Below are 144,179 nucleotides of genomic sequence, written 5' to 3' on the forward strand. Positions count from 1 at the left end.
AGTGTGTGTGTATGATGTGTATATGTATATATTCTGTGCTGGTGCACACCTGGATTTCACATCCATATGTAGCTTAGATTAGTGAGGGCTTACACTCAGCCAGGAAGAGGTATATAACCTGAGATGATATAACATGTAATTTTATGAACCTATTAGTAATCAAATCTAGAGAGAAATTATGTCAGCGTATTCTTTTTTTTTTTTTTTGGCAGGAGGTGTGCATTGGCAAATGCACAAGACAACAAAACCTTCTGGTCACTGCTTCTGAATGATGTTCCATCCATTTCTCCATTTTAGCAAAGCTGGACCAGAACATTTCTTGGGCTCCAGACTCTCGAAACAAATAGATGTCACACCATTTCAGTTACGGACAAATACATGCTTTTCTCTTCAGTTCAGTCCTCCTAATAACAAACATCAATTCACCTCCTTTCAAGTCCAAGTCCCTTGCAAGAAACACTCAGCCAGTTGTCCAGCACACTGGCTGAATTCTCTACACAAAATAGAGACTACTTTCAACATCTCATTGAAAACATTTACGCAAGAATGACACGATTGTAAGTACTGATTTATGTAATGATATATCTATGTAGAATTTAATATAATAATTTATGCTATTTGTCATTGCAGACTAAATAATAATCTGTGTGTACCATCTGTGCTGTAATGATATCTATTAATCGGCTGACACAGGTCAAGTCAATCCACGCCAACCACTGAAAAAGCATTTAAATGCAGTGCTCTTATGAATCCCAACAAAGTCTGGAATATTTAATTGTAGATAAAGATCAAGTCGTTTGTAAACATGAATGCCTACACAGTTTTTCCTTCTGGAAGATAAAAATGTCTTCCACTGGAGAAGAAGCCATGCATACCAGCTCTCCATCATCAACGTTTGGTGCCAGCTGCTTCAGTGGTAGAAGTAAAAAACCTCAGAATAGTCAGTTACAAGATACTCTTTGCCCTGGGAAAGTTTTATTTTAATACCCCATAGTTAGAGGTTGACTATTGCCCTCAAGTATGAGGCCATACTTGCCTTCCAAAACTTTTTTTTATTGATTTTATTTTTGGACACCTACTCTTAGAAAGTAGTAGCTGGCAGTCTAACCTCAGTGACAGAACCATTGACAGTGGCTTCAAATAATAAACCTGGTTTTTCCCCACTGGTCATTAGATGCCAGGAATATATGAATGAGGCATTCAATTAAAGAAAATTCAGTGTTGAAGTTCCAGTACCCACAACTTAGCCAATGCAACCAGAAAATTAGGGCCAGATCCTGGCAGGCAAAGTGCAGAATCTTGTTCACTGCACCTATCCTTCACCTACATAGAGTACAGATCTAGTTTGCAAACAATTTTACCTAAGAAGGATTTCTGCTGTGATTTCAGCTTGTAAGGCTAAAAAGAGTTCAACAACCAATGAAACACACATCATTCTAATCCTTTTGCACAGACTTACCTGCTTGGCAGCGTAGAAAAAAATCCAAAGTAATTCTTTCTGTTTAGAGTCTACATATTGCTGAATAGCATGTTACACTAATCATATTCACTGGGTCACGTAGGTTAGTTACTGCTTGGCTTTCTTAGGCCACATCTATCCCACCAGACCTCAGATTGCATTCCATGCCTGAGTCAGGTGCAACTCTAGTTCTGTTGTGTTTAGGGGTTAGGAACAGGAATTTCCAAGTTCCACCTAAGTCAGTAGAGAGGCCAGACCCATCAGGCAGGACTCTCCATCCATTAAGTATGGACACAGCCTTAGATGACTATGCAGCAAAAAGTTGTGTCTATCTTTTCACAGCCCATACAAAGACGAGCCACAATTATAGGAAGTTTATAGGAAGGACTCCTCTTCAAGGGGAGACCTAAAAGTCTGAGGAGAAGATGTGTAGAAAGAGCAGAGAGACTGGGACATGTGTGGATGCAAGTATGCATTTTGATGCTACCATTGCTGTTGCTTATCAACTACAGATGCAGGTTTCTATTAGTATGATCAGCATGAGACAGTAATAAATTACGGGAACTTCAGGAGGCTGGAAGAGGCCTCAGGTGAATTGAGTGAATGACCAGTGACTAAAGGCAAAGCTGGCTTCAAGGGCATTGTAATTTCTTAGAGGACTCCTTGAAGAAGAAAGTTCTGCTAGCTGCTGGTGGAAAGCAATAGGACAGTAATGCCTTTAAGACCCTGTAGATCACAGCATAAGTTGGCTGGGAACAAAATATGTGAAGAATAAATTGTCCCACTCCTCCCTTTTTCTCCTGCTCCATCCAGATGACTGTCTAGCTATGCTGTTTTCTCTTTTTTTCCCCTGCCATCTTCAGACCCTGGTCCCTGGCTATCGCTATTTTTAAGGTCCATCTACATGCTTGATAGCTACCATTTGTCCTCTTCCTTTGAGATATGAAAAGCCTTAAGAATGACTGGCATCATCCCAACTAAGGTGCAAAATAACCCTTATGAAGGGCCCTTTAATAATGTTATCCACAAGAAGCCATAGCAAATGTTCCAGGAGAAACTCAGCTCACAATTTCCTGGCTGTGTCAAAAATCTCCCAACTGCTGCTGCAGTAAATGGAGTGTTTTGCCTTTAATGTATTATTTTGTGTGCAGGGCTGGAAAAACGTTGGTCATTCTTTACATTCTTTTACTGAATTCCCAGAGTAAATTCATCTAGCCACTCCAGGAAAAAAAAAAAAAAGTAGACAGGAAGTAATTTTTCTTCCTTCATGATTACATATGGTTGGTCTTCTATTAAAAGGGAAGAGATAGAACTATAAGTTGACATAAGTCAAGTACATCTGTTATTTTCTTGCCACATACTACTGCTCTGGTTTATGTCCAGTTTGGTAATGTTCCCAAGATCATCCCAGAGAAAATTTTAGAGTAAAACATGTCTTTACAGTCTGTGTATGTTGATTGTAGGGAGATGGGAGGACACATTTCGTTTTGAGAAATGATAAACATGCCTGTATTCCTGATGCACCTTTGATATAATAAGAACTTACTCACTTTCTATGGTAGCAATTTCCCATTGCTAATTTGCTGTGTGAATAGTTGGTTATTTGTGCGAATTTTATCACCACTTTGCTCAATTATAACTCAGCATATGTTCCATACTATTCCCTGGGGAAGGTGTCTGTGATTACACCATTGTCTAGTGATCATGAATATAAAAAAAGAATTGGAGACAACCAATTCTTTGTGGGTTTTTCTTTTTTTAAAATTCATCAGTAAAAGAGGAAAACACAAGAAATTTGGCATTGAAAACTGAGATTTCAAATTTCCTATTTGTTAGGAGGAACACAAACTGTCATCAAAATATTAGATTAGGGAGTCATTTTTCTTAGCAAAAACAACTATAAAATTTCAACCAGCTTTACCCATCACCCCTCTACTTTTCAGAAAGAAAATATGGAAGTTGTTATTTCATGTGTAATATGAATGAAGCATAAGCTTCCATTTATGATAAGTAAAAGATTAATTTTTCTCTTCTGCTTTTAATTCTTCTGTAATTCTGCTCCTCTTGAGCCTGTCAGAGGCCAATTGTTCACATTCCACAAAATATCATTTTTATATTTTATGAACAGGAGATTTTTTTGCCAGAAAAAAAAGCAAAGCACATGAAGGAAAACACTTATCCGTCAATCTTAAAAATAAAATAGTTTCCAAACAATATATTTCTTTCTCTTTTTTTGCCCTTCCCCCCCTCCCCCCGAAAAATGGAAGACTAAAAGAAGCCTATTCTAGAATGTGGCATTTGTTGAATTCATGTATATTTTAATAAAGGTTAATCTTAGGTATTAAAATCTAAAACATATATATAATATGAGAATGCCTTGTATAATATTTGTGAAAGAGAAAGTTTTGATCAAAGATTGACAACCTTCTTTGCCAAATAAATCTGGGGCATATCATCACTTTCCTTCATAACTCTTCTAAAGCAACAAGATAAAAAAAGAGTAGAATCCTCCAAAAGCCAGTCACAGTATTTTCTATGCAGAAGAATGCCTTTTTTTTTCTTCTGTATCAGCAGATCCCATTCTTGTCCTCAGAATATTTTCCCCAAGGTTACAAGAATGCAAGTCAGAACTCATCCTTGCACCTCTGATATAAAAAAGCTGTACTGGTTCTGTCAGTATAATACTGTGCAACTACATCACCTCTATGCAGTGACTAACCAGGGTATTTTCTACATCTATTCTAGATCTCTCTGAACAGATAACGGATAATTATCACATTATCTTCCAGCACTTTAATGTCTTTTTATCAAAGAAAATTACAGAAGATTAATATATCCATCTGCTTTTTTACTTATCTATACTCTTTTTATCGGTGAAATGTCATTCCCAATTCATGGTTTGAGGCTTCTACACAGAAAAAAAAAGCTCAGTCAAAGCTCAAACATAATGGAGTAATCAGAAAGCAAAAAGCTAATGGTTAAATCCAAAGCCACTTATTTTGTTCCCCTAAGCAATACTGCAGGCTCAGATGCATTAACCAAGGTTAAATCAAATAGTCATGATGTCTGTATGTTCAATTATGCATAGCCCGAACCAGAGACTCATTCTGAGCCCATCTTCCACAAAGATATGCCAGTTTACACCTGTCAGAATCTGGCCATATCTCAACCTAAATCTACCAAAATCTTTTTCTTTTGTGCACAGCTGCAGACTGTGTCATAAAAGAATAATACCCAATGATATAGTGATCCAAAGATCATAACTTTTTTTTCCTTAAAATAGTTTGAATGTGATTTTTATAGTATCTTATTTTACACTTTAAACCTGTCTTTTGCAAGCCTTTACTCCCCACATATTCTCATGTATCTGAAAAAGTGGGCTACTTTTCATGTTACATCCCTGGGCATCATTCAGGTCAGTGTCTTTGGGTGTTTGACAAGAGACAGACTGCCACAGCTCTTGGAGCAAATAGGCTCAGCTATGGAAATTGCCATAGGACAGGTATTTTCAAAGGAGTGTTTTTAGGTGGTTATTTATATGAGAAGTGGAAATAAGTTAATAAATTTATTGAAAGCATTTTCTAGGAGTCTAAATTAACTCATCAAGCTTGCAGACTGGAATACATTTTATCCGCTGAAGAATTGATAAAAATGTCTATATTAAAGTCATTAGAAAAGGTAATTGCCTATTGTTTTTGAAAAAAAACACAAACCCTCAATAGTATGATTTATCTTAAAAATAAGTAGATAAACTGGAGCAAAAGGAGTGTCAATAATTTTTTTATTATTAAATGTTTGAAGGGAGCACAATTATGGAAAGAATCCGGATGTCTCAATTACCAGCTTTCAGCCAGGCGTTCAGATCTCAGCTTGAATCTACAAATGACAATACAATAGCTTGAATTGTAGTTGATATTGCTTATATTCTAAGGATTTTACAAATATCACATACATCAGAATAAAATAATTCCCTAATGACTCCTCTTAAAAAGATAGTATTCAAAATAAAGAACTGAAACTCTTTTCATGTGTTTTTCTACTTTTTGCTTGTTTCAAAATTCTTAATTGCATAAAACCCCCTTTGTTATAAAATTTTTAAAGGTCTTGTCAAAATAAACCAAATGTTCACTTTTTAATTACTTGATACATGTAAGTATACAGCTGAAACTGAAAATATTTTATTTCAATTTTCTTTTTATATATCCACATATATTTCACCGATATGTAGTATCTATCCATTCATTCCCTTAGTTTAAATTATACATTCATATGAAACCATCCATGGGCTTCGCCACGTAGTGTGTAAATGATCACTCAGGCAGTTTCTTTAGCAAGGAAATATCCCTGATTTGTCTCAAGGATTAATATGCAATATTGTAATTTCTTTTCTCTGGTTGCTTCCTCTAAGAAAGTCTTGGCTGTTAATTTCCCTAGTCTTTCATATACATACCTGGGTAACCAACATATTTTTTAGAATTCTACTTTGAGAAGCTAGCTATAATTCCAAATTAATATTATGTACTAACACAGGAATGGGACGTCTTTTGCTATTAAAGAAATGAGATCTGACCCCAAGAAACTTTAGGCTTTCCGTGGGAACTGTCTTTTTATGGCAAGACATTTTACTGCCTCAGAAGAATACTGATATTAAACTCAAAATATGTATTAAAAATTTGGAAATGCTGGCCTTTTTTGCATTTTACAATGTCCAGTTTGATCTCTGCTTTTACAATAAACTTTTTTCAACTGAATTCATAACACGTAATTACGAAACTTATAATTTGCTGCTGTTATTTACTAATGTTATTCATTTTCATTAACATTAATATTAAAGTCTCCCCCCCAAAATAATTAATGCATGACCTTATTGATGGATCCTCTCTTACATTAGGTTTACCCTCTTGTAATTTATTTCTATGAAGTTACTTATTCTTTACAACTGCCAAAATGAAAGATGAGTCTGAATCATGCTCTGCTTTCACTTCACTAATACGATTAAACAGCAATGCATTAGTTAGATCTATCCATAGCTTTTTTGTCAAATTATTGTAAAATTACAGTATCCCAGAACTGGAAGAGATCATGAGAGGCTGTATAGTCTACCCTACTGCCCTACATCATTCCTGACAGGTGTTTGTCAAACCTGTCCTCATAGACCCTAAAGAGAAAATTTCTTAGCAGTCACCTCCCTCTTTGCTCATCACTGCTGAAGATCAACACACTGTAATGCATGGAAGAGTATTACTAAAAGATTACTTACATATTTCACTTTTCCCTAATGTGATGACCCCTGTTAGTTTCCCGGAGCCCATATCAAGCACCTGGGAAGCGAGCTGTTGCCAAAAGCATTCAGTCTCCAAATACTGCCAATGTGCAGTTTCTATCTCTTCTGTCCCAGATACCACAATGGCTGAAAACCTTTCTCACATGAGCATGTGGAAAAAGAAAAGCACTAAGTATTTGAAAACCTGTTTATTAAGGTAATTTATTGAATTACATCTGAATAGATACACCTGAAAGTCTGTGGAGACTTTCAGTATCTTTTAGTAGGGAGACTCTAGAAAACAGCATTATTCTCCTTTTTCTTGTTTTCTCGTTTGTTCTGAAACCACATAGAGTGTGAAGGAAATGCCTTTTAGGGGGAATATATTTATATATTGCTTTTGAAGCACAGACCAGATCTGTTTGTTAGTATGAGGTCGAACTCTGTGTCAGACAACATGGAGTCACAGGCGAAAAGATCTGCATGTGGACTGAAACAAAGGGACAGCTATTGGGTAGGCCTCAGAGTCCACCACAGCTCTTTTCCCCTGAAAATTATGCCAAAAAGAGTTCTTTTTTTTTTTTTTTTAACCCACTAATCTATAGGATGTGGATTACCACCTGGAAGCTGTATTCTCTAGCTGCAGCACCATATCTCCTCCTATTCAGAGTGTTTACTCACATGGTTTCTACTAGAAACTTTTGGGTCATCTCTTGTCGGCAGCTTTGCTCCAGGATGCAGGTTATGCATAATCTCACACTTGTATTTTGTAAGGGTTATGCTTCTAAACTGTAAACATGAGTGCTATGGTAGCAGGCCCTATTAAATCTATTAAATCCCATCCCTTGTATGGGAACAATGTGGAAGAGGCTGAGGACCCAACGCTGCTGCATGCTGTCAGCACATGCTCCACCACTGGACACAGTCTAAGAAGTGACAATTTAGCTACACAGAACCATGAGAGTTGGAGGGAGAGATGGAAAGAGGGAACGATGAATGTGTTTATTTACAGAAGTGTTTATGGCCACCTGAAGGAGAATATGATATTTTAAAAAGACATGATGGAACTGACGATGCTGACCGAGAGCACAGAGCCAGCAGAAAGCAAAAAGAAGCAAAGTGTCCAACAGCTGAAGTGATGCAGAACAACGGAGACCTGCAAGGGGACTGGTATGTCAAAGTGCCCGCTGTCTTCAAATATAACAGTCAAATCCAACATCCAGTCCCATTTCTTGTCTTCACAGTGTTATTTTCAGAATTTGCACTGGTTTAGTATGAGGTCTTGAGCCTATTAATAAATCTGTATTATACTATCTGCATCTGGCTAATATATATAATGTCTTTTCCTCATGGTGTTGGTTGTCTTAGCTATATAGACCAGATAAAATGATTTGATTTTGGATTGAAACATGTAGTTCTTGTATTAATGCAAAATTCTCTCAAGTGCTACTCTATTATCTTCAGCAGCAACTAAATATATTTAATCTTTCTACCCTTATAAATAGGTGTATTTACCTGATAACTTCATGTTTCTGTTCTTTTTGAATAATGACACACTCTTCTAAGTATGTTCGCAGTCATGATTTGAAAAAAAAAAGAAAATCTACAGCTGCCAACTGCATATGGCTTCTCACCTGCGAGTTCTCTTGACTAGTAGCTTTGTCACTGTGCAGGTTATAAGGAGTCACCTTAAAAAGAAAAACAGAGAACCAGAAAGAACATTCTTCACTGTTTCAGGAAATTTTTTCCAAGACCATAATTATTAGCAAAACTTTAGGACCTGTAGGCCAGGGGAATATCTTAAAATTTGGGGTATTAGTATGATTTTTATTCCAGGACAAATATAATGACATTTCATTTCTGAGGAAATGCAGGTAAAAAAAAAGAAATAACTTCAGGTTTGCATAGTCTTTGATAATTCTTCTTGGTTTTGCATTATGATATCTTGTGGCATCTCACCAATGTCATTCAGTTTCCCTAAGCTCTGCAAAAACTTGGGCAATCAGGGGCTTTGGAGTACAGTCAAGCCACAGAAGATCATATTTCCTGGCAGAGTCACACCCAATCAGTCTGCAACACTCAATATTTTAACAACCCGATTAGTGCTACCAAATCAAAGGCAACACTGACTATAACATAACTTAAAGACAACAGCAAAAAAAAAAAAAATTTTGGTAACAGAAAATAAGACATTTATTCAGGACAAGTTCATATACTACCATTTTAATGTCATTCTTAACCAACAAATTATTCAATACTATTATTAAAATAATCACATACATCCATTTGTATGAGATAAAATAATTAGCACTCTTTTTCTAGAAAGTTGCCCACTCCAATGAACTGAATAACGGAAGAGCTGGTCTCGTAAATGAGAACACTGAGAGGGAAAGTCTGACAACAAAATTAAAAAAGCAAGCTCCATGCTTGTTTCCTTTAGGAATGTCAAGGTCTGCTTAGTTTTCCTCACATAAGAAAGTTGCCACTTCTACTAATTCTTTTCAAAATGCAGTACAGGCAGCACATGGCAGAGGACTAGTAGAAGTGCTGAGGTGTAGGATGATAGCAAGGATGGAATGAGAGGTGTGCTCAACGTGTTGTGCCTGCCTCCAGAAGTCATCAAATGGAGCAAAATGGGGGATTTTGAGGACCACTAGGCTGGCTGTGCTTGATCTTTCTTAGGAGAGAGAAGCCCTTGGCCTGACTGTCTTCAATGTGGGACTGACAGCAGGAGACCTGTTCCTTTTACCGGTGCTCTATCCTGGACCTCTTTCTGAGGACATATATGGGAAAGGTGCCCAGGTGTTAAAACATCTCTGGTCAGTCTTGCTGATGTGTCTACCATGATGCAAAACAAAAATTAATGTTCAGAAATGTGAGCACAGGCCAGATTTATCTTCAGATTACACAGTTACACACTGCCCAGCCTCTGAGTGTCTACACTGTAATATTGAAATGACAGAAAGTGTGATCCGTAGGTCCGCCAGAACCAGTAGAGAAAGGACAGTGTATAGATGTGTTAGTTAATTGATCTCAGTATGTTATCCAGAAGGATATAGAGATATTGAGGAAGAAAATGGAAAGATTATACTAATGCTGATATGGAGGAAGTAACAAAGGATGAAATTCATATCCCATGTCTTGATAATCAGTGAGAGGACATATATTCTATCAGCTCACCCAAACAAACTGACTCACCAGTCCAACCACCCCAGCCTTGTAGAAGCTTCTGCCATTTCCAGTGGCTTCCTTCTTAGCATGGATTACTTTGTTTTCCTGGATTACTTTGCTTTCCTATGTCTCTGCTAGTTGTCTCTTGCAAACTACTGTGACCAGACAAACCTCTGTTCCAGTTCAGACTCAAGTTTTGTCTCACATCCTGAATCTTGACCCATATTTAACAGGTGATGTGAAAGAGAAAGTTTGGTAAAATAAGGACAGCAGAAAGTTTTTGTACACATGAAAATCTTGAGCAATCAGCTGTAGATACCAACTGTAATTAAGTCCAATATCACAAAAACCCTGAAACTATCATGTTGACAGATGTTGCCACAGACCCGGGCATGATTCACGTTTCACTCAGTTCGGCACTGTTTCCAGGGCGCACAATAAATATCTGTAGCTGTACTCACAGCATTCTGCTCTGCACCCCCATGCACTGTTACCCTTTCTGCATTGGCAGCAGAGCTGTGTTTATCCACATCAGCACCACCAGGTTGCAGCGAGGCCAATTGCTCGCAGTCAACCCCCATTTTCTTTGGAAAAACTCTCTGCTTGTGGGGAACACAATATGCAGCAACATTATCAAAGTCAGTGAAATTCAAACGACTCTGGTTTGTCTTGGTTTTCCAGCAGGCACATTCTGATCAGGAAAAGTTAAAGCAGTTTTTTGCCTGTCCCACTGAAATGAGTACTCAAGTGAGTTAAACAATATTAATAAATGTAAACAATAATAACACATGTTAAACAATAATAATAAATGTAAAGGAAAAGGAATTGTCTTTGTGTAATGACTTTGCATGCTAAAGTCATGCCTTATATGTCTTATATGGATAGGCTGAAAAAGGTATCATTGCGTGAGATTGCAGAAGGACCACTTGCTGTGAGTATCTTGCAGGTTTCCTGGGGCCAGGCTGTCATCAGAAAAGTGGTAACGCTAAGAGACAGTACAGAAACACTGAGGAGAACCTGAAGATGAATGGATATTTTAAAAAGCTACAATAACTGTGAAAAATGGACGATAACTCTGAATATCACAAGTATCCAAAATAACTGATTTCCTACTTGTTTTCAGCAGTAATTAGACTGATCATTTTTTAAATTTTGCCATTTAAAAAATGCACAGAGATATTTTCATATGCCAAGCTCAGATATTAGGAAAGCAATATAAAACCTCTAAATAGAAGAATGAAAATGGTAGTGAAATTACTTGTATATAATGATAGAATATGCCCTATGTGCACAAATAACCTATGGTAAAAAAGAGATTGGTAGTCTCTCAGGTCTATCTCAAAGAACAACATCTGTCTACAAAGAAGAAACTGCTTTTTCTCTGAAACCAAAAGAAGTGGTGGAGTCATTTTACTGTAAAAGAATCATTTGCTCCTTACTAAGGGAAGGAATGGCAAGTTTTATTTACTGTCACTCACACTTCATCCAAAACAGTTTGACAAAAAATACATATTCCTTGATTTAGGAGTCTGCCAGTTCATAAGTTCCTGTGATGTTAAGTTTTTGTGGTTTTGCACTGATGTTTTTAAACAAGTAGCTCTGTCATAAGTGATAATCCAGCAAACCCAGACTGTTTCTGTTTGTTTGTTTATTTTTTACATTATAAGTTAGGCTCAATATAATCCTGCCTTTGTGTCATCAACTCTACACCGGACAGTCACAGATCATAATGCAGCATTCAGTGCCACCAGTTGCAGTGAGGATTACTGCTTTCAGCATCCTGGGACAAAACAATGATTGAATGGGACTTCTCTTTACATTTTACTTTTTGTCTGGGGGAGGGTGACTGCAGCCACTTGGGTTTAAAATTCTAAATCAGGCATCTGAAGTCAAGATAGAAGGGGAAAAGTGTTATACCATTTAACCAAATACCATATATTTCCCCCCACCAAAAGTGTTTGCCTTTATCTACTGAACTCTTACCTCTGATTGATAGCAGCTGTCATTTTGGCATTATGCCTGTAATAAAGAAAAAGAGATGGAAAGAAGAACAGAAAGTGAGGAGAGACAGGAAAAGAAAAAGAAAAAGAAAAAGAAAAAAAAAGAAAAAGGAAAAAGAAAAGGAAGAAGAAAAGGAAAAAGAGAAAGAAAGAAAAAGAAAAGGAAAAGGAAAAAGAAAAGAAAAAGAAAGAAATAGAGAATAAATATTTCTAAATGTTTTTAGACATGCAGTTTATGCATTGGTGAATGGTTCTTTATACATGATATTTATGGGGTATTTGGTTTGTTTTGTGATTTTGTTTCAACTTTTAAGGAGTGCCGTTAATGTGATTAATTAGCAAGAATTTATTGACTAAAAAATCTGCACAGCCAAACATATATGATTTTTAAAATGTATTTTTTCAGGTGAAACTATAAACCAGGGTCCTAATTAAGCCCTGCTGTTTCCTGAGATTTTGTGTGCACTACGCTGGGAAGGAAAGTTACATGGAACTTTACTTGATCATGGAAGAAAAATCTGGAGAGTAAATTCAAGCATTCTATTCAGTTCTCAAATATAGTCTTCACTTGAGGGCTACAGTGAATTTATGCCCATGTTAAACATTAAAGCTCTGTTATGGGGCCAAATAAGGGGAAAACTCAAATCAGCTCAAACATCATGAGGGTAGAACTTCAGCACCACTGCAGCAGACACCACTAGCATTACTAGATTTGCCCTGAAATACTGTGATTGATCACAGATTTTGTTATTATGACATTCTATTACATGCATTCTCTTCACATTACTTTGCTAAATTTGGAAGCTTATTTTCTATAATGCAAACAATTTGTAATAAGCATAGTGTATTATAAAAGGGATTCCAAGCTTTGAAATTTGCTTTGCAGGGAGCTTGTGGGTAGTTATAGCTGAAACTGTACTCCACGGAGATCTTAACCCACTTCAAAGAAAAGTTCTTTATAAAAATGTTGGGGCGGGGGGGGGGGGGGGATTAGCATAATCACTGGTTTACAGAAATTTCTGACAGAATCTAAGTTTGTGTCTCCTGCGAGGTATTTACACAGTTAAGACTCAGATGTGCAAGTACAAACATACACACTTGAACACTGTCAAAAAGTACTACCACTTTAACACAGTGCCATAAATTACAATGGAATCCACAGAAAAGGCTAAGCAGAGTTGCTGGAATTATACAGGAGATATCTGTGTTAGGTAATTCAGGAAGAAACTGGTAGGTTCCCTGCTAGGAAAGGGTCCAAATTCAATTCATATGCATGCATTTATAACAAAAACAATCTCACCAACAAAAAAAATTAAATAGATCTTTTAATGCAAATGGTAAAACATTCCTGTTGACATTTTCAGCTGTAAATCCTGTCTCAGTTATTTTTCACCGAAATACAGAAAATGGAGTCTGGAGGAAGTTAAATTATGTGCATGCAAATGTACTTTCATATAAGCTATTCTACAGTAGCATCCCTGTTTCTTAAATATTTGGGGTTAAAAAAGCAATCATCATATCTGTCATTTACAAGTCATTGCCTCTCTCATTCCCCTTGCTCCATACATAGAATATTTTGGGAAACTGTAAATTATTTCCATTTTCTCCCCTCTGATTATTTCTATTTTACCTCCTCTACATCAAACTTCTAGATGCAGATCAAGTCCAGGATGTAGCTTTTGGCTTGAAAATGAATGGTCTAAACATCTCATATAGATATCCAGTGCCTTCCTTTTAATTTTTTTTTAGACCTTCACACCTGACACAACCTGATATGATCCAGGCAGGTGCAGTTTCTCTAAAATGGGCCTTGAAACAAGGCATTTGGGCTTCTGTAAGGTACCTCACAGATTTGTTCATATTCCTCTTTAGGCACCAAGGTAAGCTCCAAAAATCCCACCCCTTGACATTTCAAGTGTCACATGCAAAATGCTGCCATCTTGTCTCAGCCTGGAGAATGGGGAATCGTACAAGAGCACATTGCTGAACAATAGCACTGTGACAGCCAGACACCCTCCTCCACAATGGAGTGCCTTGACAAAAATCTTTGCTGACCCCCTTCAGCACAGTCAAACTTGCCTTGTCATGGTAGCCATGTCAATGAAAGACCCATTCAAATGAATAAAACATTAGGATGTACCTAGTCCGTCCAGCTGCACTAGAGGACATATAAGCTGCTTTTGCTGGATGCAATGTAAGTAGCACAGGCAGAAACATTAAAGAAATTAATTTTAACTGGATGTCTGAAATCTCTTCAGCTGTTCATATTGGTAAGTCTTTCAACAGTGAGCCTTTGTAAAGACATTGAAAGGTATTTAGCTTAGCAAAGATCCTATAGGAATCAAATCTGAGTTTTTAAATATTTTCCCTGTTGCCTTGTCTTCGAAAAGCCTTGAACGACCGTGAAGGATGGTTTTTGCTTAGGTTTCCCCCCCTTTTCAGCAGGTTTTAGGCCTTGGGCTATTGGTATCCAAGTAGTTAAAACTACATCAGCACTAATAGCTATGAGCTCATCTTGTATAAGCACATTTTTAGTTAAACACCGCAATCTTGGAAAAAAATGTTAGTGTGCTTAAACAGCCTGGCTCAGAATAGCTCACAATATGACGCATACCACAGGAAATAAAGTGGTATGAGGCACCTACAAAATATTTTTCAAACAAGTCATTGAAGCTGTAAGCCCCATGCCTCAGCTTTAGGAAGTCACTTATTAAGAATCAACACCAGCCGTGCCAAGCTAAGCTCTTGCTCTTGGTGATTTTCCAATTGAATATTCAGGGCCCTGTCTCGGTCTTGTTTTCAGGGAAGTACATGCCTGGAATGTTAGCAAGCTATTTGCTGGAAAAAATGCCCACAACAGGCCCAATGTTGATCACATTAATGCGTTTGAGTGGGTATAGAGTGCAAATGATTGAAAGTGCTTCCAGATCTTGGTTGCTGGGGACAAAGCAGGCTCTGTTCTCTGATCTGATGGTCATTTTTTTCAGCGGAGGATGTGGTGCAGGAAGAGGGAACAGTGCCAATCTCTGTCTAATGGCTCCAAACAGGGCCTGGGCCTAGCTCTTTGGATGCTGATGAGTGGGAAATGAAACACAGATGGGTCAGATGGGTAAGGAGAGGGGGGATTACAGGTCAGGCCAAAGAGTTGGAATAAATTAAGTGCTTATGAGGTACAGAATGGCACATTGTTAAAGTAAATGGACAGGGAAAAAACATTTCGGCATTGTTAGGCACAGTGAGCAGAAAAAAACATCCCGTCTTCCCAGACCACTTTTACACATCACATCTTCATTGGGATTACGGCACGTTTGATATATGAATTACTTTCTATAACACGGGCATTGCAAGGCTGCAGCATTCTGTAGTACCTAAGAGGAGCTAATTTTCCAGTAAACACTTCAGATGTCATTTATTGGGAGAAATACTTTGGTTCATGCTCCCAATCATAAGATAGCCAGCTTCCTAGCTCCCTAGAGATTTCTGACAAAAGGGTAAGTAACCACGTATGAATAGTCCAGGGAAATTAAGCGACAAAAGGAGTATTTCATGCATTCTCAAAATGCTGAGTCCATGTTTGGTTTTATTCCTTTCAAATTGTTGCATCTACATGAAAGAAAAGGATTTGGTTTGAAGAAGTAGTCCAAAAGGATTCTGGCTAAGAAACAAAACTGGAGGATTTTCCTGGAAACATACATCAGCAGTTTTACCCTTTATACTGAAAAAAAAACCCATGCTGATATAAAAACTGTTTTTATTAAATAATATGCACAGAGGTTCACTGCACTTACTTTTGGCATCTCTATTTCATACATAATAACCAAAAATGCATTGCCAAACTCTCTGTTGACTTGTACAGCTGTAGTGTTACAGATTTGAAAACGATCGCATTAATAAAACTTGAAAGAGAAAACCGTGCCTGTGAATTCAAACTAAGTTTGGGGGGAGTTTCAACAGATTTTTATTTCAGTCCTTGAATCCAGGTTCTTTCTTGACCTATGAGTATTTATCCCTCCTGCAAATGTGGTAAGTACAACAGGTAAAATAAATCCTGCTCCTTCCACACAGGATGGCTAGAATTTGAGTGAGAGTCGCCACAATGTGGTACAGGCATGTATCAAAATGAGATCAAAGCTAAGAAATGTCAACATTAGTGACAGAATGGCTAAAAGAAGCCCTGAATAACAGGCAAGGAACCTCTTAAGTCCTTTTAAGTCCTTTTTAGCACAGAAAGCCAGTTGTCTCTTGAGCAGCAGAACTAGCTGGGGTATGTGTCTGCCTCTCTTCCATCAGCTGCAGGAGCTTTCACACTGTGACCCACCCTGAGATCATGCCCATTGGTAACATCTCTGAAGTTTCCAGTGTTCCTCTTCTTTTTCTGCCTTCCTCCTTCCCAGCTGATATACCCATAGACCCCATGTGCTACGTCTGCTGATGAGCCAGAAAGAAGATACATGTGGAGGGTCCAGCTGGCATGCCAGAGCAGATACTGTAGAGTTCACAGATTTTCCATGGGTGGAGGCAGTGAGGGGAGAGGAATAGATTAGACCGTCTGGAGTGATTGTCCCTTAATAATACATTGACCATTACAAAGCTTGAACAAACCTTATATTTTTAAGACAATGCTTTATTGAATTTCATTGAGGTTGATTTCAAGAGGTATTGTGAGTGGGGGACAAGGACATCAAAGACAGACAGATATACTGATGGTCAGAATTTTGCAGGAAATAAGGCCAAAAAGAATTAGGGTAATAGAAATAATGGAAAAGAAAGAAGAAAAAAAAAAGGAAAAAAAAAAAAGAGAAAGAAACAAGGCAAGTTCCTGAAAGTAAAGGGAGAAACACAGTTGTAAGAAATGGTCTTTTTATAGCAAAAAAGAGCAACAAGCTGCTGGGAGAATAGAAAGGGAGGGCAGGGTATGGCAATGTTCAGATCGGAAGCATTCCTGAAAGGTTGCCTGCTAGAGACACAATGTAGGTATTTTTTAAAGAATTGCTTTCTGAAATTCTCTGCTTCTGCCTGATCAAGAGAGGAGCTCAGATTTGGTAGGAAGAAGAACAGAGTAGGCACCAGACCTGTCTGAAAGACTGGTATTTATACAGTCAGAAGGGAATCAGGAGAGCTCAGGCTGGAACGCAGCATGCCTTGTGCTCCCATACAGTACCACACTGTCTGAGCTCTGCAGTGTTTTTCAAGGCCAATGGGAAAGATTTTTTTTTTCTTCATTTTAGGTACTGTTCAAGTGGTAAGACATATAGGAAGACAAGATGTAGACACAGGGATCTCTCTACCTCCCAAATTTCTGTTCAGTCTAGATCGCTATTTTCTGAATAACTGCAATTGGCCTTTTCTTCACCCAAACTCTTAAATTTAAAGCAGCATTTTCAGTGGTTTCAGTCCTAGTTCAGACTGAAAGGAGACTTAATATTAGAAAAAATGTAAGATGAAGGAACTACATCATATTTGCTAAGAGTAAGAGTCCAAGTGAGGACTATCACAAAGCGCAAGCCATTGCAAATTTATTCTGCAAATTTCCCATCATTCCTGGCAATATTAAAATGAGGCACTTCCAATAAGGTGCTTATATGGCTTGCTTACCTGACCCTGACCATCTGACATTCCCACAAGGCATCACCAGATACAGGGTGAATGACTCTGCTGAACAACCCTAGTTGTGGTTATGCCTTGCCAATATATACTGCAGACACATCCTTGAGTCATTGTACAAGGTAGAACAGGCAGAAGTGTCCATCTAAGGTGTTTTATAGAAGACACACTCAGAAATGTGTGCAAACATGGGCTGTAAATAAATAAAAAGTGCAGTAGTTAAAATTATTGGCATACGCTTCTGATCAGAAGAGTCCCAAGGCAGTGTAAACATAGGTACTCTAATCTTGGGGAAGATGAAAGGTGCCCCAGTGATCCTACAAAAGAAATCCCAGCAACAAGAGCTCCCTCATCATAGCATAGCATTAGGTGGTAGCCATCAAAATGACAATGTGGGAAAGCGAGACCATTGTTTTGCCCCATTTTTCATGGCCTGCAAAACTGGCTGGGCATTGAAAAAGAAAGAATATTCATCTTGCTTTGATACGTCCAACCTGCCTGTTGTTCCAGCACATGAGTGCCTTCTCTAGGAGGAAATATGACTGAATTCTTCCTCACATTTGAGGGCAAAGTTTCCCTTACAGATCTGGGAAGTTCAATGTGGAAGGAAATTCACCTCAGAACTAAATTAGTCTACCTGTTCAGCAGCACCTGTTGGTTTAAAAATAAATTATAGTTATTGTTTATTATTAGGCAAAATATTATATCTCATTGGGAAACTGCTGTTTATTTCACTCTCAAGGTTTTTTATAAAACCTTTTCAGTGGTTTCATACGCTGTTAAGTAACCTAGACCGCAGAAATTAAAAAAGCTTTCCATCTTCCTGAGCAAATGTAGATTTCAGCCCTAATATTTATTCATAATGAATTAATGATATTAAATAACCAACCCCTAAATGAGTCACTGAGATAATGAGAGGTATTAGGTACTTAGGATGATGGAGGCACTTAAGTAATGAAGTGAAAGAACCTAAACAGATGGAAAAATAGATCAGATCTTCAAAACTAGTGGTTTGTGAAGTGTTTTTCTAAATAAGAAGTGCAAGTCAGTTTGTAAAAACAGCAATGGAAAGGGAATCTGGTCCAACTTATGCAAAAAACCTCACTCTTCAGTATTTGCTAGTTCTCAACCCTGCCTTTCTGGCCTTCACTTTTAGAACAAGGCTTCTTTAACTCCTGCTGATGCAATAACTAAAAGCAGGGCTCAGCCTTCAATGCCCGGTATTAAACTGGTGCTGTGCTGCTAATGTACTCCATTGTAAGGTGCTGCAAACAGTAGAGCCCTCATACAGTAAGCACCCTTATATGAAATGATTCCATTATCAGATACATGTCACAGAGGATTTCCTCCTATGTAAAACACTGACATAAATTGCTGAGTTATAAGATTTATCCATTTACTGTGCCACATTTCTCACAGGATTTTACCTTCTTGCACACAGACATTACTTTATGTGCCTATTTCTGTACAAAGAAAATTCATAAAAAAAAAAATTATAAAAAAATCAACATAGCACTTATTCTGTCAAGAAGTGTTTTTCCTTGAGTGGGAATTTCTTGAAGCAGATTTGGCTGAATATGGTATGTTACGACCTTTGGAATAAAATGAAAAGCCTGTGGGACAATACCAGATTTTGGCAGGATACTGTTGTCACTTTTCAGTTTTCACTTCAACCACTGGCCAAATGCCACACCACAGCCTTGATCTAACAGTGTAAGTCACACCACAGCCATCACCATCCCATGTATTGAATGCACTATACCAACCACTACCTACTCTGAAATAAAACATTACCTGTCAACTTTTGCTGCACATTCCTCAGACTAATAGTTGAGGTGTTATGTATGTACAGGTTGTAGATGCCTCTGAAATAGTCATGTAGTTCCATTTTGCACCCTGTGCCAGACCCTTTCCATTCCCAGATTGCCTTTTAAACTTCTTGATACCATTTTACTGGACAGATTATCTGCTGTTGAGAAGTATGAATAAAGAAAAAAAAGCAATTTCATATTTTCAGGGATCAGTTTGGCTTGTCTTATGTGTTCATCCGGGTAACTGGCAACTTACAAAAATATCACCCCAAAGTTCTGAATCTAACATGCACTACACAGGCATGGAAAACCCATCTTTAAAAATTCCTAACAGTCTTTGATCTCAAAATTATACGACTATCCCACAGAACACACCCTGTCTCTGTTTGCTATTTTTCCTGAAACCATTGGGCTAATAACAGAAAGGAAATTCTGAGTTACTGTAGACCAAGTCCTGAGGACCTTACTCAGGTTTTACTCAGACCCACTCAGATAATTTCCCTTGAATGCACAAGAGCTAGCCAGCTTGTGTTAAATCAGACTGAAGATCACAGGATTTTCCTGGAGTTATTCACTTAATTTTCACTTCCTCATTGTGCTGAATCACACTGAAATAGATTACATCCTACATAAAAATGGCAACATTCATGTTTCCTAATCCATCAAATAAAGTGGTACTTTGCTTGCTTATACCTAGAAGGGGTTAGCATTTTTCAGATAAATACAGTTTTGATAAAAAACACTGAGTAAGCAAGCTCAAAAAATCATTCTCAGTATCTCAGGGTTTCTGGAAGTGGAGTTTTCTTGACCTTGGGACAGGTGTGTGTGTACCAGGAACCCAGAGGGCTGCAGGTGGCTGGTTGAGAACTGCAGCTAGAGAGAACAGCAGCTGCCAGTTACCAACTTCAGGATTTGGTAGGCACACCAAAATACCCATTATTTTCCTCATCATTCCAAGACAAGATCTGTCATCCTACCTGAACAATGACCAGAGAACAGGATCAGGTTGGGGTTTGTTCTGAAACTCCTATGGATTCTTCCAAAGCCACATTCAGTATATTTGGTCTTTTCTCACACTTTGCTGAAGATGATACCGTGTGTAATTGCTGGCTTGCAGAGTTTTGCTAACTTTAATTCCAGAATAATAATGAATTGATGAATGAATAAATGAAGTAGTGGGTAGGATTCCAGCATCTGGCAGGTGTCCAGTTGTCACATGAGAAAGATGTACAAACAGATGAGGATGAAAAGATGAAGATTTAAAAAAGAGAAGGGTTTTTGTCTTGGTACTGCAGATGAAAATTATGAACTCAAAAGATATACAATTAGCAGAAGGAATTGATGGAAATTATTGGAGAAACATCAACAGGGAGGGAGGTCGAAGTTCAAGGTACAAAATATCAAATACAAATCAAATATATGATTAGATAACAAGAGAATAGCTCTGTATGATACATTTTCAGAGATGACTGATTATTAATATTGGAGAATAACAAAGGGATGGTACACCCTGTGTCCTTGGAGGTTACAGTACCAGATGGATCAGGGGTCCATGAATGATTCTGTCATGACTGATCATATTCTAAAATGTGGCAAAGATAATAATTGTTTCTCAAATTGCAAAAACAGGAGTATGGTAGCAATAAGCCATCTTGTCTGTTGTGTATATCAGTTTGATGCCAGCAAAGTTTCAATAAATTCCAGTTGCACTGGTATAAAACTTGTGCTAGGTGTTGAAAGTCTTGCCTGATATATCTACCCCTCTTGTATGAAAATCAATATTAGCAAGGTTTTCCAGACATTATAGTGCCTGTACAAGCTGCTTTTCTTGGACCACTCTTGGGTTGCACAGGATAGCTGCAGAGGAGGAGGGGAGCAACTGTTTAGATCTGTCCTGAGGCCTGGACTCTGTTCCCCAGTCAGCACCATGCCCTGATTTACAACCTGATCCAGGAATCCTACCTACAATGCAGCTATATCAACACCTGCATCCTGGGGAAAACAAATATTTTTTAAGGTGAGATTGTTGGGTACAAATAAGCTGCAAAGCATAAAGCTGGCTCGGAGCCAGGCCCAACAAGGGCATTAGGCACTGCAACGCTCAGCGTTGCTAGTTCCAGAATGAACTATTAAAGGCATCATTAAAACGACATGTAAAATCAGCCTGTTACTGTGAGGTGCTAAGTGCTTCCATTGAAAAGCTTTAAGGGAGCTGAGCCTTCTCTGCATCTTATAAGATTGGACCCATATTTTCTAAAAATGTGATGAAATGATGCATTTTTTTTTACATCTTGACAAATCAATTTCCTGAATGAGTGCTGAGTTCACAGAAGGGGCAGCACATGTTTCATTCCATTAAAAAGAATTTACTAACCATTTTTCTTTTTCTTTTTTAGCTGATGTATATGGCATGCTGTGAACAGTGAAAATTAATGTTAATTTATTTATGATTAAAAATAAGGAAATGAGGCTGAGCAACATGGAGAGAAAGTCTGGAAAGTGTGAAAGTATGTTCTGTATTCATTACTTTCTATAGGTACTATTTTTGTTTCACTCGATAATCTCAAAGGGACACCAAATAAATTGGGGGTGACTGAGCTATTAAAATTGCTTATTTAATGGCTTCTCTCTTACTAGGGGGAAAACTTTTCAGTCTGTTTAGACTGAAACAATCTAGGTGGAAAAAATCTGGTCCCATAGATTTGTTTTGGCGCCGGTTATAAAACCCTCTGCCTCATCTCTTTCATTTTGATTTTATTTAGTTGCACTTTCATCAAGATGAATATGACAACTTCAGTGGACCATTCCTGGATACAATACAGATTAAAATGTAATCATCCTCATACGCAAAATGATTTCAGGTTCAATAGTTGTCTACCAGATAGGTATCTAACTTTGTTTGGTTTCTACCATAATCCAAGTAGTGATCATACCGCCAAAGTAGACATTCACTTAAGTATTTTCCTCCTTAGGGAAATGCTTTGGTCTCTCTTTACAAACAAAAATGCCTATGTTGGCTTGGAAAAAGGGCTTGGAGAAGCTCTTTACAGAGATGCTAATACAGAGTGGAAGGATGCTTACCGTGGAGTGAGGAAAGACAAAGAGGAGACAAGCGGCATTTTTAGCACAGGGGAAGTCAGTGAAAGGGACCCTAGGAAACAAGGAGCACTCCTGGAAAAGAAAGTGCAGCTAGAGCCCTGGAGAGGGGAGAGGGTCCTCACGTTGCTGGCCTGGAGGGATGGGGAAATAAAGCACACAGTTTTGTCTTGCTGCAAGCTCTGCGTTATGAGTGTGATGGAGATGATTGAAATTCTGACCCTTTGAAGTCAAGAGGGCTAAGACTGCCCAGTGACCTCATCTGCTTTTCCAATACCTGAAGTGGAGTTTTTCTTTTGGCTTAGCTGGTGCATAATCAATCCTTGTATTTGGGGATTAGGTGGAGCCTACCCCAAGTTACATTTTATAAATGTATTGTAATCTCTGCAGTTATTGTACCTCATACATATTTTATGCTTAGAAAAATCAGATCAGCTGTTTCAGAGAATCCCAAGTGTGACCACTAGACTTTCATTAGCCAAAGAACAAGGGTTTTACTAGGTGCTAACTAATAAGATGACTGAGTAGTTCCACTGGAAGATCAAACAAGACCGAATACTTAATATGCTTCTATTGATACTCTGGGTTTTCTAATCTGCAAAAACAGAAAGTGGAACAGTTTTTCATATTGCTGCAATTCCTATAATCACTCTGTTATAGTGTATCTTTTCAAGTACAGCCAGATTATCTCTTCAAATATAACCAGTAATCTGAACAAAATATATAATGTCAACTTTCCAAACTGAGGTGAATGGAATTGTAAACTGCAGGAATTTTCCAAACCAGAAAGACAGGATGGAAATACAACATCGAAATCTGAGAAAGTTAATAAGGTTTAGCTTAGTAGGAAATATTTTATTACCATAGGGACATTTAAAATCACTTCAGAAAAATAGAAGTGCAGGAGTCATTTCTCTTTTAAAAAATATGTCACAGTCAGTAGTCATGAAAAAGATGATTTATTGCAGGATTCTATGCCTAAGTTGTAGGTGTTTAACTGCAAGCATGTGCTTACGTGCTTTTCCAAATAGAAGTGTATTTAAGCAAGTACTTAAATTCAGTATTGAACTAGAGCCTTAAAGGTCTAAAAGGACAGCCCTCAGGCCTGGATTTACCCACCTACCTTCAACCACTTAGCTGAGACATAACTAAAATAGAAGCCTTGTCATCCTACTCTCTCTCTATGGGGACATTTATTGAATAGAGATGGAATTTGGGGCAAACTGGCCTCCACAGCTAAATTCTTAGGTTCAGTGAGATGAATCCAGCCTAATCCTGAACTGAATCTAATAAATGAATGGCCTTTTTGCTTTCAAGCCACCTCATTAGGAAATGTGGGAGAAGAAAGACAAAGACTGCAGTATGCCATGAAATCACCTAACAAATATGAAAACAGCAGAAGGAGGAGGCAGTCACCAACAGTTAAAGCATTTATCTGGGAAATGAGAAAACAGGAATAAAATTCTACCTGAGGGGATTAAAAACTTCCTGCTTTTTATTTCCCAGAAGACAGTTTTAACCACTGCAGCAAAGGCTACGGTAAGCCAGGATAAGGCCACAATGCATTCTTCCTCACAAAGCTACGTCATTGTTCAAAGAATTCGGTGTTTATAGGTCAAAGACAAAATAAAGAGACATTTTGTTATTGTGTTGTTCTGTGATTAGAACAGTCCTCTATAAGGAAAGTTGTGAGTTCTCATCCTTGCTGGCCATGCTCATTACAGTTTTTAAAACTTAGTGAGTCTTTTATGGGAAATTAGTCCCTCTTTACTCGGGATGGAAGTACTGATGCCCTGAATCGTGCATTCAATCCACTTGCTGCTCACATGTTGTACATTTTTTAATGGTAACACATAACAAAAGTGTTTGTACCTAAATGTGACTTAACTGCCTACATGTAAAATTATGAAACTAAAAGTCACGTAAGCTGCAAATGGAAATTTGTATCTTTGACGGGGTCTTGAGTTAAATGCTACGTCCTTTGTAAATCTGGTCACTGATTATCATATGGTTATCATACGTTAAAGCAATAAGAAATTAACAAAATGCACCATGTGAATGTTGGAATAGTGCAGCTGTCAGAACCTGTGTCAAACCTGTAGCTCTGGAAAATTGGGATGTAGCTGGATCAAGTTGCAACAGACCATTCATCCTGTGCCTCTGAGATGTGAGTGGCAGTCAAGACAATGAAATTCAGAAAACAGCCTATTTTTACAACAGCTGGTTCTGAAGCCCTTGGTGGTTTTAATAGTTTTCAGTCAGCTAAGGCTAGTCATGAAAAGGTAATAAGAAATATAAGATTCACAGAAACATGAAACTTATCTAAGAGATGATCCAGGAGGAGGGCAAAACCAACATAGCAATTTGTGACTGATCTCAGGCTAAAAAGCTTGCAATATTAACAGACAATTCCCTGATAGAAAACAGGCCACAGGAATGTGGAAGAAGGGGGCGAGGGGGGGGAGAAAAATGCATATGAATAATCTAGGAATCATCATTAACAAAACAGTTGGAGTTTGACAGGCAGCAAAAGCTCTAAGCTGAGAGTGAAATTTACTGAAGATGGACATTGTGTGACACTTCAGTGAGAGGTTTCAAACCACTGTAAGAATGGGCAGTAGGAATAGGAAAAGTCCCAGCAGAACTGGGAACAGAGCTGAAAGAGCCAAAAATTCAGCAACTTATATGCAGAGGAAAGATCCTTTTACCCTAAGACAGACTACATTGCTTATTGCTCTGGGAACCATGCAACAGAAAAGAACCACTGAACTGTATATGTTTGCTAGCCCTTTAGACTAAAAAAGACACAAATCTCTGCCTATCTTGAGATCTGAAGAATTAGATGTATAAAATGAGACAATTTTCCTCTACCTATGAGAGGAGACATATTGGGGAACATGGATAATGCCAAATAGCTTTCAACAGGGTGCCGTAAGAAAAACAGAAGATATTTGTTCACACTCAACAGTCCCTTTGAGAAATATTGTTTCTGCAGACTACCATTTGGGTTGTTTCCAGCCCCTGAGGGGTTTGACTGCAAAATGTAACATTTTTGTTGGTATGGAGGATACAAAAGACTACAAAGATGATGCTTAACTATGGGAAGAAAAAGTTGTACAGCATAACCAGAAGCTTTGGGAAAAGACAAGGCAGCTGGGATAAATCTAAAGAAGTAGAAATGTAACTTCTATGTGAAGACAATAATATATGCGGATAGGACAGTAACGTGAGAAAGTGTTCAGGTAGGTCACATCAAAGTTGAGGCCATTAATAGCAGGCATGTCTTAATAGATGTGACACTGGTACAAAATCCTTTGAAATTACTATTTATGTAAACACACTTAGTCTAACAGCCTAAACTGGCTACTTGGGAATGCTGCCGTGCAAAGCTATTCAACAGACATGGGAGACTGGGGCAAAGAGGCCCTGATCCCAAAACATAATGACATGAGGAGCAACACTAAGTTCTTAGAAGATCCGGCAAGCGGGCTATTGGCTTGGTCCTCACATAACAGCACAGCTGAAACTGGCAACCAATGTTTTATTCATTACAGATTCTACCAAAGAACAATTATTCGTCTGCTCAGGCAGAGAAGGCTTTGGCCTTGGTCAATGGTATAAAAAGTTTCATGCTTTTGTTTATGCCAAGATACTAGTAACTAAAACTGCCCATAAAGTTGTTCTCAAGGCTAAAAAGCACCCCAGAAATACCTACCCCACAGGAAATACTCTTTCAGCTACAAATGGCTAATTTGCAGAACAATATGACAGTCACAGACACACTTTCTAGAGGACCCAGCAAAACTGATGGGATTAACATTCAGCAAGGAATTGTTTATTCATCTTTTTATTTGAAAGTGTGCAGTCTTTATTTGAAATTGAAACAAGGTCACTGGTGACTTGATAGTACCTAAAAGGCAATTAATGCAAAAGTCACATATCCTGTATCATGAAATATGATTGTTATCTGAACACACTTTGTGACAATAGTGTTGTGATTGGGGGGGGGGGGGGGGGGGGAGAATGAACATGAACAAAAGTAGTGACCAGTGAGATGTCTTGCAGTCTTAAGAAGTTGGCATCCTAGACAGATATGAACCATGGGCAAACAGTGACATGTTTTCCACCTGTCTGAAGGAGGAAAACTAAGGTATCTGGCAGGCAATGACCCCAAAAGTTGAGGGATTAGAGGCACAAGACATGAAAACAAAATTCAAAACTAGTGTCACCTTCTGAAAGCAATGGTCTTTATTCCTTGAGGAGCCTCAGTAAGCCTAGACTGTCTCACAGACCAACTGAACATCCTCAGTAAGTTTAATTATTTGATTGGTTATTGGTATGTGCAATGGTGTGTTAAGTAATGCTGTTTCTCAGTGATATTATTCCACACCTTGACTTAACACACACCAGGCCTTTAAAACAGTGCGAGTGAGGTACTGTGAAGCTCTCAGCATTGTTTGGCAAAGGCAGTTAGACCCAGGTACAGAATAAACAGGTTTTATGAAACCTTCAAGCCAGAAGTTCAGAGCAGTCTCTGAACAATTCGCTATGTGTCAGCCGACGTGACGACGTTACATAGGCAGGAGGTGGTCCAAAGCCTGCCGCGATCATGAGATGTCTTCCTAGTGGCTCCAGTGGGCTATGGATCAGAAGGACTTTCTGCAGTGACGCTTATCCACCTCCATCCCCCTCCATGCTGCCCGGTACCTACTCTTTGTTGCGGCCGTTGCTGCCGGTGGGCGCATAGTCCCGTTTCACAGCACACAGCCGGAGCGCCAGCAGCTCTGGCAGCCACCTCTCTAATAGTACTTCCACATGCCCCTACGCAGCTTCAGTAAATAAACCTGCCAACATTTGAGAGAGGTTGAAAAAATAATCTTTGTATTTGGATCTTGTGGGGGTGGTAAAAATGAGTTCATTTGCCTTTCAGTCCCTCTAACACCAGCAACATACACATATGAAAAGTACCACTTCCCAGTTTCCAGGCTTGGGGCTATTGTGACAGGCAGAACCTGCCCAAACCCCTTCCGGAGGAGTTGGAGGGTCACTAGAAGCGCTTGGTACAATGCCCCCTTTTTCCCTTAAAGGTGATCCATAGCCCCAGACTACCCAGGCTACAAACTATGCAAGGATAGTCTGAGGAGTTTGCCTCTCCGACCTGCTTTGTTTTAAAGATTAAGCACTATATTCTGTTTTGCTTGGGCCCTCTGTATGTGAGGGGTATGTGGGTAATGGGTAAACATCACATTAAAGGAAGTGAATACACCGATCAGGAATGAATGAATATGACCCACAAAGGGAAAATTTACCGAAAGCACAGGAGTACCAAATCCTTACTTGGCTGCTTTTTTCTCCTTGTTATCTATCAGGGCATCAGAGCTAAGTGGAAGCTGGCAAACACAGACAATTGTTTGGCCATAAACATAACTTCAGTTATAACTGTTTTCATTTACTTGATATCTGCCATGTTACAGCTATACGTGTTCTTCGTGAACCAGGCGTTCATACAGGGAAAAGGCGGCAGAGAGGGTTGCAATTCCTCAGGCTACAGGCACTTTAAGAATAAAAGGCTTAACTTTTCAGACTTAATGTATTCCAAAACACTCCACAAACAAACATAGCTAAAACCATTGCACAAATACTTTTACTTCCTCTCAGTTTTATATTACGGCTTTCAGCTTATGGAAACATTTGCCTAAGTTCGATTCAAATATTCCTTCAGGAAATTTTTAGTAGTCTAATGAAATCTTGAGGGGAGGGGGTAGGCAGGCTATTACTCCAATCCCTGTTGTTAAAAAACAACCTTTGTGTGGAATTTGGGTGAGTCCCTCCCCAGAGGTACAGAATGCAATAAAGATAAGAAGGACTACACCTTGCAGCACAGATCCGCAGGGTTGTATGAAAGGGGCTGCGCAGTTACCAGCTGTCTGCTCCAGTCCCTTTCTGGAGAACAGCTGGAAATGCATTCTCCAGAGATTGCATCTGGCTGGATTCCCCTCCACTCAAATCCTATTGATCTGGTTCCGTTCTAGCCCTCTGTACTCACAGTTCAAAGAACAGCGAGGCCTGTAAAGAAATTACTGCCATATTGTTCAATCGGCCACAGTGAGCAATATATAGGATTATAATTAGGAACACATTAAGGGAAACAGCTCAGTGGAGATAAGCTGTTTGACTGCATACGCTTTTTGATGAGGGCTTAGTGCCAATCCCAGAATAAAAAAGATTAAATGTTTGTTACCAATCCTTTTGAACTGCTGGCAGAACATGTGGTAAAGCATTTTTGATTCAAATTAAAAGCATCCTAGGATAAAAATAACCCTGTTCTGTTAGACCTTTCCAAGTGAAACCATTTGTAGGCTGATTTATTGTCTTTTCCTTCACCTCCTTCCACCAGCATGATTAACATATGCATTTCTGAATCACATGTAAGCCTGGACAGGTATTTGTCTTGTTACACATCTGTGTAACAAATGGCAATACAAATTGTATACAGAACAGATGTAGATTTTCAAAGTCCTGGCAAATTGTATTTGACCAAGCGCATAGATAAAAGTTTTATTGCAATTTATTGTTTCTTTCTGGTAGAGGCAGTCCTGTGAGGAGTCACCAGTCTGCAGGTGACAATACTGATGCAGAGCCCATTACAGATAAAGCAGATAGGTTTATAATCAGGGAAGAACCTGTGGGAAGTGAAACACAGCCAAAGAAGAAAGCAAATCTCTGCTAATAGCCTCATGAAATGCTTATCACTGCACTCTGTGGTGTCTAATTTATATATCTGGGAGATGTTGTTTTTAGGATTCTTTTTTCAGTCTCTGAAAGATTTCAAACTGGCACCAAGTATACCAGAGAGACTGGAATTTGACAGATTCATGCTATCTTCATGGAGCCTCCCACACTGAGACAGGTTTATGATGTTACTGCATGTAAATTACCAGGGCTCGGGGAAAGAGCTACATTCTCACTCACATCCCCCTACACACAGAAATATCCTTTTTTACATCCTTTTTAAGCTCCATTTTTAGTGAGCTGGTTAAAGATATGCAATTGGATAGGTGCTGACTGCCTTGACCAGGAAATATATGTACTAAGGTTAACAGAAATATCCACAACAGACTGTTCAGCTCCATTGTAGAAACAGAGGTTAAAAAAAAATCAGGAAATTTGTAACAAGAAGATGGATTTAAGAGGCTAAAAACATAAAGTGATCTTACATTCAGAGCAGTATTTCTTATTCTGGGAAATCCAGTCTAATAATGCTAAATGCTTTTAAGCAGTCCTATTTTTACAACATGTGGAACTTCATATAATTGCCTCAGTTCCCATCTACTTGGGCTTTAGAGAATTTGTACTAAGTCTAACATACCATAGGAACACATTTGTACCAAGTGAAGAGCAGTCATTTCACACACGATGTGGTGGGGAAATGACAGCCTGTTGTGAGGACAGACTTCCAGGCAGTCACTGATCCAAATTGCTGGCTGCTTTTGGCCAGGGGGAATCCCAGGCAGCATCTCTGTAGATAGACAGAAGTCCCCCTCTGCTTAAGACAGGCATCCTATTCTCCAAAATGAGCCCTCAGCTGTTGTGCCATACCTGAGAGACGTTTACAAAGCTTCTGGTCCCCCCTCTCATCCCTGCTGCTGTGCATGCGGCCCTTGCCTTTTCCTCAAAGATGACTCACTTTGCTGCAGCAATCCCACCTCTGACAGACCCAACTCTTACTCATTCCTTTCTCAAGGAAAATGCAACTGAATTCATTACCAGGTTTCACCGAAGGGGTGCAGTCAAAGGACCACAGGAATTGGCATGCGTTTCCTGAAGTCTGCCAATTGCTTTGAGATCACTGGTTGAAAGTTGCAGAAGATGACATGAAATTATATTTTAAGATGTGAAATAAAATATATGGGACCTAGACTGAAAAGGAGACAGTCACGTTAATGAAATATTTACTGTAGTAGATGCTTATGGTAATCATATTCAAGCTTTAGGCCAAAGCTCTTGTTAATTGCTGGCGGAGATGGTGCCAGACTTGGTCAGAAACTCCAGAGTAACAGAACAGGGCGTATCAGCCTGGGGTCTGGCCTGGGTCCCAAACACAGAGAAGGACCATTTTGATAGTCCCCATCCTACCAACAGCATCTTTAATTCCCAGGCCAAGAGGTGTTCTTTTGCCTGGAGGTGGGATCCTGATTCTCCACTTCCTGCTGCTGCCTTTTTGAAATAAAGCCTTTGTTACCTGCCGCCCAGGTTTACCCACGGAGTTTCTTTGAAGGTACAAACAACCCAGGCTGCTGTTCTTCTCAAAAGCGTGTGTCTGTTGGGAAGCGTTAAGAGAAATAATCACCCAGACTCGCTGATGATGATTTGATTTACCTGACCTGCTAGTGTTACTCATATTTTGGGGACAAGTATGATTAGAAAGGAATGTAGTAAACAAGTAATATTAAAGAGTTCACATGCCATATATCCGGAATTACAGTAAAGGGAATCATGAAAATCAAATTCAATAACCACTGGTAATGTTGCTGCAATGGCAACATGGAGAGACATGATGATAGCAAGAAGTTTAGATGTGCCTCTTACAAAAATAATTAAAACAAAACAAAACAGAAAAAAAGTGGAGATTGAAATCTCAAAGGAGGAAAAGGAGAACAGAGAAGGAAGCTAGTACTAACCCAGTAAAGCTCTTTTGAAAATGACATTCAAATATTTGAATTTAATTTTTCTTCTTTTTGAGAAGTTTTTTTAAGGAAGATGGGGAGTAGCCTTAGGGTGGAGAGTAGAAAAATAAATCTTTGATTTAAGAATGTCAAAATGTTATTTAAAAATTAAAACTAATTGACTATCTCCAATGCTAAACCACCAAAAATAAACCCATAAATTAATTTTCTTCTAAGGTAGACAGCAGAAAGCTCACATTGCAATATTACACCTGAAAATGTAAATAATGTTTCCTTTTTGTACAAAAAAACTTGACTGAAAGGTTTAACCAGAAATTAATATTTTTTTCATCTGCTCATTCTTTTTTGCACCTCTCTGAAATCCTTTCTTTCTGTCCTTTCCACCAAGGAAAAGTATCTCAAAATAAGAACTGTACATCTCCATTCTCTGTTTGAGAAGGTTTGGCACTACTCCCATTTTTCAGAGAACCAGCTAAAAAGCAAAATAAAGCACCTTCAAAGCAACCACATCACACAATTTGTTCTCTTGACTTCTAAAGTGGAAGATACATACCTACCTCCATGAAAAGCCTGATTATCCATTGCCTTGCTTGCATACATGCTGACTTAAAACTAGCCAAAGGAATTGCAAGATGAGCACCAAGTGCTACCAGTTCAGGTTTCCATTTAGCACCCAATTTGCAGCCACCTTTCCAAAGGAATAAAGAACTGTAGATCTGCAAATATAGAGGCATAACTTCACAAGAGTTTCCCTCACAAACATTACTCTCTCCCAGACCCTCCCTACTGCTCATTTCCAGCCGGCATCTTCCCTTCAGCATAACACTCATATGGCCACAAGTGAACACACCCCACTCCCCGAGCTGCTCTTCCCACAGACTCACAAACCAGACCACCTGAGAGGCCAGTACAGGCATAAAGTGCAGCAGCTGGGTCTGGGGATAGGGAATGAGGGTATATTAAGCCTGGTACCAGCTATCCTGGTTTTGGATGCAAGCTGACTCCTATTTAGCCTAAAAGAGTCTTTGTACTGGGATCTCCTGTTCTTCCAGTGAATAATTCTAGCCAAAGGAAAGCCTTCATGAGTGGCAGTCTCCCCAAAGGCCATTAGCTTTAAAAGACAGCTGATGAAAGTGTCTCCCATCTCCATTTCTATCATCCTGCAATGCCAAGGGAGCTTGCTAACTGAGAATGAATCGCATTTAGATGGTTGTTTCGGAAGTTGTGGGCAACACTGCTGGTTTACAAAGTAGATGGTAGGCTTCTTGGACATGTCTTCTATCATTTAACATGTAGTAGACTCCACTAAGTGAGCAAACAGGCCTAACCAAATGAAGAACAAATGCTAGAAAAATCTAAAATGCTTGGAAACTGTACCTAGGAGGTTCTGCAAACAATTACAGATGGTCAGTGTTTGTCTGGAGAGGCCTCACGCTGGTTTTTCATAGCTTGATTTGCAAATTTTCTCACCAGCATTTCCTATCCTGTCTCTTTCTTAAGAGAGAGTCTAATTTTCATCCAAATGTCCTTAGAGGTGTCACTGTGCATGCCACAGTAACTGAACCTCTTATTCAAGAGGGTTTCTGCTCTTTTTCATTGCTGCACAAACTATGTGTTCTCTGCAAGTTTTCATTACCCTTAGGAAGCACGTGAGCCAACTGTAAAGTTGATCAGACCCTAAAATAGATGCAGCTGGAGAAAGGAGTTTAATCTAAGAAAACAGGGAGCATTTCTGAGCCAAGTTTGTATTACAGTTAGTGTTGCTTTTGTTGCAAGGCAAATGTGTGTTTAGAATAGCATGACTGTCAAAGGAAGTATTTACAGCCAAGGAAGACCTTGAGAGTCCAAGCAGGGAGGTTATTTGCATATCCGTACACACAAATTTACTAGATGTACATTACACACAGAGCCACAGTTTCAGAACTCTCCTGGCAAAAAAGCCTCTGTGAAAGCCACGGGCCCGCGTGCATGTCTTTGGCCAGGTCTCCCTGCAGCTCCTGCCTGCCTGAGGCTGGTGGGCTCTCAGCAAGAGCCAGGTTTTAACTTAGCTCCTCTCCAGAGCAAAGAATAGCATCTTCAGTGGCAGTTACCCAAGAAAATTCTTGGGAGGCAGAGCATTTCTGAGATGCTGAGGCACAATTTCCTTCCTGTTTCCCATTTGCTCCCAAATGCTACTAATTTACTGCAGGCTTACGTCAGTATTGAAGTACTTCCCTGTCAGCACGAGCTCAGATGCTCTAGCCAGTCAGTAAAGAAGTAAAAGCCATGTTCACCCCTTCCTTCCCAGTCCTCCACATCCCACCTGCTCTCAGCAAACCACTGACCGAGGGGCATCAATTCTTCTGCAGCTGACTCTTTCACTTGGGTAATCCAAACCACCATCCAGCAGCATGCCCGTGAAGGATGTTATGGAAAACTTTTCCTTCATCTCAGGTGCTTGTGGAAAATCAGTGGAATATGGTTTACATTATACAGTGTAAGTAGCTGTAGGAATTTACTGAAACGTGGGGCCCTGCAGTAAAACTCTTACTACATGGAACCCAGATCGAATTATTTGAGTTTTTCCTGAAACAACCCCAAGACACTATTGCTAAGAGAAGACACCCAGAATATGATAAATAAATAACTTTTTAAAATTGTGTGGAAGGAAAAATTCCAACCCATCTGCAGGAAATAGTTCGTATAACTTGGAGAAGCCTCAGCCTTGCTGAGGAGCAGTCTTGGCAATGTTCAGAAGGTTTTCATATTGTTGTTGGCAGGCCCCTGCCTACAACCATGATACCTTCAATTGCTGAGGTACCACACTTCAGAAAGTTTTGTTATGGCTAATTAAGCAACAGGCAGAGCAAAGCTTGTTTATTCTTTATTTTACAGGAGCATTAATTGAGAAATAAGCAAGTGGGTTGAAATTACCAATTGGCTCAGCAGTTTCTCATGATCTCAGAAAATTGCAGATAGTCTGCTCTCATTTCTCATTGACTTTGTAATTTTTTGTTTGAATCAGAGAGCAGAGTATCTATTCCATATAAGGAATTGAATATATCTAAAAGGAATAATTTATTTACTTGATATATATTTCACCTTAAAGCATACGCTTTGCAGATGTCATTGTCATGGAATAATTCACTCCAGAATTTGGATCAACTCTTAGACCCTCTGTTTTTCAAAAGACATTCAGTGTGTTATAGTCACATTGTTGGTAATAGCACAAAAATTAAAATCAAGAATAGAGAGGAAACCTGTGCCATTACTCCATACTGGTGTCTATGCAAAGCTTACATATATGTCTAGCTTCCAAGCAAATAATTCCATACCACATATGAAAGTCTTGGTTACATCAGAAAAACCTACCTTTAGTCTAAAATATTGTTTTGCTACAATGGGAATAATAAGTTGTCATTAAACTGTACAAAGGCAAACACCTTTTCATAGTAGAGGAATGATATTATAGCAGCTATTTAATTAAAATATATCCCACGAGGCTCATGAATTTTTAAATATTTAGACAAGAAAAGGAGGCAGATAGAATATAGCAAATGCACCAAAAAATGCGTTGGTTGTTCTTATAATTTTCCTTATATCAGGACCTTCAGGCACGAGCTCTACTGAAGTAATTAGAGCAGTCACAGATACTGAGGCCACGTTATGTTTTTCCAGCATATCACATTATTCAGGAGCATGTTTCAGTGTGATTTGCACTGTATACTGTGGAAATACTCAAAGACTTCTCATCCTGGTTTCATTTGTGTACACATTTGCCATTAACAGATAAATTAAGATGCTGTAGCCAACACATTGATGAAAATATATGACATATTTCATTATGAAGGCTTATTGTCCACTACCATTAGTCTCAAACTGAGATATTCAGGATATATCTATAGTATAAAATTAAACATCACTTGAACAGTTTTCTGGCACTGAGGCCAGCTGGCATGGACCAGGCTGCATTTGTATTTTTAAACTCTTTTACCTTCAAAGGCAGGGTGGCTACATTCACATTGCCTGCTAGGAATGGCTGCTGGCCTGTATGTGCTCCCAAACCATGCCAAGGAATTGTTTGGTGAATTCATAAGTGGAATAGACCAAAACCACACCGTGGGCTGTTTAAATAATTAAGTATTATAGAAGATTGAATTCCAGGACCCAAGAACATTCTCTGGCATTGCTTAATTTACCAGTAGAGACAAAAACCTCAAGGAATGATTCACCTAACCTAGCTGTGCATGTCTTCAGTGTAGATGCCTTCACCTGAGCTAATCACACTAAGTTGCTTTCATAGCCAAAGAGTGAAGTAAATACTTGTAAAGAACAATTCATTTCACGTAATTTAACTGCCTGCATGAGGATGAGATGAATCATTCTTTTTTTTTTCTCCACCGTTAAAGAGGACTCAGGCAACTAGTTCAAAGGTAGATGTCCACCACAGATCAGATGTTTTTCTCCATGGGACCCTCCAGCGGATCAAGTTTTACCGCATGGAGGTAGTACTGCATTCCTTCTCAGGTTCCCCCTTTCTCTCAGAAGCATATGCTTGCATTTTGTTTTGGGACAGGAACATGACGAAAAACAAAGCAGAAAAGTCTTTTTGTTTGTTTTGCTATGTAGTTACTAATAATTAAATCTTCCTGGAGGTTACACAAAAGCCCAGTATCCTTGGATTCCCAGTCAGTCTATGCCACTAGATGAGAAAACAGATATTTTAACAGAGCAACTCAAACCTTTCCAAAGCTGCCCACTTTCCCAAAAAATACATCACAAGCAATTAGGAAAGAGATTACAACTCAGGGGATGCCATTAAATCACTTTCCGACTGACAATGCAAAATCACAATGCATTCGGTGGCTGGTGATTACTGGGAATCAACCTGATTCAGTTGGGAATCTCTGCTTTGACTGGACTGATCAAACTATTAAGTCTGCATTGTCAGCTGTCTTCTTGCAAGTCTCCTCAAACTTGTTCAAACAGCATGAATAAATTTTATGCATTATTTATCTTGCACTAAACAGTGCAGTTTATGTAAACTTACAGAAAGAAATGGTGACCTTTTCTTTCCCCAAAAGCTTGAAAATTAAAGATAGACAAAAACAATGTGTCTGGCAAAGGGTAGGAGAATGTGACTGTAGATTTATTTGGATCAATACACCCCTAGAGGTTCTTTTTTTTAATGTCCCGGATTTAACACTGCATTGTTTCAACTTCACATCTGTGTAAATCTGGTAAAATCCATGGAATTCAAATGGAAGAAAAAGAAACAAAACCCACAGTAATCAACCTGTACCTGTACATGTAAAAATCCATACTTTCAAGTGTGACCTGTGAGGGGATTATCCTCTCTTTCCAGAGACACCAAGTTAGATGAGTTGCTCATTCTTGATTTTAAAAAGTGTCAAACATACACCTGCTATAACGACATCGCTTTAGGATGTCCTAAAAAACTTAGGCTGTGTTGTTCCACTCATAAGATTTTTGGAAAGAAGGATCATTAAAGAATGAAGCAAAAATATTATGCATGGTAGTATAATAGCAAAGCAAGAAAAAAAGCAGAAAAAACACTTTATCACTATATAAACTCCTTATCAACTTTGCACTAACAATATAAATGGATTAATATCCTCTTGTATTTTTTTTCTCACAGGAATGTCATAATACACTTTTTCAGTTAAGCTTATAACTATGGGACAAAATCTAGGTGTTCAAAACTGGCTAGTGGTTTGGGCTTTCCCTCACAGAACCACTTAAGAGTGCTTAATTTTAAGGGATCAATTCCTTAACGTCCTCTAAAAACCAGAAATGTTGCTGACAGTTTCAAAAGAAATGAGAAAGAGATCACTCAGAAGGGGCTGGTCCTGGCAATCTTACCTCCAGAAAAGGTGTAATTGCTTTCTGGAAAAGAATAATCTAAGAGGACTAAGGTGCAGTAAAATCTAATGGGCTATTTTCACTCTCAGCTGTCTAAAAGACATGTGCAAAGGTAAGAAAAATGCAACTTGCTCACAGAGAAGGTGGAGTGACAGGCATAAAATGATGGAGTCTTTTGTTTGGTTTGGTTTTTTAAAACACTTTCCAAAGGGATATAGACAATGCCCAGGTAAGCATAACAGCACCTGAAGTTCAGTGTGCAGACTAAGAATGGCATTCATAGTTCTGAGTTAGGTGCTTACCTGCATTAAACTCAGGGCTTGAGAGATGCCTGTACTCAAAGTAGGAGATAGGAAGCCTCAAGCCAGGTAATAGCAATATTTAGGAATGAAGCACATTTGAAATCCTGTGTCTCCCACATACATAGAAGCATCTTTTCACAACTAAGATAAAAATCTACATGTAACTGGGTTTCACAGCTTGAAATCTTCTCTACTTGGACTAAGAATGAGGTTCTCCTCACTATGTATCTGCAAATTTTCTTTTTAAACACATGGGTAGAGGAACAAGTTGTGCTCAGAATTTTGCACAGCTGCTCAGTAGTTAGAGCACCAGATGTGTAAGAGCTTTTCCCTCACTTTCAGAAAACACAGTCCCACAGCTCCCACCTCCTCAGAAATTACCTTTACCACCACAGAGCCTTGAGCTAAAGGTCTCCCACTGTGCAAAGCAAAATGGGGCCATTAGGAAAATAAGCAAGAAGAAAGCTGATTCTCTTATTTAGTGATAAGCACAGTCCTTTAGGAGAAGAAAGAGATTTTAGGTTCTTTTTATCTGCATCATGAACTGTGTATTCAGTATTCGTGAAGATATTATTAAACAAGACACAAAGGCAGAGAAAACTTCAGGCAGTTCAACTAGTCTCATCAGAAGTCTATGGAGTTATCTCCTCCTGGCTATTCTTCTCTGTCCTAAGTCTGGGGAGTTTAAAGTGGCTTTGTCATTCCTTGCAGTGCAGTGGCTTAGAGACAGTTGTGAGTGAATGGAGTTAAATCCAGTTGGTGGCCAGTCACAAGTGGTGTTCCCCAGGGCTCAATATTGGGGCCAGTTCTGTTTAATATCTTTATCAATGATCTGGACAAGGGGATCGAGTGCACCCTCAGCAAGTTTGCAGATGACATCAAGTTGGGCGGGAGTGTTGATCTGCTCAAAGCTAGGAAGGCTCTACAGAGGCATCTGGACAGGATCTCAGACAGGATCGATGGGCCGAGGCCAGTCGTATGAGGTTCAACAAGGCCAAGTGCCGGGTCCTGCACTTGGGTCACAACAACCCCACGCAGCGCTACAGGCTTGGGGAAGAGTGGCTGGAAAGCTGCCTGGTGGAAAAGGACCTGGGGGTATTGGTCGACATCTGGCTGAATATGAGCCAGCAGTGTGCCCAGGTGGCCAAGAAGGCCAACGGCATCCTGGCTTGTATCAGAAATAGTGTGGCCAGCAGGAGCAGGGAAGTGATCGTCCCTCTGTACTCGGCACTGGTGAGGCCGCACCTCGAGTCCTGTGTTCAGTTTTGGGCCCCTCACTGCAAGAAAGACATGGAAGTGCTGGAGTGTGTCCAGAGAAGGGCAACCAAGCTGGTGAAGGGTCTAGAGCACAAGTCTTATGAGGAGCGGCTGAGGGACCTAGGAGAAAAGGAGAAAAGGAGTCTAGAGAAAAGGAGGCTGAGGGGAGAACTTGTCGCTCTCTACAACTACCTGACAGGAGGTTGTAGTGAGGTGGGTGTCAGTCTCTTTTCCCAAGTAACAAGTGATAGGACGAGAGGAAATGGCCTCAAGTTGTACCGAAGGAGGTTTAGATTAGATATTAGGAAAAATTTCTTCACCAAAAGGGTTATCAAGCACTGGAACAGGCTGTCCAGGGAAGTGGTTGAGTTACCATCCCTGAAGGAATTTAAAAGACAGGTAGATGCAGTGATTAGGGACATTGTTTAGGGGTGGACTTGGCACTGTTAGGTTTACAGTTGGACTAGATGATCTTAAATGTCTTTTCCAGCCTAAATTATTCTATGATTCTATGATTATGTGACATACCTGTTCCTTAAGTTTACTAAGATGCTGCACCACCTGATGAATTAATGCATCCAACTTGATAAATTATTGTAAGTCCTTGCTACAAGATCTTGCAAGTGTGTAGATTAGTTATTTCAGCAGCATGAGATGGAGACTATCTGAACACCTGTGTTGAATGTGTTGAGGTTTGCCTGTATTTTGTCTGCAATAATCTTAATTGATACATATATTTCTTAATTTACTTAGTTTATCTTAATTTATTGGCTGTAATGCCAATGTCATCCCTTCTGGATGACAGAAAACACTCACTTTGCTCTTTGTGTAACATTTATTTTGTGCTCAGTCTAAATCCTGTTATTTTGTGCTCAGTCTAAATCCTTTTCTCACTGCTGAGAGACCTCACATCTAACTCTTCTTTCTCTTAAATCTCAGGGAATAGTTTTCATAAAGTTCTCCAGGCCTGCCTTTTTGAAATAAAGACTCATCATTGCTGTCTAGCCTGTGTTTGCTTTTATATTTAATTTAAACTAAATCAGATCAGAATTCAAAGCTGCTATAATTAGAACTTCCATTATCTCTTTACCATGTGCCAAAACAAAACTCGTAAAAGCATTACCCCCTGTTGGTTTGGTGACTAGTGAAGAAAAGTTCCAGCCCTCAAACACAGCTATATCAGGATGCTATCAATATAAAGTACAAATATTTTTCAGACTATTTATGTAAAACTGAGCTTCCCATAATAGCATAATTCTGGCAATATTTCTATCTCTTAAACCATTAAGGAAACTTGTATCCATGTCTAAATCCAGTCTGAAGTCACATCAGGTTTCTGACATAAAATGTCACCACCAATTACATTTTTGGGAGTTGGAAAAGTTAGGTTTAAACTGGCTTAATCTTGAATTTGTAAAACTTGGTGGTAAAAGTTGCAAAAAGCTATATTCTTGAGAGATTTATCCAACTTCCTTTTTTTTTTTCCTTCTTTTTTTTTTGGTAAAAAGCTCCACAAGGAAAGGTAGTTCTATAGCATTTTCTGTTTCTACTTACTGGCCCAGCTTGAACAAGAAATTTTAAAAGTGACTACAGAACAAAAACCAGTCAAGAAAGGTTATGTCAGCTTTTTTTTTAAAACCAACATACTGATTCATTGGAAACATACTTTGAGTTTCACACAGTTGTTTAAGTCAGTTCTTCTTTTGTTTAAACATATTTGCCCATTCCAGATTTGACAAAGACTCTGTCAGTAGTGCCATCAGGGAAAGTGGTCTCTGGCAGGTTCAACTTTGGCAGTAAGGTTAGTGGATAGAGTTTGCTGAGAAAATCTGGCACGCGCCAACCCACACTGACCACATGTGATGAGTTTCCAGCAAAACCCTTTAGCATGATGAATCCAGACTGATGAGGTTTTTTTCTACCCTTGTGAAGAGAAGAGGAACTCTCTAGTGACAGGGGAATCTTGGGCACAGTTTTGCCAACAATTGTGATAACAGAATTTAAAAACTTCAGAATTTAAGACATCAGAACAAAACCGGTTGTTCTCTTGCATAATTACCCAATAGCATTTTTGAGTAAATTAGGCCTCTAAAGGCATGCTTAAGCTTATTTTAAGTGTCCCTTCATTTGCACGTAAAATACATTGCTAGACTGAGGCTATTATTACATCTATTGTTTTGTATTGCTACTTTCCATTATTGCAGCACTTTATCCATACAAACCAAACATGGAACTCCATGTTTGAATAATTTAAGTGGCCAATTATAAAAATGCATATATACATTCAAACAATATATATATTTTCATGGCAATAGGGATACTAGTAATTTTTAATTTGATTCTAATGCTAAGGAGAATGGCTGTACTAGAGAAATGAAGCATTCAGGCTCCCTGGCAATTGTATTGAGACCTGCTCTTTCTGCTCTACCTGTGAATGAAGAATCCAGTAGAATTTCTCACTGATACCATTGTATGTTCACATAAGTATTTTGTCTTCAGATTGCTCATTTTGCATACAGTTAGAAGTTTGTACACACTTGGTCAAATATAAAATTATTACCACAGCTTGAATGGGAAATATCATAGGAAATATTCATTTCATACTGCTTTGTAATCAATATGATAGTCTTGAGAGAACTGCAGCCAGAAATGTACCCTAAAGCTCATACATACATTATCTACAGTATTTTTTTTCTCCTTTGTTCCCATAAGAACAGTTTTTTGCTGTTTCTCCATCATATGGTTTGGTTAATTTTTTTCCTACATTTATATCGTGTCCTCCAGGTAAAGGTTTGCTAAACCAAAATTCATTCGAAATAGCTGGGCCACCTGCATCCAGGTAACAGAATTCCTAGAGGTGCTGACTGAAGGCTGTGGAAGGACTGCTCTCTGGCTCCAACTCCATCTTAGTCTGGCATGCCTGCTTAAATTCTGTTGCAGACAAATGGGATTATTCAGAGCTTAAAATCAAGCATGTGTTTAAGTACTTTGGCAAATCATAGTATTGTCCATGGAACTCACTCCAGATATTAACAGCAGACCTGAAGATATCCAGCTGGATGTTTTTTTAAGGTTTTACTGCGTGAAAAAATATTGATTCTGTCTGACCTTTTTCAATTTGGATTTGCAGGTAGAAGTTTTATAGTTCATCACTTGACAGGAATGTTAATGATGAGATAAAAATCAATCTTTTTTCCAGCTGCTGGAAATAGTTGGATGTTTTGTATTAATCAGTCAAGTGTCAGTGTGAGGCATACAATAAAAATAATAAATATGCTTCTCCAGCCATCTCTTCTTAGCCATCACTAGCACCTGTGCTGTTCTCTTAAGAGTTCATTGACTGAGGTCAGATCACTGGCATAGTTTTCTGTAGAGAAATACAAATACAGTTTTTCTTTTTAAGCCCTAAAGCCTAATAGCGTGGACAGAGAAGAATCCAACCACAGCAGTCTCCTAATTGCTTAGAGATTTTGTTCTGAAACTGATGCATCTCTATTTTCATTCATTCAATATTATTCAGCCTTTTGAAACAGTGAAAGAAGATCTATTGAAATAGGTACTTTGCATTTATGAAAAAAGGCATTATTTTTTCATAACAGAAATTTATGCACAAATTGGAAAGGGCTTTGATCTTTCCAGTTGAAAAGATAAACATGTGAAACAATGTTATTTTTCAGCAGGCTGACTTTTATTTTATGTTTGCAAAGACTGGAGCTTAATCTTTAGATTACAGTACAAAACACATGGAAACCCCAAAAGGAAGGAACAGAAAATCTATAGCCACCTAGCAGACATCCTTTCTTCCATCCACCAATCCATAACTTTGCAAAGATCAGAGACACTGCCATACCCACAGATCATGCACTTATGACTGCTCCTTACACATGCCACATTTTTGGTCTTTTTCTCCCCCCAAAAGAAACCCCACCTTATCCCTTCAGGCACAATGATCCATTAAAAAAATATACTGGTCATTGGTAACTTTCTAAAGAGAAGTTGCAGTGAAAAGTGTTAGACAGGTTAGAATGCCAGTCTATGACGTAGAGTACAAAAGTGGTGGTGAGTATTTGTGGTTCTTGTTTGCTACTAGTGATTTAACGTTACTTTTCTGGCTTTTTGTGTTTCTGTCAGGTATCTGTGAAGCAATTTCACCCAACTGACAGCTAAGGTTGTATATACTTTTGGTGTAACATTTTTTGGTGTCATCATACACGTCAGAAATTGTCAAAACTGCATAGGAATAGATTCCTCTGCCTTTCCACAGTTATTATTTCTAGAGATGAAGTTAATTCAGTTAAATTTGGTAGACTGTGTCTCTGAGCTTCAGTTTTAGACTTTGTATTGAGTACTGTGTGAAAATACATCTTGCAGCCAAATCTGCAAATAAGCTGAAGTCATAAAGAAAATATCAGACATAGCAGTTGTGAGACACAGGAGCACTACACATAAAATGAATGCGCAGTGCCCCGGCTCGGGGGGACCGGTGGTAGGGTGTTCTCAGCGGAGGGCCCGCACCGCTGAAACCTGCTTCCTTTGGCCCTCTGCCAGAGCCCCAGTTTGGCAAAATTCAGAGCGCGATGTAAGGCCTGTCTGTTCAGCGGGGCGGTTAAAATACCGTTGGATTATTCTTAGCAATAGGATATGGTTCAGGGAGTTGGGTTTTTTATTATTTTGTTGTTTATAAGATCCTTGATTATAACGAGTTCTATATTTTCTGATGTTTAGGATTGTCATTCAAGAAGTGTGGTGCAGATGCACGATAGCAGGAGGCCAATATTAATTAATTAGATTTGCTTCATTTTCAATCAGGCATTACGCGCTTGAATGAGAGTACAATAAAATCAGGCTCTAAATCATAGATTCAGGATGACTATTTCCTTCTTAGTAGAGAGCACAATTTTTAATCAACTTTCCCTGATTTCAAATACAGACCATCCTCTCAGGCACGTCACCTTGCATTTAGTAAATTAATTGCACATTTTCCAATTTGAAGTTATCTGAGTTCTTGCCAATTTGGGCTGAGATTACTTCCTGAGCTATAGACAGTTTAGGAGGGTTTTGTTGTTGTTGTTGTTTTAAAACCTGCTGTGCTGGAGGGAAATGAAGTCTTGACTTTGATGTTCTTAGTGCCGTTACAGCTGTAGAGTTGGACCATCTGTGCCGCCTCAGGTTTCCCTCAGAGAAGAGCAGTGGGATACAGCTATCAGCCTTTGGGGACGGGACGTCTCTAGGTGAAGAGTGTGGCTGAGGAGTCTCACAGCCATCAGATCCTGGCTGCCAAGACATTGCCCGTAAGGGCTACTGGAATTAACTCAAAATGTCCTGTGCTAATTTATAGCTTGCTTTGTTGCCTTGATCGCAAGAGAATCTAGGTGGTTAAAAACAGGATTTTCCAATTTCTCTCTCAGTGTAAGCCACCCAGCCTCTTTTGAACTTACTTCATGGCCATATGACAAGGCCCCTTCTCTGTTGTGTGAATTGTCTTTGCTATTGAGAAGAGCAAGCAACAAAGCCTGGTTTCCTACAGATTTGTGTCTTCTGTTCCATACACTGGAATACCCCTATTTCCTTCCCAAATCCTCCACTTTCTGACCTGCTGGAAAGGAAGGGGCACCATTTGTTATGGCTGAATCATGTATGTGTTGATTAGCTGGTTATTTATGCAAATGCTACTTGGTCAGATAGTAGTTGCATCTTGACTTCTAAATATCCATCCATACAGGAAAGACAAGAGAAGATCCCTCTGTACACTCTCCTTAAATGGGACCCTAATGGGGTCTCTCTTTTCCAAACAGTTGGTTAATGTTGATTAAACTCATAAGACTTCTATCAAAAAGCGGCCAACACATATTTCCAGTTTAAGGGGGGCTGACAACAGACAGAAAGATGGAAGGCTATGCAGACAGTGTAATAACATATACCTTGCTTCTTTGGGAAATGAGGGAGAAAATAGTCCTAAAGCTAGACATTCACATATTCTGGCCAAAAAGTTTTGAAGACAACTTTTAATGGATAAAAGGTACTTCAGTTAAAAAAAAAAGTAGGCTACTTAGAATTCTGTCTTCTGCCAAAGACAATTTCAGTGGAAACTTTTAATCAAGATTTTTTTTTCTTTATACTTTGTATATTCATCATGTATACATGGAAATATAAATCCTGTATCTTACTTTATGTATGCCTCTCATAGAATCATTGCTTGTATTCATAACTGAGGCTGTTTTTTTCTTAATGCAAGGGTACAACTACTTGCAAGCACACGTTTATGTTATCCAAAATTATAGTGTTTTCTCTTTAAATTTAGAAAAGAGCTTCTTAGAAATTATAAGTAAAATAATCTTAAATCATAAATTGATTGATTTAAAATGGAGATTCTAAGAAATATGCTATTATATTTCATGCTTTTTTTTTTCTAATAAATTGCCTTAGTAACATACCAGCACTTGACTTCATGCTTACCAGAAATGGTAGGACATGGTGGCCCCTTTAGATTAGGAGAGCAAATCTTCATAAGGCCAGAATGGATCATTAGGCTTATTTATTTTGCACAATGGCATAACACAGAGTATAGAATTTCAACAAGTACTTTTGACATCAAGTCCATGACTATAGGCTGAAAGCGTACCTTTTAGACCTAAACTTGATTTAAGCTTGTTAACTGCCACAGGATCCAGAACTTCCTAGGAAATGTGTTGCTTCAGCTTCTAGTTTGCAACCATCACAAATCTTTTTCTGGTGAGATATATAAAGGCTCTACTTTTTAAATCACCCATTGCACCAGTTATTTTCAAAACAGATGGCCAGAGAAGATAAGGATAATGTAGGTTTTGCAAGAAGGAGTGGGAAACATGTCAGGGGATGTAGAGTATGAAAAAGGGAGAGAATGTCAAAGATAGCGTTGGTTAAGAGACATGTGAAGATAAGGGAATCTACAGGAAGAAGGAAGACATATGTGACCATTTCAGTTACTTTCCACTATTCTGGGGAAGAAAAAAGGTTGTAAATCCAATCCAGCAAGCCAATCCATTCCACAGGCTTTGCACTACTGATAAGCAAACACTCAAAGAACCCCCCAACATCTGAACAACTACATCACCCAGGCAACACCAGGAGTGGGTGAGGCAAATAAGAAAAGAACCATTGTTAAAAAGTCAGTCTAGTTTAATCTGGAACAACAAACACTGAAATGCCCAAACCATACTTTTTCCCATGATATAACTTATGGGGTGGACTTAACACAATTTAAATAGTATGCACATCCAAAGATTGGAATAAGTTTGGGTTTCTTGAAAATTTCATGTTAGTTGTCATGATGCCTAGCTTTAATACCCTTGCTTTCAAGTTCACCTGACCACAATTTTATCAGCTGATGGTTCCTCAGTTCAAAAATGCCTGTTTTTTAAACGAAAATATTCCAGGCAAACACGTTAATTTCAAAAATAACCAGGTTGGCTCTGTGGCAGCTCATCCACTCTCAGATTCCTGGCTGTTAGTGTAACTGACCAGTTGGATGCATACCAATATGGTGCCCATGGCTGTGATGCTCTGTAGCTTATCTACAATATACAGTTATCAAGTCAGAATATCTCAGGTGTTCAACCAGATTTTTTTGAAAAATCCCATCTCCATTTTTCTGCATTTTATTTATCATATAATTTCAAATATCATTATATTTCAAACACATAGTTCTAAATGTTTTTAACCATGATAGAAAGTTGGGTTCTGTTCCACTCCTAAGACTAATATAGTATTACTGTATTTTTTTGCCTTAAACTGCCCTTATGAACTGTCAGCTTCCATTCCATTTTAACCTTACTTTTGACAAAGAACCAGAAATATGAGGAACTGGGAAGATGAAAGACAGAGAAAGTGAGCTATATATTAGCTGAGTGGGAAATACTTCTCTTTCTTTGGTGCCAAAGGCTGGTGTTCCTGGATAAATCCAAGATTAATTAACATACTCCAAGCACTGAAAATCGCTATTGATTTATAAATTCTACATCCTTTTACAAACTATTCAAATTTTGCCTCTCAGTCCAGATCTATTTCTATTATAGCTGTGAAGCACTGAGCTCCCTCTTGTGACTAGCACCTGAACATTATTCTGATTTTGGGACTACACATCCTGTATACTCCTGAGAGAAGCAGAACTGTTTCAGATAGTGGATTCCAGCAGCTCAACTCTACCTGCATTTATTAATGTTTTTTAAAAATGTCAACAGTGGCTGTCTGTAAAGAACACAGACTTAGTCTTTCTCATTTTTGGTAAATCACCCTTTGTATAGCTAGTCTTTCAAAGACAAAGCAAGTGGGTCTCCTCAAAAAATCTCCATTTCTAATGCTGGATCTGTGTCTTCATGGAAATTATTTGATCATCCCTTAGTGATGGATGATGCAATAAACATGATATGGATAGCTGATAATCAAATGAAGACTAAATATAAATTTACCAACCGTAGAGCCAGGAAATACAATCCATCATATCTGACAGCAATTTCCTTTCAGAGTTGTAAGGTTGTATTTCTTTATTTACATTTGGTGACTCAGGTAAAATGGTTCATTGGCATAGATACAGTCATTTCTGTATGATCTGTGTTGCATATATATAACTTATTCTGAGATGGTATTAGGAATAACATTTATACTTGTGTAACTATGAACACAGTATGTTTGCACTAATATATCAGTAACAACCAACTTTCACTTGACACAGATATATTGATAGAAATGTTTTGTATAGAAATGACCCTCAGTAGAAGACTAAATATAAGAAAAAATCTGAAATGTACAGAACAAGAGGAATCCAGGTCAATATGCTCTTGTTTAGCATTCTAACCTGGAACATGAGTTCTTCAAGACTATTTGTTGACGGATGAGAAAGAATAAGTAACACCATCCTGTACAAAAATCTGAGTTATATTATCATATCTGGGAAATAAATATCTATGAATAATGTAATCTATTGGTTTCCAATAGTTTTCCATCCCTTTGCATTTAAGAGAGAGCTATAGAGGAGTAATTTTTTAATCCTTTTAAGTAAAAAGAGCAACAAAGGAACAATTAAAAGGTATCTTGCTTAATAGAATTATTTTTAAGAACATTTATTTTCACCTCTTCTAAGTTCTAATACTAACTAGTACCAAAAACTCCAGGCTGCCATTCTTAACATGCTCAGTTAATGCAATTCCCATCATCTGACAGTCTAAAAATAGGATTATGCTTACAATTGCTACCATTGCAAAGGGCCCCAAACCTAGCACTGGATATAAATCTCCCATTTTCTCAGACTATGGCAAGACCCAATTTTATTGCATCTAATATAGAGGTAGGCGCATGTTGCTGTGACAAAGCAAATGTCTTTGCTAATCTTGTTATCCACATATGCAGTAATATATTTTTCCAGGCAGCAGAAAAACATGTACCCTGAACTCTATAGTCCTTACTCATACTAATCTACTGCTGAAGTGGACTGGAGCTTTGAAGAGTATAGAGTTACAGTTTAATGAATGCTGGTTCTTCTGTATAGGAGAAATTCATATGCTTTCATACTCTCTCAGCTTCATTTCCTTCCAAGGCTCATTAATTTTTAAAAGAGCTAGCTTTCTTACCCTTGCCTCCTAGTAGGTGGTGTTGCACTAGCATAAATATAAGGGTATTTATATTTTTAGCTGGGAGAAGAGGAAAGGAGTATGATAAAGCTCAGTTGCTCAGCCAAAGAGGTTTGGCTAAGTATCCACATTAAGTCTAAGGAAAATGTCAATAGATTTCATGGTGGTCACTGGGTAGCCTAAATTGGCCACATTTCTGTTACTGTGCAGCAAGCATGGACACTTGTAAGTTCACAGGACCCTAGCAATTTGTCTGGATTCAGATGCTGTGCCTGTCACAATCTGACCACATGGTGAAGAAAGAAACAATCTTTTCCTTTTTCAGAATCCCAGGTTTATCCATTGCAACTTAGGGACTCTTTCAGCAGAGTGGAGCATGTAATAAATAATGCATTCACTCTGATGTGTTCAAGTTATTGAATGTGGAGGGTTTTTTAAATAAAATATTTTAAAATATACCAGAGAAGTTGGCAACTTAAATGTTGGAAGATTCACACAAAATAATAGGTCAAAATTGCTTTGCATCTGCAAAAAGTTATTAAAGCCGTCAAAGGAGACAAGTGGAAACAGTCACAAACAGTGGTGAATGGCCCAGAAGTCCTGGTAGGAACACAAGCAAAATCTAAAAGAGCGCTTAATCATCTTTCCCTTCAGTTCCTCATCTTCATAGCAATATTCTCAGTCTTGGTACTGTTGACATTCCCTTCAGTTCAGTGAAAAGCCTTTTCCCTTCTATTCAGTCATTATTCTCTGTTTCTTGAGTAGTTCTATAATTTGTTGTCTAAATGACATAATATATTACTTTTATCTTTACAGAGTAAGATATTGATCCCATTTTGTGGTGTACTTCCACCACTTACTTTCTTTGCTTTTTCTGTTCATTCTTTACCTTGTTAAAGAGACCAACCAAAATTCCAGGCCAAAAATGAGAATGTGACCCTCTGACAGATGAATGGAAGGTCCTTTGAAACCTGCCAAAATCCTGGAAAAACCTTTCTCTTTCCTTTTCCATTCTACTGGGCTGATCTTGCCCTGCCACGTAGTTATCTGAGAAATATTTCACAGGCTCTTTGATTCAGTGTACTTTGTTAAAAGCTAGAACCCTACAAATCCAACTGGTATTACCGATCACAAGTTCTCATTGAATAGACTAGTATACTAAGCTGAGTTTTGCCTGAGCAAAATTAGGGAAGGATTGCAGTATTTGGTTTTTTTTTGCTTCTTTGTGAGAATAGTGTTGTGAGTGCTTCGGTATGACACAATACATTGCCAACAACAATCCTTGGGTTTGCTAGATGAAGCAAACCAAATTTTATTTGCCACAGAGAATCTTGGGAAACTTTTTCTACACATACCTAGGCAAAAGAAGAAATTTATAGAGGTTAGTACTCCCTGAAAATTGCCTACCAGCTCCTGTGAAGTCTAAAGCAAGTTTAACTCAAATTTGAATCTTCATAGCATGGACCACTGCAGCTGTAGGCAACTTTTATGTTGATAGAAGTAGGAAGGGAGAAGGAAAGGTCCTTGCTTCCCACTGCATCCACACATTGGTTACATGCACAAAGGTAATTCTCATGCTAACCAAGTGGCCATGAACCTTTCAAAATATTAGATACAGAACACCTTCTGGTTGGGGCTTTTGAAAGAGCTGAAAAGCTTCAGTCATGGAAAGATTCATGAACATGAGTTGTAAAACTTATTCATAACAAAGACTCTGAAAACTAATTGTGCATCTGATAGCTAACCCTGAAAACACCTCCAGTCTGTAATTGCTGATTGGTCACCTGGAAGGCCTCACATACTGACATTTCTCCTTTTGATTTTATATGTGATATCCAAACTTCTGACATAGCTTAGCTGTATGGTGAAGGAGCTCCAGAAGGTAATCTCCAACTGTGGCTAATCAAAGTAGAAGAGAATAAAGAGGCATTTGTTGTGTCCCTGGTCCATGACCAAGACCATACCACACAGACACTGGAACCTACAATTTCTACTGTCAGGGTGAAAGTTACTGAAAGATGCTTGTGTGAGCCCCTTTCACTTCCTGCCTGTTTATGCTGCTCCATTTTATGTAAATTATTTAAATGCCAGTTGACTCAGAGAGAGAGAGAATGACCCCAGCTTAGGCACACGTAAGGTTCTTGGATCCAGTCTCTTCAATAACAAATAGCCATGGATTCAATGAAAAGCAAAATGTTTTTCACCTTGTTTAAAAGACGTTGTCTTAGGCTGAGGAGCTTGCTCTGATGTCTGTCTCAGAATATCTTCCAGCTTAGTGAACAGAGGCCCCACTGGGGAGCTGTGGAGGAAGAGTCAAACCCCAGACCTAACAAAAGAGCAGGATCTGAATATTTCAAATGGCATGTGAGTGCTCACTGTTAGCAGAAGCAAGCAACTAACAACATTTGTGTTTCTTCTCAGAGAGTGTTACCTGGCTGAGGCATCTAACTCTACAGGAGGGTTCTCAGCTGTCAACCCTCACCGAAAGAAGAGCCTCTCCTTTGCCTAGAGCCAGTGACTAGATCTTTTCCTTTACACTTCCTTTTGGCTAGCGGAGGCAGCTTCATGCTCTTGCTTTGTAACTACTGGGAAGTTCATAATTGGGATCCTAACTCTCTGCATCCCACATTCCTCTCAAGCAAATAACAGCAGGTCAATTAAAAATCAGGTCTTGCAACCTCTGTGGCCCTTTATGGAATTAGGGCAAGATAAAAAAACAGGATTTAGAGAGACTTGGTTGATTAGCCTGAAATTGTAGCTTAGAAAGCTGTGCTTGGATTTTGTCTTTCTTTTATAATTTCTTATTTTACCTTGAAGATCCCGAAGTATTTGCAGTTTTACTGCAGTTCAAGCAAAGAACTACTGTGGCCTAGCATCCAGGCACATCGCTCCCTGCTAAGCCTAAGTGACATCTTCTCAGGGGGATCTTCTCTTTCTGCCAGGGTTACAGACTTAAGAGCTCACGTGCATTTTTTTCTTTCTGGGGCCCCAGTTGTCATGTTTGTTTCTGAGGAGCAGCCCAGCTCCAGCTCCAGTCCTGTTCTCCAGGCTTGACCTGCTTGGCTGAGCAGCAGGGAGCCAGGTTCAAGCATCCTGGCATTGAGGAGGGCATGGTGCTCAGCTCTCCTGCTCCGTCGGCAAGCGTTCTTACTGCCGGGTTATCGCATAGAGAGTGGGCAGCATCAGTTAGAGTGCCTCCTCTGCCTGTATTTTAAAAAGAAACGCTAAGCCCTGCTTTACTTTTTCAAAGAATTGGGATTGGCAGCCACTCTCAGGAAAGGACCTAGTTTTTGGCTGGAGAGAGGCAGCTGTTGGCGGCCATGGCTAAGGCATCTTAGCTCTGGAAAGGGCTAAGATAACTTGAAGTCAGTGAGCTTAGGCAGTTCTTTCTGCAAAAGCTATTTTGAAGCATCTTTCTCTTCCTCCAGACTGTTTAGGAAACCTAACTGAATGAGTGAGTATGCATTTTATTTTCATTCAGGAGCCAGGACAAGACTCAGAGAGGTTTTAAAGCTCATACTCTAATGACACTGAGACTGAGATAAGTGCTTAAGTGCCTGTCTTTATTGAATGTACCCCTTAACCCCAAGGGATGTAAGAACACAAATTCCTCTGGGCCGTTTTTTTCATTCCCTTCCCTTTCCTGTCTGAATTGGATCTGCTCTCCTAAATAGGGACTGGCTTTTGAAAATCTCATCCATAAAATGCTCATTATTGTGGAGAACTTTGCACAGCCGTCGGAGAGAATTTTCAGTCCTGTAAGCCAATCCAAACTGAATGTGGCAGGGTTCATTCGGAGCACTACCCCTGAGTATATTTTTCAGCAAGTAGGTAAATTAGCCGCGCACGCATGCACGGCACAACTTCCTTCCGAACATTCAGCTGTCATTAAAACCACTGCTGTTATTTAAAAACGTCTAAACGTGTACGATGTGCAGTTTTCAAGGGCTCATAACTCAACCAAATCAAAACCAGTTTTCACCAAACTGGTCCAAGGCTTCTTGATGGAAAAGATTTCCTTACTGAGTGCCATTGTTTCCAGTTATTTCATCCTGCTAGGTGTCTGAAAAAGAAAGTCACAAGAATTTGTATTTGTATAAGAACTTTCACTCTCTCATTCAAAAATATAACAGTGAGGATAAGCTTAGCAAGAGTAAGAAGGATTAGGCATTTATGTGGATAATGAGAACATCCATGATTACATCAGGGGGGTGAATAGGATGAAAACACTGCAGCAACCAGCCCTCTCTTGGAATTTTTTAACATTTGTTTAAAAATTTTACAGGAGAAAAACTCCTATAATGGTGTAAACAAAGGGAGAGGGTTAATCGGACATGGATTAAATTAAAGTCACCCACCTAAGCACACTGATTGCGGAGATTAAAAGCACCATCACCTTTCATCTATCTTGTTTACCTCCCAAGCACCCTCTGGCTTTTGTGTGGCATTTTGGTTTCCATGGCCACTGAAGGTTCCTTCCTATAATCAAAAACGACCTCCTGTTATAAAAGACTCAGAGCCTTTGCTCAGCAGGCCATTTCCCCCTTTTATTATTCTTTTCTCTTGCCTTCGGGGAAAGCTTTGTGCGAGCAGGACAGAGCACTTGGTTGGTTGGCAGTTGACCTCAGTTGCACACAATGAGCTCTGAGTGCTACCTGAAATGTGTGACAAAGAGGGAAGGGTCACTGGCTTAGACTATTACAAGGGCATGGGCAGGCAACTGTGATGACACTTGCCAAATGTCAGCATTCACCTAATTCAGGAGGGTCCCCGCTGATTGACAGTTCCTTGCTCCTCAGCAGCTAAAGATAGAAAATACACAAGTTCATTAATTAATAACCCTGCTAGACTCCGAAGATATAAAGGCTAAAAGAAAAAAGGAAAAAAAAATAAAAGAAAGCAGCTAGGGAGGACGGAGCCAGCTTGGGATGAAATATGTACAAAGTGTGTGTGTGTGTGTGTGTGTATATATATATTAAGAGCACGCCTCACTAGTTTAAAGCCATTTTAACAGCCTACAGGCAAAATTTGTCATGGTATGTAGCTGAGTACTGTGCTTGCTTAAAATGCTTTTGACAATGTGAGGAAAGCCTTTAAGCATTTGATGAAGGTAAGTTGGTTAGCAGGGCTTGGAAGCCAGTTTGCAGGTTCCAAGATAATTCCTCAGGATCCAATTAAACTGTTGAATTTTACATTCATTCCATTTTTCTAATGCGTTTAGTTAAGGGGATTTCTCCCACACATAACACCCACACACACACCCCGTACTCCCAAACCAATGATTTTAAATACAGTTCTGTGTGACTTTTTAGTTGGTTTTGCCCTTTGATTGTTGAAGTGTGTAACCCTTTAAAAAAAAAAAAAAAAGCTTTGAGCACATTTTTCTCTCCTGGCTACAGCAGCTGGGAGATTCAGTGCTGTATATCGTAGCTGAAATAAATAGGAGATTTGGTTGTGATTGCAGAGGTGTATATGAGAGTAGTGCCTGTGGATGGTTGCTAAAGGCAGTACAATCCTGGTAGTTTCTTATACTGGGTACTTACTGTGTTTCTCAGATGCCAGCTGCAGGATACTAAAACACTGAACAAAACAGGATGTGAGAACAACGGAATTCCTTCTGCATATGTGTACTCAAATGGAGGGAAATCCATCATTATCAGCACTGCCGAATTTTCAACAAATATTATTCAAAGATGAGTATAGCTGTTATTCTAGTGTACAAATTTTTATGATAAAAAAGAAACAAATGTGGGAGTTCAAGGCATTTCAATAAGTACTATCTTTACATGCGAGCACAGCAGATTCTGGTAGTGTAAGCTTTATACTTCCTAGTGTGGGGACAAAAATCTTTTCTCACATTTTCCTTCACATTAGTATCTTTTTTAGACATGAGCATCAATACTTTGTCATAACAAAGAATATGTTCAGCAGTCAGACTTAAAAGAAATGAAAAGCTGTCTTGCAAAAAGATCTTGAAACCATAAAATATGTCAAAAACAATGATGAAATGTTGTGTTAGAAGTTTTATACCAAAATACTACTTTTTCACTCCATCTGAATTAATAGCTTTTAGCAGAGTGAATTCTAACAGAAATCATGAGAAAGTTAAGAAATTTATATGCAGTAGTCCATCAAGAAATATTTGAAGCTGAAAACTTTAACTTGTCTTCATGGCTGAAACTTTTATAGTGCAAATACAAGACACCAACATGACCAGTGAAACTCCCCTGCCACTTACAACAGCATAATCACATCTGAAGAATACTGCAGTTTATCTGGGAGTAGGCACTTTCACTACTCAGTTGTGAAGAGCATAAATTGGTCTTGTAGCTGAAAACATTTCTCCTAACAGAGGATATTGAGAACAGAGATTTCTGCTGGACGTGCAGCTTTCATCTTTGGAATGTTACATTCAGATCTGCTTTAGATCATAAAAGAGCCGTGAATTTCTCCACATCAGTAAGAATCAGGGCACAGTATGGCATAAACAGAGTTTGAAGAAGAAAGAATTTCTGTTTTTGAAAAAGATTTCATTACCAAAAGAGAGGTGTTTGGTTTTTTTCCTCAGGATTGAATGACAGTACACAGAAATATGTGACAAGAATATGCAAATGGGTTAAATTTGAGCATACTGCGATATGTGTTTTTTTCCCTATTGAGCAAAGAAAAACCAGAAGGAAGTAGGGCCCAAGAGGCACCCAGCTCTAACATGGTTAAAATAGCCCAGTCTTAATTTTTACATACCAAAACTCTCACTGAAGTTCATAAGAGAAATACAGAGTATGTCATGCTTAAACAGGCATAAATGTAGCTTGTCATAAACAATGTAATTACTTAGGAGCCTACTGCCTTAAATAGTATCCAATCACATTGTTTAAATGATCTCTACAGACTGGGGTGATGTTCACCAAAGACCCAGCCAAACAACTCCTGAAAAGCTACCACTGACATCAGTGGACTAGGAATGCCCTTTAAATGGTAATCAGTTACCTATCACCAATAAACATTAGCTAAGTTATGCTTCTTGCACCTTATTTCTGGATTCTCTTGTAGTTCCATTTTCAAATACCAGGTGGGTATTTTTCATGCCAAATAAATGCTCTCATGAACCCTTTGTTCGAAATTATCTTCCCACAGACAGTCGCTCAGCTTCCAGTGCCTTCAAAACAGGCTAAGCTAAAGCACCTGAATGCAAATTCAGCTTTAAAAGAATAACGTTATACGCATCTGGAGGAAAGGTCATTTAGCAGATTGATTTGGTCACTGAACATTTTCCCTGCTGCCATCTTAAGACTTATACCTCTAATCAATTGCACTCGCTGCTCCATGACCCCCTGGCAATACTGTTCTTCATTCCAGTGGCAACAGTTCCCTGTCGGCTTCTGAGTCCGTGTATTGTATGCATTGTGAACAAAGCTCCTGCCAATGGGCAGTATTCTGCTTCCATCTCATCCCTATTTTCTTAAAGTCATCTCTTTAAAGGAAATAAACTGCAGGTGCTTATGCTTCCCCCTCCCCTCTTTCCCTTCACTTCTCAGAAAGGTCAATAAATGGGATTAAAATTCTCTTACTGCACATCAGACTCTCAAAGCAAGGGCAAAGTGCACACGTGCATGAGCAAGTGTGTCTACACACACTCACACCCACATGCGTAAGAATACGCATATGCTTGTGGAATGTATCTCTTTACATTTGTGCATATAATAGATGTTGGTATGGGCCATGATATCTCTTTGCTGCTCCACTGAAAGCAGGATTCAGCATGTATAGCACAATGGGATTGCCATCTTGAACCAGACTTTTAGATGCTACAAATCAAATATGTCAAATAATAAATAACATGAAGCAGATAAGAATCTGACTTCACCTAATTCAAAAGAATACGCCAAATATTTAAAAAACCCAACACATTAAAACAATCAGTTATTTCAAATGAAGAGCAAAGAGAAGGAACGTAGAAATATGCTGAGATTTCATTTTTCTAATGAGACACTCCTTTCTTCTCTGTTGGGTAAAATATAGATAGGCAAGCATACCAAGTCTTAAAGTAAAAAATGAGTCCAGATTCAGAGCTACATATTTCAAATTCAGTCAACAGTTCCCCATATCAAGATTTCCATCAACTTTTAATTTAAAGGTTTACCTCAGGGAAAACTTGCTCATTTCACTAATTCATGTTATTCTATTCAAATCAATGGAACTACTTGTGTTAGTAAATTAGACTCTAATTAACAATTTCATTCTAAATTTTTTGGCCTATTCCAGGTTAAGAACTTTATCAGAAATATCTTTTAAATAAATATTTCCTTTCTGAATCATGATAATGTAGTTTTAATGAAGAAATTGTATGAGCAGATTTTGAGCTAGGGAGCATAAGATGAAAACATTTTTACCAACCAAGACTGGGAAAAATGTAATTCACTTATATGCTTGACAAACCTCCTGCTTTGGTGACAAGGCAGCCATGTGACATGTCTAAGTCATGCAGCTGAGGTGGAGGTTCTTGGCACGGTTTGAGGAAGAAGCTGAGAGGCATGTGGGTGAACATCATGGAGGAGGCTTGAAGTCAGGCTGTTACCAATGAAACATGCCTTCCAGAAAAGTCCAGTGTAACACCAACACTTTTTCCTGGGGTTCAGAAAATGGCATATTGAGTAGTCCCTTGAGTGGAAGAGAAGCTGTTGAGCTGCACTGTGAATACGTGAGATCGTGACACAGCAGGCAGCAGCATGGGCTTGGATGGGCTTGCAGGACTGAAAGAGGTGATCTAAATCCATGCTTGGATGGACACAGAGGATAGCCCAAGCCAAGACAGAAAGTGAAAGGAGTAGGGAGGCTCTCTTTAGTGATTAGGTCAAAGGCAAAACCTGCAGGAAACCTTGGTTTGGCAATAAGGACCTGATTTATATGACTGAGTGCTGTTGACCTGGTTGATTAGGACAAATCACACTTCACTCTCAAAAGAAAAGATTAAAGCCCTGCTGATTCTGAGATTTGTTACAGTGGTGGATTGGGGAGTCACACAATGTATATACAAAGGTGTTTATCATAGGGAACCACAGGGTTCGAGGGCTACAGTTCAGCTCATGTGGAAACCTTGCTTACCACCCCCAGTACGTATGAATTGCAAGGGGAAGGTAAGAAAGTATCATGCATCACTTCTTCCTTTCCTCAGGAAGGGGATCAATATACAACCGTCTCTCAAGAAGTTATCACCTTCGTCTCATTTCTCATCAGCAGATGGGAAATGAAAGCCTGATCTGTCAGCATGTGGGTAATTTTTTTCCCTTTGGAGCTTTCCTTCCAAGTCTGACATTCCTTTCAGGTATTGATGGGCAGATTTAGTTTTCAACTATTCATTCGCTTCATGGCAATGGGATTTGTATATTGCATCACTCAGCATCCTTTTGAGATGGCAGGCAAAGAACTGGAAGTGAAAACACCTTCATTTCCTTCCAACCATAAAGTGCAACAGAAAAATTACTGAGGAGGCTAATTATTACTCAAGTTAGAGGTTTGTCTTTTCCACGGTATTTGATCAGTTTCAAAAGACATCATCTGTGACCAGCTGGATTTCCACATAAGGAATGTCAGAGCATGCTTATTGCCTTTCTCAGAGCATGCTCCTCCCTTGCCGTGCTGAAATTCTGTCTGTTAGAGATGGCTTCTAGCCATGGAGAGCACCAGGTGTTCTTCCCTGTTGTCTTCTTATGGTAGTCTCGTTCACATGCCCAGTCCTGAAGAATTAGTCTGTAGAAGAAGTGCCAGGGAGCTAAGTGGGCTTTTTATGCATCTGAAAGGTTTACTGAGGTTTCAAACCATCAAACCTAGGCTTCTGATAGTTAATCTCACAAGGCGTGAGGCATTGGAGAGTTATCTGTTTTGTGGAGAAAAATAGCACGGATTTTGGGCAGTTACCCAGGATTCTTTGGTCTCTAAACAGATTTTGTGCTTGAATAAAGTACATTTTAAGGCTGAATTTGTCAACAAGGGACATAATTTAGTTTTTCCCACTATGTTCTAGGCACACATAGTGTTGCATATTGTGTGCAACTTTGATTCTGTGTAGAGGGATATTAACAACTTACTTGAGACTGGCTTCCTAGCCGTGGGAAAAAACAGCATATGATCTCTGTGGCGAGAGAGAGCGGTCCATTAATTGCTTGTACCACACAATTCAAATAAAGGCTGCCCAAACCTTTATAATCCAAAGAGAGGAGAAAAATTCACTGTCATTGTCATACAATTACTAGTATGGATCTACCAGTTCCTTTTGATCCATTCAGTATGGTAATACACACCTCATCTTCCCAAGTGAGCAGGTATCTACTGATTTTAGAGACAACATCTACTGCGCTGAAAACTTTGAAGGCTCTTTATTAATAATTGGGATGATGGGACAAATTCAAAATTGGGAGAAGTGGATGATACACCTTGACGGGCTGGAGAAATGAGCTGACAAGAACCTCATTAAGTTCCACAAAGGGAAGTGCAATGTCCTGCTCCTGGGTAGGAGCAACGCCATGCATCAGTACACACTGGAGGCCAACCAGATGAAAGAAGCTGTCCAGAAAAGGACCTGGCAGTCCTGGTGGACACCACGTTCAACCATGAGCCAGCAATGTGCCCTTACAGCAAAGAAGGCAAAGAGTCTCCTGGGCTGCATTAGAGCATTGCCAGCAGTGCAGGGGAGGTGATCCTCCCCCTCTACTCAGCACTCGTGAGACACATCTAGAGTGTCTCAAAACAGCCTGAAACCTTCTGTGATTCTGTGAAATAGATGGTTCCTTCCAATTTAGAAATTTATGAAAATGGCCTGTGGTAATCTGTGTGTGACTCCTCAGCAATACAGGTACTACTGTGATCTGGTATCGCTGCCTCACACTGAGCTGAGCTGTGGTGCTCTCATATATGCTAGCCTGGCCCAGCCTGATATGGTGATGAATTACATGGATTCAGCCCAGCACTATTTTCTACTTGCCTGGACACAATGGACTTTTTCTCAACCCCTTCTTCAGCAGATACGGACAAAAGGGATCTGCTAGTCTACCTTATCTCCTAAGACTTGATTTCTTTTTCTGGTATTTTTTTCCTCACCATACATGAAACTTGAAGATGGGAAGAGGAAGTACCTCCTACCAGGCAAACACCCCCATTTCAATTCTTAATTTACCATATGAGATGTTTAGTTTCAGAACTTGTGTAATGTACCGTGCTGGCTCAGTTTATCTGGAGGTCATGGACTCTAGTTGTACTTCATTTACTCCCCAAATCGGCTAGCCAGCACTGTGGGCAGCCCTGTCACAAATGAACCTCACAGTCATGTGTTTTAGCATAGGATTCTCTGCCCTTGCACATGCAGTGAAACCAAATAGCTGCAAAAAGTTATCTGGGCTGGGAGCAAGTGGTCCCAAACCAGACTATAGCTTCACTCTGAACCAGACAGTTGTTTTCACTTCTATCCAGTTTTCTAAGCACTACAAGGAGTCAATTTTTGAAGGACTGGCACCACAGGCTGAATTCCCATCATGCAGAACTGTCCTCTGCATGGGGTTATTTGTGGTATGTGTAAACCAGGCAGCAAGATGAAAATCAGCTTCACAGGGCATAGACGAAAGATCTGTTTCCCTTCCAAACTCATCAGATGATTCTTCATCTACTACAAAATCTTCCTGCTCTCATACTCTTGTTTTCATGGCTTTGATTCCCTCTATTTTTGGTTGGGGTTTTTTGTATTTGTTTTTGTTTTTGTTTTTGTTTTTTTGGGGGGGAGGAGTGCTACTAATTTAATTTAATTTTTTTATTGAAAAATACAAAATAGTTTAAAAACATTAAATTCAAATACAGTAAGGAATTTAAATCCTTGTATTACTTTTTTTATTAAATTTTCAATGAAATTTCTTGTAGTACAATTAGCACAGTATCTCACAGACAAGGATCTCTGATGACTGTATAAATATTAATTAACTAATTAAGTCTTTTGCAAGTGTTTAAATATTATTATACCAATTTTGCAGGAAGATAATCTGAATTTGATTATACCAAAGCCAAAGAAAACTCAAAAACCTCAGACATGGTCATTTCTAATTCCCACTTCTAAGAAGTAGTTTACAGGTGAATTTGAAATGTTGGTCTTGCAACACATATTAAAGCAGCATTTCATATTTTGAGGAGCTCTGAAAAAGAATCTGCCAGTGTCAGAGGCTGGTCATTCAGATTTCATTGTGAACAACCTCATAACTGCTTTTACTAGCAACACACTTTGTTGCTTATATTACCTAGACTATCTAAGAGCTTTCTATTCTGTGAATAGCACCTTTGATTATCTTTTCTGTTATAAATCTGAGAATAAAAACCAAAATCTTTTCTAAGGCAATCTCTCTTTCTCCAGTTCCAGTGTACTGTATAGAAAAGGAAGTTCACATTCCTTCAAGTAAAGGACACTTTGCTTTTACAAAGCTGCATTTTAAAGGAAAACAGCAATCCAGTTATGTGCATCCAAAGACAACTTCTGGCTCTAGATTTTCATTTCAGAGGCATCTATCTCAAGGATGTAGTTAATTCTTGTGTCTGGGCAAGAGACACAATCTCAGATATCTCTTTTTCACAGCGTTTACTTTTGGGTTGTTTAGGTGTACCTCTGCTTAGGGTGTGAGATGCTGCAAATCCTAATCTTTGGCACTAGCACTTTCTATGCATGGAATGAGCAACTTAGGGTTGTGTGCCCCGCTCTCATTTAACTAGCTAAAAGGCATTATTGCACTGAGTGATACCACTCTTGACTTCTTCCTGACTCTATGTTCCTAAATCCTACTCATGTCATTACTTAAGCTACCTTTGAAAATGCAAATTAGTCTCCAGAAACACTTAGGAACTTTTGAATACTCCATCTTTGGATCACAGAATTCATGGAAGTGAAAATCTTAAAAACAGAAGGAAGGTAGGAAATACCTAGCATTTGGGAAAAAAAAAAAAGTCCATGCTGATGATTCTAAAAAGTTGTTTATAAGCAGAATAATAACAAACTCATGGATTTGTATTGCAATAGAAAATAATATATCATGCACTGCATTTGCAATTTAAGCATCTATTTGTAAAAAAACTCATGAATCTGCAGGAAAATCAATCACCTGATAATGATGAAGACATTCTTCTGTGTCAGCATGAAAGTATGATATGTTTCTAGATGCATTTTCCTTGGGTAAAAGAGAAAAATCAAACGATTTCACAGCGCTTTTCCTCACTGGACCAAATTTATCTCTGTTGTAGCCTGATGATGTCAACAGAGTTACAGTGTGGATGAATACAGGTCATTGTTTGTGCAGTTGGCAGAGAATGCATGTGTGGGAGGAGAAAAATTAGATCTTCTAACCCAGATTTGCTGAAAAAACATGAGTATGAGTTTAGACACATACTCCTATTAAAGCTGCACCATAATTTTGTCACTGGAAGTTTCAGAATAAATGAGCTCCAACTGAAACAAAATGAGGGCATTTCTCCAAGCTATTTCCTGCGCTGCTGTCAGCGTTACTGTATGACAGAGCATGACCACGTGATGCTAGGTTTGAGATGTAAAACACGGGACCTGGCTTTTCTTAGTGGTTTCCAGACCATGAATTCCAGCTAAGCTAGGTGTCCGGTTTCTGCCCAGAACCTACCTGGCACTAATTAAAGTTAGGCGGGAAAAAAAAATAAATCCACGTGGACCTCTTGGCTGTGTTTGATGCTTGGTCCCCTGGGGAACAGATTAAGTGCCATGCTAGTTCTCTAGTTTTCTTCAGTATAAGGTTTCTTCTAAGTCCTAAAAAACAATTATATGAAAAAGGATCCAAGTGCAATGCAGAAAGCTACAGCACAAGTAGTATCTTCATGTTCTAATACCCTGTGACTTTGGCATTTGCTGTGGACCTCAGTGGGTCGTGTTGTCAGGGACTGATCCCAGGTGTGCTAAAGGTCTTTGACCCTTATGGGACATCCCACTGCTGGGCCACAGAGGTACTCCTTACCACCTGCTTGACTGGCAGACCCACTGGGAATATCTACTGGTTTTTTGCTTTGGGTCTTCATTGCCCAGTCAGCAATCAATGTATTTAACTTCACAGTAGCAGCCTTGGGAAGCAGTAAAGTTTTCCGGATGGGTACCTGCAGTAGGAGGTGTACTACAACAGAACAGGTGTATGACCGACACACAGTCAGACAAAAACTGTTTCCATCAAGACAACTGAAGAGGTTGCTGCACTATCACTTCCACCCAAGCTTCATCCCCCATTTTACCAGCCTCTGCAGTGCTTTGCAGAACTCCTTAGAATGAGTAGGAATCCAGACCAGATGCATGAACAACTATGGCCTAGAAGTGAAACCATTATGTGAACTGGTCTCTTTGTACACAGGACTGGAAGAAACCACAGGACCTGGCATTTTGAAAGAAATGTAGCTTTCTCTGTCAATCATTCCCCCAAAATTGAGTCACTTGTATAAAACTGCTGTGATTTTTGGACCATATCTAATGCTTCATAATAGGTGTTGGCATAAAAAATAAGCTTGTTGTCCTTATTGATAGAAAGAGTGAATGAAAATGAAAAATACGCAAGTTGGAGGTGAACCTTGAAGTACATTGGAATATGCCGATGTGTGCCAGAACAATTTCAAAACTATTCTTCCCTTTCTGAATTTAAAGAAAAAACAAAACTACTCCAGAAATCCCAATGTATCTGTTTTACGTATGCTGCAAATGAAAATTTGTAAGCTTCTGCCAAGGCAATTCGAGATTTCAGGTACAATGAAATTCATGTCCCCAGCCCAGTAGTAAGAAGTGTAAAGGAAAACATTTCTGGCAGCAGCATTTATTTTTCATAGCACATATATAACTTCTGCACTCACCCTGTGTAGCACACACACCTCCTTCAGTTCAAGGGAGGCATCACCCGTGTTCCTGCTCCCCCACTTAAGAAACAGTACACAGTAAATTTGTTTATGGCCTCCATTTTATTAATAGTGGCAATCAGAGGAGCTTTTATGGATATACTTTGTTCACTTCAACTCTTGCTTTGTCTTCTGAGTTGGTGGGAACCCCCGCAGGACACTCATAAATGGACAAATTTACAATCTAGCCTGTGTAAAGTGCCCACAGTAGCATCTACATCCAAGTTGTCTTTGTGCTCATGCACCAGCTGTGATGCCAGAGGGCGTGGGGTCAGAGCAGAGGGCTTCCTCTGGCTTTCTACAAACTGGGATCAGCCAACCTTCATTTATCTACGGTTAAGGACTTGTTTTGGTTTCTCAGATCATGACTCCACAGAGCTGTTTGGATATTTTTAATCGAAAGACAAAGCACTTCCTCTTCCAAACTTGGTGCCTGCAAGGAGCATAACAAACTAATCATTCAAAATAATTAATTCTGTCAGAAAAATCTCTAAAATTCTTACTAACGTTGAGTGTTTTGTAATCCTAATGAGAGGAAAAACCTGTCACTGTGATAATTTTCAATTGACCCATTTTCTTCAGTGGTTGGGGAGAGGGGAGTGTTGTTTGTTTTTATCTCTAAGGACCATAAGTATGAAAATTATATCCATAAATCTTGCATTTCAGCCTTGTATTCCCAACTCAGCCTTCAAAGGAAACATTAGCTAGTCAAAAGAGCCTGATAATTGTCAAATTGATCATTTGTGTATGTATTGCAGAGTGTCTTTCAGTTACCTGTAACTTTAGTTTCAAAATATTCCCAGGATAGGGAAACACTACTTTTCTCCATTTGTAAATGGGAATCTGAGATGGAGAAAATATAAGCAGCTTGCCAAGGCCATGGAGGTGGTCCCTGCAAAGCTGAGGACTGGAATACAAATCTTGAGTGCTCTAGCCTAGCATTTGAAAGCACACCCTCCCTGTGGGTTTTAACATAATATAAGAAATTTAGGATTGAGAAATCATTTCTAAAGTTTTTATGAGAAAGTGTGAAAAACAAAATATTAGTTTCCTACATTTGCTAATATTGTAAACACCTAACTACCAACCTCAGTGAGGAAGCTGTCAAACAAACATAAACAAAACAAAAAAGCACCTAACAGGAAAAATGCCCTAAGTTTTAGAGATATGTTCATATTGTCATGCTTTGAGGTCATCTATTTCTTATATATTTGACAGCTGAAAGCTAAATGTGGCTGACAGTTGCATTTCTCATTACTAAAGACAGAATGGTATAGGAAATTTGTTCTTCAATATGCAGCCTTTTATTTCTAGGTCACTAATTTGAATCGATCCCTGATCAATGGTGACTGAAAAGCATTCATATCCGGCAGCTGTTCTGTGGTCTGTGTTAAATGAGGAGCATCTTAGTTATTTCCCAGCAGTAGCCCCTTTCTAGCACTAAGAGAACAAGCTGGCAGTTTTCACAGAGAAGCTACAGACTGCACATGGCACTTGCAGATATCTGAAAAGTAATTAACCTATTTTTGTTCTGGTTTTTTTTCAGGAGGGTTTTTGTTTTTTTCACATGATCCGTATTTTTTCATGGTAGGCTTTTTTAATATTAAATGGAATCATCTTGCTGCTTTTGTATAAATGCATTCTGCTCCATTCAACGTCATGACTGCAGTTGTGATGCTACCAGCAGTGGTCAGAAGTTGGTTCTTTACGCACACGATGAGGAGTACCAAAACAAGCGTAGGTAGTTTCTGTGAGTGGGATTCATATCCTTTAAGTTCAACCATCTACAAGTCTCACATCTAAAGTCATCTGTTTGGTCTAAATGAATCATCTAGTCTGCCACTGTAGTTCAAGCCTCTCAATTAAAAGATGCATCCACAGATGCTTTGTCCATACCAAGGATAGGTGTTTGTTGGTTGCAGAAGAATTCTACTCGAAGTCTTCAACATTTTTTACATTCCCTTCTGTAACAGCTGCAGAAACCTTTTACCGCTGTTGAGAATATACTGGCTTTGTTTATAAGGATGCATCTATATTGTCTAGCAGACATATTTTCTAGCAGACATTATTGTTGAGAAAGGCAAGTTTAATTGCTAGATTCATATTTTCCAGGCACCAGATTTCTGGTGAGTAGGTGAAAATGATGAAATACATTGGGGTTTGTTGTTGGGGTTTTTTTCTATATTTCTCCCACTACTCTGACATGACCTCCCAAAAAGCTGGCATACGGTATACAATGCACAATACTTCTACTCCCAAAATATCTCTGCTTTGAACAATGCCTTCCACAAATTAGTTTCTGTCTCTGGCAGTGTGCTGAAGCCTAATCATTCATCCACCCACAAAAAAATTCTAGCCTTTATTACCATCCTTTCTTCCTTTTTTCTAAACATGTTAATACCTGCTGAACAGAAACAACACTAAAAATCATAATAACTGTCTAGTGCCACTAGTTCCCCAAAATAATGAGTTGTTGAGTTTTTCTTTTAGCATTTTGATAACAATATCATGTAGCCAAATTGTCTGGTAGCGTTAAAAAATTGTCAGAGGAAGTGTATAACTTGGCTGTAAAAAGTCACTGAAACTTGGCATAAAGGATCTTAGGCCAGAAGCAAATTTGCTTTACAAAATATAAAATCCTTCTTTCAGGTTCTTTCCATGACCTTAAAAGCAGCTTTCATTGTTTTCAAAGAGACAGATACAAGCCAGTAAACTATGATGTGTCTAACTATGCTTGTGAAAAGAAAACAGAGAGAATGAGAAAAGAAACTTAAAGTACCTTCAAGATTTCATGTAGAAACAAGTTTATTTTTAAATAGCATTTTAAGGAATTTCGTAGGCATTTAATTCACAGCCTCAAAGTTCATTCATAGTATTGCACATGAAATATACTTCATTATACATTTTGGTTTTTCTATTTTTCTTAAAGCCACACTTTCTACATTCTTGGGGGCTGGAAGGGGGGATATATGGTAATTACCTTGTTTCTGTAGGTGAACAGAAAAACTAAACTAAGGAAAAAATGTTGTTCTCCATTATACCCATATAAACGTGCATTATTTATACTTAGAGTTAATTAAGTTACTCTTGATTTAGCTTTGTGTGATCAAGAAGGTTGTTACTAGTAATTGCTATTTGTATTACCCAAGAAAACCGGAAACCTTAGTCGGGAATGAGGACCCCATTGCTTTAGGCATTGTACTAATGAGAGCAAAAAAGGAAGATTTCAGGGGTCTGAGTGCTTACACTAGATGGAATCAGACAGCCTGATGGGAGAGCTGAAGGGAACTATGTAATAGCACCAGTCAATGGAATAGACTTTTTGAGGTCAGCAAACAAAGCAGGTTTGCATGTGTTTATGGGGATTTCTTCCCACACCTGGGTGAAGAGAAAGATGAAAAATTGGAAATGCATGTCTGAAAATTGAAAAGGAGATGATGGAAACTGACATCACAGTCCAAATGGAGGTAACAGTCGTCCTTTTAGTACTGATTACAGTGTCATTTAAGTGGGAATAGGGAAAAGTAGTGCATTTGTTACAGTGGAGAAGGAGGAGACAGTGCAAAGAGACAAATAGAGTTATGACTAACTCAAGGCAACAGATGGGGATAACGATCTTGATAGCAGCAGTCCAAATAGATATGAAGAGAGCATGGCTGCATTTGTCAGGAACAAAAATACAGGATACTGCAGTAACTGATATGTGACTGCGACACCCAAAATGAGTCTAGATAAGAGTTTTAGCTGTTTGGATGAGAAAAAAAGGCCTGTGCTTGTGACACAGCAGAAAAAGAATTAGCAAGACATAGACATATTCTGGAAACGAGGACCCTTGGAGACATGATTTGTAGAGCATGTCACTCTCTGGAGCTCAGTGGCAGGCCAGATGGTTTAGTTGTTCACAGGGATCAAAAAGAAGAAGCTGTGGGGCATGCTGAGGACATGGATGTAATTGTTGCAGCCATGCAGGTACTGGGTTGACTGATGAAAAGGGGAGGGAGAGAGAAGAAGACACTGCAAAGGAAGGGGGAAGAGTAACAGACATGTAGGAGCCCCAGCTGGAAGCCAGCTTCTGATGCCCTGTTCATACCAAGTGGCATTTCAGCCTCCTGCCTCTCAAGTACTATTTACCACAGAATCATAGAATGGGTTGGGTTGGAGGGGACCTTAAAGATCATCTAGTTCCAACCCCCCTGCCATGGGCAGGGACATCTTCCACTAGACCAGGTTGCTGAAAGCCCCATCCAACCTGGCCTTGAACACTTATTTGTGCACGCACTGAGTATGGTACCACTCATCACACTCACTGCGTTTTTATATGCTCACACGTGGTAAAATCTGCTCCTTAGTGCTCTGAAAGACAGATCATGAAGCATTTAATTCACTAAAGGTGTGTCTTTAACCCGTGTTTTTTATTTCAGTGTTTCTGGAAGTACCTATATATCCTGAAAATTACTACCTGGCATAGCTTTGGACTTGTTAGATTTCTTGTGCTCTAGCTCCACTGATTTCTATCTCACTAGTGAGACAGCTCAGAATTAGCATGTTAGCCCTTATAACTCTCTGGATTAGATTCAGAATATGACGCTCTACTAAAAATACAGTATTTTAAAACATCTGATTGTAACCAATTATATCTTTACTGATGGACCATATTCTGTCAAGAAAAAAATCCAACACATATTAAGCATGCCAAAATGTGCTGAGATTTCAGGCTACATTTAGTTGAACTCATTTGGAATTTCTACTTTCAGCCGGAGTCCTACAAGTTGTACCCTTTTTCTCTCTACCTATCCAGAGATGTTTCTTCTCCTCAGACTGATTTTAAATATCTGGCTTTTGCATTTGCATATAAATGCAGATGGATTCTGCACATAAACTATGATTTTGGCACTCAAACGTGTCAAACCAAAATATTTTTAAGCCAGATGCTCATATACATGCACATTTTTCCTGACTCAAACAGGAAGAATATTCTTTTAACGTGCCTCACTGGTGTCCTTAATATACACTGATATATACACTGGTGTTCTTAATATACACTTGTTCCTAAGAATGAAAATTCTTTCTCTGCCTCATTTATATGTAAGGGCTTTTATTGATTAAAGTCACATTTATTCTAATGTTTTAGGGATTTGGTGGTTTTATTCTTTCACTGTTTTTTTAGTTATTCCATTAGTGAAATTCCCCCCCCACCCCCCACCCCCTTTTTTTTTTCTTTGCATGTGATAAATCAAGTTACTTTTTCACTCTGGACTCCATTATGGGATCACAGTGGCTATACAAACCACACGGAGTTAAGCAAACAAAGGAATTTTTTCATTTTCTCTTTCATTCAATAAAGTTCCATTTTCTGTCACCCTGCAACCTTTTGACCTGCGTCCTAATGGCACTGGTCACTCAAGGGCAAAAGTTCAGCTGTAGGTTAAGTCTGTACGTGTTTGCGCCAGGCAGGGAGACGGTCGGTTCTTGCTTCCTGCCGTCTCCCCCCGCGCCCGCCATCGCTCTCCAAACTGCCGACCTCGCCCCTGCTGTGAGCCCCCCTGCTCCAGCCCTCCCTCTGTGAAAGAGGTAAGGAGGGCTTGGAGTAAGCTTTTCCCCAGCCTTTTGTTTTTCTTACAGCTGTCAACAAAACCCACTATCTTATTTTCTTGCTCTGGGGGTAGAACAAGCAAGAGAGAAGTACCTAGCAGGGGTACTTTGGTCTGGCAGCCAGTGCTAACTTCTTACTGCCAGTCATTTTGGTCACCGTTACATTTTCCGTTACTCAGCATCTGTAAGTTGCCTGCATTTCTGAGAGAGGCTGTGGACCCCTTCTTTGCTCGGGGGAGTGCTTGCACAAATTGTCTTGGGATATTAGCTCCTGGCCTAAGTGGTGAACTCCCTGTTTACACAGTTTTCAGAATGATTTTTCAGGGTGCTCTGAATGCAAATGATACCTCGTGCACCCACCTCTCCCAACACCCTGCAGAGGACTTTTCCAGGTGGCCTGGGAATGACCTGCTGATATATTTCTGTAGGCCACTAGCATCGTGCATGTCCCCAGAGACTCATACTGCTAGACATAGTATCCCCCTCCCATTCAGTGGCTCTGGTATGACATGCTACCCTCTCTTTCATAAGAATATGGCACTGTCCAGTCCAGTAGTTCCTCCCAGCCAATTCCTCCCACCCTCCACTTGGTTGCCAGACCCCGAGCTCTTCAGGCAACCCATCCTTCATCACCAAACAGCAGGCCACCATCCATCCAGTGAAGTCACCCATAACCGATATACCTGTTTGAATAGGTGAATTGGCTAAGAGATGCAGTGTAGGAGGAGCTTGTACCACTGTCAAAGGATTTTCCTCCCTCACTGACCAAGGGCACTGGTGAACAGGGTGTTGCTGAGTCCATTTCTGGCTCTCTAGACCTGCGGGGACAGAGCAGACTGTGTGTAGAGAGAAGACAGCTGTTTCTCTGCAAGAAAGAGATCAGGTCTTGGATATGCTTGGCATTGAATAATGCCTCAGCCTCTCCTTAAAGAAACCTTTGGCTTAAGTGTCTGACAGGCTGCTGTAGGATGAGCTCTTTGCTTGAAGGACCAGATGTTTACCCAGTAGCCATCTATTTGTGAACTTGCAATGACACAAGGGGCCATCTTGCCCCAGAATGAGGGCTGGTAGCAATGCAGATGGTGCATCCCCCACCATCTCTTCTGTGGATGACCACACTTCTTCATTTCCAGAATATCTAGCAGCTCCTGAGAGCAGCAGAGAGGTCCGAGGTTGTGGAGGAGCTTTGCCAGAAGATGGGCGATTGGGCAGCTCACAACCTTGCCAAGAGCCAATAGCCCCATCATAACCATGGACTGTTAGCTCGGCCCATGTTTTCTGATGGAGTAAAACCAGAGGTGTGAGAAGTGTGGAGCAACAGTTTAAAATCATGGACTGGACTATAAACTGCAGAGGGAATGCCATAGCCCCCCTTATTCAGCCGTTCCACCTCAGCCACAGTCATACTTTATTTCGTCTAAATATGCAGGAGACAGCTACACTAGCTAAACACCCACTGATTTTGTAGGCTCCCACAGCCTCAAGGCTGGAGACCCGAGTTGGGAAACTGTGCCTGCAAGGCTCAAGCCATAAAGGGCACCTGGGTAGACAGTAATAAAGATGGTGAGCACCTATGTCTTTAGGCAGATGGCCTGTGGGTGGCAGATGAGAAGGGAGTCCCGGGCACATAACCCTGCAGGAGAGCACGGCAGAATACTTGAGAGTGGTCTCTTCGGAGATTTATGCTTACTTTTCCCTAATTTTATCTCATACCTAATAGAATTACCTGAGCTGAATGAAAATTAAACTAGGAGCGCCCAAGTTTGTTAACTGGGCTTCTGCAGAAATGTGTTGGTGCTACAGGAGACCTTGTTACTAAGGAACAAGCTAGACCATTGTCCGTATTTAAGTTCCCTGTCTTTTCTTCAGTAACCTGCTGAAGGCCATTAACCCAGCAAGGGCCTCCAGGTGTATTTAATCTGAGAGGACCAAAAGAGACTCCAGATGACCCCATAAATGGGGGAGTTGGGCTGTCTCTGTTTCTTCTGTGAGACTGTGCCTAATCTGAGCTGGCCCCTGAGGACAAGGTGGTCTGTATCAAAACACTTTTGAACTGCAATTTCTGCATATTGCAAGCTGGACTTGGAGGAAAAATGGGAATATAGGTAAATGTTTCTTTCCTGGTTTTAAGTCTCCCAGCAAAAATGGCTATTGCAGCTGCCCTAACTGAGGATCTGAAGTCTTGACCCAGCCAATCGAGTTATAAATCTAGTCTGAGCTTTAAGCATTGATGTACCAGTTCTAATAGAACCCTTCGTGTGCTGAAGCTAAGCCAGGCATAAATGCTTGCTGTACAGCATAAATGAAGCAGGGTGCTCTCTTTTACTGCGCAGAGAAATGTTCCCTAAGCTTTAAAACTTTTCTGTCCAGTAAAGGTGGGGTTCAGACTACTCTATTTTAGTCTATTTTAAAGTGATTTGTAAAGACCTATACACAAATTGTTAGAATACACTGAAAAGTTCAGGCAGTTGTCTGGGTATAAAATTAATTGGAACAAGCTTGAGCTGTTAGGATTAACTGAACAAACATACCAAGCATTACTTAGTCGGTGGGATTTTCAGTGGTCCCCAATAGCATTAAAACATCCAGGTATTCTAATCCCCAGGGATTTAAAACAAACAGTTAAAATCAACTAAGATCTGATTATCAGGCAAATCATTAATGACCTGGTAAATGGAGATCTGGCTTTGGCTGCTGGGGAAAATTGGCATAATGAAAAATACTGTACTAATTAGATTTGCATACAACCACAGAAGCCTCATTTTCCAAAGTCCACCGTGCTATTTAGAGACTGGCACTGATCCCAAGGCTGCCTGAACTTGGAATCCCAGGGCTAGTGACACCTAGAACAGGCTGACCATGCCCACACTATAAAGAAGATTGTCCAGATTCTTCTTCAGTACTATGAGTCCCTGAGATGTTCTTACTACTCATTGCATGTTTTGTTCCAGTTAAAGATGTCTAAAATAGTGTAGGGACTATGTCACAGCTGCCAGGGAGGACTGAAGTTATTTATTGCCTTCCTTAGTGGGTGTTGTGAAGGCCTGTATGGGTGTTTGAGGGTTGGGATGCTGTCAGAGGATTGTTTAGGATAGATTGAGGCCAGATTGGTACAGTCATGTCATCTGAAACGAACCCTCGTTAGCCACTCCCAAGCTTTGTCACAGCGGCAGCTAATTGGGGCAGTACAAAATGGACTGAGGGAATGACATAGTAGTTAAGCAATAGGAAAATCAAGGATCCAGTGCTTGAGGGGATCATGGCCTCTCTTTTGTTTATCAGGTAGTTGTACAGCCAGAGAATGCCTTGGAATTAAGGGAGGACATGCAGTTACCCAAACATCGAGAAAATGCTGTTTCAGCTTCTGCAGTGTGCCTGTTAAGGTTCAGGTGACTACAAAAGTCAAACAGATTTAGCTGATACATTTGTACAAGCTGTCAGCTAGGAGACAACGTTAAGGTTTTTAATGAAAGCCAAGGTTCCTCCTTAATCACGTTACTTTGACAATGAAAACTTTTGGAAAAAAGCAGAGACATGTATCACAAGACTTAGGAACATTAAGGTTGTAAGATAATCACCTTCTATGGAAATTGTTTTCTGGCATGCATTGGTATAGGTTCTTCTGGGAAAAGGAGAGGTGCTTATGTTCCTTGTATAGCTCTATTTTCTTTTATATATATATAACTAGATATACACATAAATGTCCTGCTAAACTCAGGTTAAACTACATTTTATATATTGCAGTCAATTTATTCTTGATCTATTTAATAGATGCAGTAAAGAACATTGAAACAATTTCAACCAGTAATAGATTTCTAATAAATTACCATAGAATTAAAATATATTATTTGTAATTCATATTATTGAAACAACAACACAATCAATCAAGACCACAAAGTCATAGCTGTTTTAAAAAACATTTTTTGCATGTAAGCTCTTTAACAGGAAGGTATTTCTGTAATAACATCTAATTTTGCATTGTATGAAGAATTTACAATCTGATAGTAAAATAGGATTAAAAATGGAAAGTCATTATTTATAAATGTTCTTTAAAATATATATATATTTGTCCCTGAATACTCATCTAGTCGCAGCTTCTTTTATAAACATATATCCTTGCATTCCAGCATTTTTTTAAAAAAAAGTTGAGTTTGTGCATCTGCAGACCAAGAAGGAAAACAGCTCACAGAGCTGCCTGGCAGAGTTTAAAGCAGGTTGGATGCAGTAGTCAACTCTAATTAATAGCACAAATATCACTCTCAAGACTTGAGAAAATCATAGTTCACATGCTGCAGATTCCACACTGACACTCTTTTTGTCTTACAGAGGAAAAGCAAGTAAAACATCAATGTACTCTTCAGCACTAAGAAAGATGACACTACTTGCCTTACAATCCAAAGGCAATATTGAAACCACTGCAGAGGGCAACGGTGAAGTGTATGGTCTGCTACAACCACACTCAAGGTCTTGTGTTGTTCATTAGCTTGACTGGACCCTAATAGCAGCACACCGTGCAGTTTGAGTGTGCTTTTCAGGTTTTGCTGCAGCTACACCACTGAATCTTATCCAAGCTCTGACAGTAAAAGCTAACTTGCACATAGGCCTACCCAAGCTGCAAACCCCATGCCAATCGCAATGTAAACCTACCCTGGAACTGACCTAGAAGACCAGACATTGACTTGAGGTCTAGGAGACCTGGCTTTCATCACTCAGGAAAATGCATCTTTAAATGATAGGAAGATTTTACTAATCAGCTATTAGCTCTCAACTAATGTGCTTTTTGGTGGGCTGTCTGACTGTACCGTTGTCTCTTCCCTTTTCATTGCTAATCTGCCAGACCCAGCTGAAGAGAGATGTCTCCAGAACAGGTTGATTTATGCCAAGGAGACTTTCTGGACTGCTGAAATCAAGGAAGCAATTTGCCACTCAGCTTCTACTATTTGCAAAGAAAAATGTAAAGGGGGGGGGAGGAGGATGTGTCTGAAGGAAGCTAAGAATTGCTATTAATGGTTTGGCAGGACTATTAATAGCTTTTCTTCTTATTCTGATATTCCATGTCGATAGCCCAGTGGCTTGTTAATTGATTAATTGTTTTTCAAAAAGTTTGCACATTTTTGAGTAGCCTTCCATGGTTTCAGCTATTTTCATTACCCCATCACCATTAGCTTCTAAGTACTTGCTGGCAAAGTGACACACATGTGGTTAACACATGAGTATCTATGAATTGGTTTCTTTAACAGGGCCCAGGGGATAATTCTTAAAACTGTCTGTCTACATGCTGTCTCATTTTTACTAGGAAAGGAGGGGTAGTTTGAAGAGGGACACTTGTAAATTGAATTTACTAAAGCATGTGATCCAGACTGACTGTAGTCAAGCATGCTTGCTTCAAACCAGAGTTTAGGGAGACCCTATGGTGGGAAGCTATAATGTATACTAAATGATGTTACTATGGCTCTGAAAAGAGAGGGATTCTCCAACCATCAGCCTCAGAAACAAATCTTTAAAACCCGCAGTTTTTAAACCCCATTCCTGTCTCTTCTGTGTCACAAGGGACGTGTTTGAAGTGAAGGCAGATGCAGGCCACCATGCTGGTTTCCCAGCACTCTAGTACGGTGGGTGTACTGGAAAATGCCAGGGCTCGTTCCTTATCTCTGCACATGTTTTTTTCCCCGAAGTGAGGATAGAGCACAGCTGCTTCCAACCCTAACATGCAGCCCAGAGTTACTGGGGTACATAACTATGGGGCACACTGCCCAGCTTACTTAGCCTTCAGTGGGGGCATGGCCCAGGTGACCCAGAGAGAGAGGACCCAGCCTTAGAGGAAGGACCCACCAAAGGACGGACCTGAAAATGGGAACGGGGGCTGCGTCACGTTCTGCTATTGGCAATTTCAGGCAACTGCCATCATTGGAAACAACAGTCCGGAGGGCTTGCTGCCTGCAGACACCTTTTGTTAACCATTCTCCAGACCCCTGCCAGCCAGAACAAGGGCAGTTTGGGCCCGTGCAACTGCTCATTTAGGCATTATGAGAAGTGAAGGCTAAGAGTCAAAACCAATCAGTTTCAAACTTCAAGACAGATTTTTCTCTTTTCTTTCTTCACCATGGCAGTGATTAACCATTGGCACAAACTGCCCAAGGAAGTGCTAGTCCCTTCACCTCTCAAAGCCTTTAAATCAAAACTGAATGTCCTTCTGGGATATACACTTTATCTTAAAGCAGGCTGTGGGTTTCAGCGTAGGAGTTAACTGGAAGAAATTATGACATCTTTAGGTGAGGTAAGACTGGGTTATCTAAGGCCAGAAAGGAGCAGTACGTAAACCGAAAAGTTTTTAGGGAAAACTTCCCTCAGTAATGCCTTTATTTCTTCTCTGTTCTGATTGTTGTATTCCATCTACCTCTCAATATTAACACCTAAACATAAAATCCTAGTATATCTTGGAGAGCACCATAGGGGTAAACATAGCGCAGTGAGTACCAGTATCAGAATTTCTCATTCAGTTCAAACAATATTGAATTTCTGGAAAGCTCAGGTCTTGACTTGCCTAATGCTACAGTAAACACTAGGGACTTTTTACTGTTTCTTTTAACAGTGCCTGCACAATCCCACTAATTTTAAGTAAAGGTATGATTTAGACCTGCACTCTCCCTCTCTTTCTCTTTGAGGTTGAGGCTTTTATTCTGAGCAACTCCCAGACACCCTTAGTTGTGGAAGTAGCACTTGTTATTTGTACCAGCTAAACAAAACTAGTTCAAGAACTCTGTCCAAGGGAAACCTAGAAAGCAGGTAAGTATTAAAACCTCCCTGCACTGTTTCCCCATACCTGCAGCAAACAGGTAAGCCCTTCACAAGGTCAGGCAATGTTTCCCAGGCAATTGCACAGATAACAAACTGGCAGTGCCCAGCCAACAGATCTCTCAACATCACTAATTTGCTGAAGACGGAAATGAGACTGCATTTGCCTAATGCATCCTGGAGCTTGACAGAGATAATTTTGCATCCAAACTGTCAGAGAAGAGATGGAGCAACAGCCAACCTTCTTCCCATGCAGACAGCTGTAATAGACATGTCCCTATCCACTATTTGTTGAATGAGACCTAGATGATAGTAATCCTGTTGTAACAACACAAAACCAAAACTGAATTAATTCATTTTATTGAGCACCATAGATTGACTACAACAATGAAGTGGTAATACCTGTCCTCCACTGATTTTATCTTTATTGTTCACAGCTTAATTGTCGCTCTAGAACTAGGGTATACAAATGTATTATTAAAATGAGACATCTGGCAGTGGCCCTAAATGCCTCTATGTCAGGAATTTACTGTGTATTACTTGTAACAGTAAATCTGTTGTGCACATCTGCAGTGGCAGGGAAAATCACATCTGACAGCAATGATACAAAACATTCACAGGAGCTTTGCAAAGGCACGAGACTGAATGAATCCAGGCTTTTACAGTCCTTTACGATCTTCACTGAACCTGATCAAGCTGAAGAAGCCCATTTTATGGCACTTTTCTCAATTTCAAATCAGCCGTCGTTTCTTGAAGCAGAATACCAAGAAATCTTTCAAACAAATAAGCCTATAATGAAGTATTTTTCATGGCACTTTTTATGAACTGGAAATTGTGTAAATGTTTGTGTGCTTTGTGGATCAGGGCCTAGTTGTTTTGTCTATCAGAAATAATCGTAGATGCTTACATGAAGAAACAAACCCCAAAGGCTCCCAAACAATCTATGTGGCCAAATTACTACCTCAAAACTTGCTTCCTTTAAAAGACATTTGTAAGACAAGGATTTCCTTAAACAATACCCAGTAGTATTCTTGTAATTACGGAAATGTTAACATTTCTATATAGTTTCATCTTACCCTAGGTCTAACAAAGAGAGAAAAAAATTGCCTTGGAGCAAAATGTCACATTTAAAATCTCATTGCAGAAATTATTATAAGTTTTATTTGATGGGTACACAGTTTTATTTTGTATAGTCAATGTTCCTGAAAGTCTGGTAATATTGAAGTGATAGAATTTAAAATTCAAAATTCTAATCCCCTCCTAGCCTCCCAAATAAAAATTAAAAAAAAAAGGAAAGAAGGAATTCCTTAATATTCCTTTCTAGTTATAATATGGAAAAATAATTTACACTTTAATTTTAAACATGCAAGGTCAGATGTACTTTTTTCAGGTCTGATGAGGAAAAAAAAAGATGCAGTAGTATGACTACTTGCAGGGCATCACATTAAAAGAATAGATTTAGTCTTAACAGCATGCATAATGTTTCATATTATCTGAGATACATAAGCTTTCATAGAATGAGTGAAAGTGAAATCAAGTTATGGAAAAAACTGACTTTATAAACAAAAGCACACACTTGCACTGTATTTTACAGTGGGTTTTTGGTTTTGTTTTCATTTGGTTTTTTTTCCAAATATAGCCATAGTTTATCACAGTTATACAATGAAGTAGCTATTTGGTGATGTTCTTATCTGGTAATTACTTCTCATATGTCTGTCTTCATGTGTATAAAATTAAAATAGTGCTGTCCAATGAGCAAGCCAGAGCACTGGTTTTGTCTTCTAGGACTGATACAAAATTTTTTCTACATTTCTAGGGCAAGGCTATATTCTGTCATATATTCTGCTGCTTCTCAAAACCAACAATAAGTACTTCATAGTATAGACTCAGAAAATACTTTTTTTTATTTCTGTAAGCCTGTTTTGTTTGGAAATTGTTTTTCTTGTTCATGACAGTGAAGAACAAACTCTAATATCAATAAATGCTTTACTGTCTTAATGTAGTACCCAGGGGAAATAACACTACATCTCCAAATTCTCTCTTTGCTGTTTCATCAGACCAGTAATTCCCTATCTGGGTGACACAAATGACAAGTAAATCATGAAACACCTCTATATATTCTAGATACAGTTTTGCAAGTCACAGGGGGAATCCTGCAATTCTTCCTCAAGCAAGAGAAGAGAGCAGAGGCTGTGTCTGTGCGCAGACAGATGACTCATACCAAAACATGAAAGTATCTGATGGGGGGGGGGGGGGGGCGAACAGTGAAGCTGCACAAATGAGCAAAAGAGAGAGTTACACACGGGGGTGAGCACACCCACGTACTCCTGGCATGAAAGCGTGGTAGCTAACTGCTCTGTTACAGGGATGTGCCAGCCACAGAGCAAGCATTGCTCATTTTAATTACCAGGAACACCACTTCTCAACTAGTAAACATCTGAAGTATGGAAGGTTTTTAGGAATATCAGGATCAACACTTAATATTGTACCAGAAATCTACAATAATAATATAGTTTGGTTACATAAAATGGAACCAATATGAACTCGGGAGAACTGGCTTTATGTGCTTCTTGCAGCATAGAGCTCTTACTAGCAAGACACCTTTTTTAGAATTAACTGATGTTTCCAAGTGGCCTGTATTGTGGTAATAAGCAGCATAGTAAACTTGCATTTGCTCTATCCTGTCACGTGCATGCTCTTTTGCCAACAGATATCATGTGAGAATCCAGGACTAATCTCAAACATCTCTAGGTTGTTGTACTTTTGGACAAAGGGTGAGTGAATGCTTTTAAGAATGGGGATTAACATCAGTCCTGCTATGCTTTCTGTCTGCTTGACTCAGGATACCAGCACCATCCCCTGTTCCTTGGATGCAGAGAAATCATCTCCCACACTAGAGCGTGTAGCCTTGTGTCATGTGGAAAGAAGACATCAGGAAGAGCAAGATTAAAACCAGCATCAGGATGGGAAAGGAAAGCTTAAGCAGAATGTATTCCTCCAAACTGAAACCTGGCCTGTGCTCAGGAGTTAATATTTCCACCCATGCCAAAATTAACTGCTATGGGATCTTGAACAACAGTATTCGGTCACTGCATTACTCTTGTATCCCATAAGAAGGATAGTCCTTTAAACAGGGCTGCCTACCTGAATAGTAGGGCATAAGTTCAATATTGACAGAGGGAAGCTTGCCACCTACTGAATCACCACCTGAGTCATGCCGTAGCTGAACCACATATTAGAGAGCTGGAAGTGTGTGCTGCCGTGCTGGAAACCATTGGTGACGATGCTACGCCGAGGTCTGAGGCAGGGGAACTTCACAGGTTGTAGGTTTTCTGTCTTGTGGTTCCTTGGCACAGGAAACACAAAGTGTACACAACAGGCTATAAAATCCACTTTTAGTATAAACCATGGAGCTTGACGCGCATGAGGCTTGAGAAAATAGTTTCCATTTTCTGTAATAGTGATAGTGTATACAACTTCAACCTGTAAATGTAGAATACAAACTTGGATTATCTAAACATCTGCCTGTAAGCCTCTCACAGCTGCAAAACCCCTGAAGGAGCCGAAGGAAGAAACGTGGCAATAGTTAGCGCTACATTTGAACCACTGGAAAAATAATGACTGATCCTTATTAAAAACTTAAAACTATTTGAGAATTTTTTTCCAGACCATTGAAAATGTTAAGGTGGTGGTGAGTCTTGAGCTCATGTCAGTTCGTTTTCTGTTGCTGCTGCTTTCATTACTGTTGTATGAATCTGACTGTGGCTACTTGAAGATTTGCTGCAGATATTTGCGGGATGAGTTTTAGTAAACCTGCGCCAGGTAACCTGGTGCCTGCTTGCGGGCTATCCTCAGGTACACCAGTGGAAGCACAGAGCAGTAAGTAGGATAAACTGCATCCAGGGTTTACTTTACATAAGTAAAATAACAGTATGATATGGTTAAGCAAGAATCCTAGTTTTAATGCTCCACATTTTACCATTCCTTTATTGCTTCATCCCTTTGTCTTCAATTGCCAACGAGCTTCATCCACCCCAACGTACAGTGATAAAAGAAAGCATTCACCCTACTGGCATCTGTAGGATTCCTCCCTTCTGAGCTCAGTAGCTCTCTGTCTGATGTAAAGTCGGTGAAAGACACGCTCTGCCTGGGGCAGGGCAGTGGCAGAGCAGCTGTTCTTGGCATGGTGAAGCTCCTGTTTTGGCTAATGGGTTTGGTCCTCACCACTCCAGCGATGCTCAGGAAACAGAGCCCGTTTGCGGCTGAGGCCTGCAGCCGCAGTTACGTGGGGTATAATGATACCAAGTGGTGGGAGTTAAGTGTCTGGTGTGTCTGCAGAGGGGACGTGCTGTGAGGAAGGGGGCAGGAGCGGTGTGTCCCTTCAGGAAGGGTGGCAGGTTGCAGACACCCCGACCAGGGATGGCTCTGGGAGCCCGACTCACGGACGGGCCCCAGGCCTGGCTTTTGTGAACTCGTTAGACAGGCAGGCTTTTATTTGCATGAAAATAGACTTTAGGAAGCCATTAAAATGTAACAAAAAAGTATTTAATGCCCTAGCATGTATGGAGCTTCTATCGACCTCCTTATTAGACCTTTCTTTTCTCTTTTTTCTTTTCCTCCCCTCCCTTGGCATGGCTCTGCTGCACAAACAGCCCATATGGAAAACAGCACAGCCTGGAAACACCTAGCTCTCTCCGTCCGCTTTTGCTTTTGGCTTTTGCAGCTGCTGTTTTCTCAGTGTTGTCTTGGGGCAGTTTCCTGTTGCCATAGCTGATAGCCTGCCAGCGCCTGCCTGGGCCTTTCAAGTGTCAACACTGCGAAGTTTGCTGCGATGGCCAAACGCTTGTTAATGAGATATAGCAGCTGGGTAGGGGTGAACCACTGAGATGTATAAAGGCACGCTGCTGGTGCAGGAAGCGATGCCTTTTGAATCTTTTCAGCGCTCTGAAAGCATTCAAATCAAAGAGGGTATGTTGTATTCATTAATAAACCGAAGTTCCCATGCAACTGTGTTAAAGCCAGGAGTTTAACTTTGCAATGGACAGGTGATTTTTTCAACAGTGTTTTACACCGGAAGACAAAGGGCAAGAAAACAAGAGTTTATGTACTGCCAAAGGCATTACTTCCCTATCTAGCAGCCAGACAGAATTGTTAAACTGAGCTAGGTATTTGCCATTTCCTGACAATAAAAGCTTCTTTTTTTCCTTTATTTTTTATGCTTCAAAGCTCACAGCAGCCTGCTTGATCTCTGTCTCTCACACTTTTTTTAGACCTGTTTCTTAATTTTTTGTAAACCATGATTAAAAGCTAGAAACTTTTTTTAAAAAAAAAAGAAAAAAAAAAGACAACTTGTTAAAAAAAAAAGCCAAAGAGCCCATAGACAGGATTAATGACCAAAGCTGCTTTCATTCAACTGGAGCAGTCCATGTGATCTGTAGTCTGCATCTGTTTTGCTATAGCAGAACATAGGAGTGCACAACAGCTGGGCAAAACAGGCAGAAAGCAAAAACAAAAGAAACTAGCATACAGTGCAAAGTTTTAAAGGCAACATGAGCCAAAGACCATCTTAAAGACTTTTCCAGCATTTATTTTTAATTGGGTTGGGACTTTTTTCTTTTCTTTTTCTCTGGTTTTTTTTGGTTTTTGTTTTTTTTTTTTTTTGAGAGAGGGGCAGCTGGGGAAAAGATTGAATGCTAGGAAAACATGTTTAAAACTGAAACAACCACAGTAATAATAGTGACAAAATTGCTTTGGAAAAGTTAAACAAAAGAAGTGTTAGAAACAGGAAAGGGCCATATGGCTCAACACGCCTGCCATTTTCTGGTTTATCTTAATTGTTTCCCTCACTTCTCCACAAATGAATACAAGTGTCTCAGACTCATTTATATGCTTTCATTTCCCTTTCACAGTAACTTGTTCCAAGGTAATTTAAGCCAAGCCACTTAAGTGATATTTAGCTATTTGACTGTTTAGAGAACAGCAGTTTAGCTATATTCATCAGCCCACTGCAGCTACTGTACTTGTTTTCAGAATTTAGTTACACCAATCAACTACCTACTAAATGACCCTCTTTGGGTCATGGGGTAAACTAAGTCACGCAGGCCCTGACCCAGAAGCTGCTAGGGTCAAGAGGAGTCATGCCATTCACTTTAACAGATTTTGGTTCAGGCATATTCTTCCAATCTGAAATTTAATTCCAGAGAATATAAAGGGTTTGGGTGGGTTTTGTTTTCTTCCCACAAATGTAGGCATTTAATTTATATTTTCTGTAAAATGTTTCATTTTAAGATAGTCATATATCACATTATTGTCACTGAAATGACAGATGAAACCTGAATTCTCTGTAATACTTCCCAAAAAGATTTTCCACCAGAGTTTGTCTCTGATGGGGGAGAGGGAGAGTACTGAGGCTTAAAGGATATTTTTATATGCGAAAAATTCTTCCAAACAGAAGATTTCAAATCTGGCCAGCCCTACTCTGAGGCAGGCTGTGATCATTTTGGCCTCGATTTTAGCTGTTGTGATCCCTGTGCTGCCTACCTGGTCACGCAGACGTGACTGCAGAACATGTGGAAAGAGACCAAAGGAAGGTGCATTTAGATGTCTGGAGAGGGCCATGATGCAAAAAGGACCCCAAGTCAGGAAGGAAAGAGAGTCAAAACAAAACACTTCCTATTAACAATAACATCAAGTGAAACCATGGCAAGCTGTTAAGCCTTTAAATAAACATACCATGACAAGCTGAAGCATAAGCTTCAACCAGCTTGTTAGAACACAGTCCTCTACCATGACAGAAGTTAAGACGTTCTGCATGCACAAAGCTTCTGCCAGGGCACAAACCGCATCTTGGCTACTCTGGCTTCTCAGGGTAAGCAGCAGATTATGGGGGAAGCACTGTTAATGGAGGAAGACAGCGCTTTTCTCATCTTCAGGCTCTTTTCAGCCTCAGAAAATGCTGACTTGTAGAATTTGCTCAGAAAACTCTTGTTCAGACACAAGCCAGTAAATTCACTCATTCTTACAAAAGATAATGAATGATTAATAAATGAGTCAATTCATTGAATGTCTGGCCTATGCTCCTCCCCATATGGCTTCAAGAAGATAATTGCAGCAGTGGGGACACAGAAAGGAGGGACAGACATCTGTTGAGCGAGAGTGGAGGTCATTTTTTAAAAACAATTTCTGTAGGATTACTCACTTAATGGAGAAAAAGGAAAAAGGAATTTTCATATCAATGACTTTACCGAGTGCTTAAACCAAGGCAGGAATATAAGTATATGCTTCCTTTTTCCACCATAGTAACACCACAGACCAGGGAGCAGCGGGCTTTCTAGGGTGCCTGGACCAGAACTCCTGCCTTCAGCAGAAGATTTAGGTGAAAGGAGCTGGAAGAGAAACCAAAGTATTCCCAGACCTGTCCAGTTTTCTGCTGCCTTTCTAGTAGTTTTTTAGCTGTTCACAATACTATCAAACCTGTAACTCACAGTATCCCTGAAAAGCAGGGAAAAGATTAATAGAGATAGTTACTGATATTGTCATAGACCATTAGTTTTTCTGTTGCAAAGGTAGGGAAAGTGTAAACTCCTCTCAGAGATGATCCCATTAAAAAGGAGAAAACATTTTTAAGGTCCTCTGAAAAGAACATCTTGAAAGGTGGCTAATGTCCTTTGGAATCACTTACATTTGCTACACAATTTAATTGATTATATATATACAAAAACACCACGGTGAGGGGCAGGGGGTGAGGGCAAGCAGCTTTTCTAGATCCTGAAAACACTGTCTAATCTTACCATATCACACCACTGTGCTTTCTGATAGGGCTCATGACATGTCTGTTCTTAAGCCTAGGCTTAATTCTTAAGCTTAGTTTTGTCATAAAATTTCCAAACCATGGCTTTTTCCATATTAAATGCAATCTTCATTTGCACTTCTGAGTATACGTGGCTTATATTATAGTATCAGCATGTGGTTTGTACTCCACATACATTGTCCTTTACTTTGGATGTGTGAGATTTTCTAAGTCGCAGGCAGACACTGTGACTGGTTCCTTCCTTGCTTCTGTTAGCCCTGACCCTTTTCTCAGCTCACCCTTTCTCAACTTAACTTTACAGGTTGTTTCTGATGTCTCCTTCTCAGCTCTTTGGTTTATTGGATATTTCCCCTGACTTTAGATACATAACAAGAACACTGTTAAATGCCAGCTCCTGAGCACAAGGAAGCACATCTCTTCCCCACATTTGTCCTTGGAACCTTAATGAAAAAGCCACACATTCACTGTCTTTCTCCTTTCATTCCCAGAACATTAGTTATATGTGCATGTTTGTTATGTCCCTTTTTCAGAGGAAGACAGACCAAGCCCATAAGGATCTCAGACTCTCCTGTCTTACCAAAAGACACACTGCTGTATCCCTACAGTTTCCTTCAGCTTGCTTTCCTGCAAGCCTGCAGTCCTCATCTTCCCTCAAGGAATTACAGACTCTCTTCCTAAAACAGGTGTTTGGGCATTTCCTCAGGGGAACAGTACAACTTGTTTTACATCTCCTTCTCAGAGAAAGCCTGCAATAAGCTGTGTGGATTATAGAGAGGAATGCTGGAGGGGATCCCAACATTATGTTAGATCTGCCAACCTGACAGGTTCAACAGAAACCTCTGAAGTTTCCTATCCCCATGCAGTGACCCGTAGCTAATCTGCATGACAATATATTGTGTAATTGCAGGAAGCCACTGCAATATCATTCAGGAACAGGAAGATGGGAACTCTTTACAGACACCACTATGGTGACAAAACCTGTCATTACCTTGTGCACTGTTTCTTCTGAAACATGGATGCAATTGCATAGTCTTATCACTCAGCTTTATAGGGAAGATCTGCTGAAGTAAAAGAATAACATGGGAAGAGCAAAAAAGAGACTGGGCTTGGTTGATTGCTGTCATGATTACATTACACAGGTTGAAAGACAGTTTCGGCAATTGTTTAGTGTGCATGAGAAGACAGAATTGTTTGCCATCAGTTAGGCTTCTGTTAAGTTTACTATTCCTTATCTCTTGTTTAAGGTAGTACTTCAAAGGAGCACTTGCTTCTTGTCCTTTGACTCAAGTGGGCACAGCAATGGGATGCCATGTGGGAGATGCAGATTTGAGAGCATTCATTTGCTCCCAACCCTCAGGCTAACAAGAGGCAAGCAATTCTGTCAATTATTTTCTCTGCTAATTTAGATTAACTCATTAATTCATGCACAGAACTTTAAAAAAGCAAAATTATACCCATATGTTTAATATGACCAGCAAGCAAAGAAACACATCACAGGCCCCCAGTAGCTGAGTTTTGGACACATTTGTAGCCAAACAGGTCTCTTAGGATCCATGTTCACATTCCAGAAGAATGAAAACAAAGAAAAGACTGTTTGGAATGGAAACCTATGAGCTCCCAGGACAAGGGCTTAAAATCAAACACAGCTCGAAAAGTAAGGATGGTCAAGGAAAAGAAGCAGCCTGTAGCTCAAATATATGGGAGCTGTTATGCTCTCAGAAATTTCCAAGATCAGGCTGGTTCTTGCTATGAACTAACCTTTCAAATCTACTTTTAAAAATTCTGAACTACTCTTTTAATGAATATCTCAAGCAGGCAACCATCAGGTCACCAAATGCAATAAACACAAAGGAGGAGATGATGTATTGACCTAATGTAGATAGACAATACCACCTTCAGATTTAGAGATTAGACTGTCCCCAGTAGAGAGCATTGTCAACTCAGACATGATGCAGTGGTGGTTATGCTAACATCATCTTCTCTTAGGAGAGTAATTGGTTTAGCTGGACCCAAAGGAGGTTATAGAAACTGAACATACAGTTTACAGAGATCAAAAGGGTTACTAATAACCATTGCTAGAAGTGATTGAGTCACAGATTCTTTGGTTCACTAACCAAGCTCTTCCCTATCACCCCAATGCCCCTGGAAATAGATATGACAAATTTGATAGGAATGCACAAAGTGCTTCAATATCTCAAATGGGGGAAGTATTAGTTCAAATTTTTACTAAGCCATATTGCGCTTCTGAGATTAGGTTTTGGCTTCAGTATAATTTTAGCCTCAGAGAGCTAGTGTATTTTTATTTGATGTAATGCTGAAATTAATATTATCTGTATTACAGTAGCAATCCAATACCCAGGTTGTGGGGTATTATGTTGTGTTGTGGTCTACAGAGACAGACAGTAAGAGATGCCTCAATGAAGAATGTATAATAACCTTAAGTATAATAACCTAAACATTTAGAGTAGAATACAGGAAACAACACCAACAGGTGGTCAGAGACAGGTATGGACACCATGGCTGGGACTCATCTGTCCAAATTTCAAACACTACAATGTGCATGCTTATCTTTGATAGACTTTTTCTAGACTCATTTTTTGATCAATAGAGAGAATCAGGCCCTTCCAGGGTAGAACTTACTTCATCTAAAATGACCATATAAGAGAGGTCAGATGGACCACAAGCATCTGTTTTTCTCTTTTTGTTAGAAAGGCAATACAAACTTGTAGATCAGACATGACGTTGGTACTGCCAAAGTCCACAGCTGGGTGTGATGAACCCCATGCTGTGGGCCAGGGAGCAGTGAGAACAGGCTGCACTGAGAGGGGAGGCAGCCCGTGAGCCGTGGGACACGGCAACGCAGGCCAGGCAGCAGCCTGCCTGAGAAGGGACCCGGCCCCACAGCACCCATGCAGGGCAGGGCAGGTCCAAGGATGGTGATCAGCATCAACTGAGAGCCCATTAATCACTGCAAACCCATAGCAGTGAACGAGGTGTAAGGCCAAGCAACGAAGTCAGGTCAGTGGATCAGGATCAAGGTCCAAATCAGGGACATACAGGACCAGTTGCAGGCACAGATCTGGTACAGCTCAGGCAGAGACCACAGGTGAGTGCCAGAGCTTAAAAGCAGCTCCCAGGCAAAGAAGAAGTAACCCCACTGAGGTGTGTCATGGCTGGACACCTAAATCATCTCTGTGCTGGCCCTGAGCCCAGGCAGCCAAATTCCCCAGAGGGTGGATGCCCTGCGGGCACTGTCATCCTGTTCCTAAACCTTGCTCCAGTACCTTCTGTATCAGACCACAGGATGACTGCAAATCCGGAGATGCAAAACTATTCTTTTATTGATAATCAAGTAAAGGTAATGCTTGGGGAGCCTGTGACCTCCACTCGGAAGGTGTTTGGAGCAAGTTGCCTCAGATGTAGCCAAGCCACATACTTTGAGGTCAGTCCATGCTGCAATTTCTAGTCCAATGTCTGCATGGGGAAAATGGGTGGGTGTATGTGGCTAAACCATGTTGAAGCTTGGACTAGACAAGTTTCCCTGCTTCTGGCATGTACCAAAGAGAGCACCCTTTGGTACCAGTACCACTCTGGCATACATGCTTCTACGTAGTTTGATTATTCACACCTGTGTTCAGGGTCCTAGGAAACCTTGCTCAGCTCATGCTATCACCTCTTTATTGCAGCGACACTGCTTTTGATGTCCAAACTACCTTTGATAATTGTATGCTTGCAATACATAATGGAAACATCTTATATAGGTGGCCTTATAGCAGGTATGTGTTTTAATGGCCAGAATACTGTTACTTTGAAGGAACACTGTATGCTGCCATTAGTACTGTTGCAGTCTTAAGGACTCTTGTGAAGGAGGGTACTACTCATTCTAAGAAAAGGTATCTGATCTGGCCCTAAATGGGTAACTGTTCAAAAAGCAAGAGAGCTCTTCTATTTAATCAAACACTTTTTTAGAGAAGAGGAGGAATTGAAGGAGCAGAAGAGAAGAAGGGGAGTGAGAATATGCCTAAGAACATGTTCTAGTGGTTTCAGTCCTTGATTTAAGTCAATGTATCCCACGTCCTTGAAAATACCATTGGCATCCAGTCACTCAATTTTAAGTACACATCTCTGAGCTGCCTGTACAATTCACTCATGTTTTTTTCTGGTTACAAAGGGGACAAAGAAAGAGAAGGAGAGAGAAACTATATTTCAAAAGATTAGTGTACATGTTTTAATCACTCACACTTGCCATTGTTCAAGATTACACTTTTATTAAATGAGTGGTTCACTTTCAAGAACATGAGAGTATTTGAAATATTTCAAGGGTACTTCTTTTAGCATCTAACAACTAGACATTGCTGCCACCATTGGACTATTGCTTAGAAGGAACCTGAACCTGAGATTCTGACCTCAGAAGTCATGTTGCTTCACTGACAGGCACGTAGTCAGTTGTACATTAAGTAACGGAATGCTTATTTTTCATTATTATCATGATTAATTGAGGAAACTAAGGAAAATTCAAGAAACGTTAGACCAAATTTTCCAGTCATTGTCTTATTTGCAGCAGAGCTAATAGAAGTACATTAGGCTTAAGCCAGTGAGAAATATTCTTTTTCTTTTTTTTGAGACTATTATTATTAAAGGATTGTAATAATTTTTAACTTCTGGCTTGTAAACAAAGTAGAAAACAAATTCCTTAACCTGCACGTTTTGTCATTTAACAACATTAAAATGAGTTAGCTACAGTGTGCGGTGGGTGCACAGGTTTGCTTAAAACAAGGCAGACTGGACAGTGTTCTGCTTTTTAACATTTGTAAACTGCTGCTCAGGTGAATTTGTGAGTCATCTGGCACCAAAAAGCCCTGCTACCTCAAACATAATGGCTCCAATATACCACAGGAAAATGGCACATTTTAAAAGATGGTAAAGCACAGCAGGTCATCACTATTTTCCAAAAGTATTTCTAAATATTTTCTTACATATTCCATAGAGAAATGTCCTATCTTTACTATTACTATTACAACTACTCCAAAAATACTGCCAAAAAAAAAGCCTACCTCACTTCTAAGTCAAGTAATTCAAATCAAATCTGTGGCCAGGCTTTCATTTTGGGGTCAAATTCTGTGTGCAGGTGGTTCTCATTGAGTTCAATATGATCCTAAAGAATGCAGCAGAGGACTGAATTTGGCCTCTACCAGCTAGCCTAAATATATGATGCGGTTCTGTCTTTACACTGTATTGGAAAGAGATACTGTACCTCTTTAGTTTATGAATCTGCTTATTATCAGTCTTGGGGAAAGAAAAGATGGTTAAATTTAGATTTCCACAGAATGTTTTGATTTAAGTGAAAGAATTCAGTGACCACCAGTTTGGAACATCCTTCTGGTGTCATAAGCAAGCAGTAAGCAGATTCAAAAAAGCTGTGCACATACACTTAATTGATTGAAGCGGAGAACAAAGAGAATATCAGCCTTCCAGGTTTAGATGAGGATCAGGTGGTTTCAAGCTGAAAAGAAACAGGGGGCTTTGTTTTGTTTTAAGCAAAATTCTAGGAACCTCCATGGTTCTGGACATTCTGCACTGCTCTAAAATGCAGGAGGAAAAAACCTCTGCAAGGACATTTGTTACACCATTTTTCTCATTCATTCATTCTGTTGGTATGTGAAATTTCCCACATTTCCCATCTTTGAACATATTCCCTCAAAAACAATGTTCTTATTTAGTAGTAGGTAAATGTCAGCAAGAGCAATGCAGTAACATCGGGCCATGGCACTTGTCTAGGGTGTGACATTGCAATGATTCAACAGGAAAATCCATAGCCTCAAAAGTAATTTCTAATGATTTCAATCCTACAGGAAATAAATAAAATAAATAAATAAAGGCATATAGGAAAGCAGTGCACTAAAAAAGTAAGAATGATTGGCAGTGCCATCAGCAAACTGTAGCTCTGGGAGGATTAACACTAGTAGCCAGAGATTCCTCTCTTATTCCTGTCCGATCACTTGGCAGCTCATGCTGCTGCCTGGCTGAATCTCTCCCTTCACACTTCTGCCCTGTAGGGTTAGAAAATTCCAGCTTGCTCACACCTCTCACTTCAGGGGCTTATGCAGATGAAAATATTAATATTCCACTGTGTTTGGCCCTCTGATCACACTCTTTGGTTAATATGGAATTAATCTGCCAAGCTTGCCTCAGAAAATGCACTGAACAAGGAGCCCAGGCGCTGAGGAGAATATATTGCTTTCCTATAACATAGCCAGGAATGCTGCACCATAGGGTGGCCAAGTGAATTATTTTCAATAAATAATTTATTTTCTGGGAAAAAAAAAAGCAATTTCAACTGGAAGAGGTTCTTCAATGTGAATCAGATTTGGCAAATTTGGGTTGGCACAAAAAATGAGGAAAACATTCTAAAATTACAAATTGGCTCATCTAAGTCTTTCTGAAACAAACTGATAAAGAAAGGCTACATTTATGAAGGAGATATGGAACAATTCACAAATCAGAGGAGGCATATGTCTTACTGGTTAGGATAATATTGTCCAATGTAGGAAGCCAATATTCAAATCTTCCCATTGCCTCATTCAGTGTGTGAGCTTAAAATGTGTCCTTCAATGTTCTGGAGCACATAACCAGCCTAGCAAACACATGAGCATTTCTGTGGAAAGCTGTTCTGCTTTGCATGGCAAATGGGAGCTACCAGAACTGGAGTCAAAGAATGACCTTTCTTTCCCAACTATCCACACTATAAACCTCTAGCCATTTTCTTCACCCAATCCACATTTATTTCAAATGCGTCATTTTCAGGAGGACAGCAGAATAAGGCCTCTCTCAAGGACTCTATTATTTAGTCATTAGGATTCAATTCCCTAGTAGAAATTCCTAACCCAAATCCCAGACCTGATGAGCTAGATGCCAAGTGACTTGAATGCACGTGTTCCTCCTTCACCATCAGTCCATACATTTATCTAAAGGGGGTTAAACTATTCTTCCTCTGATCTGTATGATTTTTTTCCACTTTGACTGAATGGCAGCCCAGCTTCCACAGGAGCGATGGAGATTTCCTCCATTCAGGCATTGGTCATGCAGTCGCACTCAGGTCTCCCAGATGCACTGAGCTCTGGGTTGTTGCACAAAAGGTGGGCACCTCCACGGGTTGTGCTTCTGAATGGAAGAGGATGCAGACACTCTGCACTGCGCGGCTCTCAAAACCAAAGCATCGTAGGACCGGTTTCCAAAAAGGCTGTTCCCCAACTGCTTTGCTATCTTTCTTTCTTCTTTTCCTTTAATGAATGGAATCAAAATAGTTGTCTCGTTACCCTACCAAGTTAGAAACTCAGAATAGTGAAATGCATCCGAATGAAAGTGATCAGCTTTGAAAGGTGCTTTTGGCTTTGGACTACACTATTATACCTCATAAGGAGCTAAATAATTTCATCTCTGAAAAATAAAGTTTACAATAAAGTAGGCTATATATAGCAGAGTTCTGTATTTGAATGAAAAACATTGTCTCTGTTCTGTGACAGAGATTATCTTTGGCTGATACTATCTGGTTTGTGTAAAACAAATCTGAGGTCACAGTGTGCATATTTTAGGCTATCAAATTCCCTCTTTTGTTAGTATTAATATAATTATCAGGTTCCTCATGCATTTGACATACAAAGGTGCATTTAAGAAAAGGAAGTTGCATCTAAGTGTTCCTGTGTGTGGAAAAAGTAGAGAAAGAATTATTTCTTCCCCTTGTGTATTTATTATATCACGATTCCTCTTTCTGTCTTCTGTCTGCTTTAACTGCCAAACTGTCTGATATTTCATGTATTTTCCATTCTTCACTTAAAAAAATTCTCAGCTATTCAAAGTTACATCGTCCACTCCTCAGTCTTGATACAACTAACTGAAATGCTACACAGAATATTTTTAGATCATGGTCAGTTCAACACTTCCAGGTTTTGAGATGTTGCTGTAATCATAGGCTCTCTAAATCCACATTTAGTTACTGAGACCAGCATTTTATGCAGATGAACGGAAATCTTTAGGAATATTGGTGTATTTCAGTGTAAGTTCAGATGAAATCAGGTGTAAAATCTGGAAATGTCACCCTTTGTAAAGGAGATTTTCTGATGTGAGATTGAAGCATGCAAGCAGAAAACGCAGGCTGTAATACACTTTCAGGGCACCTGCTCCGTACAACCTCAGGGGCTCCACTGCAATAATACCTTAGCTCCCATGACACATGGCAGAACTCTAGGACATTTCTTTACACAGGGAAAACTGAGGCATAGGCTTTTGCAAGTACCGAGTGTCGATACCTGAATAGCTTTGAGGATTTTGAACAAAGAGAAGATTCCAGTAATGGTTTTGTGGAGATTTTAGAAACAGCTCCATGAGCAGCTCCTGCTGAAATCAGAAGAATCTGAATGCACGAAATCAGCTCTACTCCTAAATCTCCCAAGACCTAACCCTAATCCATCACCGAACACACTCTCTCCTCCTCAGTGGTAAGTCATTGGTAAGATGGAGGCCCATCTTATCAGTGTCACCTGTGGGAGGGATGTACCGTGACATGCTAAGCCTCCTGCCTGGCTTCTGAAGCTGCCTGGGGAAGCATTGTGGTGTGGACCTCCTGGGGCTGGTTGCAGCGGCTCTGTGCCCCCAGCTCAGGGATCGTGCAGACCCACAGAGGTGCCAATGGTACAGACATAGCTGCTACTGACCCTTTCCTTGACTCTGAGCGGGTGACGTAACCCTTCGAAACGTTTAACTGCATTTTGTAGGTGCCTCGCTTTCTTCAAAGAATATAGAGAGAGCCTATAGGGAAACTATATTCCCAGTCTAAGGCATTTTCTTATTACTGTCCCCACCACCAAAATTATACATATATTTTTAAAGCAAGATAGTTGCAAAACATTTCAGTTGGAGCACAGTTAAATGAATGTTTAAACAAGAACACAGGAGATGGTAACTTCTGGCAGAGGTGATACTGAAGAATTGGGCCTGTGTTAACCACCTAGCATATGTCAGCTGTTGAAATCTTTGAATCTCATTTTCAGTGACAATATTACAGAGCACTATAAATGTCTTTAGAATTGTATAATATGGAGCTTTATAGAAAGACCATGTGCACTGCCATCAGGTGCTCAAAATTAATCCACACCTTAGTTCACAAGGGTTTTTTTCAATCCATGACTGCAAGTTAGGCGGGAAAATACAAAAGAAAAAATGGAGAAGATTAATTTCCACTTATTACTAGGGATAATCAGGATTCTTACAAGCCTTACACTAAAATTCAATGTGCTATGTCTGGTTTTGGTAGTCTTCCAGTGACCCTTTCTTGAATGGAAATAAAATTTCAACAAGAAATCAAAACTGTTAGTAAAAAGGCTAAAAATACACTGCATTTTCTCTAGGCTACAGCATAACCTGATGTACTTTTTTAGCATTTTAATATCAGGGATTCTAAAATTTTGTTTGTAAAAGGCAATCCTGATGCTTCTATTTTAAGTGAAAAAGTGATAAACATTTATGTATTATCAGATGTTTCCGCTTATAGATTGAAGAGAAACTTTATAGTCTATTTGATTGTCTTACTGAGAATAAGCATGCTGACAGAATCTTGTCTCCATATCTGCACCAGAAAAAACCTGCTGATTTGTACATTAGAATGAAGACTTGGAGTCTAGTCTGGGAAGTCTAGTAAACTAACAAAATATTTAAGTCCCAGAAATAACTAGCCTATGATCTGAATCCTCTCTTTTCCATTTTTATTCCTTCTTTGGTTAAATACTGCATAAGAAAGCCCCAAGATCCTCAGCTAGCCATTGCCAACTTGATACCAGGAGAGATCAGTTCTAACTGCCTTCAGTAGTATATAGAAAACCTATTCAGATTTTTAATCATGCTATATACATACAGATCTACACATAAATTGTTCAATGAGCAGTGGGATGAACTAGCTTTGTTTCTTCATGTGTTCCCACTCCACATGTCCCTCCATAGCCCCGAGATGCCTCCTGTGTCCCCCAGCACTTTGCTCAGGAAAGCAGCAACACGTGCTGTCCTGCAGCCAGCAGTGTGTGCAAACTGCTCACCTGCAAACCCTTCACGTGTTACAGAGCTGGATTATAACAGCTTTTTCCTCAGTAGCAGCCCTTACTTGGGTCTCTCTTGCCTCTACAACTGTCAGTTTCCACAAAATGTGTAGGAAGTTAGGGTTTCTGGGACCTCCTGCTTGTTAGTTTTGGTTATCACATAGCAACTAGTTCAAAAGTTATTACGGAGGAAGAATGAGCAAGACATATGGACATACTCTCCACTGTGTGATGGCTTAAGCCTCATTCTTCTCAGAAACCAAGCTAAACTCATGCAGATATGCATATATATTTGTTAGGGAAAATACTAAGGGAGTTATCTCAATTTAAATATACAGATTATAAAAACTACTGAAGAACAGTTCAAACAGAAAAGGAGGAGATTTTATGTGACACTTTTTTAGCCATCTCACAGTTTAAACAAGGCAGTAGTGTCATTTCTCATTTCAGTTACATCAAAGTATAGCACGTGCAAAGCATGGATTCAGGTAGTTCAAGATCCTAATTCAAGCTAACAGCAGCCTTGCGCAGAGATTTCAGTTTCACTGTCTGTCTTTAAAGTGTGGCTGCACCAGACTCAAACCAGCCTGTGAAGTCTGAAGTGTGTTTTAGAACACTATCAAATGATGTGAAACAATAAACTCATGAAACCAGTAATGCCATTAAAAAATCACTTTCAGGTACCTTGTCATTCAAGGAGTTAAAGGTAGTAATGAATCCTAAGAAGGATTTTGCTCTTTCACAACTCTGGAAAAATAACCTTAGATTTTTACAGAAACTACTCAACAGTATGATGAACTTTTTTTTTTTTAATATGTTCTTGGACCAACTCTTGCATTGCTGAAACAAAAAAACCTTTAAAAGCAAATGGAAGTGTTTGTATGGGTACAGCAGGAAAGCTGTGGTCCACAGCCTTTCTTTCAGGGAAAGGCTGATGCACTAGTAATAGCTGCATTCACAAATTGGTAGGAGAACAGTATTTGGATGTCCATAAAAGATACTCTAAAGCATGGCAGAAAGCCCCAAAGCTGCAGAATACCTGCTAGTCAGCAAGCCTTGGTTCCCGTCTCTCCCGCTCAAGTGTCTCAGTGTTATGTAACAGGAGAAGGGAATGTTCCTCTCTTTTGGCAAAGGACACCGAACCCGGCAATTTGTCTTGATGGGACTGAGCAGAGTGCATGAAACCAAGTGAGTTATTACGGCCTGTGGTTTCAGTAACTGGTTTAAAGATAGCCTCCAAATTATCAAAATTTACATAAAGAAAGACATCTGACTATGGCCATGAAATAGTTCTACCAAGTTTGGAAAGCAAAACTCAAGCAATGAATGGTCTATGTCATAAATCAATTTTTTGGCTGCATGAACAGGCCAGCAAAGAAAGAACATTGAATAAGCAAAGGTTTTAATATTCTGACAATTATAAACAGTCCTTTGTTTTTCTTTTTCTCTTACATGCACATGGGTGTGGGCTGGGGAAGCCATATATTCATAAAACATCTGGTGTTCAGCTTGTTGTTATAATCAATCAGTCTTTTTGTTTTATTTTTCCAACACTGCGGAAAAAAAAAGGACTCAGACCACTTAATTAAAGAACCAAAGCCTCCTCCTTCTGGATCCAAAGGCAGCAGGATCTGGCTCATAGTCTATTATTTGTGAGATTTGCTTTAAAGGAGATAAGTCCTCATGGCTAGAAACAGCAGATTCTTGGTTTTTAATATCTTATGGTCAAAGCTGTCAAACTGATGGTAGATGGTCTCCAGAGCAATTGTTTACTCACAGAACAGAGAATGGCATTGCTGACTCTTTTTATGCATTTACAGTCATTACTCCTCATCTAGTGCGACAACATGTAGTGGGAAAATGAATCTTTAGCTTTTAGTCTCTACACTTATAAATGTAGTGGTAACACAAGCATAGATAGTAATGTGAACATAAGCATACATAGTAGCACATAGTAAACATAAGCACACATAGTGATAACACTTCCACAGAACTGCAATGCTTCCTAGCTCCCATCATTCACAATAAGGCATTGCAGCTTCCCCAGATGATTTATAACCTGCTAGCACTAAGTTTGAAACCTCATTCAGCAGCTAAAGTCACCCCTTTTGGTGGTGGTGGGATCTTTTTGTACCTCTGAGAAAGAAGGACCACATTTGCAAAAGCATTTTTCATCCTACGATCCCTGCAGAGGACAATGAAGTTATTGGCTGCAGGATCTTTGAAAATCTGGCTCTATTTCTGAAAATGTAGTTAGTGGCACTGATTTTTACTTGCACTCTTACCAGTAGTTCTTTTGTCATTCATGCCAAAAGGAGACACACAACTGCTTAGCACCTACATCCTGGCTGTCCCTTCATCTTCAGATCTTTGGAGTCTGAGAAATAAATAAATACTAAGAATAAAATTAGTTAGCACCCATGCCTCCTTCAATACAGTAGATATGTCATGTGTATGTGCGTGTTTATGCTTCCGCATTGATCTAACTACATGCTAACCATTAATATGCTCTCTCAATTTGTCTACTTGAGACACTGTTGTTAAAGCCATAGTTTCTGTCTTCCCAGAGCTACATGCAACCGTTACATAGGTGGTGGGAAGGATAGCAGAGCCAGAGGTCTGACCTCTCAAAAACCATTGAACAGCAGCACTGAGAAATAATACAGAGAAGAGTACACAATAGCAGAAGCAAAGATCCCGTGTTATGTGCATACTGCAGTGCACTGATGCAACACAACTGAGGCTAGGATGCAGCTCCTGATTCAAACAATTAAAAGTGCAGTTCTGTGGCCTAACATATCTGTGCCGTTTGAGATAGCCTGGGACATCCAGATCACCCATACGGGGCTGACAGACAGGTACAGGACCCACCTACAGATGACCTGAACCTCTCTGAGGCACCAGAAAGAACCTGGTGGGAGACATTTGGTTATCTCATGTGACACCAGATACCCGCACTTAGGTAACTAATCCTGCCCTAGCTCTCCACTTCTCCACTGACAGGAAAAGAAGCTTAGCTCTCTAGTTTACATGCAGACACTTTTATTTAGATATCCAAAATTAGGTGTCTGAATCTGAGGGTGAACCCCAGTCAGCCAGCATGATTTCAGTGCTCTCTGGACTTCACTGACCAATTCTGGTGACTTGGAGCTTGTCTCTGTCAGTGATGAAGTGAATTGCAAAGCACAGTCAGTCAAGACATGAATTATAGATGCACAAGGTGATTTGCGAACATTTTTGCATTTGTGTAAATAGGATGTAGCACGCATTTTCACATGTTAAATAAAACTTTAAAATGCCAAAATGTCTCTGAGTTCTTTCATCTCTCTTTGAAAGTCCCTGTCCCCACCCTCAAGGTTTGTCTCTCATAAACATATTAAAACACCACAAGCAAAGGTGAGATAACCCACTGATGAAATGACTAGCCACATAAGCGTCCTCACTCTGCAGGAAACCTTGTCATGACTTTGCGTTGCCTACACATTAATGAAAAAATCTTGTGTTTTGTAAATAAGCTCTGCAAAGTCTGGTGGAAAAGTGCTTTCTTCCTTGTTTCATCAATAAAGTTACTATGTGACTTTTAAAAAATTCCACTGCACTAGGAAAACTTCTGTTTCCTTTTATGTCCAGATTTAGCAAGTTTTTCAAAGCCCTTCTTATTAAGAAAAGTTGTGGCTGGAAACATGGATAAGTAGCTACAACGATTCCAGAAGCTATAAATATTCAGGTTATGATATTCAAGAAATTATCCTCTCTGAGGTGGGCTTTATTGTCTCCTAGGGCCCACCTGCAGCTCGGTAAGGGCCTCCCAAAGTGAAGTGGATGGCCCTAAATGATCATAGGTGGTTTTTAAAAAATAAACACAAAATTAGTTTCACACCTACTTAGACAGTTTAGAATTTTAATGTGCAAAGTCTGCCAGGGCTTTGCAGTGAAATAAGGCCATGCATTCAAGCTCCCTAAAGCCAATCAGAAGGCCGGGCTGAGTACTACCCATTTTGCAATTAGGAATCACTGCTCAGTTCCAGAGCATATTATTAATGAACAAACTGTTACTTTGATCATGTTTTAACATTTATAAGCTCACAAAACCTAACAACATTTAAAAAAGAACTGTTCGAGCCTCAAAAAGACCAAGAAGAGTTGATATCTGTTTCATGTCACTGTCTGCAGGCACTCGAGCACATAGCGGGCTTTTCCAAATTTTTCTGAACGAGCCCCCCCCGTTCTGCTGAGAGACTCCCTCTAGGTGTATTTTGATACATTTATAGTTTTGTTTGTGACTTCTGGATGTCTGGTAGCCCTGGCACAGGTCAAAAGCTTTATATCTGGGGTCACCAGCCATCTGACAGCCTGGTCCCATCTCCTCTGAGGTGCCCTGTCTGGCCACCCACCTTCACCTAACACTTCCAGGGAGCAGCAGCAGACAGGCAGCCCGAGCACTGCCCCTTGGGCTGCACGTGCAGCCCATCCAGAATGTCCTGCATTTGTCTTGGATTTATTCCACATCTGCCAGACAGCTCTTACGCACATTACCGATTTGGAAAAGCTCTAGGTATGACTGAGCTTTACTCAAACCAGTCACTGGCTTTAGAGGAGGGATGGATAAAGGTATGTTTCACTGTTTTATATCAGCATTTCTTCATGTCGTTCAACACTGGGCAGTGCTTGTTCTTACTAGAGCTCCGGTATTCTGAGGGATTTAACTCTGCCACCTCTATTTTACGTTTGAAGGAGTGTGATAAGGCAGCCTCAGACTGTGCAGTTTCCCTATATTGCCTGTAGATCCTAAACAGGGATCAGCCTCCACTGTGCCTGGCACTGTTTGGATTTGTATGAAAGAACATTTATTCATCCTGAAAAAGTTTTGCCAATTAACACTGCATTGTTTCAGTTTGGTTTTTCCATTTGCTTACAGTGACTCGTAAGTCCCAAAAGATATGAGTTTATGATAGCAGGGTAATTCTGTCGCTGGTTTTTGTGCATGCATTTTGTATTAATGGGATTCAGCCCTATGAAGTTCCTGCCCAGCACCACATTTAAACAATACCACATTATGAATGGCCTCATAATTAGATTCATTAAAGGACTACAGTGCGCAAAGTGCACCTACAGTTAAATCCAGACCCTCTGTTAGGCTTAACCTAGTTAGTCAGTGCAGGACAGGTGTCTCAGGAGGACTCCACCACAGCCAGCACGTTATTCATACAGGGAAATAATTTAGGAAATAATAGTTATTCTTACACTGCCAGATATCTTGGCACACCCCCCCCCCCCCCTCCCAATTATTTGATGTCCTTGAGATAATTCATAAGCACTAATTAGTTCTCTGGCTTTCTTTTGAAACGAAGCAACTGGTTCTCTGTGACATCAGACTTGTGAGCCATCCCAGGGAGACACAACTCGAGGATTACTCCCACTAGCCCATGTGGTTGCCCACTGCTGCTGCCCCAGCGCCATGCCGCTACAGCCTCAGCTACAGCGACATGGCTGTTTTGCATCAGCTGGAACAAATGCATTTTTGCTGCATAGACACAGCCACCGAGGACAAGGGCCTCCCTGAAACATTTCCTCTCTTTGTCCCTTATCTGATCCCAGCTACTTGGAGTCCATAAACCAGAATTATTTCCAGGTTTTTGTTTGCTAAGTTAATGATGATGACGAAGACAGCACTACTTTTATATAATAGCCTATATCCAGGTCTAGGGTGGCTAATTTAAGTACCCAGCTCTAGGGCATATGTGCTGCCTACACCTGACATGTATCACCATAAGTGAGCAGTACAGTCCTGATAAATGCTGCAACTTGTTTCCCTCTACTCACAGTGAAGAGGCATATGTGCCTACTAAGAGCTCCAGAAGACAAGCCAAGCACCCTAAGCATATATTTCTTTATACAGACTGACCAAAGATCCAGCATAAATGCTGTGTGACTCCATCCCAGCTGAAACCTAGGTCACCTCCCCTTCTTCTGAGAAAAGGACCCACATTCAGAAAGATGGGTATTTTTGGACAGCAATATAATTGTTAGAACACATGCAACTTCAAGACTCTACTCATGATAACACACTTGTGAAACCATCACCTACTTCATCATAATGACCTGCCTACAAAGACCAGGTTTAAATGGCACAGATTAAAGGGTTAGCTGTCCTTTTTAGCTTGCCTACACTAGCAATCACATCATTATAATTTCTGTAGGGGGTAAAACAGCATTAGCACTGGAAAGAAAATGTAAAATTACTTCAGAAATTATGATTTTAACTACAGTCAGTGGAATGGGGAAGAGGACAGAATAGGAAATAGAAATACAAAGGGAGTATAAATAGCATTCCCTCTTAGGACAGTACTATTTATCTTACTCTGGCTGTAAAGTTGTTTTATTTTCTTAACTTCCTGCTTTGGAAAGCAGCCACTAAATTAAAAGAAAATGTGGTTTTGTAATGCAAGGACAATTTTTTATTATTATTTATAAAACTGGATATTCCAAAGCAATGATTAATTTATAAAGCAGGTTGGAGAAAGATTTAGCTGATTCTAAATTCTTTTTCAAAAAAAAAAGAAGGAATTCCTTTCCAAATAAAAAGAATTCAAATTAGTGGTGAATATTAGGAACAGTTCCCCTTTCTCATACATTCATTTTTGGCCTGGTTTCGCCATTCTCACATTCATCAGCAGAGTTGTCATGGGGGTAAATAATACTGAAACCAATGTCTACTCATAATGTAAAGTTGCTACTCATTTTCAGTAAGGATATAATAATTCCCTAAATAGCTATATAGAAAAAGAAGAAAAGAAAAAACAGGTTTTGAAATAAATTCCTTAAAGAAAATGTGTAAACCTGTGGTTAATGAATAAGTGTATGATATGGTTGCCTAAACATACAGCCCTTTTGTGACTGTAGGCAGTGCAGGATAGCCCAGTGAGTGCCTGACTTCCATGCCAGAAGCAAATCCCCCATAGGCTCTGTGCTGTGTTTCCCAGCACTGACTGGACATGTTTGGTACCTCAGGGCATCTCAAATGGCTCCAAATGCCTTTGTTTGAGAAACTGGACCTCTCCCATAGAGTCATCATTCCACATCCTTATTTTTAAAAACACTTCCTGACTTCTTCCTTGAAACCCAGTACTTTATTTGTACCTCAGGCCCATTCAACACACAGTAATCTAACGTTGCTATAGCACAGGCAATAGCTGTGTCTCTGCTGCTAAATCAAAAGTCATTTGGCACGGATTGGCTTGGGCCCTCCTGAGAAGATTTGTCTTGGAGACAGCTAGTTGGAGTGGTCCAAAACAGAGCCAAAGAGCTATTCATCAGCCAGGGTGGATGATCACAGGTCTTGCACTCAAATCCACTCCCTAACCTCTTCCTTTTAGCAGTGTATGCGCACACACACACACAAAAATGCACACATATGCACCCCATGTATGCACGCACACACACACACACACACACACACACATGCATGCACATACCCAAGACCCAAAGACTCCAAAACTTGCCTGAAACTTCATGAAGTCCTGCTGTGGTACTGGGCTGTGATGTCTCCATAACGAGATGCTGGATTGCCATGATAGTGAAATTCCAGAAGTTGTTTGATCCATGGAACACTAAAGTCAAATTGTCATGTACGAAAGGCTGTTTCCTCTCTGAAAGGCAGAGAAACATGTTGTTTTACAACAGACACCCAGCAGCTTCTGGGAAAGAGAAAGAAGGAAGTAATATGGAGTCTCGTCTACCTCCATAGCCAGTGGAGAGAGATGAGCCTGCTGAAGGATGTCTGGCCCGTCCACCCACCCACCCATAGTTTAGGACGTACTGAACATGCGTCTAAAGGCGCCTGTCTCTCTCCACTGACTGTAGAGGGACCCTGATCAGTAACTGCAGACTAGAGACCTGAATTTTGGATTAATAAAATAGGTGAGAGAGCTCCCACACGTGACTGTAAATTTGCATATTGATAAAATTACCTGCAATGTTTAGATCAGATGAGACAGAAAGGAGCAAACCTTCCTATGGATCTGGGCCTCTGTGAAGCTGTACTGGGTGCAGCAGGGCCTGCCGGGACAGCCTCTGAGGAGCGGCCGGGGCTGCCCCGTGCCGGACACAGCCGGTTCCAGCCGGTTCCAGCCCGCCCACCCCAGGGCACGGCTCAGCCCCGCAGGCAAGGTGGCTGTGCCTCTGGGAAAATGAGTTGAAGAAAGGGAAAAACCCCCACAGGACAGAGAGTAGAGAAGGGAACAAAAAGAGTGAGAAACAACAGAGGGAACACCAAGGTCAGAGGAGGGGAGGAGGTTCTCCATATGCCGGAGCAGAGATTTCCCTGCAGCCAGCCTCTGGAGGAGACCGCGGTGGAGCAGGTATTTCCCTGTACCACACCAGAGCAGGATCCTGAAAGAAACTGCAGCCCATGGGAAGGACCCATGCCAGGGGAAGGGAAAAGTGTGAGGAGGAAGGAGTGGCAGAGAGGAGCTGTTACGGACTGACCACAACCTCCACTCCCCATCCCCCTGCGCCGCTCCCGGGGGAGGAGGTAGAGGAGATGGTGAACAAAGGAGCCAAGCTGAGCCTGGGAAGAAGGGGAGGAGGGGAAAGGTGTATTAGTCTTAGTTTTTGTTTCTCGCCATCCTACTCTATTTTAACTGGCAATAAATTGAATTAATTTTCTCCATCTAGAGTCTGCTTTGCCCATAACAGTAACTGGTGCATGATCTCCCCTTCCTTATCTCAGCCCATGACCTTTCCCATCCTATTTTCTCCTTCTTATCCTGTTGAGGAGGGGGAGTGAGAGAGCAGCTGGGTGGGCATCTGGCAGCCAGCCAAGGTCAGTCCACCACAGGAGCTTAAGGTGTTCATACCTGTCGTAAAACCTAACTAATTCAGAATCCTTCAAATTCCCACTGATCTAGCAACAGAAAACAAATGTAAAAGCCGTTGCAAGAATATAAATGCAATCAGGATGCGCTGTGCTGGTTACAAAGTGATGGGATACGGTGCCAGGAGGTGGAGCAATCAAGAGTTTCACCATTCCAGGCCAAAACGCTGACCCAAACCATTAAGTACTTCTTGTTTAACACTGAAAATTTTCTGTAGTTTTAGGAAGAGAACATCATAACCTACTTTCCTCAATATGCTGGAGCTCATCCTCATTTTCATTAGGCCCATTCACGATTGCAAGATAAATAGAAGTGCCATAAATAGAACTGTATTGGCATAAACATATTTTCTGTACTTGGCACTTGACTTAGGTAAACAACCATGCACTTCCAGCAAGCCTTAAGGTTAGAGCCTCATCATTTCACACTGTCAATGCAGTCTTCTACAGTCAGGCAATTTAAACCTGAGGCAGGCTGAATTGACCTTTGGGGTTGTCTGCTTTCCTCCATTGATTACAGAAAGAGCTTCATACAGCACCGCTCCCCACTTGTGCATCCCTGGTGCTCAGAGTGGAGAGGCAGGTTAGAATTTTGGCTGCAGCACACCTTTGGGGATGTGCAGACCTGGGGCCTCACAGGCCAGGCAGGTTCCCAATGCACCACTACCCTGCACTGCAGCAGAGCAGGCTGGCTCTCAAGCTGTTCATATGGACAGTGGTGACCCACAACACACCAGCTGACAGCAGGATTTCATCTCTGGGAGAGGCAGGTGCTCCTGCCCACTTTTTCTGGCTCCCACTGAATTTAATTCCCAGGGCAGCAGGAGCCAACATTTGTACCTTGAACAGAAGTAAGAGAGCAGTTGCAAGGCAACAATTCCTCACTGCCAGGAATGGAGGGAGATGCATGTCATCTTCACAGCCTGTCAGTAGCATTCGGTTCTCCAGGGTTTCCAGCCAGTTCTCTCACTGATGTTAGTTTGAAGCTGTGGATGTTAACATAGAAGTCATTTACAAGGCTGCACCTCCAAAGTCAGCTTTCAAATGTTATGGGTTGCTGAAAATACAGAATGCACAAAGATTAACGAGTGTAAACCCACACAACTTTCTCCTAGAAAAAGAAAAACCACAAGCAGTCTTTAAAGAATAATGAAGATGTAATAACAGGTTCTAAGAGGTTGTTTGTTTGTCATGACTGGAACTCCTACGCCTTAGCTGAATCCACGTGGACATGCCTGGGACTGCCATTAAATTCAGTTTTTGTGTGGAGAGGCTGTTGAAGGTACAAGGGTGTCCTGCCCATATAGAATCAGCTGCTGGACTGGGGACATGAACAAGACCTGACATTTATTGGCAAAGGAAATAACTTTCTTGCCCTGAAAAACACACACCCAAAGTTTAAGCAGTGCGTTTGTGATTTTTACCTTGTTGTGTAAGTCCAGTTTGTGAATTAACTTCTTTCGCAGAGGTTGCAGACTCCTTCAATGGCAGTGCTGTTCCCAGTGAAGCATGCAGCGAGTAGTTAATCATTAATTCTTCATGGTTCATATTTGCTGTCTGCTTTACTGCATATAGTTTGATATAGTTCCTTGCAATAGACTTAATGCTGTCATTAGGAGTCACATGCTGGATCTTTATCTGAACTATTATCACAGTCCAGACATAGCATTACAGCCTCCCTTCGTAAGCCAAAGTTATGGAGTTCAGAAAGGCTTAAAACTTAATAAATACTATGGTTTTTATGGTAATGGAACAGCTGCAGTGGCAGACTGACACACACACGCCCCCCCCCCCTCACTGAGCCTGCCTAGTTGCTGTAAACAGGTGCACCTAGAGGCTAAAGCTCTTTTTTTTTTTTCATCCATGACACTAATTTCATTGTCAAAGTCTAGCTTGACAATTGTGTGTGTGTTAGGATAATGTAAAGGAATCCAGACACATGTGGTGAATGAAAAAATTCCTGGCTCTTGCAAAAGGGCTGAATTTTTAAATTGAAATTGCAGTTATCATTGTACAGATAAAACAGCTGGCCACTTGCAAAAAAAAATAATTGTTATTACTGGAAATCATAAGCTGTATGATAGCAGGAGACTGCCCTCAGAATAAAAAAAAATCACCACAAAATGGTGTGCATTATGGTACGTAGCGTTCATTCTAGGTAGATTCTAGGAAGCTCTAAACCTTTATTTTAAAATCTCAGACATAGTCTGGGATCAGATTCATACGTGCTTTGGAAGAACTAGTTTCTCACTGTGTTAAAGTGCACAAGTGGGAAGGCAGAAGCATTTGAAAACTTCAGCTCAAGTGCCTTAAATCAGATCGCTAGGCCTGTGGCTAACCTATTCAACCACACTAGAAACACTTTCCTCCTCCTTGCTGTACATTAGTCTGCTTATTTCTTGGAAGATAATCTCTAAAATCAGGATCAACAGTCAATAATTGCATTTGGCGTTCCCATTTGTTGACACCTTCCATAGGGGATACAGTGAATTTAACTTACATTGGATGAGTCATCTCTCACGCAAGTGTTTTCTTCCTTCCAGCCACTTTTGGAGAGTCTGCTTAACAGGATGTGATGCCCCAAAAAGGCCAAGTGAAATCTAAATAGGTTACTGTGGAACCACCAGAAAACTATTTGCATCAGTACAACACCTTCTATAGGCTAATAAGCTCAGCTGAGAAGCAAACAACATAATCCTGGGTGGAGTCCTGTGTTAATACAGCTATAATGGTTCCCATAATCCAGCAAGATTATCCAGGGTGGCTTCCAGTATCTCTGCATGACACTGAGCTGTGCCATATACATATACCCTCACACCAGGGTTTTTCAATGAGCAGGTTTCCCTTGTTTCAGGTAATAAAGGGCTTTTCCTCACCCATGTGGAAAATCCTTAGAATATAATAGAGATGAAGCCAATAAAGACGTAGAGAAATGTTCTGTAGAAATTAATTTAGAATTAGATCCTTTCTGAAAGTCTGTAAGGCATCCAATAAAATTCAACATAGGTTTACATCTCTGCTTTAGAAATTGATGAGTTAATTGAAAGGTGAATATTCCCTTTAAATTCCATAGGGTTTTCCTCTGATGACTGGAAAATGTGTAGAAATAGAGTCATGTCTTTTTAGGACTCATATTCTCCCAGCCAGAGACTGAACCCAGAGTTTCCAAAGACAGTTTTTGTCACCCCTCTTTTATAGAGTATTTCTTGGCTTTAAAATTGGCAGCTGTGACCTGAGCATTTAAGGAGATGTCACAATCAGGCTGCCTCTGCTTGATATCTGGAAAAGTCATCTTTATTTGCTTTCAAGAAATTAAACTTTCCAGACAATGTCCCTCTAGCAAGAAAAGCTATAGACTCATAACGTCTCAAAATTGATTTAGCTATTTCTAAGAGAATGCTTTTAACAATCTTCAACCAGAGTAGTTCTGCATAAAGCCCACTGGAGAGTGGCCAACTGGGTTTGAACTTCCTTGTGCTTAAGTCCAAAAAGTTCTACACGTTTTTCAGAAACTAGTCTATCAAACAGTGGTCTGCTGTCAGATTTGATAAAAGTTAGTTACCACATGTGCTCAGTATATGATCCAAAACAGGAAGCACAGCATCCGATGAAGTAGATGACAAAATGCCAGCAGCGGATATCTGGAATATGCGTTCCTCAAAAAGAGAAGATATTTTGCCATTGGGCAATAGTTCACAGAAATCAGCTGCAATTGTCTCCTTTCACTTGGTGCTCTGCAATTCAGATATTTGAATTGTTCTGAAAGCCTTCTCCACACCCCTTGAAATTACTGAAGAAAATGATAGTGATTAATCTCTCTTCTGCCAGTTTTCCAATGAATGAAGAACATAATTTCCCTTTAACACTTCTTCAGTGTGCACTGCAGATTTACGAATTCAGTATAGGCTGTAATTTGGGTTTATTTCAGACAAATTTTTAAAACATATATGCTTATTTATCAATCTTTAAATGTTTTAGCCTTCCCCATAACCTCTATCTCACAAGCCAAGATTACAATTTTTGTGGTGTCTTCCAAGATTGGCAAGGCCCAGCAGTTTCCAACGTTTCTCCAATGTCTTAAGTGTCTTAAGCTCAGTCCCTTGCTCTCTCCCTTTTAGGGACTAATATTTTGATTAACATCACACAGGGGTGCTCTGGAAACACTTGGCCCTCCAGTGACTTTCTTTCATCAATGTTGTAAAAGATTTGTCTGGTACTTTCTGTTCCTGGTCCTGACAAAATAAACTACATTAATCATTAATATACATACATTATACATATATTTTTGTTTATACATAATTACTACCTAGATATAATAGGAACAAAAGTCCAAGACATTCAAGTGACAAGGAAAGCAAGGGGTCCAACTGTGGTTTTTATAGATTCCAAGAGCCAGCTTTGGCTGTTTGCACAGAACAGGGTCTACACACACCTGGACTGGCCAGAATGCATCTATTTATAGTACTTACCACTCTCTGTTTGTTTGTTTTAATGTAGAGGGCCTGAACTTGACCACATTCGATTCTTTCTTTTATGTTACTGATGGGGTTTTTTCAGTATTCTTGTCTCAATTTTGCATTTCAGTAAGTATCAATTGTTGGTTTTCTCTGTTATTTCCAGTATTTCACTTATTTTGTTCCACTTTTCCCTGCTTCTTTTACAATCCTTCTCCAGATCTTTTGTGTCCAAGCCTGTTAAGTATATAGACAGCTATGACAGTATAGCACTAACAAGAATATTACATGTAAATAAGTCTGTTCCCCAGAAATAACTGTATTTCTTTTGGCTGTTTTGTGGCATGACAAATCTAGTTCTACTCATGCCACCTAAAGTGAAGGTTTACTATATCTGCTTTCACTGAAGCCAATATAAACCAGACGTAAATTAGAACCGTTAGCCACACTAATGAAATTGGCAACACTTGCTGACAGTAGCAACGGGAAAGGCAAGTGCAATATACGATGATGCATGTGCCCCAGCTCCTTTACAGATCAAGATGTGGCTCACAAATTCTGGAGTCACCAAACTGGCAGCAATATAGCCTGGTCAAGGGAAGAAAGAAACTCCTCACCCAAGGAGAGATTACACTGCACATTAAGATTTAGTTTTGAGGCAGGCTTTTACAAATTGTTTTATTATTTTTCCTCAGTTCCTGCGGGAAGACTGTCTGGCTGCAAGATAAAGAAAAGAATAATAAGAAAATTTGAATTTATTAACCAGAACTACCAGGAAAGTTCCTGTCAATCTCCAGACTCTGGATTTTCATCCCTATTTAAGAAGTCAAGCAGACTCTGCTCAGAGGTTCAGCTACCAGCTCTAAATGATTACCCCAGAAACAGGGAGCATTTGAAATAAATGGAACAGCTGTCTGTATCGCCTCAGCTATAAAAAAGACTGTATTTCAATAAAGAAACACAAATAATGAAGTATTTTCTTGGGCTGTGGTAGGAGGCAATTGGGAGCTTTTCCCTTTCAGCCTGCTGGTTCCCCCTGGAGCTTAGAGACCACCTGTTCCGAGGAGCTTCTGGGGCCGAATGGCTGGAAGGTGGATTTCCTTCTGAAACAAAACCAAAAGGCATGGAGGATGCCAGCACTTCAGAGTAAGGGAAGGCCCGTTAATGTTGTTGCTTCCATTGTTTCGGGGGGGGGGGGGGGGTTGCTTCAAATAGAAGGGTGAGTTCAGCCAAATATTATGTGCTTGCTTAGGGCTTGTGATTTTTTTGATGATTTGTCCTCGTGCTTGCATTTTTTGTATCTATTTTAAAAAAGGTCAGTGGAATAGTTTTTCTTCTAACAGACAAGGAGTAAGGAACAAACCTGAAAAGGGGTTTTCCCCTGACTCTCATTTACACTGAGCTGTTTTGAGTTATCTGACTCATGTGACAATGCCTAGGCCAGGGCAAACACCTGTTTCCTGGGACAGAAATATTGCCATGTAGCAGTTAGTTTTGCAGCCTGATGCAGAGATGCATTTTGTCATTATTTTAAATGAAATTATTTTTAAATGAAATGCAACCTTCACGTTTATAAGCAGAAATGTTTGGGTTATTTCTGAGCTGGGAGAAAGGAATAGAGAAGAACCTTTCTACCTCCTTTCTTCACTTCCAGCTTTCTGCTGGGACAGAGCCAGCACGATACAGCAAAGCCTCTGCTGTAAATATTACAAGTGACAAACCGTGACCTGCCTCTGCTCCCATCCTCACCAAGTAAGGTGCAACCTAGGGTACAACTGACATCCAGAGATGCACCTCTGGGAGACAGAGTGACTCCAAGGACATTCATGGCTATGTGGTTTATGCAGTTCATTACGAATTTTCAAGGGAGAAATTTCACATTCTGGATGAGGAAGAAGAGATGGCTATATTGTTTTAACAAAAATAACTTTTGTTTTTCCGTTAGAAAAAAAAAAAATCTCTTTCAAAACATGCAAGACTGTTTCATTAAAAAATAAAACTCATTTTTAAAGCATATTAAAAGTGTTAACACAGTGCCTGCTGCCAGAAGAGCCCCACTGCAGTGCTGTTGAAGGAAGGAGGACAGCATCGTTATTTATGAGCGTCTGCACTCTCTCAGCCTTTCATGAAACCCTAATTTTATCTGGCAGCTCTTAAGAATCTCTGAGAAACTGGGTCCTTTGTTACCACTGCATCCATCTAACTTCTGCACCTAAAAAGACATGGACAATTTTTCATAAATAAAGAAGCCCAAACTTTCTGACATTAATGTCACGTTACTGTTTTAGGCCCTGAACCTTCAAGCTTCTCTCCCTGGGCAAGCACCAACAAGTGCCCCTTTTTGCTCAACCTCCAACTCAAGCTTTTACAATAATTTTGCTGAGAACACGATCAGGCCTCAGTCATCTGTTTTCACTGGGGGAAAAACAAGACAAAAGAAAACAAACAAAACCCCTTTATTACTCTTTGACAGGAGTAGAGTTAAGCCCAAGGGGGTTATTTTTCTCCCATTAACTTTTTCTAACCTCATCCCTCCCTCATTTTCTTTCTCAGATTTACTCCCAAACAGTTCATGTATATGTGTGCATGTGCCTGTGTTTCTATCTGTTTGTGTATGTGTGTGTACGTGCACATTTATCCTTGTAATGAAAAGGAATCTATCTGTTCAGATAATTTGCTGTTGTTTGCAACATGATACAGCTAGTCCTTTTGACTTCAGCATGAATAAACAGCCTGATCCCGTAAAATAGGCCTTTTCTCTCCCGAGAGCTTGTTCCAAGATTGCGGAACCCAGGCTAGCAAAGAACATCTGCAACAGTTAGTGGAAACCCTACGAATTCTTGTGAATAAATAGATTGGAAACTAAGTTGGAAATTTCTCAGTGAGATATAAATTCTAAAAAATGAAATCCAGTTGAAGTACCCAGTTTCCCTGGGAGAATACAAGTCTAGCCAACCCATGCCTAAATACATGTGGTAGTGATCACTGTATGCTGTTTCCAGTTTATCATCAAAAACAATCATAGCAAAATTATTGTCATTTGAATTTAGCTTCTAATAAAGAAATGTTACACTTTTTATCATAAGTTTGATTGCAAACCTCCTTTATAATAAAGATGTTAGAAAAAGATGAAACAATGCATTTTTTAAAACTTCCTCTGTAATTTTTCCCTATTGCCAGATATAACCAGACTCCTAGATGAACTTTAAATGTATCAGTAAAAGCCACCAATGACTAGCAATACAGATCAGATAGATTTAAGGGCTGTAATTCAAGTTTTACATCAGTCTGCTTTTCAAAATATTCACGGTGGTAACTCTTTGCAGATCAAACTCAGTGAAAAACATATTTTCAAAGGCTGAGATCTCTTAACTATTTAGACTTTCACTTTTATACTCTCTCTTTTCTTAGATGTGCCTTCTTCATTTCAGTTGCATGCTCACTCTCCCAGTTATTAAGTTAACACAGTCCCCTAGAGACTGTCTTCAATTTTTTTGATGCTTACCACTGGCAGAGTGTTATAAAGCAAAACATTTGGGTTATATAGATTATAAGCTAATAGATAGAAGTTACCAGCTTCGTGGGAAATACTTCACTCATAAAAAAAGGCAATATTGTTTGGCTTGATTTAGTATAGCTTTGGTACATAGAATAAATCATTTGCAGCTGGCTTACCCATGCATATGCTCTGGGGGTGAGGAACACATGCATGTTATCAATTCATTATTTGTGCTGCAGTTCGTTACCACTTACGTGCTGGACAGCGACATCACTGTCTACCCTACATCTGAGGGTATAACATTAATGGCGATAGATATCAAGCTGTTGGGAAGAAAGCAAAAGCTAGACTGTGGTCAGATTAACATTTGATTGTCTAAACAGTACAGCTTTGAAAGCATGGGAAAATTTGCCTAGTGAGCAAGCTGGATTTTTTTTAAAACCATAAAGCCTGCCAAGCTCCCAAACCTAAGGGGAAAAAAAGAGCTTGTGGAGAACTTTAATTAAAGTAAATGGAGAAATCTCCCCTCCTTCTTCTGACAAGAACTCAAACTCTATGTTCATACTGGCTTTTTTTCTGTACTCAAAAAAAGGTTAAGCAAGACATTTTCGCAAGTGTTTTCTAGTCTTCCAGTCCCTGTTTCCCCTTTTTTGCCTATTACGGTGAAGAGGAGAAAGCCTGTCCAAGTGAATACTTGCCCAAATTGTTCCACAAGACCTAGTGTTTCTCATAAATATGCACATGTACCAAGTGTTTACTCAGTTTAGTCTACTTTGGAGGCAATATGAAGTTTGCTCCCACTCTTTGCTCTATGGATACAGACTACTGAAGTGACTGTACTAAGGATGCCCTCTACTGAGAAAAAAAGGATAGAAGTCTAAATATGAGAGCTACAGAGAATCTTCAGTAGCTACTACAATTAGTAAAAGACTGATTGTTTTCAGGAGTAGAGAACATTGAGCTTTATTTCATTTTTCAATTTGAGAACAGTTCTGATGAGGGTGTGGACAGACTTGGCCACACAGTTACACGTTATAGCTACACTAGTAAATTAAATTGGGCCGGGGAATGTTCCTGAACAATTTGTCTTGACCATCTGCACTGTTCAAATGCTAGAAGGGTCTCCACACAATTTTGGCTGACATCAATTAGCAGCTTCCCAAACAATTTCTGGGCAGGATTTTGCAGCTGGCACAGGGCAATGTCCATCCTGAGTAGGATGGAGTTGCCCACCTTGTTTTGGGTGGCCAAGGCAGTTTCATACTATAGATACAAAATGCGCTATACTAGCTGGAATCATGTCAGAAAATGATCCTAGGCAGATTTAACTTATCAGTATAGATGTAGCCTCAGAGAACAGAGATACAGGGAGCCCTATAAGATCATCTGCTTCTTGCAGTGGGGTAGATGTTGCATGACAAATGCTTACTGCTCCTGACAGATGTTTGTCCATACAGTTCTCAAAAAACCTCCAAGGACAGAGATCCCATAATCCCCATTGGCTGCTCATTTAATTGATAACTATACTTGTGTTTCTTCAAATCTAACCTAAATAAACCCTACAGCAATGTTAGGCAGCTATTATTTTCCTAACCCAGAGGACTAATGAAAGAATCTGTTTCCTCTTTGCAGCTACCATTTAATTATTTGGTATGACAATATGTGGTCTCAGTGTCATCATCTTATGATTAAAAGTACTCACTTATTTGAAAGTTTCTTGTGGTTCATGGTTTGCAGCTCTCTAATATCATATACATATATGAGGTATTTAAGTCGACATATTGACAAGTAATAGAGCATAAGAAAATTCAGTCAGTAAACTGACTCCCCCTCTATTGTCAATGTATGTCAATGTAAAGACACACACAGCTCCTGAGGTTGAGTCATCTCATCCAAAAACAGCTAACAGAGGTATGATGAATATGTTCTGAAGATACCTGTTTCTTTCCACTGGCGACAGAATTAGCCCGGGTTTACTTATTCCTACTGAAATGTTTTACAGAGAAGTGCTGGAGAAGGAAGGGTGGTCTGTTATGAGTGTTTGTGAACAATTGCTGTAAAGTCTATCAGCAAATCCTGAATGCTTGAAAACAGCAACACCTGTGACATATTCCTGTAATAGCTACCACAGGCCCAAACAGAGCCACGTAGCTTCCTGACAATATAAATAATTTTGTTCTTGCTCATATTCTTTCATGATCAATGGTTGTAGTGCAGTCAGCTAGCACATGGGCTGCAGACATTTATGGGAAAGCAGTAAATGCTCGGCATGCTAGGCGAGTGGATCTGATGACCACAATATTTGTGTTCAGAGGAGTCTCCTGAGGGGAGAAACAAATATTCTGTTTGAATGTGGTCTACATGGTCTTCTTACTACTATGCACAGGGTGACATACATAGTGTAAGACACTACAAACCATTTATGAATGCACCCTCAAAGTGCCAGGCTTTATTGAGCCCATTCTTAGAGAAGTATCCAAAATACATCCTCTGAAGTTTTATCATCCTCTTAGCTATAAAAAAGTGACAGATATAACCAGTCTTGGCCATTGTCAGAGCTCTCTTCCTGGAGCCTGAATATTTTCTACAGTAATAAGGAAAACATTTTGAATGGAAAGCAAAGCATTTGTTTTTTTGCCAGAAGCAATGCAATACTGGGAAAATTATTTTTCAAATTATGTTACCCACATGCATTATTTACCAAGTTTTCTACATCCTATCAAAAGGAAGGCCTGTTTTATTCCCAATTTCTGTGTCAAAAGAAGTGGCCTACTCCCTCCTTTAATGTGGGAGGAGGGAGCCCACCAGGGTTTTTTCACTGACACAATCTGGGCACTCTCCTGAGTCCCCTCCCTTTTCAAGGGTCTTTGAGGTTTTTCCATGTCTTTTGATCCCAGAAAAGATGGAGCCAGACAGGCAAATGCTTCCCATCACTTGATGGCCTAGCCATTGTTATCTGAACTCCTTTGAAGCTGGGAACCTGAAGCTCTTATCAGTGCCATTGTCTCACCTTTCCTGTTGAGTTCTGCAGCCTTTCCTTTTACATTTCCTTTGACTTCGCTGAGCATTCAGACAGGCACCAGTAGGAGAGAAAGCAGAACCACACAGAGCCCCTGAAATATTGCACAGACAGTTTTCCAGCATTGCCACAGAGACAATTTCAGGGCATGGAGGAGCAGTGAGTTTTTTACATGCTTCAAGAGAGTCTGCCCAAAATATCACACGAAAGTGCTTTCTTGGTGACTACGATAAATCACAAAGGGTGCATGTTGGATGGCATTCCCTGATTTCACCCTCTTTTGAATGGAATGTGCATCTGGAAGCTGCAACACAATGGTGTGAGACTGCAAGTCCCCAGAGGCCGAGGCATTCTCCCATTAGGGTCTCTGGTGACAAGGAGCCCTTAGATAAAGTTCAGGCATTTGGAATTCTTTCTCTGGAAGGATATTCTGCAGTGTTGTCCTGGTTTAAGCCCAGCCAGCAACTAAACACTACGCAGCCGCTCACTCACTCCCCCCCATCCAGTGGGATGGGGGAGAAAATCAGGAAAAGAAGTAAAACTCGTGGGTTGAGATAAGAACGGTTTAATAGAACAGAAAAGAAGAAACTAATAATGATAATGATAACACTAATAAAATGACAACAGTAGTAATAAAAGGATTGAAATGTACAAATGATGCGCAGGGCAATTGCTCACCACCCGCCGACCAACACCCAGCCAGTCCCCAAGCGGCGATTCCCTGCCCCCACCTTCCCAGTTCCTAAACTAGATGGGACGTCACATGGTATGGAATACACCGTTGGCCAGTTTGGGTCAGGTGCCCTGGCTGGGCATGAGAAGCTGAAAAATCCTTGACTATAGTCTAAACACTACTGAGCAACAACTGAAAACATCAGTGTTATCAACATTCTTCACATACTGAACTCAAAACATAGCACTGCACCAGCTACTAGGAAGACAGTTAACTCTATCCCAGCTGAAACCAGGACAAGTGTAAAAGCTGTATGTATAAAAACTGAAATGAAATCCAATGCTGTGTTCTGACTTCCACAGTGTGGATTTTTCTGTATTGACATTCTGGCCAGGTGACGTAGAAATCTTTAGAGTTGCTTGAATAGTTGGTTACCTGGTGAGGCAGCAAGAATCAGGATTTAAGTAGATATTTTGCACAGATTAGTCTCAAACTACTTCATGAAGTGCCTAAGTTTGGAGATCCGTGTCCCTTGCATTCCCCTATAGTCAACAGAGAGAGAGACATGTATGGTCTCCAAAATACTGTCTCAAAAACACCTCTCTCTAAAGTACTATTTTGTTCTAATGGTAATAAAAAAAAAATACAGGTAGGACACTATTTGCAGACAGAGGTAATACCTGTTATTTAATCAACTGATGCGGGTGGAAGAATTAGACGAGCCTTTAGGTATAGAAACCTTTCTTCAGGTTGGAAAGAGAAGCAACAAAAGCTTTGACATCTGGAACTGGAATTGAATAGTATACCCTTTGTTAACAATTTTGGTATGCAAAGGAGGGAGTTACCAAAATGAATTGTACTGAAAAGGAAGGCACCCTTAAGAAAACCTTGTATCAAGTAAGAGAAGAAGGAGTGGTTGTAGTTGCTGGATTATTTTTTTTTTTGTCTCAGTAGCTTTCAATTTTGTCTCAATGGCTTCACATAATAATTTTTTTAAAAAGGGCTTCTTACTATTCTTTTGTAGTACTAGTATTTTCCTAGTGAAAGCTGCAATCTCAGCTTTTTCTGTTGACTGGAACATACACAGAGAAATAATAGTCATCTCAGAAAAGAACTGTATGAATATTCATATTTTTGTTCAGTAGAATAACAAAAAAGAACAGAGAATGGGAAAGTGAGAATAGTTCCAAAAGAACCAAATAATCAAATTAAACCAATAATCAAATTAAACCAAGGTTTTGAAAGATTTTTGGATCCATATAAAATACTTCAATTCCCAATGAAAGATATTATTTAATTTGTAGTTTAGATGATAACTTCCCATCCACTTTTTAACTTTTTTATCTTTTTCTTGGTGTTTGTTTAATTTCGGTCACCACTTTAAATGAAAATATTGTGTCAAAACAAAAAGTCAAAAAGTTTAATTCTAAATATGTCAGAAAATCCATAGGCAGTCCCCTGGGAAGCTGATAGACTTATACCACAGTTTAACATGATAACTTGTATTGTGTGATTGTTTATCTTCTTTTCAGTTTGTCTGCTTTAATCTCTCATGTCAACATTCTTTTGCCATCTCTGTGAGCTAGAAATGGACTTTTATTCTATGTTTCTAGAAAACCTTGCCTTAAAAAATGCTGTTGTATGTGTAGGCCTCTTTGAAATTATAGCCATGCATATAACTTGTTAGAAGTCTTTCAATGGAACTTTTTTGGATGGAGGCAGGTGATTAATCAAAAGTGTAATATTTCTCAGAAATTATATGAGGCTGACAGAGTTGTGAAGAAACACACAAAGGTTTCAGAATCTGCTGATTCTGAAAGTTTCCATCCAAAAGCTGACTGTTCCTGTCTTTTTGCTTGCCTTGCTGATAGGCTACCAAGTTGATTGCTGGGGACCTGAGCCTGAAGGCTGCTGGCCCTTCATCAGCTCATATGGTAGATAAATAAACAACACTGTAAAATATATTATTCCCTGAGACTGATACTTATGCCTAGTGCCACACGGTACAAATGCTGCAAGTAGCATATATCCATGCTGTTAGGCTTTAGCATCTCTGGAGAAGACCATGTCCACTTGTCATATGTCACTAAGTCACTTCTGAGCCCCCTGAGTTTGCCTATGTCCCTAAACCACAACATGCTAAATACATGCTGACCAGAAAATCCCTGGCACTTAAGAGAAAAGCTAGGATTGCAATGGAGCACTTTATTTTGCAAAACTGTCCGAATGCCAGCAGGACATTCATTACTTAGACAAGGAAGATGGCAACACAAGCACTACCTTAAATGACCTTTCTTAAGTGGTGTATTTGCTTATGTCACAGCAGAACATCAGTAGATCATGAAAACAAGTGGAATATCATTAATTTTAAGCTGGACAGATGCACAGGCTAATAAAAAGTCAGAGACAACCACACTAACACTGTAAGAAAAGTCCAAACTGAAGAAATAAAACAGATAAAATTCAGGCATCTTTCAAAGCTGGGTTTATACCCATAAGGGGAATTTATACAGTGGATGTGAATAACACATTTGAAAAGCAACATCATTCATTACGTTGTGAGAGGAAGCTCCCACCTGTTCAGTGTTAAAAATAAAGTAAAATCCCAATAGCATATGATCAAACCTGAGGTTTTAGACTAGGCATTGTGAAGTTCCCTTTGTGCAGAATCAGAGGAAGATTAATTTCTCTACAAATCAGACAGTAAATAAAGACAAAAAAAGAGCCACTGTAGGGAGAAAAGATAGACATATTCACTTTTATAGACACAGAATTATCAATAAATGTAGAAAATATGGTCTCTGCAAAGTAAATTTTTTGAGACATATCATTAACATCAAATATTTTCCTACCCTTGGAGTCCTAACAGCATGTTTGTCTGTATTAAATATTGTCTTTTGGAAAAATAAACCACCATCTGGCTTGTATATGGTAACAAGTTTTTTTCAGTGAAAATGAAAAATGGCATTTTGATGGCAAGAGGACTACTAAGGTCTATGTAAACAGCATGTTTTCCCTAATGAAAGATAATTGAGGACCATAACCAGTGAATCTGAGCAGTTTTGGAAGGAGACAGAGATATTCTGTTAAACAAAACTAACATTTCATAATAAACAAAATAGAAATTCCATCAAATAAGAATAACATTTTGGTGAAAGAAAATGGACTGCAGTAAGGTCAGGACCATCACGGCCTGCTTGACTGAACAGAGAGGGAACAGATACAAGAGTGTGGCCATTACAATGCAAAACTGGGAACAAGATAAAACAAAAAAGATTCTTGAAAGGGAACAAAATTTATTGCAGGAGCCTCAATCCTTACTTGTCCACAGATGCCTCTACAGGGAGTGATTAGTATAGTTCTCAGGACAGGCAAAAGTGCAAGTCAGTGGTTTGTGCATGTCCTACCAAAAACTAAGCACTCAAAAAGACAAACAAATTTGTTTATGGTCTTATGTTATAAAAATGTACATGACTACCTTATAAGGCCACAGGTAGCTGAAACTGCCATGGAAGTCAAAACAGACCCATAAAAAATCCCCAAGAATATGGACAGGAATATTTTTTTTTTTTCAGTTTTGCATGTATGATTTTGAAGAGCACCTTAAAAATGTTAATGGCACAATATAGGTTACTGAACAAAACTGCACTAGAACAGATTTTGCAGTCAGAACATGCACTTATCAATCAGATAATGAGAAAACCAGAAGAAAGAAAATCTTTTCCTAACCTCCAGTAAAAACACAGGCAGCCCTGTCGAAAGTGGGGTTTTTACATGATGAATTCAAGGGTATGTGGTGCATGCCCCGGGATGTAGTTGTTTCTTTGTGTACAAAACCAGGTGGAATAACATGGGACATCTGCAGAGAGCAGAGGGTGCCAGGCATTGTACAGCCTTTATCGATAACAACTTTCAGAAACAAGCTCTGGAGTGACCTATCACCCAAACTACATAAGAGGATTGACTTTGGTAGAACTAGCAGTGGATGTTGTTCTCCTGTCCCCCTGCAGCCCAGGGAGGTCCACAGTGGAGCAGATCTCCACCTGCAGCTCAGGGAGGACCCCACGCTGGAGCAGGTGGGTGCCTGAAGGAGGCTGTGACCCCATGGGAAGCCTGTGCTGGAGCAGTCTGCTGGCAGGACCTGTGGCCCCGTGGAGAGAGGAGCCCACGGTGGAGCAGGTTTTCTGGCAGGACTTGTGACCCCATGGGGGACCCACACTGCAGCAGTCTGTGCCTGAAGGACTGCAGCCCGTGGAAGGGACCCATGCTGGAGCAGTTTGTGAAGAACTGCAGCCCGTAGGAAGGACTCACATTGGAGAAGTTTGGGAAGGACTGTGTCCCATGGGAGGGACTCCACGGTGGAGCAAAGGAAGAGTGCAGAGTCCTCCCCCTGAGGAGGAAGGAGCGGCAGAGACAAGGTATGATGGACTGACCCCAACCCCCATTCCCCATCCCCCTGCACTGCTCTGGGGGAGGAGATAGAGAATTCGGGAGTAAAGTTGAGCCTGGGAAGAAGGGGTGGGGGGGGTGTTTTAAGATTTAGTTTTTATTTCTCATTACCTAGAGATTTGATTGGTAATAAATTAAACTGATTTCCCTGAGTTGAGTCTGTTTTGCTGTTACAGTAACTGGTGAGTGATCTCCCCCTGTCCTTATACCGACTCATGAGCCTTCTGTTATATTTTCTCTCCCCTGTCCAGCTGAGGAGGGGAGTGATCGAGCGGCTTTGGTGGGCACCTGGCATCCAGTCAGGGTCAACCCACCACATTACCTCAACTTCAGTAAGGCTTTTACACTGTCTCCCATGACATTCTTATGCTTGACCTGGTGTCAATACTGGGGCCAATACTGTTCAATCTCTTCATTAATGACCTGTTACTAGGACAGAGTGCACACTCAGAGACTTCACAGACATAATAAAAAAAAAAAAATGGGGTGAGTGACTGACACACCAGATGGGTATGCTGCCATTCAGAGGGATCTTGACAGGCTGAAGAACTGCTCAGAAAATAATTTCATGAAGTTCAATAAAGGGAAATGCAAAGTCCTACATCTGGAGCGGAATAACACCAGGCAACAGTACACACTGAAGATCAACTGGCTGGAAAGCAGCTTTACTGAGAACACCAGGGTCCTCATGGACATCAAATTGACCATGAGCCAGCAATGTGTTCTTTCAGCAAAGGAGACAGACATCTTCCTGGGCTGCATTAGAAAGAGCATTGCCAGCGGGTCAAGGGAGGTAATCCTTCCTCCCTGCTCAGCACTGGTAAGGTTGCACCTGCAGCACTGTGTCCAGTTCTGGGCTCCCCAGTACAAGAAAGGTATGGACATGCTTGAGTTAGTCCAGCAAAGGGCCATGAAGATGATTAAGGGATAGAAGCATCTTTCATATAAATACTGTCTGAGAGAGCTGGGACTTCAGTGTGGGGAAGAGTCTTCAGTCTGGGGAAGAGAAAGTTCAGGGCAGGGAGGTGGGGGGGGATCTTATCAATGTGATAAAAAAATACATTGATATATTGATGAAGAGGCAGCCAGAGTCTTCTCAGTAGTGGCCAGTGATAGGACAAGTGGCAATGCGCACAGCTTAAAACACCTGAAATTCCATCTGAAAGCAAGAAAATCTTTTTTTTACTCTGAAACTGGTCAAGCACTGGAACAGATGGTTCAGAGAGGTTGTGGAGTTTCCTTGGAGGTATTCAAAACCTGACTGGAAATTGTCCTGGACATCCTGCTTTAGGTGACCCTACCTGAGCAGGTGGGGGGTGTCTAGATGATCTCAAGAGCTCCCTTCCAACCTAAAACTCTCCTTGATTCTGTGACACTTTGAAATGACACAAAACCAGACAGGGAGCGAGCAAGCAGTTAAATAAATTGTGTGGACAATCAGGGGTTCAATAGGGGCTTCAGTGCTTGAGCTAGCCTTTTTTTTCTTAGCAGCGTAGGTGAACCCATTTTACAAATAGCCTTTCTCCGTATTCCAGAAAGGGACATGAATGTCAGTGAGCTAATTGCCCAGTAAGGTGCCTAGAGGCAGCAGCTTCAAGTTCAGACAACTGTGCCCTCAGACATGACATAACTTGAACTAATGCAATTACAACTACCTAGAAAAGATTAGGACCAATGGGAATACCATGCTACAGCACGCAGCACATCAGGCCACATCTAAATGGCAGATGGATGTTTGCCATAATGTTTCTTGGTCATGCCATGGGACCTGCTGGAGATCAGAGTAGCTTCATCACTGCTTGGGTAGGTTTCCCTTGCAGAACCTGGTTGTGAGAGAGGTAACCTTCCTTGTGATTGTGGCTGCTACTTTTCTTTCTACCACGAGGGTGATATGAGGATAAAGCCATGCTAGACAATGAGAGGTGTGCTGCAGAAGTGTTCACTGACCCCTCTACATTCAGAGATCAAGAGTCCATGAGCAAGTCAGTCTGTAAGTGCTCCCTTTTACTACATTTATCCACTCATCTTCCATCTGGATTTCCCAATAAAGGATGGTAGACATCCTCTGTTAACCTGGCTATTTGATTTGTGCTTCCTATCCAGCCAACAAATGTGTGCGACATCCAAAAGCAGACAGACCACAGGCTGCCTCTTGTTCCAGAGGGGATGCAGAAGGGGAACCCAGGGCACTTATAAGTTTGTTGAACTCTCAGTGATAATTGCTGGTTATTGTCATTTCTGTGTTTCACCAGGTATAACAACTGTGAGGGAGCAGGAATGTAGGAAGCACATTTATAACACAGTAGATTCATCATTTCCACTGCCGGTGGAACAGCTTGTAAACCATTTTCACTCAGGAGCGACCAGTTCACTTACAAAGAGCTTGAATTGTCCATTATTCTCCAGCTAGTGACTCTGAATTTTATTGATATGGCTGTACACTGTACCATTTAAACACAGTCTATCCTTTGACTAATACCCATTTAAAGCTTTCATACTCACTGAATTTTTTTAATGGGAACTGAATTGGAAGTTCCCAGGTTTCTTACTGTGACCAAAGATCCACAAGCACCTTTTATTTTCTTTATTTTCCTGATCACAAAGTTTTCAGTGCTTCTAGAGAGAAACAGAAAAATCCTAGCGAAAATACTACGTAATACTTGATATTTTGCCAGTCAAGGACTCACACTGTGAAGCTATTACATTGAGCAAGTTGAAAACACTTTTAAGTAGAGAGGTAGGCCTTAACTGTATTCATCCATGCTGTTTGCAAGCAGAAAATGATTCTGATATTTCAAAGAAACTGGGGAAAAAAAGTCAAGATAAACTTACACACCTATTTTTGTTTGATTTTTCTTTTCAAAATGAAATAATGGAAATTACAGCTCTTATAATTCTGAAGGAATTTTTCTGGAAACAGGTATGCAATTAGGTTGGATGAAACAGACCTTAGTAGCAAAGAAGAAAATGGATATAAGCCTCCAAAATATTGAGAAGCATATTCATAAGGGTTCACTGAATTGCACAGTCTAACCCCGTCACCATCAGAGTTAATAAATGTTACTGCTATTTATTTTTTCTGTTATCATAGCACAGGACAGCAAATGCTCTATATATTTTAGAGAGCAAGCACAACTAGGCAGTTATTAACCAGTGTTATTGTGTCTAAATCTGAGCTGAAAATAAACAAATGTATTAGAAAATTCCATGTTGAAGCTGCTAGTGTGTAGGCTTTAGTATCAAGTGTAGTAACCAATCTGTAACAGGAGAAACCATAAGTATGTATATTTTTAGAGCTATAAGTATGTTTTGAATTCAGCTTGACTGGCCTATATCAAAAATACTCTGAGAAAGGATGTTATTCAAGTTATTTATGAACTCATGGTGTTAATGATTTATTTTAGTCAAGCAGGTGAGATGCTATATTTCAGGGCATAACAAATGAAAAATTTATTTTATGACACATTATGTTCTTTTTCCAGCAAAGTTTTCTAACTGTAAGGAATAATAGCTTCTGGTTTTGTAAAATTACATTTGTAAGGCTATTTTGTGGGGAAAAAAAAGAAAGAAAATGAAAGAAAATGGAAAAGGAAAGTTGAGTAAAAAAAAAAAAAAGTTAGCATCTGTAATATATTTTTAATGTAAGAAACTTATTTCTCAAACCTCTGATCAGGAAACCATGCTTTGCACCTACTAACCAAAGTGAAAAAAAGGCAAAGGGAAAAGTCAGAGATTTCACTGCTTGGTATGAATAATAAGATCAGAATACAGCCTTGCATGAACAGTAAATATGTTGAACTGGGAATTCTGGAGGCTCAGTTCTGGTTCTTTGTATTAAACAATAAAAACATTTGAAATGTGGGTTTGTCTTTCTCAATTTAATTCATTTTCAGACAGTGCATCAAAATGTGGTGCAGTCCAAGAGTACCCGGTCAACACAGTGATCAGAGGATCAGCCTTTTCTCACTGGTTGAGTTTTAAAGAATTTTGCAAACCAAATGTACCTCCCAGGTAGTGTTTTCTATTTCTCTGCTCACACTTCAGAGGTGTGAGTCAAAGCACTTAAAAGTGGGGTAGGGGTTCAAAGTACTGCTTTGGTGGGCTAGAAACTACTTTTTCAGCTTTTTCTGACATATATTAAGTAAGAAAAGAAGCCATACAGTACAGGAGGAAGGTAAACTGTTATGATAAAGAACAGTGAAGTATATAGTACACACTGTATTTTAAAATCAAATTTTATGCATGAAACATTGTTGGTGACACTGAACAATAAAGAAGTTGCAAAACCATTAATATGGATTAATGCTGAAACTTATGTATATAAGACAAGCCATTCTTAGTACAGGCTCCGAAACCACCTTCAGCAACAGCTCAGTTTCTTATACAACAGGAGCATGAGGGAAGCAGCCACTTTGTACTTTGGGCATAGCTGCAAATGCATGAACAAGTCAAACAAAACATAAAACCTCTTTGCAGAAACCTATGGAACTTGACCAAGAACCTTATATTTTAGTCCTGTTTCTTTTAGAAGAGGTGTATTTCCTGACTCGAGAAAGATGGAAGTTGAAGAGAACATAATCCAATTTTCTTCCCAGCATGTGGTCACCCAGCTTTGAGAAGTCTCTGTCAAGAAAATCTTGATAACTCTCCAAGAAACTAATTTACTGCGCTTTTAACTTCTGAACAAGATGATGGAGTGATGGGAACTGGAGGAGTGGATGGACCACCATCTGTGTCAAGTGACAGGGCACACCACCCTCACTGTATCAGATGACAGGATCTGCCCCAAAATCATGCCTTGAGGCATGGTGGGAAAATCAGTGGCAGGTAGCTGATCTATGCCACAGTATTTCCCGGGGAGAGGGAAGCTGTAGGGTCACACAGCCTCCAAGGACTGGGTGACATGTGGCAGGGGCTGGCAGAGGAGCTAATGGAGTCCTGAAGGACCTTAGCCTTCCTCATCCTCACCCCAGATACAACAGCATGAGAAATAGTGGTTACTGATTTATGAGAGAGGCCAGTGTAGCAAGTGTATTCATATGTTCACAGGAGAGAGAAAACTGGGATAAAAAGACCTTTGGTACTATCCAGTACAGATATTTTTTTGAACTTCTGCTCTTTGCCATTATTTTCCCTTTTATGTTATCTATCTATCTATCTATTGATCTCCAAAGTGTGCAGTGCATGCACTATTTCCTTAACAAATAAAGTCATTGCCAAGGAATGCTGTGATTGTCAATTGAATTTGGCAAACCTGAATCCTGCATTCATCTGTGATGATTTCCCTTTTGTCCTCTTTATCTGCGATGGAATTAGTAGTTCGAGTCAGTTCTGAAGGTGTCGTTTATCATTTTGAGTATCTTCGTGTGATTCAGCCCTGCATGATGAGTGGCACAGTCTATTCTCTATTTGCCTTATGTATTCATTCACTAAGGTCAAAAAAGCTTCAGTCATATTCACATCCCAATGTTCATGCAATATTCAAATATTTGGATATAGGCCTCAAGGCTGCAATGCGATGGGCACCTGCTGTTTGATATAGAGTTCCACTGTTTACCCCAGGAAATAAAAATGAAATGCACAATTTTATGAATAAGCTGCTTCCCCCCCGCTCCCCCTCCCCGCCCAAGGAGCTCACATGGGTTAATCTACCTGCTGTTGTTTGGTGCAAATGGAAGGATCAGTTCCTACGGTTCCTTTGTCGTTATTGCAGTTTTGTGAATGTGTTGTCATTTAAGGGGTTTATTCTTTTAACCTACAGACAAATACATCACACTCTTATTTGTGAATGATTTGTTTGGTTTAGGATAAGAACAGGAGAGATTGTTAATATGTATAATTGAATAATAATGAGAAATTGATTGCCCCACAGAAGTATTTGTCAATTGTCAAATTAATCACCAATGACCTTCCATATTGTTGTGTCACATTTCAGAAACTGAGCAGTTTTCAGCCAGAAAGTCATTCCAAAATCTTTTTTCTTTTTGTCCGTGTGCAAGGAACTGAATGAGGAATGGGTTTCCACAGTCAGAGCAGACGCAGCACTGAGCTGATCTCCTTCCTTCGGGGCTCATCTTTGCAAGCTGAGTTGTGCACACCCAGGCATGGAGTGTAAGAAAGGGGAACAGACTGACCCTCATTTTCCTTCCTCCAAATACCATGCCACGCTATTTATATGTGTACCAGAACACAGCCAGAGAGAGGACACTGGCATACATAGGCTAAGGTTTCTGCAGATCAGCGTAGTAGTTATTTAAACACAGTCTTTTGTAAAGAAAAGAGTGATGTTCTCCATTCTACACCTAGTACACATCTGATATGATAGACCAAAGATGAAAACGGTGAGGAGAAAAACAGGAGGGGGGGGTCGCTACAGTTCTTGCCATTTGGTGACACCTCATTGAAGGCACAAGATAAGAAACAAGAGAGATTATTGTGAACTTTATCCCATAGAGTTGGGAGGATGTTTACTTCCACTTACCTGGTGGCTACATATCAGATATTTCTGAATATCTGTCTTGAAGCAAACACACCTTTTTATGATCTCTTTGTCACCTCATGTTGGATTTATATGCAGTCTCCATGGAGCCTGAGAAGCAAACGGATGTGAACAGTCTGACCAACAGGTGAGCTAAACAAAGAAGATGCCAAAGCAGGAAGACAGCATTCCTCTCTGTACAAATATGCACACGCTGAGCAGCAGAGAGGAGAGCAGGGCCGTGAAATTTGTGATGGAGAGTAGCAACGACTTTAAATTAAAACAAATTAAACAAAGGGAATGAACAGGACTGAGAATGAGAAGAAGGAAAGGAAGGGAAGGGAAGGGAAGGGAAGGGAAGGGAAGGGAAGGGAAGGGAAGGGAAGGGAAGGGAAGGGAAGGAAAAAGGGTAACACTTTTATTTTAGGGACTTTCTTCAATACAATGTCTGTGTAGCTTGATAAAAAAAATTGGAAAATTGAAGGGGAAAGGATAGAGACCTACTATTCTGATCCCTGCTCCCAAGGCAGTTTTTCTTGTTTATCGACAGCTAATCTAAAAGAAAGGGGGTGCACCTTGCAGTTAGCTAGGTCCAGCTAGGCTTCACTAAGAGCTCTAAGGGCTCCACACGCTCTTTGGATGAAAGAAAGATGCTAAATAGCATTTCTGTTCTGTTGTCAGTTTTCTGTCAGTGTGCTAACCACCCAGCATCTCCCTTCTTCTGTCAGCATGCTAGACACTCAGCTAATCAGCAACACATGGGCAGTGTCATTATGTCAAATGAAAGTAATCATTGGTTTGACGAAATCCCATTTTTCATTTTCTTTTCCAAGGGGCTTGGACAGTATTTGAGTTCCTGTCCTCCTCAGCTTGAATCCCAAAGTGCTTTAGACGACAGACAGGCACCCATTTCCTAGCAATAGCAATCTGAGCATTTGTAGGTGAGTAAAACCAGTAACCAAAGGAGCTCTCAACTAGGTAGTGAGGCTTAGTGGCTTTGTGAATTTAGCTGCCTACAGGATTAAGCAAGACTGGAAATTGAGTGGCTTTTAGGAACCTAAGTCCCAGCATAAGCAGGATTTTTCAGACTGGATCCCACTCAATGTTTTTATCATCTGATATCTTAAATGAAGCGATTCAACCACCTACAGCAGCAGACTGATTTCATTGTTCTTCCACCTTCTGCATCTCCTTAACAGACAGTCTTCACCAGCTCTTGAGCTTAGAAACGCCAATGAAAATGCCTAAATAATTTTTCTGCAGCTGCATTTAAAGACCAAAGTTTGACAGTTTGGGCCTACAACACTCAGTTAGAATGTAGCCAGTATAATTGTATTTCTTTTCCCAGAATTGTGAACCAGTGATTATTTCAAAGTCACATTTTGAATGGAGTCGCTGTGGAGCATAACTTCAGAACTAGACAACAGCATTCACCTTATTTGACACATATTAGTGCTGTTGCAATAGTTGATAACATGCAAGAGAGGGAGGGAGGGGACGAGGGGGAGAAAGACATGCCAGGGAATGAGCAGCAAGTGCTTGCACAAACTTTTCTTTCAGTTCAAGTATGTAAAGTGAGATAAATGGTCAAACTGCAGACATACTGTACGCAGCAGGAGCCAAGAGCTGCTCCCTGGATTGGCAGCTCCAGAAGCCATCAGCACCGGATCCTCTCAGCAATTACCAGCTCGGAAATGTCCCTCCATTGATTGTGATGGACGTAAACCAGCTGCGTCTCAATAGGGAGAGAACAGAGGGAGGAAGAGGCAGACGGCAGGACACAAACAGCACCAAACACTGGGACCAGCTGCAGCCTGCAGGTCACACTTCCATGTCAACAAAAAAATGTTATTTAATATTTGCCAAACACTGAAGTAATTCATCACAAGGTATAAGTGGATCTATAACATCTGAGATCGCCCGTTGAAGATTAACTGGGCGTATTGCATTTCCAGTGCAGCAACTTAAATGGGAAACAAAATAGCTTGAACCTTGTGGGCAAGGCACTTATTCATTCTCTGCAGTAGCAGGGTTCCCATGCTGGCCAGCCTCAGCCATGTAGTTTAGGAAACCCTCATGCCAGAATATTTGTATGCGTGAAGGACGGTGCTAAAACAGGACAGTGCCAGCCTGTCAGAATTCAGCTAATGTGAGAGTCTGATCAAATGTACGCAGCTGCCCTCATCTAATCTAGAGCTTGTATAGGTCAAAATTACTGTGAATCACCAACTGAGAGCGGAAGAGCTTGATTATTGTTTAAACATAGAGATAAAATGGCAACAAACGGGTCACTGCTGGAGGGTGCCTCTAAAAATATCTGCTTTCCCTTGCAGACATTCTTGAAAAGGACACCGGGCCTCTTGCCTCTAAGAGGTGGCATTCCCAGAGAGGTAGAGTCGCAGCAAGCTGCCTACACTCATGTTGTACTGCTTTACACCACTTCAAGTTTTTACAACAGAACAAAGGAAAAACTTTAAAATACTGTACAGAGGGAAGTCCCACAAGAACTTTATAGAGAGAAGAAATTATGCCACATATCCCAAAGTGGAGATGAAGACAAAAAAGGCTGGAAGTGCCTTATAATTTTTGGTTTATCAGGTTTTAGCACATCTAACTCAATCTATAGCTGTTTCAATTGTATCTAAAAAGCTAATAAATATTAATTCAACCCAAAGACTCATCCAGCAATGGTGACGACTGATATTTCTGTTCCCTGACCTTTGACTGTCTGCATCCCAGCTGGATTCCAGTACTGCTAGACATTGCCTCAGGTAAAGAGCAATGCTTAGGTAGCGACTGTGGAGCAAGACAGTTCTGACAGGGACTGCAGTACTGTCCCTTGTATTGTCCCTTCAGAACTGCCATTTCCTGCTGCAGGTATGAAGAGGCAGTAAGCTAGCAAGTTATGTACATTCCCATAGTAATTGTGTTATAACTAACCCATAGAGTGCTTCTACAATATAGTATTTCACAGGATTTCCTCAATAATTGCTTCAGGATCTACCCAGGACTGTTATGCAAAAGCTGTAAGTATGCCTCTAGAGAACTGAGTAATTATAAGAGGTTTTAAATAACACAATTTAGTGTTTAAAATAATAAAGCGTATCAAGGCCACAGAATGATGAGAAAGTACAAGCCGTGTTCTTCTTGCCACAATGCTCTTCCTGGCACTGCACAGCACTCATTACGTGGGCTTTCCGGAGAACTTTTCTGCACATCATAAAGGGCAGCACTCAATTCCCCTTTTTCTTTTTTTTTTGGTGGGTACCTTTGAGGCACATGTTTGCTGCTGCAGCAAACACAAGACTCAAGCTTGTGCATAACCTCCTTCATGCACTGAGGGTGTAGGTGTTTTCTGCAGGCCCAGCTCTCGTTTAAGGTTGTGCTCCAATAAGGTTTTGCACCCAGACACCTGCCTTCTAATTCCTCCTGTTCCACTTCTCCTCTCTGCCATCTTCCATTCCTATCCTTCTGCAAAATTTCCTTTCCACCTACTAACCCTCATCTCTTCTACCCCAGTTCACTAGTTCCCCATTCTTTTAACCATTTCTGGAGCTTATCGTCCATTTCTTTCATATATTTTTTCATAAAAGTTACATTTTTACTTGAACAGCCATGATGAAAATGCAACTTTAAAAGATCTTGAGATTCTCCAAAACACTGGAACTTTGTGATTAGAAGACAAGTTTTTCACAGATGAATACCTCACAAGGTAGTAAATTCCACAAGTCATCATTCATAAGACTAATTAACATGCAAAATTAACAAATGATACGACACAGTCAGTGTGGATCCCAAGGCCCCATTTTATACTTTCATTCTCCTCCTGTCATTCTCCCGTGCGAGAGTCCACAGTATTTTTTCTTGAAGCACTAAAGATGCATAACCCCAGGATTCTTCATGGGGACACCAACTAAATGCAGCGTTGTATACAGCAGTACCAGTTCATGTGCACTGCTGCAGGTGTCTAAACCTGAGATGGACAAGTCTGAATACAGTAGACAGAAAGAGGCAAACCAAAAGTCAACATTTAAGCAAAACTTCCCATCTGACCCCAGAACATTTTTTTTTTCCCCCAATGTTACTTCAATAAATTTTAAAATTATCCATTTCTACTGAGAATAAAGTTCAGTGCTGACAGTTTGAAAGTCTGGTACAGCTTTTTCGTCTGTACAGATCCAGTCAGTGTTGCTGGAAGAGTGTTGCCAGAACCATTTGCTTAGAATGAAGAAGAAGGACATGCCTGTTCTGGTTTTCTTTCTCATTCTTTTTTGATTATTTTTAAGAGCTCTCTCATTTTTCCAAGAGCGGTACCAAGGCTTGTCAATACACATCTATCTGAAACTGAAACCCTAACAAGGAAGAATTGATGGATATGCAGTCAGCAAAATTTCAAGTTCCCTTCTGATAAAATTCCATCTTTCAACAGCTTTTTTAGGAGTTAGTTTTGCACCGGAGTAAAGGAGAAGTAGCAAGGAACATTCCCTGCTGTATTGTCAAAGAAAAAACTTAACTAGCAATATGGCTAATTTTAGTTCAATTTCATGTAAAATCGAAAGAAGCATGCCTTTTTTTTCCTTAGAGGCAGTCAGCGTTGTCCTGCATCTCTGTACTACCCATTATACTTAGCAACACCCTCTCAGGGTAATGTAGCTGCCCAGATGTATTTAACAGAAAACAGTTTAGCCAGAGCACAGACAAATTCTGCCCTAGAAGTCAGATATATCAGTTAATAGGCAAAGGGATGAAGTAACAAGCCTAACAAGAAACTTCCAAGTGATGTTGTCAGGATAAGGACTCATCTCAGCATGATCCCAGCAAGAGAAACCACCGGGGGGAGAGAAAACTCCCCACATAACATGCAAAGGTTTGCTATAGCTAAAGCTTTCAGCCTGACAGAGAGAAGCAGAGCAGGACTTTGCCCTTCCTGGAGGAGATGTAAACTTCTCATCATTAATAAAAGGAGGATGACTGACAACTGATGAAATCAATTTCCTTTATCACAGCTGGTGGTCTCACAATTAGCAAAGCTTAGGGCAATTACAGGACCTAAATCTCTTCCCTTCTAGGTTTTTTGGGTTTGTTTAGGTATTACTTTACATTACTGCATTACTCCAGCACTTTTTGGGCTGAAATGACTTTTCAGGCTGTGTGCTGAGGTCTCTGTCCTGCAAGCTGATCTGTGCAGACAAACCAGCGAAATCTGTGCACAGGTGAGGGGCTGCGCTGGGGATGGGGGTCCCCAGGATGGGGCTCCTGTGGGATGGTGGAGGAAGCCAGCTGCTGCCCAGGAAAGTGAACGTCAGCTGAAAGAAGGGATTAACCCCTGAATTCATAAAGGTGAGAGGAGATTTTTAATTGACAAACAGAATGGAGAAGGGATTGATTTTAACACCCCTGACTTCTGAGAGTGCAGCGCAGCACCGCACAAAATCAGCAGCAGCTCTGGAAAAGGTAAGAAAGTCTGTCCTGGGGACGCCTGTTACAAGATTCGGGACTGCCACCCCCGTTCAAGTTTCCCCATGCAAAAAACCCCAAGTTGATCTTGGTTTGTCTTTTTTAGAAAGACAAAAGGATAAACAGGTGATGTGTCATCCTGGGTAATTCATGTATTTCAACACTTTGAAAGAATATGTAACATTATTTCTACTGTTTGTATTGGCAATGTGTGCTTACAGCATCCAAATCGCCTCCGAGGCATACTGTGCTGTGCACACATGCCATAGAAGCCAGTGCCCCCCCTCACCACCCCACGAAGTAGCTTGTAGTCAAAATAAACACAACGGACAAAAGGTGTGAAGAGAAACCGCAAATACGGAGTTGAAATGTCCTTGTTTGCAGCCAGGCAGCAGCTCAGCAGCAGAGGATATGCTGGATGCGAATTCCACACAGCCGTACCCTTGCTCAGCTCCACCAGGAGCTTTTCCCAGGTCTCAACCCACTACTGAAGTTGGGAAGCCAGGTCTTTTCTTCAAAACTGAACAACCCTCTTTCTTTCTTTTTGAAAGATGGACTGGAGGGACTGTCCACTTCTACCCAGTAACACAGTATTTAAGGCTCAGTTCTGGTTTGTGGGAAGTGGAGAAGAGCAGGAAGAAAAGCAAAGGAAGCTCTGCTTTGCATTCAACATGTTCGTTTCATGCCACTGTCAAAAATCGGCACAAATGGATACACGGGTGAGCCTAACTCACTGGGCAGGTAGTTTGGAAGGGCTCGTGTTAGGTGATGCAGTGTCCAAACACCTGCGTTTTCTCATGAGTCCACACCATAGCCTTTCTGGTTTCTTGTCCCCACAAGAAAAAATGGGAATAAAAGACTTCCTTGCTCCACAGGGGGTTGTGAATACAAATACATGAAAGACGTAAGATGCTCAGACCTCATATTAAGGGATTAATCTTTCTGTCCTGCAAGCATTATTTTAGCAAAAAGCACCTGGTCGTTACTATTTTTAAGATGGGCTTTTATTAAAGTGCCAAAATGTGTGTACAAATATATTTTAGAGGAAAAGTCGGCATAGATTTTCCTTTAAAAAGGGCAGATCCTTCTCTGTGTTGAGTTTTCAAAACTTACTCAAAAAACAATAATTCATCCTTCACCACCGCTACCCCCAGACTCTCACCCAGAGTCTCCGCCGTGTGCCTAACTAATCAAAGTGTTGTGTTATGATTACCATAGCGACTGCAATCCAACAGCTGCCTTGACATTTCATCTTCTGCTGCTTTTAAAATGCTTTCTTTTTGCCAAGGAAAACTTTTCTCAATTATTTAATTTTTTTTACTACACACTGTTCACTCCACTTACAAAATAAACATTTAGAAAAAAAAATCAGCGGAAACTGCCTTGTTTCTAACCACATATTTTGCTAATTGCTTTTATTCTCCTCTCAAGTCATTTTAAAGGTTTCTGAGTCTGTACACTAAAAAGCTTGAGCTTTATTTTGCAGATAAACCGATGATTGTGCACTACTGTGTAGGGCCACCACGGGTGGCCAGGAGCCACCTCCAGCCCCGAGCTGCAAGGGCAGCTGCCCAGCCCTACCCAGCCTCCTGACGGGGAGACACCAACACCATCCTCATCCTCCTAGCCACTCAAAACTAGCCATCCCGCTTTGTCGTCTCCCTGTTTTGCTGCTCACTCTCCCACCTATGCTTTCAGCTCTCCGCTCTATCAATTTCACGCACTTCCCATGGAGCTTTAAGACTGTCGCCACGTCTCCTGTCTCTTGAGAAGGTGAGGAGATAAGACAGGAGAGAATGTCACTGAAGATGCCTTTTTGCTCCTGCCCTAAGAGAGGAAAGGTTGAGCATGGTGAAGGACCTGGCTGGTACAGAAGCCCCCAGGCAGGGTTTTGGGGATGCCAAAGGGGGTGCAGCAGTGGAGGACCACCGTCCCCCGCTGGTTACACAGCCATAGGGTCTAGCACCTGAAGTTGCTATGTTTCATGTACAGGCAGGGATAAGAAAGCACCCTACAGATTTTAAGTATACACAGATTAGCTCTGCTATCTGATAGTTCATTTCACTACTACTCATTTCACAAACAACAAGCCATTTTTAATTAGCTAAGCTGGTAAGCTGGTAATCCCCCTTCTTTTCCAAAAGGAGGGAAAGGCATAGCTTTTCTTTCAGCAGCCTGCAAGGTGTGAGAAAGCACCTTCTCTGCAACCTTTCAAAGCACTTGCCCCAAGATGCTTTCCCATCCTAGCCTGCACTCGAGCATGTCTCAGGTAGTCTGGTGCCAGGAAGGTGTGGGCTGGAGACATGCTGGGGCGTGGAGATGTGCGCAGGACATAACGAAAAGAGATTGATTCAAAATGCCAGTAGGTTGGATCATTTGCAGCTTGGCCAAGGTAGGAGACACAGAATGTGTGTGTGTGTTGAAGGGATTTTGACCATGGTAAGAATAAGGTTAAAACTCAGAGCCATTCGGGCTGAGAAGGATTCGGGTTTAAAATGATAGCTCCAAACCACTTTTTAACCATTTTTCTTTAATTACCAGGTATGATGACAAATTAAAATTAACAACCCTTATCTGAAAATCATGCATATTTAACATGAGGAAGAAGGAAAACACCTTCAGAAGCAGTCAGCTTCCTGTCTTATGCTTTTGAAATCTCACTGATGTCTCACAGAACGGATCTCAAATATGTATATATATAATCCCCACAGCTAAAAGCCATCTATTTTAAAAGACAAGTGTTTGCTCACATGAGGAACATTGTACTCAAGCGTTCAGTCTTTGTGATCCATATGGATTTCATCAACTTGTTTGCCAGGAATTTAGGAAAAACAAACTTTATTCATGTTCCTTAGAGAAATGAATTCAGCTTGTGGCCTGTGTAAAAAGAAATACAGCTTGGGAACAAAAAAGCCTGGGGCATTCCTGGAACTGGAAGGTCAGAGAGCCAAAATAATTGATCCACTTAATATGTGAAATGAGTGACTTGCAATGGCATCTTCATCAGCACTGGAAGTACATGGTTTCAGCTTAGAAAGTGATTTCATGTCACATCCCATAAAGGGCCCCCAGATGTGAAGTGCTGTCACAAGCCCCCCTGGAACCAGGCACTCCTGTTGCTCTGACAACAGTATTAACTCCAAATCCCAGGTTCCCTTTTCTGCTCTTCTTTTGGCCTGAGAATCACTGAAATCCTCTTTTCTGGATGGTCCCTCAGATGGGACAGAGGCTGGATTGCAGGTACTTTCCACAATGGGCCAGGGATGGAAAAGGGGAACTGCTCTCCAAGCACAGATCCAAACCTTCATCTTCCCAATCCCATGCCCAGTCTCCTGGTCACTGCACAAGCACCATGTCCCTTCTCTTCTGATCTCCCCTGGCTCTCAGGAACCCTGCTGTCCTTGTGTAGACATGGAGAAGCTTCAAGAGAAGACTGGAGGCTCTCCCACCTCCATAGCCTTGCTCCGGAGCACCGCACGAGGACATTCTCTGACAACACGGCAGAAATCACTGGGTTTCCCTGGCACTTGGGTTTTCTACTTCCCAGGCTGGATTATTTGGGAAAGGTTGCCCCCCATGTACACTTGAGTGAACGTAGAATCTAAGAGCTCTCCACTGTGATGATATAAGAAGAGGAAGGCTAACAAATGCTAGAGGAAAAAGTGCTTGAAAGAGTAGGAGGGAGCTGCCAAGACCAACCAGTGCATGAGTTCGGTTCCTGTCTGTCCGTCCTTTCATGGCACAGACCTACCCCATGAGGTGCAAATGGTTTGTTCTTCCAAACATGGGCACCTACTGCTACCTAAAACATACTTTAGATGCCTATGTGCTATTCTGAAACTCTTCTTCTGTGTCTTTGAGGAGTTTACTCACAGTAAAAAACTTTTTTTGAGTTCTTTAACTTTTCTGTTTCTCGTAATATTTCTAGACAGGAAAAAAATGAAGATTTGTCTCATTAGATGTTACGTGTTGGATGGAGAGAAAAAAACAACTTCAAATGAGAACCTTTTCAACTATCTTAGACCTCCAACTTAAAGACAGGGTGTATAGTCCACTAGAAGCACAGGTACCTGGAGACTAACCTTTTGGGATCTAAAGTTAGATGAAATGAGACTTATTCCAAATTACTCTGTACCATGCCTTGGTATATCAGTTTGTGTATAAAGAATTTAGTTGTATAACCCTAGGTTTGGTTTTCCAAGGTTGATGAAAACCTGCAGACGTCTACGTAATTTATCAGTATTTTTTTCCTATATCAGAAAAAGCATGTTTCTGGAAGACGTGTTAACATACACTGCTGCTGCAAACTGAGGCATTTATCTCCAACATCACTTACTTTAAAAGTACAGTCTAATGCAGGAAAAATATACTCTGATACATTCTTAAAGCAAATAATTATGCAGATTAATCTCTATACTGCCCATTTTAAATAGCCAGCCTAAAACTAATGCATTGCAATTCTTTATGGTTGTGACATTACAATATGGTATCTCATCAGCTTTTAAAGGAAGCCATATTACTGCTCTGCGAGAGGTTTGTTACATTGAATTAATGTTGCATTAGAACCCTTTCAGTGAGTCAAATGGCATTACTCATCCATATAGCATTCTTGGCAAGCCTCAAAAAACATTTTTAATACTTAGGAACTACGAGACAGGGCCAGACAGTGATCTGATGTTTAAAGCAGGACTAGGCACCTTATTTGAAAATTGCAGAGAGGAAATAAAGAAAAAAATGTCATTAGGTTCTTAAGCCTAAAGTCACCTACTTTTGGTAACTGCGTCTATGTACCCCTGCATCCTGACCAGAGTAGAGTGATTTAGCCTTTTCTTCACATGTTACTGTGAAAAATAACTTGTGAAACCACAATTATTCTTCAAACGATGCTGAGAAAAACATCCATAGCTGATCTGTTCTTAGGAAATGAACCTGATATATTTTAAGGGTGCATGTGGGACCTACACAGACTGGTGCTGGCAGGGAGGGAGGGACTGTCCCCTTCTGTCCCCGGCTGGAAAGGCCCCAGCAGTGTTTCCTTCATCCCTTTCTCTGAGCAGCGCAAAGGGACCAAATCACATGAGCAAATCCATGGTTACCCCTGTTTAGCATTCAGATGATGACACTTGGCTTGCCTTTCTCATGGCAACAACCACCCTCAAATCCATTCAACTCCTTGGCTGTCCATCTCTCAGCGAGTCTTCAGGTGGCTCTTGGATACACGCTAGGAAAGTGAAAAACCCTGCGTGTCTTGGGTTAATTTTTATGCCAATGATGACTGTAGCTGTTTACTTTTTAAACAAATGCCTGATATACACTGCAACTGGCTGAGTGCACAGCCAAAAACAGACCACAGGAAATCTCTTTGACAGCCAGGAAGGCAGAATTGTTAACATGGGCCTGCATTACAGTAAAAAAAAAAAAAAGAAAAAAGATTGTGAGATCTCAAGGAGAAAAGTTGATGCTACAAAAAAACCCACAAATGGCTGGTTTCTAAGAAGAGACATCTATTAATAGCACAGGCATAAATAACTCTTTCCATTTTATCTGAAGGATTATTGTGGCTTTTCACCCCAGTTTTTTTTCAGCGGAAGTAAAGAAGACTCTGTAATACCAAGCAAATAAACCAGCCTAATATAGAATTCTTGCTGCAGATAAGAAAGCACACTAAAAGTTATTTATTGCTATATTTTTCTATTTTGTTTCAGTTCTCCTTTGATCTGTGTTAACACAGGCATTAAACTGACAGCTTAGGGTCACAATACATACTACAATATTGAAAGCCACTCATGTATAAGGTAGTGTCAAATTGTTCATTTAGAGAGAGTTACAAGTTTTAATTAATGCAGTTCTCCGGGATCTAGATCTATCCATAAAGATAAAATGTTTACTGGCTTTTTAAAAAACAAGTAGATAGTGAAGCTGTGCATGCCTCTGTTTTTTAAGGTATAAACATCTGCAACAGACACCCGGGTTGATTCTCCTTCCAGTTACGGTGGTGTAACAAGAGTTGCTTCACAGACGGCAGAGGAATTTCAGCAGTAAATGAAAAAAGAATAAGGCTCATTGTGCTTTTAATTTTGTTTCATGTAGGCAAGAGGGGAGAAAATTGATTTTAGTCCCAGCCTTTTTTTTCTCATACTTGTCACTGATGCATTTTCAACCCTTGGAGAATTGGTGAATGTGGGAATACAGGCTCTAATACAAAACACTTGGCCTGTTTTCAGTTCCTAACACATACTCCAGAGTTCATGTTATGGTTATCAGAAAGAATCTATGAAAAATGAAGCTGCACACAACTGCAGACCATCAGCGTGGCTTAACCCCGTCAGGCGGGGATGAAGCAGGAAGTGCTTTGTGACACTGACTGGCAGAAATACAAACTGATGAAGAAAACACGCGGCAGGAAAGAGGGTCTTAGACGGTGAGTTAGAGCCGAGGACATTAACTACAACTATACTCTGCCAGCGCCAAGATCAGAGGAGCCTGACATACTTGTTAAAGGTTTCATCAAAAGGATTAGTTCCAGCAGCTTTTTTTAACCTTTCCTACAACACAATTTACCCAAAGGTGGCCGAGGGCAACAGGGGCTGCCCTGTGAGATAACATTTTTAATTGTACAAATGCCATTCTTGATGTCATAATCCCGAGGTTAATGCAGCTGCAAGTCCCCGAACAGATGTGCCATAGGCTGCCCATCGTATGGAGAGGTGGCCATGCAGACAGTTAAAATGGCCACAGTTCGGTGACGAATTAAGCAACTGCCCTGGGTGTTTTCCTGCACTTCACCCACATACTTTTACACTCTATTAAACATTCTTAGCCCTTACATAAAGCAAACAAAAAAAAGTCATTCATACAATGTATTGCTAAGTATAGCCACTGTCTAATGGGACAGCTCAGGGACAGGGCAAGGCAGTCTGTGAATGAAGGAAAGGAAAAGGCGAAGAGCCCAGAAAACATCTGGATACCACCACGCTAAACCTTACACCTCGTCGTACTTTGGCAGTACTGATTAATAAGAAATATGTTTTAAAAAGAGAACCTTGACATCTTCTGCTAAATTCAAATACACCTGCTAGATTTTAGCAGAGATCATATTTTCCACATGGGGAGAATTTGTCGATGGGTTTGCAAATGACGTACTCTACTCTTCCTTAGGAAAAAACATTTCTTAGAAGGGATGTTCACACCACACAGTTCAAAGAGTAGAGTTTTCTTCACTTTTAAGCAGAGCAAATGATTTGCTCCATGTGCTAAACTGTCACCTATACCACCAGTTCCCAAGCCGGGAAGCATGCCTCATTGATGTCACTCAAGAATGTGAGGGTTGCAGTTCAGTTAGGCAAATGAACTGAATCTGGGCAAGTTTTATGCAGGGCCAGATTAAATATTTCTGCACCACACTTTCAAAATCTGCAGCATGGGACAGAGTAGTTCAGAGACGTTCACATGGGGGCGGGAATGGACGAAAAGCAGCAGGTGAGGACACTGAGAAGGGGGAAAGCAGTTTTAAGAAAAGGTAGTTCCATTTTGGGGGTCAGAATTTGGTTTGGGTGTCACTAGGAGGTGCATCAAGTTGGGTGACTCTCATATAAGCTTTAGAAAGGCTGGGGAAAATCGACGACTGGTCATATTCCTGTTTCATATGTCACCTGTGTTGCCTACGAAAGAAGAGTTGCCCCTCTCAGATGCAGCAATTGTGCTCCAGCATCTTCTGCCCTCAGACCTTGGTTATCAGAGGTAACTCCGTGCATCACAAGACTGAAGGGTATCTCACCATGGATCCACATTTCTCTGCTAATGGCCACAATCTTGTATTGCACATCTAGGGGAGAAGTTAAGAGATCATGGGAGTGACTCTCTGTTTATCAAGGACATGGTTCAAATTTTGGACTTCTAGGTTATTAAATCCTCTCTTAAACCATTTCAGTTCTATGTACCAGTTGGACTTTACAATCTTAGGCCAACTTCAATAGTGTGGTACTAATGCAGTTTATCCTTGCAAGAAGTACATTGTACAGAACATATCTCTTTAAACAAGTATGACTACACAGTCATTAGGGCTGAAATTGCCACACAAATCCTATCCTGAACTGCTCTTCAGTGCTACACCTTGCAGCAGTTGGCAAGGAAAACCATGTACTGAAGATATGTAAAAGGAGAGTTACTCTTCCTAAATACTGGATAAGATGGGAACGAGGAGGGGAAGGATCATACAAGGAAAGGAGTACTTAGTGTGGTGGAGCCAAGTTACTCAACAAGAAAACTGATGGAATTGGGAAGGGAAGAGGTTATTTAAAATAGGAATTGAGGGAAAGCTAACAGGTGCTGGGGAGCACTCAGGTCAGATAAAGACATCTGCCAGAGATGTCAAGAGCACAAAGGTAACTCTGTGTCTGGGAGTAGAGGGTAGGATAAAAATGACAACTGAACAGGAAAAGTGAAAGACTGGGACTGTAGAGGTGCATCCCAGAAAAAAACCAGGGTATCAGATGGCGGAGTAAAATACAAACAGACACACAAAAACTGTGAATACAGACACTTGTGAGGAGCCTGGAAAAGAAAAAAAAAAAAAAGAAAGTAAAAAGAAGAAAAGGAACAGGTGCACTAGAATGGCTGGCACAGAGGGACGATGATAACATAAAAGCATTTCTGAAACGCGACAGAGTGGCAAGTATTAAGGCAGAAATGTCCTGCCATTAGGCTTTACAAGCGAATGAGATGTCTTTTGAGAGACACTAGCTCCTACACACGCTGCAGACTTGACTCAAAACTGCTAGCTGACCTACGGACTGTGTTACATAGGAGATCTGATAGGATGTTCATAATGATCCTTTGAATAAAATACAGAAATGAACTAGTATAAAAATATAACAGATGGGCAGATCGGCTGGCACAGATGAAGCAATTTATATCAGCAGTTCTGTGAGGTTTTAAGTCATTGAAAGCTGATCTTTGTCCTTTAACAAGTGTGTGACTACATTTAGTCAGCTTACGGTAAAGCATATTGTAACATATGCATTCATTCATTTAAAGAAGTGAGCGAAAAGAGTTAAAAAAATAAACTGCCAGAGCCTTTAAGCAATATACTTTTGCTTAATACAAAGAACACAGAACCCTTTCAGTTAATTGCATGTTTGATCATCAATATCCTGTCTTTTGCAAGTAAATACTCCCACGCAAGAAATTCAAGTAAGGTACTTCTGAGTATAGCAGCGTTCAACTACTTTCAGTTTATTTATCTAGGTTATTCCACATGTTGGTGTTCATCTTTCTCATAACAGGACTTAAAAACAATCTGCTTGATGAACTTTAATAAAAGGCAATAAACAGAGCTAACAATGTAAATTGAAAGTAAACACACAGGACCAGTAGCATTGTATAACATGACAGGATTTATGAAACAACTCTCTCAGTAAAAACACTTGATTAGACTTCTGTTCTAAAAACATCTATACCTAGGACACATGCAAATTCACATTCTTTCTCCAAATTAATTGTTTTTACAAAAGGTGAGCACTGCTTTGCTCCTGACGTCTCTGCAAAGAAATGTTTGTAAGATAAGGGTGATCCACTTCCACCAAGTTCATGGCAAAAGTCCTGTTTGTGGTAGTGGTACAGGACAAGGTCCCCACACAAACACTACCAAGGTGTCCCAGACATCTCAGCCCAGAGGCAGGGTACCTCCTTCCTGCAGGTGGTTCTCTCTTTTTCTGTCATCCACACGGGCAAAGCAGCTGTGCTCTTAAACTCAGATACTTCTTGTGATTTCAGGTGCACTTAGGCCCCAAGCTGTGAGTCTCTCAGGTTTGAGTTTTGGGAGCTAAAAGCAACGTCTAGAAAAGCTACAGGGTCTATTGCCTGTATGATTAGAACCGGCACTACAGGATACAGAGAAGTGTTCATAACTCGGGTAGCAAAACACAATGAAGTGAGTCACAGGCCCATCTGGTGGGAGCTGTTATCTGAGAACTGGAAGTCCTCTAGTCCCTGCAGCCTGGAATTCAGGGCAGGTAGCACAGGTGCACTCTGGTAAGGACTCAAGAGGTGACCCTGCGCTAAGCTCCATGTGGCCATACAGAGCAGCTACCAGGACATGGCCCTCGCAGAATAGCTTCACTGCCATTCTACGTCTCTAAGGCCAAATTTGGATTTTTAAAGTCTCTGTTTAGGTGCCATGTCACCTTGGAGGTACCCAAGTCATGGTTTCTATAGTAAATTTTCTTCGATACCCAGATATCTTTCTCCTGAGTATGCTCACAACAACCTAAGTTTAGATGGTGTGAAGCAAGCTGGCACCTAATTCACATCTAAAGACAGACAATTCACAGGCCACACACTCCTCTGCCTGCAAAGGCCAGTCCAGGAGCTGGTTTTGTGCCATGCCTTTCTACATCTCTGTAAACAAAGTAGGCACTGAAGTCTGAACTGCAGGGACCTGCATCCCTCTGTGTGGAATTCATGGCCAAGAACCCTCTCTTGGACACTGGCTATTAAACAGCCATTTCTCACAAGTGGCAGTCAAAAGAGGAAAGAAAGGCCTCGTATTTCTGACATTGCCAGAGAATACTTTAACCCCGGCTCCCATCTTCTGCCGGCCTTCATGAGAACAGATGCACTAAGGTAACCAGCTCCAGGAGTTGTTTCATAGCTGTGACCCCAGATACCAGTAGGCGTTTCTTTGCAAGCTCAAAGTAGGTGTTTCAGAAATAGTGCCTAAACCACACTATCTCATAACTATTTCCTAATAGCCAGCTAAGTTTTTCCACTATGTATCAACTTTTGTGGATCTGCTTTCTGCACTTTCTCTTCTCGTGGTTTAATTTCACTACAGGCAAAGACACAGATTCCTCTAATCTAATGTCAGTAGTCTGAAAGATGAATGTGTAATCTAAACTAGCCCTCTAGGCTCCCTCTACAGTAAGTGGAGGGGAATTGGTATTTCCAGACAGTGCCACGTCCCTTACCACAACAGCCTCATCTAAAATGCTGGGTTGAAACCACTTTTAAAAAGAACTTCTAAAAGAAACAAGGTAAAATGAAATTGTGAAATATGGTACCAGTCAGAAAAGTTTCCCAGTTTCTACTCTACAACACTGAGACGTTTTTGATGGTTTTACCTAAATCCTCAACACCGAGTAGGTATAAATCAGTCAGTCAGTTCCTGTGACTGTAGAAGCTGAATATATTATCTTCCAACTCAAGGCTATATAAGGTTTTCCAGTCCCAAACAATGAATATTAGAAATGGCAAGCGCCTGTGCAACTCATAGCCAAGCACTGACAATGTTTGAATTCAAGCTAAAAATACAGCCCCCGTCCAGATCCCAAACAAGGCAGGCAACAACTCCAGATGGTTACAGGGGATACAGTGGTAGGGATGCACAAACACATGCACAAGACACAACATTATACCACTGCTGCTTTCTCACGCTGCCTGCTACCTCCATTCAGTGCATTTCCTGGAAATTCTTACAAATATTTAGTTATTTTACATTCATTCTGAAAGATGTTTTATCATGTTGGTAAATCTACATCAGACAGGGCTTGGCTGCCTGGTTTCCAGGTTTGTGTCATGTACTCATTAACTCAAACAGCTTTTCAGCAGTCCCTGTTCAGTAATGCAGTGCCTGGTCAGACTTCTGTTATAACACCTGTATTCACACATTCTTAGCACAATGCAAAATTTTCCCCAAAATCCAGAGTCATCAGTTCAGCCATTCCGCAGTGCTGTGTAAGACAGCCTCCTACTTTGAATTCCTGTTCACTGCAGGAGCAGGAGGAAGGAGACTTCAGTGCCCAGTGGTCAGCGTTGGGAAATCCCTTCTGTAATTTTGGAGCAGGTCCATCTTTCTTCAACTGATCTTGTTTCTTTATACAAACTAAACCAAAGTTTGTTTAACCTCTTGTTGACAAACCTTTAGTGTTAGATTTCCACGGCCTCCCAGTCTAGTTTAGCATTTATTCACCCTTCATGTCAGAAAGGCTTTTTGTCGAAATCTCCTCCACTCCAGTTTAATGAAATTATTTCTTGTCCCTATAGACCTGAAAAGCAGATGATTCTCCTCCTTTTGGAGGTTGAATTTAAATGCTATCATCACTCTGCCCCCTTCCATTGCATCTTGCTATGTTATGCTGGGAATCAGCAAATAGCTTTGGTAAGTACAAACTGTCACAAGTATTAAAGGTTGAAGCACCGTTCAGCTTTTAAAGAAGTCCCATGTGGCTTTGTGCTGTGAGATGTTTTGAGGAATTGTTGCAAGTGTCTCTGTATTAACCTGATCATTCTCTGGGTACCTTGACTTTCAGCTGGGAACTACCAGGCTTTTACCGCTTTTCAGTCAGTGTCCTAACTGGTGCTGTAGGACAGCAGCAATACAGCCCGATTCTACCCAAAGTGTATTGGGACCCCAGCCTGTTAAGGAATGCTCTTGCACAACTTTGCAAGCAGTACCCAAGTGCTGTAGCACTGGTGGGAATTCACGTGACCTGCACAGAAACAGGGAATTTGTCACACGGAGTTACACGAAAAACTTAGACAAAAACTCGGGCTTGAAAAGTGAAAAGACAAACTTATTGTGTGTGGCCTGGTGGAGGCCATAAGGTCAGAAAATGTTTGGGCGTACTGGTGCATGGCTTGCTTTTTATAATCTAAAAAAAAAAAAAAAGAAAGTAGCAGGGCTTCTTCAAAGCCCAGGAGGATGATGGTGGGTAGGATATTTTCCCTGCTGATGTTGATACACTTCCTGGCACTGCACCCTGCAATTTAATTTACTGTGAAACTGTGCCTTAAAGTGTCAGTCTATCCCTGAATAAAGATTAGGGGATATGGTTTTGTAGAAGAACCGAGTTTCTTTCTTTCTTTTTTTTTTCCTTTCTTTTTTTCTTCTTAGTATTGAATGCAGAGAGGAAAAGGCAGGCAGATGCATGTCATAAATAAACCCAAAGTGAACAAAGAACAGATCTCCTGAAGAACTTGCTGTCTCAGTACTTGGAGCACAAAGAAATGAAGTAAGCATGGCCCTTCATAGAGGAAGTCCTTCACTTCCTCAAGAAGTTTGAACATGCCGAGAAAGCAAAACAATTTCACAAGGCCAAAGTATATGGGTTTCTAATCCCATGAGAGTGGTATATGCTCTGTTGCAAATCCAGAGTCAACAGAGCTTTCCTTTAACACAGGCACAGCACAGTTAAACCTTGGGTCTAATACTGATAAGGTTGTTATCACTTAGGAATTCTTTTAGAAAGTGTCAGGTTTTTCTTTGCAGGATTAAAGCAGAGATTAGAAAAAATTATCTTGGTCTCTTCTTTTTTCTCCCTTAGCTAATTCAATGGATTATAACATAGAAGGATCTTAACGTGATTCAGACCTGGGGGGCAACAACAGCATGAGCACAAGGAAAACTCGTAAACATTTTAAAGCACTGTCTGCTTTAAAAACTCTTATCCATGGTAGTTCATGTACTGTAAAACCCCCATAAAACAGCAGGAAAAACTACGCAGAACTCCCCATCCATTGCAAAGAAAGGTGGGTAGGATCTGCTCTATTTACTCTGCGTTAAGCACAATTGTTTTATTTCCCTTTCAGCAAATCCCCTACAAAAAGAGCTGCAGGTGGGCTCGGCGTTCGGGCCGTGGAGCAGAGCCAGGCATCCCCCTGCTCCTTGGGCTGCTGCCGCTGGGCGCGGGGGCTGCGCGCCAGGGGCTGCACGCCGGGGCAGCGGGGCGACCGGGAGATGACAGCTGGGACGGGAGGGAGGGGGGACCGCTCCCAGCAGCACAGCTCTGGCCACAAATATTTACTGATAAGCGCTGCTGGAGCGATGCTGGTCGAGGGACACAAGCAAGGAGGAATCTGGGAGAAGGCATCGTATCTTTTATTAGTCCTAACCAATGTCACTGGGGAAAAAAAATAAAGACAAGATTTCATGACCTAAAGATGAGCCACTGTACCT

General features: G+C 40.2%; 1 long non-coding RNA gene across 1 annotated transcript; it reads right to left on the minus strand.

Moving 5' to 3' along the window:
- Positions 1 to 5,225: 5,225 nt before the first annotated feature.
- Positions 5,226 to 103,964, minus strand: LOC142039484 (uncharacterized). The gene is made up of 6 exons (XR_012652912.1): positions 103,621 to 103,964; positions 103,037 to 103,182; positions 100,824 to 100,970; positions 95,607 to 95,698; positions 8,357 to 8,410; positions 5,226 to 5,335 (listed from the first exon to the last, which is right to left on the minus strand). It is a non-coding gene; the product is annotated as an uncharacterized LOC142039484 (long non-coding RNA).
- Positions 103,965 to 144,179: the final 40,215 nt, after the last annotated feature.

The sequence above is a fragment of the Buteo buteo genome, chromosome 14 (genome assembly GCF_964188355.1).
Source record: "Buteo buteo chromosome 14, bButBut1.hap1.1, whole genome shotgun sequence".
NCBI lineage: Eukaryota > Metazoa > Chordata > Aves > Accipitriformes > Accipitridae > Buteo > Buteo buteo.